General features: G+C 49.5%; 1 protein-coding gene across 1 annotated transcript; it reads left to right on the top strand.

The window, feature by feature from the left end:
* Window positions 1-24,095: 24,095 nt before the first annotated feature.
* LOC129843511 (kappa-type opioid receptor-like) lies at window positions 24,096-118,372 on the top strand. Its single transcript, XM_055912271.1, has 3 exons — window positions 24,096-24,366; window positions 24,594-24,863; window positions 118,067-118,372. Exons 2-3 carry the CDS (start codon window positions 24,598-24,600, stop codon window positions 118,209-118,211), a joined length of 411 nt encoding a protein of 136 aa, XP_055768246.1. The 5' UTR covers window positions 24,096-24,366; window positions 24,594-24,597; the 3' UTR covers window positions 118,212-118,372.
* The last annotated feature ends 25,807 nt before the right edge of the window (window positions 118,373-144,179 follow it).

The raw sequence follows: 144,179 nt of genomic DNA, 5'->3' as shown, positions 1-144,179 counted from the left end.
CATTAAAACCCACATGTCCTGGTGTAGTACATTCAGGAGAAGCTTAGTAATGTCATTAAAACCCACATGTCCTGGTGTAGTACATTCAGGAGCAGCTTAGTAATGTCATTAAAACCCACATGGACTACGATAATGTCCATGTCCTGGTGTAATACATTCAGGAGCAGCTTAGTAATGTCATTAAAACCCACATGGACTACGATAATGTCCATGTCCTGGTGTAGTACATTCAGGTAGCAGCTTAGTAATGTCATTAAAACCCACATGGACTACGATAATGTCCATGTCCTGGTGTAGTACATTCAGGTAGCAGCTTAGTAATGTCATTAAAACCCACATGGACTACGATAATGTCCATGTCCTGGTGTAATACATTCAGGTAGCAGCTTAGTAATGTCATTAAAACCCACATGGACTACGATAATGTCCATGTCCTGGTGTAATACATTCAGGAGCAGCTTAGTAATGTCATTAAAACCCACATGGACTACGATAATGTCCATGTCCTGGTGTAATACATTCAGGAGCAGCTTAGTAATGTCATTAAAACCCACATGGACTACGATAATGTCCATGTCCTGGTGTAATACATTCAGGAGCAGCTTAGTAATGTCATTAAAACCCACATGTCCTGGTGTAGTACATTCAGGTAGCAGCTTAGTAATGTCATTAAAACCCACATGTCCTGGTGTAGTACATTCAGGAGCAGCTTAGTAATGTCATTAAAACCCACATGTCCTGGTGTAGTACATTCAGGTAGCAGCTTAGTAATGTCATTAAAACCCACATGTCCTGGTGTAGTACATTCAGGAGCAGCTTAGTAATGTCATTAAAACCCACATGTCCTGGTGTAGTACATTCAGGTAGCAGCTTAGTAATGTCATTAAAACCCACATGTCCTGGTGTAGTACATTCAGGTAGCAGCTTAGTAATGTCATTAAAACCCACATGTCCTGGTGTAGTACATTCAGGAGCAGCTTAGTAATGTCATTAAAACCCACATGTCCTGGTGTAGTACATTCAGGTAGCAGCTTAGTAATGTCATTAAAACCCACATGTCCTGGTGTAGTACATTCAGGAGCAGCTTAGTAATGTCATTAAAACCCACATGTCCTGGTGTAGTACATTCAGGAGCAGCTTAGTAATGTCATTAAAACCCACATGTCCTGGTGTAGTACATTCAGGTAGCAGCTTAGTAATGTCATTTACTCGAGCTCCGGGATAATACATTGTTTTTGCTCCAGGAACGATCACATTTGTTACCATGGAGCTGCCCAGAATCACCCCTGGTGAGAATGACCAGGAAATCCACCCACTCTCACGCTTCACAGGATTCTGAGAACTCTTCAATGGACAGGAGAGAGGCAAGATAACTTCAGCCCGTTTCTCCCGGCGCCTCGTGCTTCCGACAGATGGAGAAGTCAATCCAGAGCAGGGACGGAAGGTTGTCGAATCTATAGTAGTAGGCAGTGCGGCCGCAGACACAGTCAGCCCCAGAGACGGAAGGTTGTCGAATCCATAGTAGTAGGCACTGCGGCCGCAGACACAGTCAGCCCCAGAGACGGAAGGTTGTCGAATCCATAGTAGTAGGCACTGCGGCCGCAGACACAGTCAGCCCCAGCGACGGAAGGTTGTCGAATCCATAGTAGTAGGCAGTGCGGCCGCAGACACAGTCAGCCCCAGAGACGGAAGGTTGTCGAATCCATAGTAGTAGGCACTGCGGCCGCAGACACAGTCCCAGTGACGGAGGTGCAGGGAGATCAGCCTCCAGGACGGTGAATCTATTCGCTGTTTGTATCCGCTCTGGGCCTCTCGTTGGGAGTGTAGACTGCTTTGTGAGAGGCCACTGTCTTCGGCTTCCACGGCTTGTGACTTGCGACCATCGTTGATTGCCTTACTCCTCTTGCTCCTTCAACTCTGCTATCAGATGGGGAAGCTCCGGGCAACACCAGCCAGTCGGATAACGACAAACGAGAAGGCAGAGATGGATTCATTAAGCGCGAACGCCATCTAGCCACCGACGTATAAAATGTAAACATTCCACTCTGCGTTTTCCTCAGTTTCTTACGTAGGCTGGCGACCTGCGTGATCAAGGAAGCCACCTCAAGCCTATAATCCTCGGCAAGTAAACAATTACGGCATTGGAACTCTGAGTGATCCGGTTTGTCCCGAAACAGTAGTAGATACAGTAGTAGTAGATCCTACAGCGCTGAAACCGTTAATTTAATCCACACAAAAACAAGTTCTGTATTCGTCTTTAATGAATAAGGGTTTTGTTTTATTCAAAAATAACAAACCAAGTGTTTTCCAGCATGTGGAATCGTGTCGAAGAACTTGAGAACAGAAGTAGGAGAAATACGATGAGATTAGTTCACCACCAGCCTCACTCCGCTCTTTCAGATGAACTAATCTCGTGTGCAGAAAAACATCGCATAAGGATTTGATGACAGGCACGAATTCGAAATTGAATGAACCCATCGCAGTTTAAACGTGTCTGACGAGAATAGGCCCCCGAGAATGGTTCTCGTCCGCTTCCTATGATCTACAGCCCGGGACAAAGTGCTTAAAGCGGCGAAAGAATAATGTGACGTTCAATGGGAAGACTGCCGGCTGTTTTTTTTTCACGGACCTGTCCAAGGAACTGGAAGAGGAAGAGGAAGAAGTTTGCAACGGCGAAGAAACAACGACACGAGAAGAACGTCAGGCACACACTAGTTTTCACTGCTCTTTTCTTGGAAAGGAAAGAAAATAATTTTCGAGGACAACGTGGAGGCAGAGAAATGATTGCTAGAGCAAGGTGTTTAGCATAGATAGACAAAACGAGACAAGGTCAAATATAACTTGAACTGTGTGCTGTTTACTATACAAATGAAGGTGAACACTGTGGTCCTGTTGTGCCTATGTGTTTGCGGGACTCTGGGGAGCCTTTCAAGGGCCTCACGGACCATAAGGAATTTTGAGTTGAGACGTTATCTTCTGTAGCATCAAAGACAATTCTGTGATGATTGACTCATCGAGAAGCAATGTTACGTTCCTAGTTGCTTTGTTTTATTTGGGGATTGGTTTTCTACGTTTATTTACACTGTTTTATTGTACAGCTGGAACATACAGTATATCACAAAAGTGAGTACACCCCTCACATTTTTGTAAATATTTGAGTATATCTTTTCATGTGACAACACTGAAGAAATGACACTTTGCTACAATGTAAAGTAGTGAGTGTACAGCTTGTATAACAGTGTAAATTTGCTGTCCCCTCAAAATAACTCAACACACAGCCATTAATGTCTAAGCCGCTGGCAACAAAAGTGAGTACACCCCTAAGTGAAAATGTCCAAATTGGGCCCAAAGTGTCAATATTTTGTGTGGCCACCATCATTTTCCAGCACTGCCTTAACCCTCTTGGGCATGGAGTTCACCAGAGCTTCACAGGTTGCCACTGGAGTCCTCTTCCACTCCTGCATGACGACATCACGGAGCTGGTTGATGTTAGAGACCTTGCACTCCTCCACCTTCCGTTTGAGGATGCCCCACAGATGCTCAATAGGGTTTAGGTCTGGAGACATGCTTGGCCAGTCCATCACCTTTACCCTCAGCATCTTTAGCAAGGCAGTGGTCGTCTTGGAGGTGTGTTTGGGGTCATTATCATGTTGGAATACTGCCCTGCGGCCCAGTCTTCGAAGGGAGGGGATCATGCTCTGCTTCAGTATGTCACAGTACATGTTGGCATTCATGGTTCCCTCAATGAACTGTAGCTCCCCAGTGCCGGCAGCACTCATGCAGCCCCAGACCATGACACTCCCACCACCATGCTTGACTGTAGGCAAGACACACTTGTCTTTGTACTCCTCACCTGGTTGCCGCCACACACGCTTGACACCATCTGAACCAAATAAGTTTATCTTGGTCTCATCAGACCACAAGACATGGTTCCAGTAATCCATGTCCTTAGTCTGCTTGTCTTCAGCAAACTGTTTGCGGGATTTCTTGTGCATCATCTTTAGAAGAGGCTTCCTTCTGGGACGACGGCCATGCAGACCAATTTGATGCAGTGTACGGCGTATGGTCTGAGCACTGACAGGCTGACCCCCCACCCCTTCAACCTCTGCAGCAATGCTGGCAGCACTCACACGTCTATTTCCCAAAGACAACCTCTGGATATGACGCTGAGCACGTGCACTCAACTTCTTTGGTCGACCATGGCGAGGCCTGTTCTGAGTGGAACCTGTCCAGTGAAACCGCTGTATGGTCTTGGCCACCGTGCTGCAGATCAGTTTCAGGGTCTTGGCAATCTTCTTATAGCCCAGGCCATCTTTATGTAGAGCAACAATTCTTTTCTTCAGATCCTCAGAGAGTTCTTTGCCATGAGGTGCCATGTTGAATTTCCAGTAACCAGTCAGTATGAGGGAGTGTGAGAGCGATGACACCAAATTTAACACACCTGCTCCCCATTCACACCTGAGACCTTGTAACACTAACGAGTCACATGACACCGGGGAGGGAAAATGGCTGATTGGGCCCAATTTGGACATTTTCACTTAGGGGTGTACTCACTTTTGTTGCCAGAGGTTTAGACATAAATGGCTGTGTGTTGAGTTATTTTGAGGGGACAGCAAACGTACACTGTTATACAAGCTGTACACTCACTACTTTACATTGTAGCAAAGTGTCATTTCTTCAGTGTTGTCACATGAAAAGATATACTCAAATATTTACAAAAATGTGAGGGGTGTACTCACTTTTGTGATATACTGTATATTGTGAAATGTTATATAATGATGTTCATGAGAGTTGTCACCTTAAAACTACTCAGAGCAAATATGGCTAATGGTTATGTATACATAATCTCTTGGAATATACAGTTGAAGTCGGAAGTTTACATACACTTCAGCCAAATACATTTAAACTCAGTTTTTCACAATTCCTGACATTTAATCCTAGTAAAAATACCCTGTTTTAGGTCAGTTAGAACCACCACTTTATTTTAAGAATGTTAAATGTCAGAATAATAGTAGAGAGAATGATTTATTTCAGCTTTTATTTCTTTCATCACATTCCCAGTGGCTCAGAAGTTTACATAGATGTACACTCAATTAGTATTTGGTAGCATTGTCTTTAAATTGTTTAACTTGAGTCAAAAGTTTCAAGTACCCTTCCACAAGCTTCCCAGAATAAGTTCGGTGAATTTTGTCCCATTCCTCCTGACAGAGCTGGTGTAACTGAGTCATGTTTGTAGGCCTCCTTGCTCGCACATGCTTTTTCAGTCCTGCCCACAAATGTTCTATGTGATTGAGGTCAGGGTTTTGTGATGGCTACTCCAATACCTTGACTTTGTTGTCCTTAAGCCATTTTGCCACAACTGTGGAAGTATGCTTGGGGTCATTGTCCATTTGGAAAACCCATTTGCGACCAAGCTTTAACTTCCTGACTGATGTCTTGAGATGTTGCTTCAATATATCCACATCATTTTCCAGCCTCATGATGTCATCTATTTTGTAAAAGTGCACCAGTCCCTCCTGCAGCAAAGCACCCCCACAACATGATGCTGCCACCCCCGTACTTCATGGTTGGGATGGTGTTCTTCGGCTGGCAAGCCTCCCCCTTTTTCCTCCAAACATAACAATGGTCATTATGGCCAAACAGTTCTATTTTTGTTTCATCAGGCCAGAAGACATTTCTCAAAAAGTACGATCTTTGTCCCCATGTGCTGTTGCAAACTGTAGTCTGGCCTTTTTATGGCGGTTTTGGAGCAGTGGCTTCTTCCTTGCTGAGCGGCCTTTCAGGTTATGTCAATATAGTACTCGTTTTACTGTGGATATAGATACTTTTGTACCTGCTTCCTCCAGCATCTTCACAAAGTCCTTTACTGGGATTGATTTGCATTTTTCGCACCAAAGTACGTTCATCTCTAGGAGACAGAACGCGACTCCTTCCTGAGTGGTATGACGGCTGCGTGGTCCCATGGTGTTTATACTTGCGTACTATTGTTTGTACATATGAACATGGTACCTTCAGGCGTTTGGAAATTGCTCCCAAGGATGACCCAGACTTGTGGAGGTCTACAATAAAAATTCTGAGGTCTTGGCTGATTTCTTTTGATTTAACCATGATGTCAAGCAAAGAGGCGTTGAGTTTGAAGGTAGTCCTTGAAATACATCCACAGGTACACCTCCAATAGGCTAATTGACATAATTTCAGTCAATCAGAAGCTTCTAAAGCCATGACATTATTTTCTGGAATTTTCCAAGCTGTTTAAAGGCACAGTCAACTTAGTGTATGTAAACTTCTGACCCACTGGAATTATGATATAGTAAAGTAATGTCTCTAAACAGTTGTTGAAAAATGACTTGTGTCATGCACAAAGTAGATGTCCTAACCGACTTGCTAAAACTATAGTTTGTTAACAAGACATTTGTGGAGTGGTTGAAAACGCGTTTTAATGACTCCAACCCGAGTGTTTGTAAACTTCCGACTTCAACTGTACATACTACCTCAACTAACCGGTGCCCCCGCACATTGACTCTGTACCCTAACACCCTGTATATAGCCTCCACATTGACTCTGTACCGTAACACCCTGTATATAGCCTCCACATTGACTCTGTACCGTAACACCCTGTATATAGCCTCCACATTGACTCTGTACCGTAACACCCTGTATATAACCTCCACATTGACTCTGTACCGGTACCCCCTGTATATAGCCTCCACATTGACTCTGTACCGGTACCTCCTGTATATAGCCTCCACATTGACTCTGTACCGGTACCCCCTGTATATAGCCTCCACATTGACTCTGTACCGTAACAGCCTGTATATAACCTCCACATTGACTCTGTACCGGTACCCCCTGTATATAGCCTCCACATTGACTCTGTACCGTAACACCCTGTATATAGTCTCCACATTGACTCTGTACCGTAACACCCTGTATATAGCCTCCACATTGACTCTGTACCCTAACACCCTGTATATAGCCTCCACATTGACTCTGTACCGTAACACCCTGTATATAGCCTCCACATTGACTCTGTACCGTAACACCCTGTATATAGCCTCCACATTGACTCTGTACCGTAACACCCTGTATATAGCCTCCACATTGACTCTGTACCGTAACACCCTGTATATAACCTCCACATTGACTCTGTACCGGTACCCCCTGTATATAGCCTCCACATTTACTCTGTACCGGTACCTCCTGTATATAGCCTCCACATTGACTCTGTACCGGTACCCCCTGTATATAGCCTCCACATTGACTCTGTACCGTAACAGCCTGTATATAACCTCCACATTGACTCTGTACCGGTACCCCCTGTATATAGCCTCCACATTGACTCTGTACCGTAACACCCTGTATATAGTCTCCACATTGACTCTGTACCGTAACACCCTGTATATAGCCTCCACATTGACTCTGTACCCTAACACCCTGTATATAGCCTCCACATTGACTCTGTACCGTAACACCCTGTATATAGCCTCCACATTGACTCTGTACCGTAACACCCTGTATATAGCCTCCACATTGACTCTGTACCGTAACACCCTGTATATAACCTCCACATTGACTCTGTACCGTAACACCCTGTATATAACCTCCACATTGACTCTGTACCGGTACCCCCTGTATATAGCCTCCACATTGACTCTGTACCGGTACCTCCTGTATATAGCCTCCACATTGATTCTGTACCGGTACCCCCTGTATATAGCCTCCACATTGACTCTGTACCGTAACAGCCTGTATATAACCTCCACATTGACTCTGTACCGGTACCCCCTGTATATAGCCTCCACATTGACTCTGTACCGTAACACCCTGTATATAGTCTCCACATTGACTCTGTACCGTAACACCCTGTATATAGCCTCCACATTGACTCTGTACCCTAACACCCTGTACATAGCCTCCACATTGACTCTGTACCGTAACACCCTGTATATAGCCTCCACATTGACTCTGTACCGTAACACCCTGTATATAGCCTCCACATTGACTCTGTACCGTAACACCCTGTATATAGCCTCCACATTGACTCTGTACCGTAACACCCTGTATATAACCTCCACATTGACTCTGTACCGGTACCCCCTGTATATAGCCTCCACATTGACTCTGTACCGGTACCTCCTGTATATAGCCTCCACATTGACTCTGTACCGGTACCCCCTGTATATAGCCTCCACATTGACTCTGTACCGTAACAGCCTGTATATAACCTCCACATTGACTCTGTACCGGTACCCCCTGTATATAGCCTCCACATTGACTCTGTACCGTAACACCCTGTATATAGCCTCCACATTGACTCTGTACCGTAACACCCTGTATATAGCCTCCACATTGACTCTGTACCGTAACACCCTGTATATAGCCTCCACATTGACTCTGTACCGGTACCCCCTGTATATAGCCTCCACATTGACTCTGTACTGGTACCCCCTGTATATAGCCTCCACATTGACTCTGTACCGGTACCCCCTGTATATAGTCTCCACATTGACTCTGTACCGTAACACCCTGTATATAGCCTCCACATTGACTCTGTACCGTAACACCCTGTATATAGTCTCCACATTGACTCTGTACCGTAACACCCTGTATATAGCCTCCACATTGACTCTGTACCGTAACACCCTGTATATAGCCTCCACATTGACTCTGTACCGTAACACCCTGTATATAGTCTCTACATTGACTCTGTACCGTAACACCCTGTATATAGCCTCCACATTGACTCTGTACCGGTACCCCCTGTATATAGCCTCCACATTGACTCTGTACCGGTACCCCCTGTATATAGCCTCCACATTAACTCTGTACCGGTACCCCCTGTATATAACCTCCACATTGACTCTGTACCGTAACACCCTGTATATAGTCTCCACATTGACTCTGTACCAGTACACCCTGTATATAGCCTCCACATGGACTTTGTACCGGTACCTCCTGTATATAGCCTCCACATTGACTCTGTACCGGTACCCCCTGTATATAGTCTCCACATTGACTCTGTACCGTAATACCCTGTATATAGCCTCCACATTGACTCTGTACCGGTACCCCCTGTATATAGTCTCCACATTGACTATCTACTGGTACCCCCTGTATATAGTCTCCACATTGACTCTGTACCGGTACACCCTGTATATAGCCTCCACATTGACTCTGTACCGGTACCCCCTGTATATAGCCTCCACATTGACTCTGTACCGGTACACCCTGTATATAGTCTCCACATTGACTCTGTACCGGTACACCCTGTATATAGCCTCCACATTGACTCTGTACCGGTACCACCTGTATATAACCTCCACATTGACTCTGTACCGTAACACCCTGTATATAGTCTCCACATTGACTCTGTACCGGTACCCCCTGTATATAGTCTCCACATTGACTCTCTACTGGTACCCCCTGTATATAGTCTCCACATTGACTCTGTACCGGTACACCCTGTATATAGCCTCCACATTGACTCTGTACCGGTACACCCTGTATATAGTCTCCACATTGACTCTGTACCGGTACACCCTGTATATAGCCTCCACATTGACTCTGTACCGGTACCACCTGTATATAACCTCCACATTGACTCTGTACCGTTACCCCCTGTATATAGCCTCCACATTGACTCTGTACCGTAACACCCTGTATATAGCCTCCACATTGACTCTGTACCGGTACCACCTGTATATAGTCTCCACATTGACTCTGTACCGGTACCCCCTGTATATAGCCTCCACATTGACTCTGTACCGGTACCCCCTGTATATAGCCTCCACATTGTACCGGTACCCCCTGTATATAGCCTCCACATTGACTCTGTACCGGTACCCCCTGTATATATCCTCCACATTGACTCTGTACCGTTACCCCCTGTATATAGCCTCCACATTGATTCTGTACCGTAATACCCTGTATATAGCCTCCACATTGACTCTGTACCGTAATACCCTGTATATAGCCTCCACATTGACTCTGTACCGTAATACCCTGTATATAGCCTCCACATTGACTCTGTACCGGTACCCCCTGTATATAGCCTCCACATTGACTCTGTACCGGTACCCCTTGTATATAGCCTCCACATTGACTCTGTACCGGTACCCCCTGTATATAGCCTCCACATTGACTCTGTACCGTAATACCCTGTATATAGCCTCTACATTGACTCTGTACCGGTACCCCCTGTATATAGCCTCCACATTGACTCTGTACCGGTACCCCCTGTATATAGCCTCCACATTGACTCTGTACCGGTACCCCCTGTATATAGCCTCCACATTGACTCTGTACCGTAATACCCCGTATATAGTCTCCACATTGACTCTGTACTGTAACACCCTGTATATAGCCTCCACATTGACTCTGTACCGGTACCCCCTGTATATAGCCTCCACATTGACTCTGTACCGTAACACCCTGTATATAGCCTCCACATTGACTCTGTACCGTAACACCCTGTATATAGCCTCCACATTGACTCTGTACCGTAACACCCCCTGTATATAGCCTCCACATTGACTCTGTACCGGTACCTCCTGTATATAACCTCCACATTGACTCTGTACCGGTACCCCCTGTATATAGCCTCCACATTGACTCTGTACCGTAATACCCTGTATATAGCCTTCACATTGACTCTGTACCGGTACCCCCTGTATATAGTCTCCACATTGACTCTGTACCGGTACCCCCTGTATATAGCCTCCACATTGACTCTCTACCGGTTAACCCCTGTATATAGTCTCCACATTGACTCTGTACCGTAATACCCTGTATATAGCCTCCACATTGACTCTGTACCAGTATCCCCTGTATATAGCCTCCACATTGACTCTGTACCGGTACCCCCTGTATATAGCCTCCACATTGACTCTGTACCGTAACACCCTGTATATAGCCTCCACATTGACTCTGTACCGGTACCCCCTGTATATAGCCTCCACATTGACTCTGTACCGGTACCCCCTGTATATAGCCTCCACATTGACTCTGTACCGGTACCCCCTGTATATTGTCTCCACATTGACTCTGTACCGTAATACCCTGTATATAGTCTCCACATTGACTCTGTACCGGTACCCCCTGTATATAGCCTCCACATTGACTCTGTACCGTAACACCCTGTATATAGCCTCCACATTGACTCTGTACCGTAACACCCTGTATATAGTCTCCACATTGACTCTGTACCGGTACCCCCTGTATATAGTCTCCACATTGACTCTGTACCGGTACCCCCTGTATATAGCCTCCACATTGACTCTGTACCGGTACACCCTGTATATAGCCTCCACATTGACTCTGTACCATAACACCCTGTATATAGCCTCCACATTGACTCTGTACCGTAACACCCTGTATATAGCCTCCACATTGACTCTGTACCGTAACACCCTGTATATAGTCTCCACATTGACTCTGTACCGGTACCCCCTGTGTATAGCCTCCACATTGACTCTGTACCGGTACCCCCTGTATATAGCCTCCACATTGACTCTGTACTGGTACCCCCTGTATATAGCCTCCACATTGACACTGTACCGTAACACCCTGTATATAGCCTCCACATTGACTCTGTACCGGTACCCCCTGTATATAGCCTCCACATTGACTCTGTACTGGTACCCCCTGTATATAGCCTCCACATTGACTCTGTACCGTAACACCCTGTATATAGCCTCCACATTGACTCTGTACCGTAACACCCTGTATATAGCCTCCACATTGACTCTGTACCGGTACCCCCTGTATATAGCCTCGCTATTGTTATTTTACTGCTGATTTTTAATTACTTGTTACTTTTATCTCTTATTCTTCTCCATATATTTTTTAACTGCATTGTTGGTTAGGGGCATGTAAGTAAGCATTTCACTGTAAGGTCTACACCTGTTGTATTCGGCGCATGTGACTAATACAATTTGATTTAATTTGTTTTTCCTTCCCCACAGAGAAAATGACTTCATAGCTGGTAGAATAAAACACTTTATAAATCCAATGCAATTAAGTGACTGATCAACCATAAACTGTTTCTCCACCTGGAGAATATTCTAGAACCCACCTCACATGCCTCCGAGGACGTTACCATGGAAACTGGAGAAACAAATTGTTGCTTAGATGTGTTGGTATCTCTCTCTTCAAGGCCAGTTCAAACCTCCTACTTTCTCTCTATTGTCTCATACTTTAATGTTCTCTCTTCACTTTCTGTGTTTCACTCCCTCTCTCTCTCTTTGTTTCACTCCCTCCCTCTCTCTTCTCTTTCTCTGTTTCACTCCCTCTCTCTCTCTTCTCTTTCTCTGTTTCACTCCCTCTCTCTCTCTCTCTTTCTCTGTTACACTCCCTCTCTCTCTCTTCTCTTTCTCTGTTTCACTCCCTCTCTCTCTCTTCTCTGTCTCTGTTTCACTCCCTCTCTCTCTTTCTCTGTTTCACTCCCTCTCTCTCTCTTCTCTTTCTGTTTCACTCCCTCTCTCTCTCTCTCTTCTCTGTCTCTGTTTCACTCCCTCTCTCTCTTTCTCTGTTTCAATCCCTCTCTCTCTCGCTCTTTCTGTTTCACTCCCTCTCACTCTTTCTCTTTCTGTTTCACTCTCTCTCTCTCTCTCTCTCTTTCTCTGTTTCAATCCCTCTCTCTCTTTCTCTGTTTCACTCCCTCTCTCTTCTCTTTCTCTGTTTCACTCCCTGTCTCTCTCTCTCTCTTTCTCTGTTTCACCCCCTCTCTCTCTCTCTCTCTTTCTCTGTTTCACTCCCTCTCTCTCTCTCTCTTTCTGTTTCACTCCCTCTCACTCTTTCTCTTTCTGTTTCACTCTCTCTCTCTCTCTTTCTCTGTTTCAATCCCTCTCTCTCTCTCTCTTTCAGTTTCACTCCCTCTCACTCTTTCTCTTTCTGTTTCACTCTCTCTCTCTCTTTCTCTGTTTCAATCCCTCTCTCTCTCTCTCTTTCAGTTTCACTCCCTCTCCCTCTTTCTCTTTCTGTTTCACTCTCTCTCTCTCTCTCTTTCTCTGTTTCAATCCCTCTCTCTCTCTCTCTTTCAGTTTCACTCTCTCTCTCTCTCTCTTTCTCTGTTTCAATCCCTCTCTCTCTCTCTCTTTCAGTTTCACTCTCTCTCTCTCTCTTTCTCTGTTTCAATCCCTCTCTCTCTTTCTCTGTTTCACTCCCTCTCTCTCTCTCTTTCTCTGTTTCACTCCCTCTCTCTCTCTCTCTCTCTCTTTCTCTGTTTCACTCCCTCTCTCTCTCCTTTCTCTGTTTCACTCCCTCTCTCTCTCTCTCTTTCTCTGTTTCACTCCCTCTCACTCTCTCTCTCTCTTTGTTTCAATCCCTCTCTCTCTCTCTTTATCTGTTTCACTCCCTCTCTTCTTTCTCTGTTTCACTCCCTCTCTCTCTCTCTCTCTCTCTCTGTTTCAATCCCTCTCTCTCTTCTTTCTCTGTTTCACTCTCTCTCTCTCTCTGTTTCAATCCCTCCCTCTCTTCTTTCTCTGTTTCACTCCCTCTCACACTCTCTCTTTCTCTGTTTCACTCACTCCTGTAGAGATAACTAACAGGGTATCTATCTATATAATGATGCTCAACCAACACCTGTAGAGATAACTAACAGGGTATCTATCTAATGATGCTCAACCGACACCTGTAGAGATAACTAACAGGGTATATATCTAATGATGCTCAACCGACACCTGTAGAGATAACTAACAGGGTATATATCTAATGATGCTCAACCGACACCTGTAGAGATAACGAACAGGGTATCTATCTAATGATGATGCTCAACCAACACCTGTAGAGATAACGAACAGGGTATCTATCTAATGATGATGCTCAACCAACACCTGTAGAGATAACGAACAGGGTATCTATATAATGATGCTCAACCAACACCTGAAGAGATAACGAACAGGGTATCTATATAAAGATGATTCTCAACCAACACCTGTAGAGATAACTAACAGGGTATCTATCTAATGATGCTCAACCAACACCTGTAGAGATCACTAACGGGGTATCTATCTAATGATGCTCAACCGACACCTGTAGACATAACTAACAGGGTATCTATCTAATGATGCTCAACCAACACCTGTAGAGATAACTAACAGGGTATATATCTAATGATGATGCTCAACCAACACCTGTAGAGATAACGAACAGGGTATCTATCTAATGATGATGCTCAACCAACACCTGTAGAGATAACGAACAGGGTATCTATATAATGATGCTCAACCAACACCTGTAGAGATAACTAACAGGGTATCTATCTAATGATGCTCAACCACCACCTGTAGAGATAACGAACAGGGTATCTATATAATGATGCTCAACCAACACCTGAAGAGATAACGAACAGGGTATCTATCTAATGATGCTCAAACAACACCTGTAGAGATAACGAACAGGGTATCTATCTAATGATGCTCAACCAACACCTGTAGAGATCACTAACGGGGTATCTATCTAATGATGCTCAACCGACACCTGTAGACATAACGAACAGGGTATCTATCTAATGATGATGCTCAACCAACACCTGTAGAGATAACGAACAGGGTATCTATATAATGATGCTCAACCAACACCTGTAGAGATAACTAACAGGGTATATATCTAATGATGCTCAACCACCACCTGTAGAGATAACGAACAGGGTATCTATATAATGATGATGCTCAACCAACACCTGTAGAGATAACGAACAGGGTATCTATATAATGATGCTCAACCAACACCTGAAGAGATAACGAACAGGGTATCTATCTAATGATGCTCAACCAACACCTGTAGAGATAACTAACAGGGTATATATCTAATGATGATGCTCAACCAACACCTGTAGAGATAACTAACAGGGTATATATCTATCTAATGATGCTCAACCAACACCTGTAGAGATAACTAACAGGGTATCTATCTAATGATGATGCTCAACCAACACCTGTAGAGATAACTAACAGGGTATATATCTATCTAATGATGCTCAACCAACTCCTGTAGAGATCACTAACGGGGTATCTATATAATGATGATGCTCAACCAACACCTGTAGAGATAACTAACAGGGTATCTATATAATGATGCTCAACCAACACCTGTAGAGATCACTAACAGGGTATATATCTAATGATGCTCAACCAACACCTGTAGAGATAACTAACAGGGTATCTATATAATGATGATGCTCAACCAACACCTGTAGAGATCACTAACAGGGTATATATCTAATGATGCTCAACCAACACCTGTAGAGATAACTAACAGGGTATATATCTAATGATGCTCAACCAACACCTGTAGAGATAACTAACAGGGTATCTATCTAATGATGCTCAACCAACACCTGTAGAGATAACTAACAGGGTATCTATCTAATGATGCTCAACCAACACCTGTAGAGATAACTAACAGGGTACATATCTAATGATGCTCAACCAACACCTGTAGAGATAACTAACAGGGTATATATCTAATGATGCTCAACCAACACCTGTAGAGATAACTAACAGGGTATATATCTAATGATGCTCAACCAACACCTGTAGAGATAACTAACAGGGTATCTATCTAATGATGCTCAACCAACACCTGTAGAGATCACTAACAGGGTATATATCTAATGATGCTCAACCAACACCTGTAGAGATAACTAACAGGGTATATATCTAATGATGCTCAACCAACACCTGTAGAGATAACTAACAGGGTATCTATATAATCCAAGTGTTCTGACCTAACAGCAGTCAAACACCCAAGCTAACTGGCTAACGTTGGCTAACTTGCTAGCTATTACCAGACACAAATGAGGGAACAGCTCACTCTGACCATTTTACTCGCCCTAGCAGGGCTGGTTACCCAGAGCGTTGGGGACTGTAACAGTGCTGCTGGCAACAATTTAATTGCGCTTTTTTTCGCCAGCGTTTACTGGCACTGGCCATATACAGCCCGTGTTGCACGTTTGTAAATTCGTAAATTATTCTGTGCTCTGGCACACTCAGATGAGTGCTCTGAAATTGGAGTAGCTAGCCAGAGCGAATTTACCAGCTACGCCTATCGACAGTTTTCGCAGTGGCATCATGAACATTCTATTGAAATGGTTACCTGCATAGTGGAGTCTTCAGTTTAGACATGTAGTTAGTTAATCCCAACTCATGCACCTCTCCTTACACATCTCCTTGCACATCTCCTTGCACATCTCCTTGCACATCTCCTTGCACATCTCCTTGCACATCTCCTTGCACATCTCCTTGCACCTCTCCTTGCACCTCTCCTTGCACCTCTCCTTGCACATCTCCTTGCACATCTCCTTACACATCTCCTTGCACATCTCCTTGCACATCTCCTTGCACATCTCCTTGCACATCTCCTTGCACATCTCCTTGCACATCTCCTTGCACATCTCCTTGCACATCTCCTTACACATCTCCTTGCACATCTCCTTGCACATCTCCTTACACATCTCCTTGCACATCTCCTTGCACATCTCCTTGCACATCTCCTTGCACATCTCCTTGCACATCTCCTTGCACATCTCCTTGCACATCTCCTTGCACATCTCCTTGCACATCTCCTTGCACATCTCCTTGCACATCTCCTTAGCTATCATACTCTAATTCCATTGATTTCAAAACTCGGCATGTCCAGCCAACCCATTATCTCAGAGAATTATGGCTTGCGGGAAGGTTCCTGACTTTTCCTGCGGCTAAACCAACTTGGCTTGTAATTTAAATGATTTATTCCTATTTACGGATGGCATACAAGTTTGTTATTAAGGCACATGAACGTTCACATGTTCCTGATGGCATTTCTGCCGCCCCTAAAAATAGTTCCAATGGCTCTCCTGTGAAGTAGTGACACGCTACACACGCCTAGTTTCTGAAATTAGTCACTAATGCCTGAATGAAAAGCTTTGATTATCATTTCTGATCATGCAGCAAGTTTCCCCTATCAGCATCCAGCCCAATATCAATGTGAATAGGCTTAGAAGTTATTTCAAATAGATATCCTGCTGAAATAAAATGGTGATTAAATGCATCAATTATAGAATGTGTTCTGTAATGAGGCTGAATTAATTTGTTGTGGTAGACAGGAGGAAGTAGAACCCTTCAGGCATTTTCCAGTTTTCCAGAATTTATCCGGGTTCCCATTACAATCCGAAAGAGCGGATACATAATTATCAAATTGAACCTTTCTGATTTGTCTTACATAATGATTCCTCAGTTGCTTAACAGCTTGCCAGTCCTGGCTTAAGCCTGTGTTTCTGGCCTTGACACAAGCATAATCTCTTATTTGAATGTCTTCTGATAATTTCAGAGTGTACCAGGTATTCCATCTACCTTTCGCCCTTCATTTATTTAAGGGAGCATGATTATCCACAATAGTATTGAAGACATCTTTAAAAAGACTCAAAGCTAAATCAGGTTCAGGGATCAGCTGAGACACAATTAAGGTCACTAAAATATAGATCATGTAAAAAAGCTTGTTCACTGAAGTTTTTAAAGTTCCTCTTAGTGACGACACGAGGCTTCGATTATTGTATTTCTCCCATCTCTAACACAAACAAATGAGCAATGGTCACAAATGACTTGGGTGAAGACCAGTGGAGGCTCCTCAGAGGAGGAAAGGGAAGACCTCCAGTAAAAATAGTGAAACATAAAAAAATTGTAGCGGGCTTAGTAACGCATTAGATCTAGCAGCTATGTTGCTTATGATGTTAGCTAATATGGTGACAACGATGTAGGCTGTGTAGAGCATTTATGATATGAATGTTTGGCTTGGAAAGTATTTTTTCACCTGGTCACAGACAGCTGATGTGTTGTGTAACGGGTGTGAAATGGCTAGCTAGTTAGCGGGGTGCGCGCTAGTAGCGTTTCAATCGGTGACGTCACTCACTCTGAAACTCTCATGTAATTATTTCCCTTACTCTGCAAGGGCCGCGGCTTTTGTGGAGCGATAGGTAACAATACTTTGTGGGAGGCAGCGTGCAGAGGGTCCCTGGTTGGAGACCAGGTTGGGGCGAGGAGAGGGACGGACCCTGGTTGGAGACCAGGTTGGGGCGAGGAGAGGGACGGACCCTGGTTGGAGACCAGGTTGGGGCGAGGAGAGGAACGGAAGCTAAACTGTTACACGTGGACGAAGACGGCATCACTAAGGTTGGTTGGAAGTACCATGTGCTACACCAAACAGTGCCTATCCTGTAACTCCCAGTAATGGATACCAAAAATATTTGGTAAATCACATTATCTGGTGTAACAATTTGTTGCTAAGAAAACTGGTGATCATCAGATGATGGAAGAGGTGGTCATGATGAAATTGCCACTCCAAAGAAACATACAGTCCATTTCAGAGAATACTTGTAAAGCTGTGGGAGAAGTGTTGTCATGATTTAACTGCCATTCAGCTCCTCATAAGTCATCTTCTTGAAATCCAGCATAATGTTGAATCCCTCGAGAAGGATACAGTTCAAAGGGAAACAGTTCTGCTACAATGACACACGCAGGCAAAGGAATTCTGTATCTGGAATCTACTCCAGGAAGAAGTCCAGTCACCACATGGTATTGTCTGTAAGACAACCGCACCCGCAAAATGATACTCTATTGTACAGTTTGAACAACAGCATAAAATCAACATGAGGTTAGACTTGTTGAAAATGCATACAGGCACAGAGATTACATTTCCGACAATATCTAGCCTAATACAATGAAATATGGCATAATCTTCAACCTTTGCACAGTAACCAGACTGTACAAATGAGCCTAGGTAGGTAGGCAGACAGTATCTACCTACAGCCATGTCTATCAGGCATGCTTAGGCAAATATTTTTATTGTATAACCAGCTTCAGTTGTAGAAATTTACAACAATTCTTTCTCCTCACTATTTGCTAGTAAAGTTAGCTAGCTAGCTGGATATGTGATACTTGTTATTTACATCCATTTGGAATCCTATCTTCCGTCATGCCTCTAATTTTGTGAGATTGAAATGCATCCGAAGTCACAATTATAACCAATGTCAACCCTTGTCAATTATGCTACACGGCTAGCTAGTATAATTATTTACAGTTGCTGATGTTACACGTTTGCTAACAAGTTACGATTGCTAGGTGATGCGTATAGCAAGTTAGCATTCGCTAGGCTAGCTACATAGCCAACTGCAGTCTTGTGCTAACTTTTGCTTGTATACCTAGCTTTAGGGGTCTGTTTGTAACGTTGTAGCTTGCTGTTTTGTAGCTAACCATATCTACGACTAAAAAGCGAAGAGGTTTTACAATTGAGATACAAAAGATCTCCGAATGTAAAACCTCTACTATTTTTTATCATAGATATGCCAACGTCTTAACGAAAATGTCTACACCTCCACTCCTCCATACTGTCTTCTAGAATCAACACCTCCACTCCTCCATACTGTCTTCTAGAATCAAAACCTCCACTTCTCCATACTGTCTACTAGAATCAACACCTCCACTCCTCCATACTGTCTACTAGAATCAACACCTCCACTCCTCCATACTGTCTTCTAGAATCAACACCTCCACTCCTCCATACTGTCTACTAGAATCAACACCTCCACTCCTCCATACTGTCTACTAGAATCAACACCTCCACTCCTCCATACTGTCTTCTAGAATCAACACCTCCACTCCTCCATACTGTCTTCTAGAATCAACACCTCCACTCCTCCATACTGTCTTCTAGAATCAACACCTCCACTCCTCCATACTGTCTTCTAGAATCAACACCTCCACTCCTCCATACTGTCTACTAGAATCAACACCTCCACTCCTCCATACTGTCTACTAGAATCAACACCTCCACTCCTCCATACTGTCTTCTAGTATCAACACCTCCACTCCTCCATACTGTCTTCTAGTATCAACACCTCCACTCCTCCATACTGTCTACTAGAATCAACACCTCCACTCCTCCATACTGTCTTCTAGAATCAACACCTCCACTCCTCCATACTGTCTACTAGAATCAACACCTCCACTCCTCCATACTGTCTACTAGAATCAACACCTCCACTCCTCCATACTGTCTTCTAGAATCAACACCTCCACTCCTCCATACTGTCTTCTAGAATCAACACCTCCACTCCTCCATACTGTCTTCTAGAATCAACACCTCCACTCCTCCATACTGTCTTCTAGAATCAACACCTCCACTCCTCCATACTGTCTTCTAGAATCAACACCTCCACTCCATACTGTCTACTAGAATCAACACCTCCACTCCATACTGTCTACTAGAATCAACACCTCCACTCCTCCATACTGTCTACTAGAATCAACACCTCCACTCCATACTGTCTTCTAGAATCAACACCTCCACTCCTCCATACTGTCTACTAGAATCAACACCTCCACTCCTCCATACTGTCTTCTAGAATCAACACCTCCACTCCATACTGTCTACTAGAATCAACACCTCCACTCCTCCATACTGTCTACTAGAATCAACACCTCCACTCCTCCATACTGTCTACTAGAATCAACACCTCCACTCCTCCATACTGTCTACTAGAATCAACACCTCCACTCCTCCATACTGTCTTCTAGAATCAACACCTCCACTCCTCCATACTGTCTTCTAGAATCAACACCTCCACTCCTCCATACTGTCTACTAGAATCAACACCTCCACTCCTCCATACTGTCTTCTAGAATCAACACCTCCACTCCTCCATACTGTCTTCTAGAATCAACACCTCCACTCCTCCATACTGTCTTCTAGAATCAACACCTCCACTCCTCCATACTGTCTACTAGAATCAACACCTCCACTCCTCCATACTGTCTACTAGAATCAACACCTCCACTCCTCCATACTGTCTACTAGAATCAACACCTCCACTCCTCCATACTGTCTACTAGAATCAACACCTCCACTCCTCCATACTGTCTTCTAGAATCAACACCTCCACTCCTCCATACTGTCTACTAGAATCAACACCTCCACTCCTCCATACTGTCTACTAGAATCAACACCTCCACTCCTCCATACTGTCTTCTAGAATCAAAACCTCCACTCCTCCATACTGTCTTCTAGAATCAACACCTCCACTCCTCCATACTGTCTTCTAGAATCAACACCTCCACTCCTCCATACTGTCTTCTAGAATCAACACCTCCACTCCTCCATACTGTCTACTAGAATCAACACCTCCACTCCTCCATACTGTCTTCTAGAATCAACACCTCCACTCCTCCATACTGTCTTCTAGAATCAACACCTCCACTCCTCCATACTGTCTTCTAGAATCAACACCTCCACTCCTCCATACTGTCTTCTAGAATCAACACCTCCACTCCTCCATACTGTCTTCTAGAATCAACACCTCCACTCCATACTGTCTTCTAGAATCAACACCTCCACTCCTCCATACTGTCTACTAGAATCAACACCTCCACTCCTCCATACTGTCTTCTAGAATCAACACCTCCACTCCTCCATACTGTCTTCTAGAATCAACACCTCCACTCCTCCATACTGTCTTCTAGAATCAACACCTCCACTCCTCCATACTGTCTTCTAGAATCAACACCTCCACTCCTCCATACTGTCTTCTAGAATCAACACCTCCACTCCTCCATACTGTCTACTAGAATCAACACCTCCACTCCTCCATACTGTCTACTAGAATCAACACCTCCACTCCATACTGTCTTCTAGAATCAACACCTCCACTCCATACTGTCTACTAGAATCATCACCTCCACTCCATACTGTCTTCTAGAATCAACACCTCCACTCCTCCATACTGTCTTCTAGAATCAACACCTCCACTCCTCCATACTGTCTTCTAGAATCAACACCTCCACTCCTCCATACTGTCTTCTAGAATCAACACCTCCACTCCTCCATACTGTCTTCTAGAATCAACACCTCCACTCCTCCATACTGTCTTCTAGAATCAACACCTCCACTCCTCCATACTGTCTTCTAGAATCAACACCTCCACTCCTCCATACTGTCTTCTAGAATCAACACCTCCACTCCTCCATACTGTCTACTAGAATCAACACCTCCACTCCTCCATACTGTCTTCTAGAATCAACACCTCCACTCCATACTGTCTACTAGAATCAACACCTCCACTCCTCCATACTGTCTACTAGAATCAACACCTCCACTCCTCCATACTGTCTTCTAGAATCAACACCTCCACTCCTCCATACTGTCTTCTAGAATCAACACCTCCACTCCTCCATACTGTCTACTAGAATCAACACCTCCACTCCTCCATACTGTCTACTAGAATCAACACCTCCACTCCTCCATACTGTCTACTAGAATCAACACCTCCACTCCTCCATACTGTCTACTAGAATCAACACCTCCACTCCTCCATACTGTCTTCTAGAATCAACACCTCCACTCCTCCATACTGTCTACTAGAATCAACACCTCCACTCCTCCATACTGTCTACTAGAATCAACACCTCCACTCCTCCATACTGTCTTCTAGAATCAACACCTCCACTCCTCCATACTGTCTACTAGAATCAACACCTCCACTCCTCCATACTGTCTTCTAGAATCAACACCTCCACTCCTCCATACTGTCTTCTAGAATCAACACCTCCACTCCTCCATACTGTCTTCTAGAATCAACACCTCCACTCCTCCATACTGTCTTCTAGAATCAACACCTCCACTCCTCCATACTGTCTTCTAGAATCAACACCTCCACTCCTCCATACTGTCTACTAGAATCAACACCTCCACTCCTCCATACTGTCTTCTAGAATCAACACCTCCACTCCATACTGTCTACTAGAATCAACACCTCCACTCCTCCATACTGTCTACTAGAATCAACACCTCCACTCCTCCATACTGTCTTCTAGAATCAACACCTCCACTCCTCCATACTGTCTTCTAGAATCAACACCTCCACTCCTCCATACTGTCTACTAGAATCAACACCTCCACTCCTCCATACTGTCTACTAGAATCAACACCTCCACTCCTCCATACTGTCTACTAGAATCAACACCTCCACTCCTCCATACTGTCTACTAGAATCAACACCTCCACTCCTCCATACTGTCTTCTAGAATCAACACCTCCACTCCTCCATACTGTCTACTAGAATCAACACCTCCACTCCTCCATACTGTCTACTAGAATCAACACCTCCACTCCTCCATACTGTCTTCTAGAATCAACACCTCCACTCCTCCATACTGTCTACTAGAATCAACACCTCCACTCCTCCATACTGTCTTCTAGAATCAACACCTCCACTCCTCCATACTGTCTACTAGAATCAACACCTCCACTCCTCCATACTGTCTACTAGAATCAACACCTCCACTCCTCCATACTGTCTACTAGAATCAACACCTCCACTCCTCCATACTGTCTTCTAGAATCAACACCTCCACTCCTCCATACTGTCTACTAGAATCAACACCTCCACTCCTCCATACTGTCTACTAGAATCAACACCTCCACTCCTCCATACTGTCTACTAGAATCAACACCTCCACTCCTCCATACTGTCTACTAGAATCAACACCTCCACTCCTCCATACTGTCTACTAGAATCAACACCTCCACTCCTCCATACTGTCTTCTAGAATCAACACCTCCACTCCTCCATACTGTCTTCTAGAATCAACACCTCCACTCCTCCATACTGTCTTCTAGAATCAACACCTCCACTCCTCCATACTGTCTTCTAGAATCTAGATGTCAGATAGAGTTTACTGAGTGAGGTCCACATGGTAAAGACACGGGTGAGGAGAGCCTGGCAACCTGAATATGTTCTCTGTCTCTGTCTTTACTCAGCCTGAGTTTGCAAGCACACAGTTGGTTGATGAGGAGATTACTAAATAATGAATTAGTCATTAAATATCACTGGAGAAGTATACAGACGTGTAGGCTATTATCAATGATAAAACAGTATAATTACATAGTTGAATTGGGTATAGAGATATGTCATTCTGCTTGCCGTCTACTTATGGCTGGGGGATTAATTTACATTTCATTGAGGAAGGATTAATTCTGCATTGGGGAAGAATGAATGCTGATTTCGACTACATATTGGGAACGACCATCTTTTCAGTTTGCCTTGCTGCATATAGCCGTGTGTTTCTCTGTCTAGGTGGGCTCAGTCTCCGCCTTCTCTCCGCTCTGATGTCACTCACGGCAAGAGCCTTAGGCTTGGAGCCACCGGGGGAGTCAGTGGCTAGTTCATGCGGGGAAATCTGATTGAGAGCGCGTGATACCGTGATAGCTAGCACTACCAGGGTAAACGGTTATTTTCTGGAAAAGGATGGATGATCAAGGTTTGTTCATGGTAAAATATCCTGTTTAACTGCGGACACTTTTCACTCCAGTCAACTTTAAAAGAAGCAGTTATCAAAGGTAAGATTGATGTTATTTGAATGATGGGTGTCCATGTCCTTGAACATTTTTCTGTTTAAAATATTATCTTCAGATAATTAGCCTACAGCCTATATTCAAACTTGTACGAATGCCTCAACAAGCAAATGTCATGTTAATTATTGCAAAAACGCACCGTTTGAGAATAGCACTATACTTGTCAGTGTAACATTCAGTTCGTGTCTCTCCACTGGCCCGGTTGGTTTCAGCAACATGGCCAGCGTTGGTTCCCATGACAGTAACGGCGTGGTGCAGATCTTCAAGGAGGACCGGTGCCCATCCCCTCGCCTCGAGGACTGCCTCCTCAACCTCACGTGGCAGACAGATTTCCCGGAGCTGTTCAACCACACAGCTAATGGCAGCTGGCTGGGGGACCCGGAGCCCATGTCGCCAATCATCCTTATCATAGCGGTGATGTACTCCGTAGTGTTTGTGGTCGGACTGGTTGGAAACTGCCTGGTCATGTTTGTTATCATCAGGTGAGTTAGTCATGTTCTGACTAGGTTAGTCTACTCCTGTCCCTTGCCTGTATGGTCCATGTGGAGAAAACTAGGGTTATAGGCTATGTGATGCATAGATGAAGGCATCACTACGTTAGCACAGATCCACAGATCCAAGCATGCAGCCTTGGGAGTTTTTATCCCAGCACTGGACCATGGTTTGATGTAATCTGGACTGTGGTTGGGTGTAATCTAGACTGTGGTTAGGTGTAATCTGGACTGTGGTTAGGTGTAATCTAGACTGTGGTTAGGTGTAATCTGGACTGTGGTTAGATGTAATCTAGACTGTGGTTAGGTGTAATCTGGACTGTGGTTAGGTGTAATCTAGACTGTGGTTAGATGTAATCTAGACTGTGGATGGGTGTAATCTAGACTGTGGTTAGGTGTAATCTGGACTGTGGTTAGGTGTAATCTAGACTGTGGTTAGGTGTAATCTAGACCTTGGTTGGATGTAATCTGGACTGTGGTTAGGTTTAATCTGGACTGTGGTTAGGTGTAATCTAGACTGTGGTTAGGTGTAATCTGGACTGTGGTTAGATGTAATCTAGACTGTGGATGGGTGTAATCTAGACTGTGGTTAGGTGTAATCTGGACTGTGGTTAGGTGTAATCTGGACTGTGGTTAGGTGTAATCTGGACTGTGGTTTGATGTAATCTGGACTGTGGTTGGGTGTAATCTAGACTGTGGTTAGGTGTAATCTAGACCTTGGTTGGATGTAATCTGGACTGTGGTTGGGTGTAATCTAGACTGTGGTTAGGTGTAATCTAGACCTTGGTTGGATGTAATCTGGACCGTGGTTAGGTGTAATCTAAACTGTGGTTAGGTGTAATCTAGACCTTGGTTGGGTGTCATCTAGACTGTGGTTAGGTGTAATCTAAACTGTGGTTAGGTGTAATCTAGACCTTGGTTAGGTGTAATCTAAACTGTGGTTAGGTGTAATCTAGACTGTGATTTACATATGTAAATCACTGGATACTTCCTCATAAGGGGCGGCAGGGTCGGCAGGGTAGCCTAGTGGTTAGAGCGTTGGACTAGTAACCATAAGGTTGCAAGTTCAAATCCCCGAGCTGACAAGGTACAAATCTGTCGTTCTGCCCCTGAACAGGCAGTTAACCCACTGTTCCCAGGCTGTCATTGAAAATAAGAATTTGTTCTTAACTGACTTGCCTAGTTAAATAAAGGTAAAATAATAAAAACAAATAAAATAAGCATTACACAAAGTGTTTGGAATATAGCAGTTTGATAACAGGAGTGAACTCAGTGAGAGGAAGCTAGAAATACATTGAATAAACCTGACAATTCTAGACTGTGGTTAGGTGTAATCTAGACCATGGTTAGATGTAATCTAGACTGTGGTTAGGTGTAATCTGGACTGTGGTTAGGTGTAATCTGGACCGTAGTTAGATGTAATCTGGACTGTGGTTAGGTGTAATCTGGACTGTGGTTAGATGTAATCTAGACTGTGGTTAGGTGTAATCTGGACTGTGGTTAGGTGTAATCTAGACTGTGGTTAGGTGTAATCTGGACTGTGGTTAGATGTAATCTATACTGTGGTTAGGTGTAATCTAGACTGTGGTTAGGTGTAATCTAGACTGTGGTTAGGTGTAATCTAGACTGTGGTTAGGTGTAATCTGGACTGTGGTTAGGTGTAATCTGGACTGTGGTTAGGAGTAATCTGGACTGTGGTTAGGTGTAATCTGGACTGTGGTTAGGTGTAATCTAGACTGTGGTTAGGTGTAATCTAGACTGTGGTTAGGTGTAATCTGGACTGTGGTTAGGTGTAATCTGGACTGTGGTTAGGTGTAATCTGGACTGTGGTTAGGTGTAATCTGGACTGTGGTTAGGTGTAATCTAGACTGTGGTTAGGTGTAATCTAGACTGTGGTTAGGTGTAATCTAGACTGTGGTTAGGTGTAATCTAGACTGTGGTTAGGTGTAATCTAGACTGTGGTTGGGTGTAATCTAGACTGTGGTTAGGTGTAATCTAGACCATGGTTAGGTGTAATCTGGACTGTGGTTTGGTGTAATCTACACTGTGGTTAGGTGTAATCTAGACTGTGGTTTGGTGTAATCTAAACTGTGGTTAGATGTAATCTAGACCGTGGTTTGGTGTAATCCAGACTGTGGTTTGGTGTAATCTATATGAATTGCTATTGAAACAATTAAATAAATAAACGACTAGGACCCTACTATGCTGAATTATTATGAGGACGTTGTGTGTAAGTGTTTGTTCTGGTTGAACTATCAACTGCTCCCACTCCACTGACTCGATGACATGGAGCTGTCTGAGTTTGGCGCCCAACACTGAGATGCTGTGTGTTTGAAGTTTGTGGACGTTCCTTTGTCTGAGTTTGGCGCCCAACACTGAGATGCTGTGTGTTTGAAGTTTGTGGACGTTCCTTTGTCTGAGTTTGGCGCCCAACACTGAGATGCTGTGTGTTTGAAGTTTGTGGACGTTCCTTTGCGCCCCCAAGTGGAACACATTCAGAGCCAAAACTGTCAAAATACAGATTTAGATTCCGATTAATTTCACAATTAAAAATTGTTCACTGCCAGTGTGTGTGTGTGTGTGTGGGGAGGATGCGAGCTTGTATGTGTGCACGTGCGTGTGTGTGTGTGTGGGGGATGCGAGCTTGTATGTGTGCACGTGCGTGTGTGTGTGGGGGGGGGGTGCGAGCTTGTATGTGTGCACGTGCGTGTGTGTGTGTGTGGGGGATGCGAGCTTGTATGTGTGCACGTGCGTGTGTGTGTGTGTGGGGGATGCGAGCTTGTATGTGTGCACGTGCGTGTGTGTGTGTGGGGGATGCGAGCTTGTATGTGTGCACGTGCGTGTGTGTGTGTGTGGGGGGTGCGAGTTTGTATGTGTGCGTGTGTGTGCGTGTGTGTGTGTGTGTGTGTGTGTGTGTGTGTGTGTGTGTGTGTGTGTGTGTGTGTGTGTGTGTGTGGGGGGGGGGGATGCGAGCTTGTATGTGTGCACGTGCGTGTGTGTGTGTGTGTGTGTGGGGGATGCGAGCTTGTATATGTGCACATGCGTGTGTGTGTGTGTGCGTGTGTGTGACATGGCTATGATAATGTGGTTCTCTGGATCCTTGATGCCTTTTTTTTTGCATCAGAATCAGTCAGGATTCTAAAAGGTGATGATTGGTAGATTAGTAGAATAGTAGATTAGTAGAATAGTAGATTGGTAGATTGGAACATTAGTAGAATAGTAGATTGGTAGATTGGTAGAATAGTAGATTAGTAGATTGGTAGAATGGAACATTAGTATATTAATAGAATGGTAGATTGGTATATTAGTAGAATGGTAGATTGGTATATTGGTAGAATAGTAGATTGGTAGAATGGTAGAATGGTAGATTGGTAGTATGGTAGATTAGTAGAATTGTAGATTAGAAGAATGATTTATCGGTGGAATGGTAGATTGGCAGTGTAGTAGATTAGTAGAATGGTAGCTCAGTAGATTGGTGGAATGGTTGAATGGTAGATTGGTGGAATGGTATATTGGTAGTATAGTAGATTAGTGGAATGGTAGATTAATAGATTAGTCAAATGGTAGATTGGTAGATTGGTGGAATGGTATATTGGTAGTATTAACAATTAGTAGAATGCTTGAATGGAAGAATGGTAGATTAGTAGAATGGTAGATTAGTAGAATGGTACACTGGTAGATTAGTAGAATGGTAGATTGGTAGAATGGTAGATTAGTAGAATGAGAGAATGGTAGATTGGGGGTAGAAGGCTTGGGTTGGGGGTAGAAGCTGTTCAGCAGTCTGATGGCTTGGGGGTAGAAGCTGTTCAGCAGTCTAATGGCTTGGGGGGTAGAAGCTGTTCAGCAGTCTAATGGCTTGGGGGTAGAAGCTGTTCAGCAGTCTGATGGCTTGGGGGTAGAAGCTGTTCAGCAGCTTGGGGGTAGAAGCTGTTCAGCAGTCTGATGGCTTGGGGGTAGAAGCTGTTCAGCAGTCTGATGGCTTGGGTGTAGAAGCTGTTCAGCAGTCTAATGGCTTGGGGGGTAGAAGCTGTTCAGCAGTCTAATGGCTTGGGGGTAGAAGCTGTTCAGCAGTCTGATGGCTTGGGTGTAGAAGCTGTTCAGCAGTCTAATGGCTTGGGGGGTAGAAGCTGTTCAGCAGTCTAATGGTTTGGGGGTAGAAGCTGTTCAGCAGTCTGATGGCTTGGGGGTAGAAGCTGTTCAGCAGTCTAATGGCTTGGAGGTAGAAGCTGTTCAGCAGTCTAATGGCTTGGGGGTAGAAGCTGTTCAGCAGTCTAATGGCTTGGAGGTAGAAGCTGTTCAGCAGTCTAATGACTTGGGGGTAGAAGCTGTTCATCAGTCTGATGGCTTGGGGGTAGAAGCTGTTCATCAGTCTGATGGCTTGGGGGTAGAAGCTGTTCAGCAGTCTGATGGCTTGGGGGTAGAAGCTGTTCAGCAGTCTGATGGCTTGGGGGTAGAAGCTGTTCAGCAGTCTAATGGCTTGGGGGTAGATGCTGTTCAGCAGTCTGATGGCTTGGGGGTAGAAGCTGTTCAGGAGCCTTTTGGTCCCAGATTTAGCGCTCCGGTTCTGTTAGCCGTGTGCTAGCAGAGAGGACAGTCTATGACTGGGGTGGCTTTTCATAGCTTAGCATTCAGAGGTCGAGACAGCAGGTGCGGTAGAGAAATAGAGAGACCAGAGAGAGAGGGAGATAGAGACCAGAGTGAGACCAGAGTGAGAGGAAAGAGAGGGAGATAGAGAGACTAGAGAGAGAGGGAGATAGAGACCACAGAGAGACTAGAGAGAGGGAGATAGAGACCCAGCCCTCATCACCAGGCCATGTCTCAATACCCTGCCCTCATCACCAGGCCATGTCTCAATACTCAGCCCTCATCACCAGGCCATGTCTCAATACCCAGCCCTCATCACCAGGCCATGTCTCAATACCCAGCCCTCATCACCAGGCCATGTCTCAATACCCAGCCCTCATCACCAGGCCATGTCTCAATACCCAGCCCTCATCACCAGGCCATGTCTCAATACCCAGCCCTCATCACCAGGCCATGTCTCAATGCCCTGCCCTCATCACCAGGCCATGTCTCAATGCCCAGCCCTCATCACCAGGCCATGTCTCAATACCCAGCCCTCATCACCAGGCCATGTCTCAATACCCAGCCCTCATCACCAGGCCATGTCTCAATACCCAGCCCTCATCACCTGGCCATGTCTCAATACCCAGCCCTCATCACCAGGCCATGTCTCAATACTCAGCCCTCATCACCTGGCCATGTCTCAATACCCAGCCCTCATCACCAGGCCATGTCTCAATACCCTGCCCTCATCACCAGGCCATGTCTCAATACTCAGCCCTCATCACCAGGCCATGTCTCAATACCCAGCCCTCATCACCAGGCCATGTCTCAATACCCAGCCCTCATCACCAGGCCATGTCTCAATACCCAGCCCTCATCACCAGGCCATGTCTCAATACCCAGCCCTCATCACCAGGCCATATCTCAATACCCAGCCCTCATCACCAGGCCATGTCTCAATACCCAGCCCTCATCACCAGGCCATGTCTCAATACCCAGCCCTCATCACCAGGCCATGTCTCAATACCCAGCCCTCATCACCTGGCCATGTCTCAATACCCAGCCCTCATCACCTGGCCATGTCTCAATACCCAGCCCTCATCACCAGGCCATGTCTCAATACCCAGCCCTCATCACCTGGCCATGTCTCAATACCCAGCCCTTATCATGTCTTAATGCTGTTTCAATGTCTTAATACTGTTTCAATGTCTTAATGCTGCATCTCAGTGCAAGAGGCGTTACTACAGTCCCTGGTTCGAATCCAGGCTGTACCACATCCAGCTGTGATTGGGAGTCCCATCGGGTGGTGCACAATTGGCCCAGCGTCGTTCGGGTTTGGCCGGGAAAGACCCTTATTGTAAATAGGAATTTGTTCTTAACTTACTTGCCTAGTTAAATAAAGGTTACATTTAAAATTTACATTTCAAATGCTGTTTCAATGTTCAATTCTGTTTCAGTTTCTTAATGCTGTTTCAATGCCTGTAATAATCCAGGGGTTTTCAACCCCTCCCAGGCAGACTGGTGACCCAGGGGCCCCCTCCCAGGCAGACTGGTGACCCAGGGACCCCCTCCCAGGCAAACTGGTGACCCAGGGACCCCCTCCCAGGCAAACTGGTGACCCAGGAACCCCTTCCCAGGCAAACTGGTGACCCAGGGAACCCCTCCCAGGCAGACTGGTGACCCAGGGTACCCTTCCCAGGCAGACTGGTGACCCAGGGTCCCCTTCCCAGGCAGACTGGTGACCCAGGGAACCCTTCCCAGGCAGACTGGTGACCCAGGGAACCCTTCCCAGGCAAACTGGTGACCCAGGGTCCCCCTCCCAGGCAAACTGGTGACCCAGGGAACCCTTCCCAGGCAGACTGGTGACCCAGGGAACCCCTCCCAGGCAGACTGGTGACCCAGGGAACCCTTCCCAGGCAGACTGGTGACCCAGGGAACCCTTCCCAGGCAGACTGGTGACCCAGGGAACCCCTCCCAGGCAAACTGGTGACCCAGGGAACCCTTCCCAGGCAGACTGGTGACCCAGGGAACCCTTCCCAGGCAGACTGGTGACCCAGGGAACCCCTCCCAGGCAGACTGGTGATCCAGGGTCCCCTTCCCAGGCAAACTAGTGACCCAGGGTCCCCTTCCCAGGCAGACTGGTGACCCAGGGTCCCCCTCCCAGGCAGACTGGTGACCCAGGGAACCCCTCCCAGGCAGACTGGTGACCCAGGGAACCCCTCCCAGGCAGACTGGTGACCCAGGGAACCCCTCCCAGGCAGACTGGTGACCCAGGGTCCCCTTCCCAGGCAGACTGGTGACCCAGGGTCCCCTTCCCAGGCAGACTGGTGACCCAGGGTCCCCTTCCCAGGCAGACTGGTGACCCAGGGTCCCCTTCCCAGGCAGACTGGTGACCCAGGGTCCCCCTCCCAGGCAGACTGGTGACCCAGGGAACCTCTCCCAGGCAGACTGGTGACCCAGGGCACCTCTCCCAGGCAGACTGGTGACCCAGGGAACCCCTCCCAGGCAGACTGGTGACCCAGGGTCCCCCTCCCAGGCAAACTGGTGACCCAGGGAACCCTTCCCAGGCAGACTGGTGACCCAGGGAACCCCTCCCAGGCAGACTGGTGACCCAGGGAACCCTTTCCAGGCAGACTGGTGACCCAGGGAACCCTTCCCAGGCAGACTGGTGACCCAGGGAACCCCTCCCAGGCAAACTGGTGACCCAGGGAACCCTTCCCAGGCAGACTGGTGACCCAGGGAACCCTTCCCAGGCAGACTGGTGACCCAGGGAACCCCTCCCAGGCAGACTGGTGATCCAGGGTCCCCTTCCCAGGCAAACTAGTGACCCAGGGTCCCCTTCCCAGGCAGACTGGTGACCCAGGGTCCCCCTCCCAGGCAGACTGGTGACCCAGGGAACCCCTCCCAGGCAGACTGGTGACCCAGGGAACCCCTCCCAGGCAGACTGGTGACCCAGGGAACCCCTCCCAGGCAGACTGGTGACCCAGGGTCCCCTTCCCAGGCAGACTGGTGACCCAGGGTCCCCTTCCCAGGCAGACTGGTGACCCAGGGTCCCCTTCCCAGGCAGACTGGTGACCCAGGGTCCCCTTCCCAGGCAGACTGGTGACCCAGGGTCCCCCTCCCAGGCAGACTGGTGACCCAGGGAACCTCTCCCAGGCAGACTGGTGACCCAGGGCACCTCTCCCAGGCAGACTGGTGACCCAGGGAACCCCTCCCAGGCAGACTGGTGACCCAGGGAACCTCTCCCAGGCAAACCGGCAACCCAGGGACCCACATCATATGGTTTTCAATATGGCTTGTCTTATCAGGTGAATGATAATGGCAAGGAGAAGTAATAAACATTTCTAAATGAATAGATTTGGTAGATAGTTTTTCATTATTTTGACCTCCCCACATCATAATTGGAAGGGGAAGTGTAAATTCGAATGCTGCTTTTTGATTGTAGCATCAGTGTTCTGCTAGTGTATGCACTCTGAAGTCATACTAGGGCTGACACGGAGGACTGGTGAAGAGCAGAATCAGGGCTGACACGGAGGACTGGTGAAGAACAGAATCAGGGCTGACACGGAGGACTGGTGAAGAGCAGAATCAGGGCTGGCACGGAGGACTGGTGAAGAACAGAATCAGGGCTGACAGATGACTGGTGAAGAACAGAATCAGGGCTGACAGATGACTGGTGAAGAACAGAATCAGGGCTGACACAGAGGACTGGTGAAGAGCAGAATCAGGGCTGATACAGAGGACTGGTGAAGAACAGAATCAGGGCTGACACAGAGGACTGGTGAAGAACAGAATCAGGGCTGACCTGGAGGACTGGTGAAGAACAGAATCAGGGCTGACAAGGAGGACTGGTGAAGAACAGAATCAGGGCTGACAAGGGGGACTGGTGAAGAACAGAATCAGGGCTGACACATAGGACTGGTGAAGAACAGAATCAGGGCTGACACAGAGGACTGGTGAAGAACAGAATCAGGGCTGACACGGAGGAGTGGTGAAGACCAGAATCAAGGCTGACACAGAGGACTGGTGAAGAACAGAATCAGGGCTGACACAGAGGACTGGTGAAGAACAGAATCAGGGCTGACACGGAGGACTGGTGAAGAACAGAATCAGGGCTGACACGGAGGACTGGTGAAGAACAGAATCAGGGCTGATACAGAGGACTGGTGAAGAACAGAATCAGGGCTGACAGATGACTGGTGAAGAGCAGAATCATGGCTGACACAGAGGACTGGTGAAGAAAAGAATCAGGGCTGACACGGAGGACTGGTGAAGAACAGAATCAGGGCTGACACGGAGGACTGGTGAAGAACAGAATCAGGGCTGACACGGAGGACTGGTGAAGAGCAGAATCAGGGCTGACACGGAGGACTGGTGACGAGCAGAATCAGGGCTGACAAGGAGGACTGGTGAAGAACAGAATCAGGGCTGACACAGAGGACTGGTGAAGAACAGAATCAGGGCTGACAGATGACTGGTGAAGAACAGAATCAGGGCTGATACAGAGGACTGGTGAAGAACAGAATCAGGGCTGACACAGAGGACTGGTGAAGAGCAGAATCAGGGCTGATACAGAGGACTGGTGAAGAACAGAATCAGGGCAGACACAGAGGACTGGTGAAGAACAGAATCAGGGCTGACCTGGAGGACTGGTGAAGAACAGAATCAGGGCTGACAAGGAGGACTGGTGAAGAACAGAATCAGGGCTGACAAGGGGGACTGGTGAAGAACAGAATCAGGGCTGACAAGGAGGACTGGTGAAGAACAGAATCAGGGCTGACACAGAGGACTGGTGAAGAATAGAATCAGGGCTGACACGGAGGACTGGTGAAGAGCAGAATCAGGGCTGACAAGGAGGGCTGGTGAAGAGCAGAATCAGGGCTGACAAGGAGGACTGGTGAAGAACAGAATCAGGGCTGACACATAGGACTGGTGAAGAACAATCAGGGCTGACACAGAGGACTGGTGAAGAACAGAATCAGGGCTGACACGGAGGATTGGTGAAGAGCAGAATCAGGGCTGACACGGGGGACTGGTGACGAGCAGAATCAGGGCTGACAAGGAGGACTGGTGAAGAGCAGAATCAGGGCTGACACGGAGGATTGGTGAAGAACAGAATCAAGGCTGACACAGAGGACTGGTGAAGAACAGAATCAGGGCTGACACAGAGGACTGGTGAAGAACAGAATCAGGGCTGACACGGAGGACTGGTGAAGAACAGAATCAGGGCTGACACGGAGGACTGGTGAAGAACAGAATCAGGGCTGATACAGAGGACTGGTGAGAATAGAATCAGGGCTGACAGACGACTGGTGAAGAACAGAATCAGGGCTGACAGAGAGGACTGGTGAGAATAGAATCAAGGCTGACACAGAGGACTGGTGAAGAACAGAATCAGGGCTGACACAGACACAGAGGACTGGTGAAGAACAGAATCAGGGCTGACACAGGCACAGAGGACTTGTGAGAATAGAATCAGGGCTGACAGACGACTGGTGAAGAACAGAATCAGGGCTGACAGAGAGGACTGGTGAGAATAGAATCAAGGCTGACACAGAGGACTGGTGAAGAGCAGAATCAGGGCTGACAAGGAGGACTGGTGAAGAACAGAATCAGGGCTGACAAGGAGGTCTGGTGAAGAGCAGAATCAGGGCTGACACGGAGGACTGGTGAAGAACAGAATCAGGGCTGACACAGAGGACTGGTGAAGAACAGAATCAGGGCTGACAAGGAGGACTGGTGAAGAACAGAATCCGTGCTGACAAGGGGGACTGGTGAAGAGCAGAATCAGGGCTGACAAGGAGGACTGTTGAAGGGCAGAATCAGGGCTGACACAGAGGACTGGTGAAGAGGAGAATCAGGGCTGACAGATGACTGGTGAAGAACAGAATCAGGGCTGATGCAGAGGACTGGTGAGAATAGAATCAGGGCTGACAAGGAGGTCTGGTGAAGAACAGAATCAGGGCTGAAAAGGAGGACTGGTGAAGAACAGAATCAGGGCTGATACAGAGGACTGGTGAAGAACAGAATCAGGGCTGACACAGAGGACTGGTGGAGAGGAGAATCAGGGCTGACAGATGACTGGTGAAGAACAGAATCAGGGCTGACACAGAGGACTGGTGAGAATAGAATCAGGGCTGACAAGGAGGTCTGGTGAAGAACAGAATCAGGGCTGATACAGAGGACTGGTGAAGAACAGAATCAGGGCTGATACAGAGGACTGGTGAAGAACAGAATCAGGGCTGACAAGGAGGTCTGGTGAAGAACAGAATCAGGGCTGACACAGAGGACTGGTGAAGAACAGAATCAGGGCTGACACAGACACAGAGGACTGGTGAGAATAGAATCAGGGCTGACAGACGACTGGTGAAGAACAGAATCAGGGCTGACAGAGAGGACTGGTGAGAATAGAATCAAGGCTGACACAGAGGACTGGTGAAGAGCAGAATCAGGGCTGACACAGAGGACTGGTGAAGAGCAGAATCAGGGCTGACACAGAGGACTGGTGAAGAACAGAATCAGGGCTGACACAGAGGACTGGTGAAGAACAGAATCAGGGCTGACAAGGAGGACTGGTGAAGAACAGAATCAGGGCTGACAAGGTGGACTGGTGAAGAACAGAATCAGGGCTGACACAGAGGACTGGTGAAGAATAGAATCAGGGCTGACACGGAGGACTGGTGAAGAGCAGAATCAGGGCTGACAAGGAGGACTGGTGAAGAACAGAATCAGGGCTGACACATAGGACTGGTGAAGAACAGAATCAGGGCTGACACAGAGGACTGGTGAAGAACAGAATCAGGGCTGACACGGAGGATTGGTGAAGAGCAGAATCAGGGCTGACACGGGGGACTGGTGACGAGCAGAATCAGGGCTGACAAGGAGGACTGGTGAAGAGCAGAATCAGGGCTGACACGGAGGATTGGTGAAGAACAGAATCAAGGCTGACACAGAGGACTGGTGAAGAACAGAATCAGGGCTGACACAGAGGACTGGTGAAGAACAGAATCAGGGCTGACACGGAGGACTGGTGAAGAACAGAATCAGGGCTGACACGGAGGACTGGTGAAGAACAGAATCAGGGCTGATACAGAGGACTGGTGAAGAACAGAATCAGGGCTGACAGATGACTGGTGAAGAGCAGAATCATGGCTGACACAGAGGACTGGTGAAGAAAAGAATCAGGGCTGACACGGAGGACTGGTGAAGAACAGAATCAGGGCTGACACGGAGGACTGGTGAAGAACAGAATCAGGGCTGACACGGAGGACTGGTGAAGAGCAGAATCAGGGCTGACACGGAGGACTGGTGACGAGCAGAATCAGGGCTGACAAGGAGGACTGGTGAAGAACAGAATCAGGGCTGACACAGAGGACTGGTGAAGAACAGAATCAGGGCTGACAGATGACTGGTGAAGAACAGAATCAGGGCTGACAGATGACTGGTGAAGAACAGAATCAGGGCTGACACAGAGGACTGGTGAAGAGCAGAATCAGGGCTGATACAGAGGACTGGTGAAGAGCAGAATCAGGGCTGACACAGAGGACTGGTGAAGAGCAGAATCAGGGCTGATACAGAGGACTGGTGAAGAACAGAATCAGGGCAGACACAGAGGACTGGTGAAGAACAGAATCAGGGCTGACCTGGAGGACTGGTGAAGAACAGAATCAGGGCTGACAAGGAGGACTGGTGAAGAACAGAATCAGGGCTGACAAGGGGGACTGGTGAAGAACAGAATCAGGGCTGACAAGGAGGACTGGTGAAGAACAGAATCAGGGCTGACACAGAGGACTGGTGAAGAATAGAATCAGGGCTGACACGGAGGACTGGTGAAGAGCAGAATCAGGGCTGACAAGGAGGGCTGGTGAAGAGCAGAATCAGGGCTGACAAGGAGGACTGGTGAAGAACAGAATCAGGGCTGACACATAGGACTGGTGAAGAACAATCAGGGCTGACACAGAGGACTGGTGAAGAACAGAATCAGGGCTGACACGGAGGATTGGTGAAGAGCAGAATCAGGGCTGACACGGGGGACTGGTGACGAGCAGAATCAGGGCTGACAAGGAGGACTGGTGAAGAGCAGAATCAGGGCTGACACGGAGGATTGGTGAAGAACAGAATCAAGGCTAACACAGAGGACTGGTGAAGAACAGAATCAGGGCTGACACAGAGGACTGGTGAAGAACAGAATCAGGGCTGACACGGAGGACTGGTGAAGAACAGAATCAGGGCTGACACGGAGGACTGGTGAAGAACAGAATCAGGGCTGATACAGAGGACTGGTGAAGAACAGAATCAGGGCTGTCAGATGACTGGTGAAGAGCAGAATCATGGCTGACACAGAGGACTGGTGAAGAACAGAATCAGGGCTGACACGGAGGACTGGTGAAGAACAGAATCAGGGCTGACACAGAGGACTGGTGGAGAACAGAATCAGGGCTGACACGGAGGACTGGTGAAGAACAGAATCAGGGCTGACACAGAGGACTGGTGGAGAACAGAATCAGGGCTGACAGGAGGACTGGTGAAGAGCCGAATCAGGGCTGATACAGAGGTCTGGTGAAGAGGAGAATCAGGGCTGACAGATGACTGGTGAAGAACAGAATCAGGGCTGACACAGAGGACTGGTGAGAATAGAATCAGGGCTGACAAGGAGGTCTGGTGAAGAACAGAATCAGGGCTGACACAGAGGACTGGTGAAGAACAGAATCAGGGCTGACACAGACACAGAGGACTGGTGAGAATAGAATCAGGGCTGACAGACGACTGGTGAAGAACAGAATCAGGGCTGACAGAGAGGACTGGTGAGAATAGAATCAAGGCTGACACAGAGGACTGGTGAAGAACAGAATCAGGGCTGACACAGACACAGAGGACTGGTGAAGAACAGAATCAGGGCTGACACAGGCACAGAGGACTTGTGAGAATAGAATCAGGGCTGACAGACGACTGGTGAAGAACAGAATCAGGGCTGACAGAGAGGACTGGTGAGAATAGAATCAAGGCTGACACAGAGGACTGGTGAAGAGCAGAATCAGGGCTGACAAGGAGGACTGGTGAAGAACAGAATCAGGGCTGACAAGGAGGTCTGGTGAAGAGCAGAATCAGGGCTGACACGGAGGACTGGTGAAGAACAGAATCAGGGCTGACACAGAGGACTGGTGAAGAACAGAATCAGGGCTGACAAGGAGGACTGGTGAAGAACAGAATCAGGGCTGACAAGGGGGACTGGTGAAGAGCAGAATCAGGGCTGACAAGGAGGACTGTTGAAGGGCAGAATCAGGGCTGACACAGAGGACTGGTGAAGAGGAGAATCAGGGCTGACAGAGGACTGGTGAAGAACAGAATCAGGGCTGAAAAGGAGGACTGGTGAAGAACAGAATCAGGGCTGATACAGAGGACTGGTGAAGAACAGAATCAGGGCTGACACAGAGGACTGGTGGAGAGGAGAATCAGGGCTGACAGATGACTGGTGAAGAACAGAATCAGGGCTGACACAGAGGACTGGTGAGAATAGAATCAGGGCTGACAAGGAGGTCTGGTGAAGAACAGAATCAGGGCTGACACAGAGGACTGGTGAAGAACAGAATCAGGGCTGACACAGACACAGAGGACTGGTGAGAATAGAATCAGGGCTGACAGACGACTGGTGAAGAACAGAATCAGGGCTGACAGAGAGGACTGGTGAGAATAGAATCAAGGCTGACACAGAGGACTGGTGAAGAACAGAATCAGGGCTGACACAGAGGACTGGTGAAGAACAGAATCAGGGCTGACACAGACACAGAGGACTGGTGAGAATAGAATCAGGGCTGACAGACAACTGGTGAAGAACAGAATCAGGGCTGATACAGAGGACTGGTGAAGAACAGAATCAGGGCTGATACAGAGGACTGGTGAAGAACAGAATCAGGGCTGACAAGGAGGTCTGGTGAAGAACAGAATCAGGGCTGACACAGAGGACTGGTGAAGAACAGAATCAGGGCTGACACAGACACAGAGGACTGGTGAGAATAGAATCAGGGCTGACAGACGACTGGTGAAGAACAGAATCAGGGCTGACAGAGAGGACTGGTGAGAATAGAATCAAGGCTGACACAGAGGACTGGTGAAGAGCAGAATCAGGGCTGACACAGAGGACTGGTGAAGAGCAGAATCAGGGCTGATACAGAGGACTGGTGAGAATAGAATCAGGGCTGACAAGGAGGTCTGGTGAAGAACAGAATCAGGGCTGACACAGAGGACTGGTGAAGAACAGAATCAGGGCTGACACAGAGGACTGGTGAAGAACAGAATCAGGGCTGACAAGGAGGACTGGTGAAGAACAGAATCAGGGCTGACAAGGAGGACTGGTGAAGAACAGAATCAGGGCTGACACAGAGGACTGGTGAAGAATAGAATCAGGGCTGACACGGAGGACTGGTGAAGAGCAGAATCAGGGCTGACAAGGAGGGCTGGTGAAGAGCAGAATCAGGGCTGACAAGGAGGACTGGTGAAGAACAGAATCAGGGCTGACACATAGGACTGGTGAAGAACAGAATCAGGGCTGACACAGAGGACTGGTGAAGAACAGAATCAGGGCTGACACGGAGGATTGGTGAAGAGCAGAATCAGGGCTGACACGGGGGACTGGTGACGAGCAGAATCAGGGCTGACAAGGAGGACTGGTGAAGAGCAGAATCAGGGCTGACACGGAGGATTGGTGAAGAACAGAATCAAGGCTGACACAGAGGACTGGTGAAGAACAGAATAAGGGCTGACACAGAGGACTGGTGAAGAACAGAATCAGGGCTGACACGGAGGACTGGTGAAGAACAGAATCAGGGCTGACACGGAGGACTGGTGAAGAACAGAATCAGGGCTGATACAGAGGACTGGTGAAGAACAGAATCAGGGCTGACAGATGACTGGTGAAGAGCAGAATCATGGCTGACACAGAGGACTGGTGAAGAACAGAATCAGGGCTGACACGGAGGACTGGTGAAGAACAGAATCAGGGCTGACACAGAGGACTGGTGGAGAACAGAATCAGGGCTGACAGGAGGACTGGTGAAGAGCAGAATCAGGGCTGATACAGAGGTCTGGTGAAGAGGAGAATCAGGGCTGACACAGAGGACTGGTGAGAATAGAATCAGGGCTGACAAGGAGGTCTGGTGAAGAACAGAATCAGGGCTGACAGATGACTGGTGAAGAACAGAATCAGGGCTGACACAGAGGACTGGTGAGAATAGAATCAGGGCTGACAAGGAGGTCTGGTGAAGAACAGAATCAGGGCTGACACAGAGGACTGGTGAAGAACAGAATCAGGGCTGACACAGACACAGAGGACTGGTGAGAATAGAATCAGGGCTGACAGACGACTGGTGAAGAACAGAATCAGGGCTGACAGAGAGGACTGGTGAGAATAGAATCAAGGCTGACACAGAGGACTGGTGAAGAACAGAATCAGGGCTGACACAGACACAGAGGACTGGTGAAGAACAGAATCAGGGCTGACACAGGCACAGAGGACTTGTGAGAATAGAATCAGGGCTGACAGACGACTGGTGAAGAACAGAATCAGGGCTGACAGAGAGGACTGGTGAGAATAGAATCAAGGCTGACACAGAGGACTGGTGAAGAGCAGAATCAGGGCTGACAAGGAGGACTGGTGAAGAACAGAATCAGGGCTGACACAGATGACTGGTGAGGAACAGAATCAGGGCTGACACAGAGGACTGGTGAAGAACAGAATCAGGGCTGACAAGGAGGTCTGGTGAAGAGCAGAATCAGGGCTGACACGGAGGACTGGTGAAGAACAGAATCAGGGCTGACACAGAGGACTGGTGAAGAACAGAATCAGGGCTGACAAGGAGGACTGGTGAAGAACAGAATCAGGGCTGACAAGGGGGACTGGTGAAGAGCAGAATCAGGGCTGACAAGGAGGACTGTTGAAGGGCAGAATCAGGGCTGACACAGAGGACTGGTGAAGAGGAGAATCAGGGCTGACAGATGACTGGTGAAGAACAGAATCAGGGCTGATGCAGAGGACTGGTGAAGAACAGAATCAGGGCTGAAAAGGAGGACTGGTGAAGAACAGAATCAGGGCTGATACAGAGGACTGGTGAAGAACAGAATCAGGGCTGACAAGGAGGACTGGTGAAGAGCAGAATCAGGGCTGACAAGGAGGACTGGTGAAGAGCAGAATCAGGGCTGACACAGAGGACTGGTGAAGAACAGAATCAGGGCTGACACGGAGGACTGGTGAAGAGCAGAATCAGGGCTGACACAGAGGACTGGTGGAGAGGAGAATCAGGGCTGACAGATGACTGGTGAAGAACAGAATCAGGGCTGACACAGAGGACTGGTGAGAATAGAATCAGGGCTGACAAGGAGGTCTGGTGAAGAACAGAATCAGGGCTGACACAGAGGACTGGTGAAGAACAGAATCAGGGCTGACACAGACACAGAGGACTGGTGAGAATAGAATCAGGGCTGACAGACGACTGGTGAAGAACAGAATCAGGGCTGACAGAGAGGACTGGTGAGAATAGAATCAAGGCTGACACAGAGGACTGGTGAAGAACAGAATCAGGGCTGACACAGAGGACTGGTGAAGAACAGAATCAGGGCTGACACAGACACAGAGGACTGGTGAGAATAGAATCAGGGCTGACAGACAACTGGTGAAGAACAGAATCAGGGCTGATACAGAGGACTGGTGAAGAACAGAATCAGGGCTGATACAGAGGACTGGTGAAGAACAGAATCAGGGCTGACAAGGAGGTCTGGTGAAGAACAGAATCAGGGCTGACACAGAGGACTGGTGAAGAACAGAATCAGGGCTGACACAGACACAGAGGACTGGTGAGAATAGAATCAGGGCTGACAGACGACTGGTGAAGAACAGAATCAGGGCTGACAGAGAGGACTGGTGAGAATAGAATCAAGGCTGACACAGAGGACTGGTGAAGAGCAGAATCAGGGCTGACACAGAGGACTGGTGAAGAGCAGAATCAGGGCTGATACAGAGGACTGGTGAAGAACAGAATCAGGGCTGATACAGAGGACTGGTGAGAATAGAATCAGGGCTGACAAGGAGGTCTGGTGAAGAACAGAATCAGGGCTGACACAGAGGACTGGTGAAGAACAGAATCAGGGCTGACAGAGGACTGGTGAAGAACAGAATCAGGGCTGACAAGGAGGACTGGTGAAGAACAGAATCAGGGCTGACACAGAGGACTGGTGAAGAACAGAATCAGGGCTGACAGAGAGGACTGGTGAAGAGCAGAATCAGGGCTGACACAGAGGACTGGTGAAGAACAGAATCAGGGCTGACACAGAGGACTGGTGAAGAACAGAATCAGGGCTGACACAGACACAGAGGACTGGTGAGAATAGAATCAGGGCTGACACAGAGGACTGGTGAAGAACAGAATCAGGGCTGATACAGAGGACTGGTGAAAAACAGAATCAGGGCTGACAGACAACTGGTGAAGAACAGAATCAGGCCTGACACAGAGGACTGGTGAAGAACAGAATCAGGGCTTACACAGAGGACTCGTGAGAATAGAATCAGGGCTGACAGACAACTGGTGAAGAACAGAATCAGGGCTGACACGGAGGACTGGTGGAGAACAGAATCAGGGCTGACAGGAGGACTGGTGAAGAACAGAATCAGGGCTGACACAGAGGTCTGGTGAAGAGCAGAATCAGGGCTGACACAGAGGTCTGGTGAAGAGGAGAATCAGGGCTGACAGATGACTGGTGAAGAACAGAATCAGTGCTGACACAGAGGACTGGTGAGAATAGAATCAGGGCTGACAAGGAGGTCTGGTGAAGAACAGAATCAGGGCTGACACAGAGGACTGGTGAAGAACAGAATCAGGGCTGACACAATCACAGAGGACTGGTGAGAATAGAATCAGGGCTGACAGACGACTGGTGAAGAACAGAATCAGGGCTGACAGAGAGGCCTGGTGAGAATAGAATCAAGGCTGACACAGAGGACTGGTGAAGAACAGAATCAGGGCTGACACAGAGGACTGGTGAAGAACAGAATCAGGGCTGACACAATCACAGAGGACTGGTGAGAATAGAATCAGGGCTGACAGACAACTGGTGAAGAACAGAATCAGGGCTGACACAGACACAGAGGACTGGTGAGAATAGAATCAGGGCTGACAGACAACTGGTGAAGAACAGAATCAGGGCTGATACAGAGGACTGGTGAAGAACAGAATCAGGGCTGACACAGAGGACTGGTGAAGAACAGAATCAGGGCTGACACAGAGGACTGGTGAAGAACAGAATCAGGGCTGACCTGGAGGACTGGTGAAGAGCAAAATCAGGGCTGACACGGAGGACTGGTGAAGAACAGAATCAGGGCTGAAACGAAGGTCTGGTGAAGAGCAGAATCAGGGCTGACAAGGAGGGCTGGTGAAGAGCAGAATCAGGGCTGACAAGGAGGACTGGTGAAGAACAGAATCAGGGCTGACACATAGGACTGGTGAAGAACAGAATCAGGGCTGACACAGAGGACTGGTGAAGAACAGAATCAGGGCTGACACGGAGGATTGGTGAAGAGCAGAATCAGGGCTGACACGGGGGACTGGTGACGAGCAGAATCAGGGCTGACAAGGAGGACTGGTGAAGAGCAGAATCAGGGCTGACACGGAGGATTGGTGAAGAACAGAATCAAGGCTGACACAGAGGACTGGTGAAGAACAGAATCAGGGCTGACACAGAGGACTGGTGAAGAACAGAATCAGGGCTGACACGGAGGACTGGTGAAGAACAGAATCAGGGCTGACACGGAGGACTGGTGAAGAACAGAATCAGGGCTGATACAGAGGACTGGTGAAGAACAGAATCAGGGCTGACAGATGACTGGTGAAGAGCAGAATCATGGCTGACACAGAGGACTGGTGAAGAACAGAATCAGGGCTGACACGGAGGACTGGTGAAGAACAGAATCAGGGCTGACACAGAGGACTGGTGGAGAACAGAATCAGGGCTGACAGGAGGACTGGTGAAGAGCAGAATCAGGGCTGATACAGAGGTCTGGTGAAGAGGAGAATCAGGGCTGACAGATGACTGGTGAAGAACAGAATCAGGGCTGACACAGAGGACTGGTGAGAATAGAATCAGGGCTGACAAGGAGGTCTGGTGAAGAACAGAATCAGGGCTGACACAGAGGTCTGGTGAAGAACAGAATCAGGGCTGACACAGACACAGAGGACTGGTGAGAATAGAATCAGGGCTGACAGACGACTGGTGAAGAACAGAATCAGGGCTGACAGAGAGGACTGGTGAGAATAGAATCAAGGCTGACACAGAGGACTGGTGAAGAACAGAATCAGGGCTGACACAGACACAGAGGACTGGTGAAGAACAGAATCAGGGCTGACACAGGCACAGAGGACTTGTGAGAATAGAATCAGGGCTGACAGACGACTGGTGAAGAACAGAATCAGGGCTGACAGAGAGGACTGGTGAGAATAGAATCAAGGCTGACACAGAGGACTGGTGAAGAGCAGAATCAGGGCTGACAAGGAGGACTGGTGAAGAACAGAATCAGGGCTGACACAGATGACTGGTGAGGAACAGAATCAGGGCTGACACAGAGGACTGGTGAAGAACAGAATCAGGGCTGACAAGGAGGTCTGGTGAAGAGCAGAATCAGGGCTGACACGGAGGACTGGTGAAGAACAGAATCAGGGCTGACACAGAGGACTGGTGAAGAACAGAATCAGGGCTGACAAGGAGGACTGGTGAAGAACAGAATCAGGGCTGACAAGGGGGACTGGTGAAGAGCAGAATCAGGGCTGACAAGGAGGACTGTTGAAGGGCAGAATCAGGGCTGACACAGAGGACTGGTGAAGAGGAGAATCAGGGCTGACAGATGACTGGTGAAGAACAGAATCAGGGCTGATGCAGAGGACTGGTGAAGAACAGAATCAGGGCTGAAAAGGAGGACTGGTGAAGAACAGAATCAGGGCTGATACAGAGGACTGGTGAAGAACAGAATCAGGGCTGACAAGGAGGACTGGTGAAGAGCAGAATCAGGGCTGACAAGGAGGACTGGTGAAGAGCAGAATCAGGGCTGACACAGAGGACTGGTGAAGAACAGAATCAGGGCTGACACGGAGGACTGGTGAAGAGCAGAATCAGGGCTGACACAGAGGACTGGTGGAGAGGAGAATCAGGGCTGACAGATGACTGGTGAAGAACAGAATCAGGGCTGACACAGAGGACTGGTGAGAATAGAATCAGGGCTGACAAGGAGGTCTGGTGAAGAACAGAATCAGGGCTGACACAGAGGACTGGTGAAGAACAGAATCAGGGCTGACACAGACACAGAGGACTGGTGAGAATAGAATCAGGGCTGACAGACGACTGGTGAAGAACAGAATCAGGGCTGACAGAGAGGACTGGTGAGAATAGAATCAAGGCTGACACAGAGGACTGGTGAAGAACAGAATCAGGGCTGACACAGAGGACTGGTGAAGAACAGAATCAGGGCTGACACAGACACAGAGGACTGGTGAGAATAGAATCAGGGCTGACAGACAACTGGTGAAGAACAGAATCAGGGCTGATACAGAGGACTGGTGAAGAACAGAATCAGGGCTGATACAGAGGACTGGTGAAGAACAGAATCAGGGCTGACAAGGAGGTCTGGTGGAGAACAGAATCAGGGCTGACAGGAGGACTGGTGAAGAGCAGAATCAGGGCTGATACAGAGGTCTGGTGAAGAGGAGAATCAGGGCTGACAGATGACTGGTGAAGAACAGAATCAGGGCTGACACAGAGGACTGGTGAGAATAGAATCAGGGCTGACAAGGAGGTCTGGTGAAGAACAGAATCAGGGCTGACACAGAGGTCTGGTGAAGAACAGAATCAGGGCTGACACAGACACAGAGGACTGGTGAGAATAGAATCAGGGCTGACAGACGACTGGTGAAGAACAGAATCAGGGCTGACAGAGAGGACTGGTGAGAATAGAATCAAGGCTGACACAGAGGACTGGTGAAGAACAGAATCAGGGCTGACACAGACACAGAGGACTGGTGAAGAACAGAATCAGGGCTGACACAGGCACAGAGGACTTGTGAGAATAGAATCAGGGCTGACAGACGACTGGTGAAGAACAGAATCAGGGCTGACAGAGAGGACTGGTGAGAATAGAATCAAGGCTGACACAGAGGACTGGTGAAGAGCAGAATCAGGGCTGACAAGGAGGACTGGTGAAGAACAGAATCAGGGCTGACACAGATGACTGGTGAGGAACAGAATCAGGGCTGACACAGAGGACTGGTGAAGAACAGAATCAGGGCTGACAAGGAGGTCTGGTGAAGAGCAGAATCAGGGCTGACACGGAGGACTGGTGAAGAACAGAATCAGGGCTGACACAGAGGACTGGTGAAGAACAGAATCAGGGCTGACAAGGAGGACTGGTGAAGAACAGAATCAGGGCTGACAAGGGGGACTGGTGAAGAGCAGAATCAGGGCTGACAAGGAGGACTGTTGAAGGGCAGAATCAGGGCTGACACAGAGGACTGGTGAAGAGGAGAATCAGGGCTGACAGATGACTGGTGAAGAACAGAATCAGGGCTGATGCAGAGGACTGGTGAAGAACAGAATCAGGGCTGAAAAGGAGGACTGGTGAAGAACAGAATCAGGGCTGATACAGAGGACTGGTGAAGAACAGAATCAGGGCTGACAAGGAGGACTGGTGAAGAGCAGAATCAGGGCTGACAAGGAGGACTGGTGAAGAGCAGAATCAGGGCTGACACAGAGGACTGGTGAAGAACAGAATCAGGGCTGACACGGAGGACTGGTGAAGAGCAGAATCAGGGCTGACACAGAGGACTGGTGGAGAGGAGAATCAGGGCTGACAGATGACTGGTGAAGAACAGAATCAGGGCTGACACAGAGGACTGGTGAGAATAGAATCAGGGCTGACAAGGAGGTCTGGTGAAGAACAGAATCAGGGCTGACACAGAGGACTGGTGAAGAACAGAATCAGGGCTGACACAGACACAGAGGACTGGTGAGAATAGAATCAGGGCTGACAGACGACTGGTGAAGAACAGAATCAGGGCTGACAGAGAGGACTGGTGAGAATAGAATCAAGGCTGACACAGAGGACTGGTGAAGAACAGAATCAGGGCTGACACAGAGGACTGGTGAAGAACAGAATCAGGGCTGACACAGACACAGAGGACTGGTGAGAATAGAATCAGGGCTGACAGACAACTGGTGAAGAACAGAATCAGGGCTGATACAGAGGACTGGTGAAGAACAGAATCAGGGCTGATACAGAGGACTGGTGAAGAACAGAATCAGGGCTGACAAGGAGGTCTGGTGAAGAACAGAATCAGGGCTGACACAGAGGACTGGTGAAGAACAGAATCAGGGCTGACACAGACACAGAGGACTGGTGAGAATAGAATCAGGGCTGACAGACGACTGGTGAAGAACAGAATCAGGGCTGACAGAGAGGACTGGTGAGAATAGAATCAAGGCTGACACAGAGGACTGGTGAAGAGCAGAATCAGGGCTGACACAGAGGACTGGTGAAGAGCAGAATCAGGGCTGATACAGAGGACTGGTGAAGAACAGAATCAGGGCTGATACAGAGGACTGGTGAGAATAGAATTAGGGCTGACAAGGAGGTCTGGTGAAGAACAGAATCAGGGCTGACACAGAGGACTGGTGAAGAACAGAATCAGGGCTGACAGAGGACTGGTGAAGAACAGAATCAGGGCTGACAAGGAGGACTGGTGAAGAACAGAATCAGGGCTGACACAGAGGACTGGTGAAGAACAGAATCAGGGCTGACACAGAGGACTGGTGAAGAACAGAATCAGGGCTGACACAGACACAGAGGACTGGTGAGAATAGAATCAGGGCTGACACAGAGGACTGGTGAAGAACAGAATCAGGGCTGATACAGAGGACTGGTGAAGAACAGAATCAGGGCTGACAGACAACTGGTGAAGAACAGAATCAGGCCTGACACAGAGGACTGGTGAAGAACAGAATCAGGGCTTACACAGAGGACTCGTGAGAATAGAATCAGGGCTGACAGACAACTGGTGAAGAACAGAATCAGGGCTGACACGGAGGACTGGTGGAGAACAGAATCAGGGCTGACAGACAACTGGTGAAGAACAGAATCAGGCCTGACACAGAGGACTGGTGAAGAACAGAATCAGGGCTTACACAGAGGACTCGTGAGAATAGAATCAGGGCTGACAGACAACTGGTGAAGAACAGAATCAGGGCTGACACGGAGGACTGGTGGAGAACAGAATCAGGGCTGACAGGAGGACTGGTGAAGAACAGAATCAGGGCTGACACAGAGGTCTGGTGAAGAGCAGAATCAGGGCTGACACAGAGGTCTGGTGAAGAGGAGAATCAGGGCTGACAGATGACTGGTGAAGAACAGAATCAGTGCTGACACAGAGGACTGGTGAGAATAGAATCAGGGCTGACAAGGAGGTCTGGTGAAGAACAGAATCAGGGCTGACACAGAGGACTGGTGAAGAACAGAATCAGGGCTGACACAATCACAGAGGACTGGTGAGAATAGAATCAGGGCTGACAGACGACTGGTGAAGAACAGAATCAGGGCTGACAGAGAGGACTGGTGAGAATAGAATCAAGGCTGACACAGAGGACTGGTGAAGAGCAGAATCAGGGCTGACACAGAGGACTGGTGAAGAACAGAATCAGGGCTGACACAATCACAGAGGACTGGTGAGAATAGAATCAGGGCTGACAGACAACTGGTGAAGAACAGAATCAGGGCTGACACAGACACAGAGGACTGGTGAGAATAGAATCAGGGCTGACAGACAACTGGTGAAGAACAGAATCAGGGCTGATACAGAGGACTGGTGAAGAACAGAATCAGGGCTGACACAGAGGACTGGTGAAGAACAGAATCAGGGCTGACACAGAGGACTGGTGAAGAACAGAATCAGGGCTGACCTGGAGGACTGGTGAAGAGCAAAATCAGGGCTGACACGGAGGACTGGTGAAGAACAGAATCAGGGCTGAAACGAAGGTCTGGTGAAGAGCAGAATCAGGGCTCACACAGACACAGAGGACTGGTGAAGAGCAGAATCAGGGCTGACACAGACACAGAGGACTGGTGAAGAGGAGAATCAGGGCTGACAGATGACTGGTGAAGAACAGAATCAGGGCTGACACAGAGGACTGGTGAAGAGCAGAATCAGGGTTGACACGGAGGACTGGTGGAGAACAGAATCAGGGCTGACACGGAGGACTGGTGAAGAACAGAATCAGGGCTGACAAGGAGGACTGGTGAAGAACAGAATCAGGGCTGACACAGATGACTGGTGAAGAACAGAATCAGGGCTGACACAGAGGACTGGTGAAGAACAGAATCAGGGCTGACAAGGAGGTCTGGTGAAGAGCAGAATCAGGGCTGACAAGGGGGACTGGTGAAGAACAGAATCAGGGCTGACACAGAGGACTGGTGAAGAACAGAATCAGGGCTGATACAGAGGACTGGTGAAGAACAGAATCAGGGCTGACAAGGAGGACTGGTGAAGAACAGAATCAGGGCTGACAAGGAGGACTGGTGAAGAACAGAATCAGGGCTGATACAGAGGACTGGTGAAGAACAGAATCAGGGCTGACAAGGAGGACTGGTGAAGAGCAGAATCAGGGCAGACAAGGAGGACTGGTGAAGAGCAGAATCAGGGCTGACACAGAGGACTGGTGAAGAACAGAATCAGGGCTGACACAGAGGACTGGTGAAGAACAGAATCAGGGCTGACACGGAGGACTGGTGGAGAGGAGAATCAGAGCTGACAGATGACTGGTGAAGAACAGAATCAGGGCTGACACAGAGGACTGGTGAGAATAGAATCAGGGCTGACAAGGAGGTCTGTTGAAGAACAGAATCAGGGCTGACACAGAGGACTGGTGAAGAACAGAATCAGGGCTGACACAGAAACAGAGGACTGGTGAGAATAGAATCAGGGCTGACAGACGACTGGTGAAGAACAGAATCAGGGCTGACACAGAGGACTGGTGAGAATAGAATCAAGGCTGACACAGAGGACTGGTGAAGAACAGAATCAGGGCTGACACAGAGGACTGGTGAAGAACAGAATCAGGGCTGACACAGACACAGAGGACTGGTGAGAATAGAATCAGGGCTGACAGACAACTGGTGAAGAACAGGATCAGGGCTGATACAGAGGACTGGTGAAGAACAGAATCAGGGCTGATACAGAGGACTGGTGAAGAACAGAATCAGGGCTGACAAGGAGGTCTGGTGAAGAACAGAATCAGGGCTGACACAGAGGACTGGTGAAGAACAGAATCAGGGCTGACACAGACACAGAGGACTGGTGAGAATAGAATCAGTGCTGACAGACGACTGGTGAAGAACAGAATCAGGGCTGACAGAGAGGACTGGTGAGAATAGAATCAAGGCTGACACAGAGGACTGGTGAAGAGCAGAATCAGGGCTGACACAGAGGACTGGTGAAGAGCAGAATCAGGGCTGATACAGAGGACTGGTGAAGAACAGAATCAGGGCTGACAAGGAGGACTGGTGAAGAACAGAATCAGGGCTGACAAGGAGGACTGGTGAAGAACAGAATCAGGGCTGACACAGACACAGAGGACTGTTGAGAATAGAATCAGGGCTGACAGACAACTGGTGAAGAACAGAATCAGGGCTGACACAGACACAGAGGACTGGTGAGAATAGAATCAGGGCTGACAAGGAGGACTGGTGGAGAACAGAATCAGGGCTGACAGGAGGACTGGTGAAGAACAGAATCAGGGCTGACACAGAGGTCTGGTGAAGAGCAGAATCAGGGCTGACACAGAGGACTGGTGAAGAGCAGAATCAGGGCTGACACAGACACAGAGGACTGGTGAAGAGCAGAATCAGGGCTGACACAGACACAGACACAGACACAGAGGACTGGTGAGAATAGAATCAGGGCTGACAGACGACTTGTGAAGAACAGAATCAGGGCTGACATAGAGGACTGGTGAGAATAGAATCAAGGCTGACACAGAGGACTGGTGAAGAACAGAATCAGGGCTGACACAGAGGACTGGTGAAGAACAGAATCAGGGCTGACACAGACACAGAGGACTGGTGAGAATAGAATCAGGGCTGACAGACAACTGGTGAAGAACAGAATCAGGGCTGATACAGAGGACTGGTGAAGAACAGAATCAGGGCTGATACAGAGGACTGGAGAAGAAAAGAATCAGGGCTGACAAGGAGGTCTGGTGAAGAACAGAATCAGGGCTGACACAGAGGACTGGTGAAGAACAGAATCAGGGCTGACACAGACACAGAGGACTGGTGAGAATAGAATCAGGGCTGACAGACGACTGGTGAAGAACAGAATCAGGGCTGACAGACAACTGGTGAAGAACAGAATCAGGGCTGACACAGACACAGAGGACTGGTGAGAATAGAATCAGGGCTGACAGACAACTGGTGAAGAACAGATTCAGGGCTGACACAGACACAGAGGACTGGTGAGAATAGAATCAGGGCTGACACAGAGGTCTGGTGAAGAGCAGAATCAGGGCTGACACGGAGGACTGGTGGAGAACAGAATCAGGGCTGACAGGAGGACTGGTGAAGAACAGAATCAGGGCTGACACAGAGGTCTGGTGAAGAGCAGAATCAGGGCTGACACAGAGGACTGGTGAAGAGCAGAATCAGGGCTGACACAGACACAGAGGACTGGTGAAGAGCAGAATCAGGGCTGACACAGACACAGACACAGACACAGAGGACTGGTGAGAATAGAATCAGGGCTGACAGACGACTGGTGAAGAACAGAATCAGGGCTGACAGAGAGGACTGGTGAGAATAGAATCAAGGCTGACACAGAGGACTGGTGAAGAACAGAATCAGGGCTGACACAGAGGACTGGTGAAGAACAGAATCAGGGCTGACACAGACACAGAGGACTGGTGAGAATAGAATCAGGGCTGACAGACAACTGGTGAAGAACAGAATCAGGGCTGATACAGAGGACTGGTGAAGAACAGAATCAGGGCTGACACAGAGGACTGGTGAAGAACAGAATCAGGGCTGACACAGACACAGAGGACTGGTGAGAATAGAACCAGGGCTGACAGACGACTGGTGAAGAACAGAATCAGGGCTGACAGAGAGGACTGGTGAGAATAGAATCAAGGCTGACACAGAGGACTGGTGAAGAGCAGAATCAGGGCTGACACAGAGGACTGGTGAAGAGCAGAATCAGGGCTGATACAGAGGACTGGTGAAGAACAGAATCAGGGCTGATACAGAGGACTGGTGAGAATAGAATCAGGGCTGACAAGGAGGTCTGGTGAAGAACAGAATCAGGGCTGACAAGGAGGACTGGTGAAGAACAGAATCAGGGCTGACACAGAGGACTGGTGAAGAACAGAATCAGGGCTGACACAGACACAGAGGACTGGTGAGAATAGAATCAGGGCTGACAGACAACTGGTGAAGAACAGAATCAGGGCTGATACAGAGGACTGGTGAAGAACAGAATCAGGGCTGATACAGAGGACTGGAGAAGAAAAGAATCAGGGCTGACAAGGAGGTCTGGTGAAGAACAGAATCAGGGCTGACACAGAGGACTGGTGAAGAACAGAATCAGGGCTGACACAGACACAGAGGACTGGTGAGAATAGAATCAGGGCTGACAGACGACTGGTGAAGAACAGAATCAGGGCTGACAGACAACTGGTGAAGAACAGAATCAGGGCTGACACAGACACAGAGGACTGGTGAGAATAGAATCAGGGCTGACAGACAACTGGTGAAGAACAGAATCAGGGCTGACACAGACACAGAGGACTGGTGAGAATAGAATCAGGGCTGACACAGAGGTCTGGTGAAGAGCAGAATCAGGGCTGACACGGAGGACTGGTGGAGAACAGAATCAGGGCTGACAGGAGGACTGGTGAAGAACAGAATCAGGGCTGACACAGAGGTCTGGTGAAGAGCAGAATCAGGGCTGACACAGAGGACTGGTGAAGAGCAGAATCAGGGCTGACACAGACACAGAGGACTGGTGAAGAGCAGAATCAGGGCTGACACAGACACAGACACAGACACAGAGGACTGGTGAGAATAGAATCAGGGCTGACAGACGACTGGTGAAGAACAGAATCAGGGCTGACAGAGAGGACTGGTGAGAATAGAATCAAGGCTGACACAGAGGACTGGTGAAGAACAGAATCAGGGCTGACACAGAGGACTGGTGAAGAACAGAATCAGGGCTGACACAGACACAGAGGACTGGTGAGAATAGAATCAGGGCTGACAGACAACTGGTGAAGAACAGAATCAGGGCTGATACAGAGGACTGGTGAAGAACAGAATCAGGGCTGATACAGAGGACTGGTGAAGAACAGAATCAGGGCTGACACAGAGGACTGGTGAAGAACAGAATCAGGGCTGACACAGACACAGAGGACTGGTGAGAATAGAATCAGGGCTGACAGACGACTGGTGAAGAACAGAATCAGGGCTGACAGAGAGGACTGGTGAGAATAGAATCAAGGCTGACACAGAGGACTGGTGAAGAGCAGAATCAGGGCTGACACAGAGGACTGGTGAAGAGCAGAATCAGGGCTGATACAGAGGACTGGTGAAGAACAGAATCAGGGCTGATACAGAGGACTGGTGAGAATAGAATCAGGGCTGACAAGGAGGTCTGGTGAAGAACAGAATCAGGGCTGACAAGGAGGACTGGTGAAGAACAGAATCAGGGCTGACACAGAGGACTGGTGAAGAACAGAATCAGGGCTGACAAGGAGGACTGGTGAAGAACAGAATCAGGGCTGACACAGAGGACTGGTGAAGAACAGAATCAGGGCTGACAGAGAGGACTGGTGAAGAGCAGAATCATGGCTGACACAGAGGACTGGTGAAGAACAGAATCAGGGCTGACACAGAGGACTGGTGAAGAACAGAATCAGGGCTGACACAGAGGACTGGTGAAGAACAGAATCAGGGCTGACACAGACACAGAGGACTGGTGAGAATAGAATCAGGGCTGACAGACAACTGGTGAAGAACACAATAAGGGCTGACACAGACACAGAGGACTGGTGAGAACAGAATCAGGGCTGACAGACAACTGGTGAAGAACAGAATCAGGGCTGACACAGACACAGAGGACTGGTGAGAATAGAATCAGGGCTGACAGGAGGACTGGTGAAGAACAGAATCAGGGCTGACACAGAGGTCTGGTGAAGAGCAGAATCAGGGCTGACACGGAGGACTGGTGGAGAACAGAATCAGGGCTGACAGGAGGACTGGTGAAGAACAGAATCAGGGCTGACACAGAGGTCTGGTGAAGAGCAGGATCAGGGCTGACACAGAGGACTGGTGAAGAACAGAATCAGGGCTGACCTGGAGGACTGGTGAAGAGCAGAATCAGGGCTGACACGGAGGACTGGTGAAGAACAGAATCAGGGCTGACACAGACACAGAGGACTGGTGAAGAGCAGAATCAGGGCTGACACAGACACAGACACAGAGGACTGGTGATAATAGAATCAGGGCTGACAGACGACTGGTGAAGAACAGAATCAGGGCTTACACAGAGGACTGGTGAAGAGGAGAATCAGGGATGATACAGAGGACTGGTGAAGAACAGAATCAGGGCTGACACGGAGGACTGGTGAAGAACAGAATCAGGGCTGACACGGAGGACTGGTGAAGAACAGAATCAGGGCTGACACGGAGGACTGGTGAAGAACAGAATCAGGGCTGACAAGGAGGACTGGTGAAGAACAGAATCAGGGCTGACACAGATGACTGGTGAAGAACAGAATCAGGGCTGACACAGAGGACTGGTGAAGAACAGAATCAGGGCTGACAAGGAGGTATGGTGAATAGCAGAATCAGGGTGACAAGGAGGACTGGTGAAGAGCAGAATCAGGGCTGACACAGAGGACTGGTGAAGAACAGAATCAGGGCTGACACAGAGGACTGGTGAAGAACAGAATCAGGGCTGACAAGGAGGACTGGTGAAGAACAGAATCAGGGCTGACAAGGGGGACTGGTGAAGAGCAGAATCAGGGCTGACAAGGAGGACTGTTGAAGGGCAGAATCAGGGCTGACACAGAGGACTGGTGAAGAGGAGAATCAGGGCTGACAGATGACTGGTGAAGAACAGAATCAGGGCTGACACAGAGGACTGGTGAAGAACAGAATCAGGGCTGACAAGGAGGACTGGTGAAGAACAGAATCAGGGCTGATACAGAGGACTGGTGAAGAACAGAATCAGGGCTGACAAGGAGGACTGGTGAAGAGCAGAATCAGGGCTGACACAGAGGACTGGTGAAGAACAGAATCAGGGCTGACACAGAGGACTGGTGAAGAACAGAATCAGGGCTGACACAGACACAGAGGACTGGTGAGAATAGAATCAGGGCTGACAGACAACTGGTGAAGAACAGAATCAGGGCTGATACAGAGGACTGGTGAAGAACAGAATCAGGGCTGACACAGAGGACTGGTGAAGAACAGAATCAGGGCTGACACAGACACAGAGGACTGGTGAGAATAGAACCAGGGCTGACAGACGACTGGTGAAGAACAGAATCAGGGCTGACAGAGAGGACTGGTGAGAATAGAATCAAGGCTGACACAGAGGACTGGTGAAGAGCAGAATCAGGGCTGACACAGAGGACTGGTGAAGAGCAGAATCAGGGCTGATACAGAGGACTGGTGAAGAACAGAATCAGGGCTGATACAGAGGACTGGTGAGAATAGAATCAGGGCTGACAAGGAGGTCTGGTGAAGAACAGAATCAGGGCTGACAAGGAGGACTGGTGAAGAACAGAATCAGGGCTGACACAGAGGACTGGTGAAGAACAGAATCAGGGCTGACACAGACACAGAGGACTGGTGAGAATAGAATCAGGGCTGACAGACAACTGGTGAAGAACAGAATCAGGGCTGATACAGAGGACTGGTGAAGAACAGAATCAGGGCTGATACAGAGGACTGGAGAAGAAAAGAATCAGGGCTGACAAGGAGGTCTGGTGAAGAACAGAATCAGGGCTGACACAGAGGACTGGTGAAGAACAGAATCAGGGCTGACACAGACACAGAGGACTGGTGAGAATAGAATCAGGGCTGACAGACGACTGGTGAAGAACAGAATCAGGGCTGACAGACAACTGGTGAAGAACAGAATCAGGGCTGACACAGACACAGAGGACTGGTGAGAATAGAATCAGGGCTGACAGACAACTGGTGAAGAACAGAATCAGGGCTGACACAGACACAGAGGACTGGTGAGAATAGAATCAGGGCTGACACAGAGGTCTGGTGAAGAGCAGAATCAGGGCTGACACGGAGGACTGGTGGAGAACAGAATCAGGGCTGACAGGAGGACTGGTGAAGAACAGAATCAGGGCTGACACAGAGGTCTGGTGAAGAGCAGAATCAGGGCTGACACAGAGGACTGGTGAAGAGCAGAATCAGGGCTGACACAGACACAGAGGACTGGTGAAGAGCAGAATCAGGGCTGACACAGACACAGACACAGACACAGAGGACTGGTGAGAATAGAATCAGGGCTGACAGACGACTGGTGAAGAACAGAATCAGGGCTGACAGAGAGGACTGGTGAGAATAGAATCAAGGCTGACACAGAGGACTGGTGAAGAACAGAATCAGGGCTGACACAGAGGACTGGTGAAGAACAGAATCAGGGCTGACACAGACACAGAGGACTGGTGAGAATAGAATCAGGGCTGACAGACAACTGGTGAAGAACAGAATCAGGGCTGATACAGAGGACTGGTGAAGAACAGAATCAGGGCTGATACAGAGGACTGGTGAAGAACAGAATCAGGGCTGACACAGAGGACTGGTGAAGAACAGAATCAGGGCTGACACAGACACAGAGGACTGGTGAGAATAGAATCAGGGCTGACAGACGACTGGTGAAGAACAGAATCAGGGCTGACAGAGAGGACTGGTGAGAATAGAATCAAGGCTGACACAGAGGACTGGTGAAGAGCAGAATCAGGGCTGACACAGAGGACTGGTGAAGAGCAGAATCAGGGCTGATACAGAGGACTGGTGAAGAACAGAATCAGGGCTGATACAGAGGACTGGTGAGAATAGAATCAGGGCTGACAAGGAGGTCTGGTGAAGAACAGAATCAGGGCTGACAAGGAGGACTGGTGAAGAACAGAATCAGGGCTGACACAGAGGACTGGTGAAGAACAGAATCAGGGCTGACAAGGAGGACTGGTGAAGAACAGAATCAGGGCTGACACAGAGGACTGGTGAAGAACAGAATCAGGGCTGACAGAGAGGACTGGTGAAGAGCAGAATCATGGCTGACACAGAGGACTGGTGAAGAACAGAATCAGGGCTGACACAGAGGACTGGTGAAGAACAGAATCAGGGCTGACACAGAGGACTGGTGAAGAACAGAATCAGGGCTGACACAGACACAGAGGACTGGTGAGAATAGAATCAGGGCTGACAGACAACTGGTGAAGAACACAATAAGGGCTGACACAGACACAGAGGACTGGTGAGAACAGAATCAGGGCTGACAGACAACTGGTGAAGAACAGAATCAGGGCTGACACAGACACAGAGGACTGGTGAGAATAGAATCAGGGCTGACAGGAGGACTGGTGAAGAACAGAATCAGGGCTGACACAGAGGTCTGGTGAAGAGCAGAATCAGGGCTGACACGGAGGACTGGTGGAGAACAGAATCAGGGCTGACAGGAGGACTGGTGAAGAACAGAATCAGGGCTGACACAGAGGTCTGGTGAAGAGCAGGATCAGGGCTGACACAGAGGACTGGTGAAGAACAGAATCAGGGCTGACCTGGAGGACTGGTGAAGAGCAGAATCAGGGCTGACACGGAGGACTGGTGAAGAACAGAATCAGGGCTGACACAGACACAGAGGACTGGTGAAGAGCAGAATCAGGGCTGACACAGACACAGACACAGAGGACTGGTGATAATAGAATCAGGGCTGACAGACGACTGGTGAAGAACAGAATCAGGGCTTACACAGAGGACTGGTGAAGAGGAGAATCAGGGATGATACAGAGGACTGGTGAAGAACAGAATCAGGGCTGACACGGAGGACTGGTGAAGAACAGAATCAGGGCTGACACGGAGGACTGGTGAAGAACAGAATCAGGGCTGACACGGAGGACTGGTGAAGAACAGAATCAGGGCTGACAAGGAGGACTGGTGAAGAACAGAATCAGGGCTGACACAGATGACTGGTGAAGAACAGAATCAGGGCTGACACAGAGGACTGGTGAAGAACAGAATCAGGGCTGACAAGGAGGTATGGTGAATAGCAGAATCAGGGTGACAAGGAGGACTGGTGAAGAGCAGAATCAGGGCTGACACAGAGGACTGGTGAAGAACAGAATCAGGGCTGACACAGAGGACTGGTGAAGAACAGAATCAGGGCTGACAAGGAGGACTGGTGAAGAACAGAATCAGGGCTGACAAGGGGGACTGGTGAAGAGCAGAATCAGGGCTGACAAGGAGGACTGTTGAAGGGCAGAATCAGGGCTGACACAGAGGACTGGTGAAGAGGAGAATCAGGGCTGACAGATGACTGGTGAAGAACAGAATCAGGGCTGACACAGAGGACTGGTGAAGAACAGAATCAGGGCTGACAAGGAGGACTGGTGAAGAACAGAATCAGGGCTGATACAGAGGACTGGTGAAGAACAGAATCAGGGCTGACAAGGAGGACTGGTGAAGAGCAGAATCAGGGCTGACAAGGAGGACTGGTGAAGAGCAGAATCAGGGCTGACACAGAGGACTGGTGAAGAACAGAATCAGGGCTGACACGGAGGACTGGTGAAGAGCAGAATCAGGGCTGACACAGAGGACTGGTGGAGAGGAGAATCAGGGCTGACAGATGACTGGTGAAGAACAGAATCAGGGCTGACACAGAGGACTGGTGAGAATAGAATCAGGGCTGACAAGGAGGTCTGGTGAAGAACAGAATCAGGGCTGACAAGGAGGACTGGTGAAGAACAGAATCAGGGCTGACACAGAGGACTGGTGAAGAACAGAATCAGGGCTGACAAGGAGGACTGGTGAAGAACAGAATCAGGGCTGACACAGAGGACTGGTGAAGAACAGAATCAGGGCTGACAGAGAGGACTGGTGAAGAGCAGAATCAGGGCTGACACAGAGGACTGGTGAAGAACAGAATCAGGGCTGACACAGAGGACTGGTGAAGAACAGAATCAGGGCTGACACAGACACAGAGGACTGGTGAGAATAGAATCAGGGCTGACAGACAACTGGTGAAGAACAGAATCAGGGCTGACACAGACACAGAGGACTGGTGAGAATAGAATCAGGGCTGACAGACAACTGGTGAAGAACAGAATCAGGGCTGACACAGACACAGAGGACTGGTGAGAATAGAATCAGGGCTGACAGGAGGACTGGTGAAGAACAGAATCAGGGCTGACACAGAGGTCTGGTGAAGAGCAGAATCAGGGCTGACACGGAGGACTGGTGGAGAACAGAATCAGGGCTGACAGGAGGACTGGTGAAGAACAGAATCAGGGCTGACACAGAGGACTGGTGAAGAACAGAATCAGGGCTGACACAGAGGTCTGGTGAAGAGCAGAATCAGGGCTGACACAGAGTACTGGTGAAGAACAGAATCAGGGCTGACCTGGAGGACTGGTGGAGAACAGAATCAGGGCTGACAGGAGGACTGGTGAAGAACAGAATCAGGGCTGACACAGAGGTCTGGTGAAGAGCAGAATCAGGGCTGACACAGAGGACTGGTGAAGAACAGAATCAGGGCTGACCTGGAGGACTGGTGAAGAGCAGAATCAGGGCTGACACGGAGGACTGGTGAAGAACAGAATCAGGGCTGACACGAAGGTCTGGTGAAGAGCAGAATCAGGGCTGACACAGACACAGAGGACTGGTGAAGAGCAGAATCAGGGCTGACACAGACACAGACACAGACACAGAGGACTGGTGAGAATAGAATCAGGGCTGACAGACGACTGGTGAAGAACAGAATCAGGGCTTACACAGAGGACTGGTGAAGAGGAGAATCAGGGATGATACAGAGGACTGGTGAAGAACAGAATTAGGGCTGACACGGAGGACTGGTGAAGAACAGAATCAGGGCTGACACGGAGGACTGGTGAAGAACAGAATCAGGGCTGACACAGAGGACTGGTGGAGAGGAGAATCAGGGCTGACAGATGACTGGTGAAGAACAGAATCAGGGCTGACACAGAGGACTGGTGAGAATAGAATCAGGGCTGACAAGGAGGTCTGGTGAAGAACAGAATCAGGGCTGACAAGGAGGACTGGTGAAGAACAGAATCAGGGCTGACACAGAGGACTGGTGAAGAACAGAATCAGGGCTGACAAGGAGGACTGGTGAAGAACAGAATCAGGGCTGACACAGAGGACTGGTGAAGAACAGAATCAGGGCTGACAGAGAGGACTGGTGAAGAGCAGAATCAGGGCTGACACAGAGGACTGGTGAAGAACAGAATCAGGGCTGACACAGAGGACTGGTGAAGAACAGAATCAGGGCTGACACAGACACAGAGGACTGGTGAGAATAGAATCAGGGCTGACAGACAACTGGTGAAGAACAGAATCAGGGCTGACACAGACACAGAGGACTGGTGAGAATAGAATCAGGGCTGACAGACAACTGGTGAAGAACAGAATCAGGGCTGACACAGACACAGAGGACTGGTGAGAATAGAATCAGGGCTGACAGGAGGACTGGTGAAGAACAGAATCAGGGCTGACACAGAGGTCTGGTGAAGAGCAGAATCAGGGCTGACACGGAGGACTGGTGGAGAACAGAATCAGGGCTGACAGGAGGACTGGTGAAGAACAGAATCAGGGCTGACACAGAGGACTGGTGAAGAACAGAATCAGGGCTGACACAGAGGTCTGGTGAAGAGCAGAATCAGGGCTGACACAGAGTACTGGTGAAGAACAGAATCAGGGCTGACCTGGAGGACTGGTGGAGAACAGAATCAGGGCTGACAGGAGGACTGGTGAAGAACAGAATCAGGGCTGACACAGAGGTCTGGTGAAGAGCAGAATCAGGGCTGACACAGAGGACTGGTGAAGAACAGAATCAGGGCTGACCTGGAGGACTGGTGAAGAGCAGAATCAGGGCTGACACGGAGGACTGGTGAAGAACAGAATCAGGGCTGACACGAAGGTCTGGTGAAGAGCAGAATCAGGGCTGACACAGACACAGAGGACTGGTGAAGAGCAGAATCAGGGCTGACACAGACACAGACACAGACACAGAGGACTGGTGAGAATAGAATCAGGGCTGACAGACGACTGGTGAAGAACAGAATCAGGGCTTACACAGAGGACTGGTGAAGAGGAGAATCAGGGATGATACAGAGGACTGGTGAAGAACAGAATTAGGGCTGACACGGAGGACTGGTGAAGAACAGAATCAGGGCTGACACGGAGGACTGGTGAAGAACAGAATCAGGGCTGACAAGGAGGACTGGTGAAAAACAGAATCAGGGCTGACACAGATGACTGGTGAAGAACAGAATCAGGGCTGACACAGAGGACTCGTGAAGAACAGAATCAGGGCTGACACAGACACAGAGGACTGGTGAAGAACAGAATCAGGGCTGACACAGAGGACTGGTGAAGAACAGAATCAGGGCTGACAAGGAGGACTGGTGAAGAACAGAATCAGGGCTGACAAGGGGGACTGGTGAAGAGCAGAATCAGGGCTGACAAGGAGGACTGTTGAAGGACAGAATCAGGGCTGACACAGAGGACTGGTGAAGAGGAGAATCAGGGCTGACAGATGACTGGTGAAGAACAGAATCAGGGCTGACACAGAGGACTGGTGAAGAACAGAATCAGGGCTGACAAGGAGGACTGGTGAAAAACAGAATCAGGGCTGATAGAGGACTGGTGAAGAACAGAATCAGGGCTGACAAGCAGGACTGGTGAAGAGCAGAATCAGGGCTGACAAGGAGGACTGGTGAAGAGCAGATTCAGGGCTGACACAGAGGACTGGTGAAGAACAGAATCAGGGCTGACACAGAGGACTGGTGAAGAGCAGAAACAGGGCTGACACAGAGGACTGGTGGAGAGGAGAATCAGGGCTGACAGATGACTGGTGAAGAACAGAATCAGGGCTGACACAGAGGACTGGTGAAGAACAGAATCAGGGCTGACAGAGAGGACTGGTGAAGAGCAGAATCAGGGCTGACACAGAGGTCTGGTGAAGAGCAGAATCAGGGCTTACACAGAGGTCTGGTGAAGAGGAGAATCAGGGCTGACAGATGACTGGTGAAGAACAGAATCAGGGCTGACACAGAGGACTGGTGAGAATAGAATCAGGGCTGACAAGGAGGTCTGGTGAAGAACAGAATCAGGGCTGACACAGACGACTGGTGAAGAACAGAATCAGGGCTGACACAGACACAGAGGACTGGTGAGAATAGAATCAGGGCTGACAGACAACTGGTGAAGAACAGAATCAGGGCTGACACAGACACAGAGGACTGGTGAGAATAGAATCAGGGCTGACAGACGACTGGTGAAGAACAGAATCAGGGCTGACAGAGAGGACTGGTGAGAATAGAATCAAGGCTGACACAGAGGACTGGTGAAGAACAGAATCAGGGCTGACACAGAGGACTGGTGAAGAACAGAATCAGGGCTGACAGAGAGGACTGGTGAAGAGCAGAATCAGGGCTGACACAGAGGACTGGTGAAGAACAGAATCAGGGGTGACACAGAGGACTGGTGAAGAACAGAATCAGGGCTGACACAGACACAGAGGACTGGTGAGAATAGAATCAGGGCTGACAGACAACTGGTGAAGAACAGAATCAGGGCTGACACAGACACAGAGGACTGGTGAGAATAGAATCAGGGCTGACAGACAACTGGTGAAGAACAGAATCAGGGCTGACACGGAGGACTGGTGGAGAACAGAATCAGGGCTGACAGGAGGTCTGGTGAAGAGCAGAATCAGGGCTGACACAGAGGACTGGTGAAGAACAGAATCAGGGCTGACCTGGAGGACTGGTGGAGAACAGAATCAGGGCTGACAGGAGGACTGGTGAAGAACAGAATCAGGGCTGACACAGAGGTCTGGTGAAGAGCAGAATCAGGGCTGACACAGAGGACTGGTGAAGAACAGAATCAGGGCTGACCTGGAGGACTGGTGAAGAGCAGAATCAGGGCTGACACGGAGGACTGGTGAAGAACAGAATCAGGGCTGACACAGACACAGAGGACTGGTGAAGAGCAGAATCAGGGCTGACACAGACACAGACACAGACACAGAGGACTGGTGAGAATAGAATCAGGGCTGACAGACGACTGGTGAAGAACAGAATCAGGGCTTACACAGAGGACTGGTGAAGAGGAGAATCAGGGATGATACAGAGGACTGGTGAAGAACAGAATTAGGGCTGACACGGAGGACTGGTGAAGAACAGAATCAGGGCTGACACGGAGGACTGGTGAAGAACAGAATCAGGGCTGACAAGGAGGACTGGTGAAAAACAGAATCAGGGCTTACACAGATGACTGGTGAAGAACAGAATCAGGGCTGACACAGAGGACTGGTGAAGAACAGAATCAGGGCTGACAAGGAGGTCTGGTGAAGAGCAGAATCAGGGCTGACAAGGAGGACTGGTGAAGAGCAGAATCAGGGCTGACACAGAGGACTGGTGAAGAACAGAATCAGGGCTGACACAGAGGACTGGTGAAGAACAGAATCAGGGCTGACAAGGAGGACTGGTGAAGAACAGAATCAGGGCTGACAAGGGGGACTGGTGAAGAGCAGAATCAGGGCTGACAAGGAGGACTGTTGAAGGGCAGAATCAGGGCTGACACAGAGGACTGGTGAAGAGGAGAATCAGGGCTGACAGATGACTGGTGAAGAACAGAATCAGGGCTGACACAGAGGACTGGTGAAGAACAGAATCAGGGCTGACAAGGAGGACTGGTGAAGAACAGAATCAGGGCTGACACAGAGGACTGGTGAAGAGCAGAAACAGGGCTGACACAGAGGACTGGTGGAGAGGAGAATCAGGGCTGACAGATGACTGGTGAAGAACAGAATCAGGGCTGACACAGAGGACTGGTGAAGAACAGAATCAGGGCTGACAGAGAGGACTGGTGAAGAGCAGAATCAGGGCTGACACAGAGGTCTGGTGAAGAGCAGAATCAGGGCTTACACAGAGGTCTGGTGAAGAGGAGAATCAGGGCTGACAGATGACTGGTGAAGAACAGAATCAGGGCTGACACAGAGGACTGGTGAGAATAGAATCAGGGCTGACAAGGAGGTCTGGTGAAGAACAGAATCAGGGCTGACACAGAGGACTGGTGAAGAACAGAATCAGGGCTGACACAGACACAGAGGACTGGTGAGAATAGAATCAGGGCTGACAGACAACTGGTGAAGAACAGAATCAGGGCTGACACAGACACAGAGGACTGGTGAGAATAGAATCAGGGCTGACAGACGACTGGTGAAGAACAGAATCAGGGCTGACAGAGAGGACTGGTGAGAATAGAATCAAGGCTGACACAGAGGACTGGTGAAGAACAGAATCAGGGCTGACACAGAGGACTGGTGAAGAACAGAATCAGGGCTGACAGAGAGGACTGGTGAAGAGCAGAATCAGGGCTGACACAGAGGACTGGTGAAGAACAGAATCAGGGGTGACACAGAGGACTGGTGAAGAACAGAATCAGGGCTGACACAGACACAGAGGACTGGTGAGAATAGAATCAGGGCTGACAGACAACTGTTGAAGAACAGAATCAGGGCTGACACAGACACAGAGGACTGGTGAGAATAGAATCAGGGCTGACAGACAACTGGTGAAGAACAGAATCAGGGCTGACACGGAGGACTGGTGGAGAACAGAATCAGGGCTGACAGGAGGACTGGTGAAGAACAGAATCAGGGCTGACACAGAGGTCTGGTGAAGAGCAGAATCAGGGCTTACACAGAGGTCTGGTGAAGAGGAGAATCAGGGCTGACAGATGACTGGTGAAGAACAGAATCAGGGCTGACACAGAGGACTGGTGAGAATAGAATCAGGGCTGACAAGGAGGTCTGGTGAAGAACAGAATCAGGGCTGACACAGAGGACTGGTGAAGAACAGAATCAGGGCTGACACAGACACAGAGGACTGGTGAGAATAGAATCAGGGCTGACAGACAACTGGTGAAGAACAGAATCAGGGCTGACACAGACACAGAGGACTGGTGAGAATAGAATCAGGGCTGACAGACGACTGGTGAAGAACAGAATCAGGGCTGACAGAGAGGACTGGTGAGAATAGAATCAAGGCTGACACAGAGGACTGGTGAAGAACAGAATCAGGGCTGACACAGAGGACTGGTGAAGAACAGAATCAGGGCTGACACAGACACAGAGGACTGGTGAGAATAGAATCAGGGCTGACAGACAACTGGTGAAGAACAGAATCAGGGCTGACAGACACAGAGGACTGGTGAGAATAGAATCAGGGCTGACAGACAACTGGTGAAGAACAGAATCAGGGCTGATACAGAGGACTGGTGAAGAACAGAATCAGGGCTGACACAGAGGACTGGTGAAGAACAGAATCAGGGCTGACACAGAGGACTGGTGAAGAACAGAATCAGGGCTGACCTGGAGGACTGGTGAAGAGCAGAATCAGGGCTGACACGGAGGACTGGTGAAGAACAGAATCAGGGCTGACACGAAGGTCTGGTGAAGAGCAGAATCAGGGCTGACACGGAGGACTGGTGAAGAACAGAATCAGGGCTGACACAGAGGACTGGTGAAGAACAGAATCAGGGCTGACACAGAGGACTGGTGAAGAACAGAATCAGGGCTGACACATAGGACTGGTGAAGGACCGAATCAGGGCTGACACGGAGGACTGGTGAAGAACAGAATCAGGGCTGACAAGGAGGACTGGTGAAGAACAAAATCAGGGCTGACACAGAGGACTGGTGAAGAACAGAATCAGGGCTGACAGACAACTGGTGAAGAACAGAATCAGGGCTGACACAGACACAGAGGACTGGTGAGAATAGAATCAGGGCTGACAGACAACTGGTGAAGAACAGAATCAGGGCTGACACAGACACAGAGGACTGGTGAGAATAGAATCAGGGATGACAGGAGGACTGGTGAAGAACAGAATCAGGGCTGACACAGAGGTCTGGTGAAGAGCAGAATCAGGGCTGACACGGAGGACTGGTGGAGAACAGAATCAGGGCTGACAGGAGGACTGGTGAAGAACAGAATCAGGGCTGACACAGAGGTCTGGTGAAGAGCAGAATCAGGGCTGACACAGGACTGGTGAAGAACAGAATCAGGGCTGACCTGGAGGACTGGTGAAGAGCAGAATCAGGGCTGACACAGACACAGACACAGAGGACTGGTGAGAATAGAATCAGGGCTGACAGATGACTGGTGAAGAACAGAATCAGGGCTTACACAGAGGACTGGTGAAGAGGAGAATCAGGGCTGATACAGAGGACTGGTGAAGAACAGAATCAGGGCTGACACGGAGGACTGGTGAAGAACAGAATCAGGGCTGACACGGAGGACTGGCGAAGAACAGAATCAGGGCTGACAAGGAGGACTGGTGAAGAACAGAATCAGGGCTGACACAGATGACTGGTGAAGAACAGAATCAGGGCTGACACAGAGGACTGGTGAAGAACAGAATCAGGGCTGACAAGGAGTTCTGGTGAAGAGCAGAATCAGGGCTGACAAGGAGGACTGGTGAAGAGCAGAATCAGGGCTGACACAGAGGACTGGTGAAGAACAGAATCAGGGCTGACACAGAGGACTGGTGAAGAACAGAATCAGGGCTGACAAGGAGGACTGGTGAAGATTAGAATCAGGGCTGACAAGGGGGACTGGTGAAGAGCAGAATCAGGGCTGACAAGGAGGACTGTTGAAGGGCAGAATCAGGGCTGACACAGAGGACTGGTGAAGAGGAGAATCAGGGCTGACAGATGACTGGTGAAGAACAGAATCAGGGCTGACACAGAGGACTGGTGAAGAACAGAATCAGGGCTGACAAGGAGGACTGGTGAAAAACAGAATCAGGGCTGATACAGAGGACTGGTGAAGAACAGAATCAGGGCTGACAAGGAGGACTGGTGAAGAGCAGAATCAGGGCTGACAAGGAGGACTGGTGAAGAGCAGAATCAGGGCTGACACAGAGGACTGGTGAAGAACAGAATCAGGGCTGACACAGAGGACTGGTGAAGAGCAGAATCAGGGCTGACACAGAGGACTGGTGGAGAGGAGAATCAGGGCTGACAGATGACTGGTGAAGAACAGAATCAGGGCTGACACAGAGGACTGGTGAGAATAGAATCAGGGCTGACAATGAGGTCTGGTGAAGAACAGAATCAGGGCTGACACAGAGGACTGGTGAAGAACAGAATCAGGGCTGACACAGACACAGAGGACTGGTGAGAATAGAATCAGGGCTGACAGACAACTGGTGAAGAACAGAATCAGGGCTGATACAGAGGACTGGTGAAGAACAGAATCAGGGCTGACAAGGAGGTCTGGTGAAGAACAGAATCAGGGCTGATACAGAGGACTGGTGAAGAACCGGATCAGGGCTGACAAGGAGGTCTGGTGAAGAACAGAATCAGGGCTGATACAGAGGACTGGTGAAGAACAGAATCAGGGCTGATACAGAGGACTGGTGAAGAACCGGATCAGGGCTGACAAGGAGGTCTGGTGAAGAACAGAATCAGGGCTGACACAGAGGACTGGTGAAGAACAGAATCAGGGCTGACACAGACACAGAGGACTGGTGAGAATAGAATCAGGGCTGACAGACGACTGGTGAAGAACAGAATCAGGGCTGACAGAGAGGACTGGTGAGAATAGAATCAAGGCTGACACAGAGGACTGGTGAAGAGCAGAATCAGGGCTGACACAGAGAACTGGTGAAGAACAGAATCAGGGCTGACACAGAGGACTGGTGAAGAGCAGAATCAGGGCTGATACAGAGGACTGGTGAAGAACAGAATCAGGGCTGACAGAGAGGACTGGTGAGAATAGAATCAGGACTGACAAGGAGGTCTGGTGAAGAACAGAATCAGGGCTGACAGAGAGGACTGGTGAGAATAGAATCAGGGCTGACAAGGAGGTCTGGTGAAGAACAGAATCAGGGCTGACAAGGAGGACTGGTGAAGAACAGAATCAGGGATGACACAGAGGACTGGTGAAGAACAGAATCAGGGCTGACAGAGAGGACTGGTGAAGAGCAGAATCAGGGCTGACACAGAGGACTGGTGAAGAACAGAATCAGGGCTGACACAGAGGACTAGTGAAGAACAGAATCAGGGCTGACACAGACACAGAGGACTGGTGAGAATAGAATCAGGGCTGACAGACAACTGGTGAAGAACAGAATCAGGGCTGACACAGACACAGAGGACTGGTGAGAATAGAATCAGGGCTGACAGACAACTGGTGAAGAACAGAATCAGGGCTGACACGGAGGACTGGTGGAGAACAGAATCAGGGCTGACAGGAGGACTGGTGAAGAACAGAATCAGGGCTGACACAGAGGACTGGTGAGAATAGAATCAGGGCTGACAAGGAGGTCTGGTGAAGAACAGAATCAGGGCTGACACAGAGGACTGGTGAAGAACAGAATCAGGGCTGACACAGACACAGAGGACTGGTGAAGAGGAGAATCAGGGCTGACAGATGACTGGTGAAGAACAGAATCAGGGCTGACACAGAGGACTGGTGAGAATAGAATCAGGGCTGACAAGGAGGTCTGGTGAAGAACAGAATCAGGGCTGACACAGAGGACTGGTGAAGAACAGAATCAGGGCTGACACAGACACAGAGGACTGGTGAGAATAGAATCAGGGCTGACAGACAACTGGTGAAGAACAGAATCAGGGCTGACACAGACACAGAGGACTGGTGAGAATAGAATCAGGGCTGACAGACGACTGGTGAAGAACAGAATCAGGGCTGACAGAGAGGACTGGTGAGAATAGAATCAAGGCTGACACAGAGGACTGGTGAAGAACAGAATCAGGGCTGACACAGAGGACTGGTGAAGAACAGAATCAGGGCTGACACAGACACAGAGGACTGGTGAGAATAGAATCAGGGCTGACAGACAACTGGTGAAGAACAGAATCAGGGCTGACACAGACACAGAGGACTGGTGAGAATAGAATCAGGGCTGACAGACAACTGGTGAAGAACAGAATCAGGGCTGATACAGAGGACTGGTGAAGAACAGAATCAGGGCTGACAGAGAGGACTGGTGAAGAACAGAATCAGGGCTGACACAGAGGACTGGTGAAGAACAGAATCAGGGCTGACCTGGAGGACTGGTGAAGAGCAGAATCAGGGCTGACACGGAGGACTGGTGAAGAACAGAATCAGGGCTGACACGAAGGTCTGGTGAAGAGCAGAATCAGGGCTGACACAGACACAGAGGACTGGTGAAGAGCAGAATCAGGGCTGACACAGACACAGACACAGACACAGAGGACTGGTGAGAATAGAATCAGGGCTGACAGACGACTGGTGAAGAACAGAATCAGGGCTTACACAGAGGACTGGTGAAGAGGAGAATCAGGGCTGACAGATGACTGGTGAAGAACAGAATCAGGGCTGACACAGAGGACTGGTGAAGAGCAGAATCAGGGCTGACACGGAGGACTGGTGAAGAACAGAATCAGGGCTGACACAGAGGACTGGTGAAGAACCGAATCAGGGCTGACACAGAGGACTGGTGAGGAACAGAATCAGGGCTGACACGGAGGACTGGTGAAGAACCGAATCAGGGCTGACACAGAGGACTGGTGAGGAACAGAATCAGGGCTGACACGGAGGACTGGTGAAGAACAGAATCAGGGCTGACAAGGAGGACTGGTGAAGAACAAAATCAGGGCTGACAGATGACTGGTGAAGAACAGAATCAGGGCTGACACAGAGGACTGGTGAAGAACAGAATCAGTGCTGACAAGGAGGTCTGGTGAAGAGCAGAATCAGGGCTGACAAGGAGGACTGGTGAAGAGAAGAAACAGGGCTGACAAGGGGGACTGGTGAAGAACAGAATCAGGGCTGACACAGAGGACTGGTGAAGAACAGAATCAGGGCTGACACAGAGGACTGGTGAAGAACAGAATCAGGGCTGACACAGAGGACTGGTGAAGAACAGAATCAGGGCTGACAAGGAGGACTGGTGAAGAACAGAATCAGGGCTGACAAGGGGGACTGGTGAAGAGCAGAATCAGGGCTGACAAGGAGGACTGTTGAAGGGCAGAATCAGGGCTGACACAGAGGACTGGTGAAGAGGAGAATCAGGGCTGACAGATGACTGGTGAAGAACAGAATCAGGGCTGATACAGAGGACTGGTGAAGAACAGAATCAGGGCTGACAAGGAGGACTGGTGAAGAGCAGAATCAGGGCTGACAAGGAGGACTGGTGAAGAGCAGAATCAGGGCTGACACAGAGGACTGGTGAAGAACAGAATCAGGGCTGACACGGAGGACTGGTGAAGAGCAGAATCAGGGCTGACACAGAGGACTGGTGGAGAGGAGAATCAGGGCTGACAGATGACTGGTGAAGAACAGAATCAGGGCTGACACAGAGGACTGGTGAGAATAGAATCAGGGCTGACAAGGAGGTCTGGTGAAGAACAGAATCAGGGCTGACACAGAGGACTGGTGAAGAACAGAATCAGGGCTGACACAGACACAGAGGACTGGTGAGAATAGAATCAAGGCTGACAGACGACTGGTGAAGAACAGAATCAGGGCTGACAGAGAGGACTGGTGAGAATAGAATCAAGGCTGACACAGAGGACTGGTGAAGAACAGAATCAGGGCTGACACAGAGGACTGGTGAAGAACAGAATCAGGGCTGACACAGACACAGAGGACTGGTGAGAATAGAATCAGGGCTGACAGACAACTGGTGAAGAACAGAATCAGGGCTGATACAGAGGACTGGTGAATAACAGAATCAGGGCTGATACAGAGGACTGGTGAATAACAGAATCAGGGCTGACAAGGAGGTCTGGTGAAGAACAGAATCAGGGCTGACACAGAGGACTGGTGAAGAACAGAATCAGGGCTGACACAGAGGACTGGTGAAGAACAGAATCAGGGCTGACACAGAAACAGAGGAATGGTGAGAATAGAATCAGGGCTGACAGACGACTGTTGAAGAACAGAATCAGGGCTGACAGAGAGGACTGGTGAGAATAGAATCAAGGCTGACACAGAGGACTGGTGAAGAGCAGAATCAGGGCTGACACAGAGGACTGGTGAAGAGCAGAATCAGGGCTGATACAGAGGACTGGTGAAGAACAGAATCAGGGCTGATACAGAGGACTGGTGAGAATAGAATCAGGGCTGACAAGGAGGTCTGGTGAAGAACAGAATCAGGGCTGACACAGAGGACTGGTGAAGAACAGAATCAGGGCTGACACAGAGGACTGGTGAAGAACAGAATCAGGGCTGACAAGGAGGACTGGTGAAGAACAGAATCAGGGCTGACACAGAGGACTGGTGAAGAACAGAATCAGGGCTGACACAGAGGACTGGTGAAGAGCAGAATCAGGGCTGACACAGAGGACTGGTGAAGAACAGAATCAGGGCTGACACAGAGGACTGGTGAAGAACAGAATCAGGGCTGACACAGACACAGAGGACTGGTGAGAATAGAATCAGGGCTGACAGACAACTGGTGAAGAACAGAATCAGGGCTGATACAGAGGACTGGTGAAGAACAGAATCAGGGCTGATACAGAGGACTGGTGAATAACAGAATCAGGGCTGACAAGGAGGTCTGGTGAAGAACAGAATCAGGGCTGACACAGAGGACTGGTGAAGAACAGAATCAGGGCTGACACAGAGGACTGGTGAAGAACAGAATCAGGGCTGACACAGGAACAGAGGACTGGTGAGAATAGAATCAGGGCTGACAGACGACTGGTGAAGAACAGAATCAGGGCTGACAGAGAGGACTGGTGAGAATAGAATCAAGGCTGACACAGAGGACTGGTGAAGAGCAGAATCAGGGCTGACAAGGAGGACTGGTAAAGAGCAGAATCAGGGCTGATACAAAGGACTGGTGAAGAACAGAATCAGGGCTGATACAGAGGACTGGTGAAGAACAGAATCAGGGCTGATACAGAGGACTGGTGAGAATAGAATCAGGGCTGACAAGGAGGTCTGGTGAAGAACAGAATCAGGGCTGACACAGAGGACTGGTGAAGAACAGAATCAGGGCTGACACAGAGGACTGGTGAAGAACAGAATCAGGGCTGACAAGGAGGACTGGTGAAGAACAGAATCAGGGCTGACACAGAGGACTGGTGAAGAACAGAATCAGGGCTGACACAGAGGACTGGTGAAGAGCAGAATCAGGGCTGACACAGAGGACTGGTGAAGAACAGAATCAGGGCTGACACAGAGGACTGGTTAAGAACAGAATCAGGGCTGACACAGACACAGAGGACTGGTGAGAATAGAATCAGGGCTGACAGACAACTGGTGAAGAACAGAATCAGGGCTGACACAGACACAGAGGACTGGTGAGAATAGAATCAGGGCTGACAGACAACTGGTGAAGAACAGAATCAGGGCTGACAAGGAGGACTGGTGAAGAACAGAATCAGGGCTGACACAGAGGACTGGTGAAGAACAGAATCAGGGCTGACAGAGAGGACTGGTGAAGAGCAGAATCAGGGCTGACACAGAGGACTGGTGAAGAACAGAATCAGGGCTGACACGAAGGTCTGGTGAAGAACAGAATCAGGGCTGACACGAAGGTCTGGTGAAGAGCAGAATCAGGGCTGACAGATGACTGGTGAAGAACAGAATCAGGGCTGACACAGAGGACTGGTGAAGAACAGAATCAGGGCTGACACAGACACAGAGGACTGGTGAGAATAGAATCAGGGCTGACAGACAACTGGTGAAGAACAGAATCAGGGCTGACACAGACACAGAGGACTGGTGAGAATAGAATCAGGGCTGACAGACGACTGGTGAAGAACAGAATCAGGTCTGACAGAGAGGACTGGTGAGAATAGAATCAAGGCTGACACAGAGGACTGGTGAAGAACAGAATCAGGGCTGACACAGAGGACTGGTGAAGAACAGAATCAGGGCTGACACAGACACAGAGGACTGGTGAGAACAGAATCAGGGCTGACAGACAACTGGTGAAGAACAGAATCAGGGCTGATACAGAGGACTGGTGAAGAACAGAATCAGGGCTGATACAGAGGACTGGTGAAGAACAGAATCAGGGCTGACAAGGAGGTCTGGTGAAGAACAGAATCAGGGCTGACACAGAGGACTGGTGAAGAACAGAATCAGGGCTGACACAGACACAGAGGACTGGTGAGAATAGAATCAGGGCTGACAGACGACTGGTGAAGAACAGAATCAGGGCTGACAGAGAGGACTGGTGAGAATAGAATCAAGGCTGACACAGAGGACTGGTGAAGAGCAGAATCAGGGCTGACACAGAGGACTGGTGAAGAGCAGAATCAGGGCTGACACAGACACAGAGGACTGGTGAGAATAGAATCAGAGCTGACACAGAGGACTGGTGAGAATAGAATCAGGGCTGACAAGGAGATCTGGTGAAGAACAGAATCAGGGCTGACACAGAGGACTGGTGAAGAACAGAATCAGGGCTGACACAGAGGACTGGTGAAGAACAGAATCAGGGCTGACACAGACACAGAGGACTGGTGAGAATAGAATCAGGGCTGACAGACGACTGGTGAAGAACAGAATCAGGGCTGACAGAGAGGACTGGTGAGAATAGAATCAAGGCTGACACAGAGGACTGGTGAAGAGCAGAATCAGGGCTGACACAGAGGACTGGTGAAGAGCAGATTCAGGGCTGACACAGAGGACTGGTGAAGAACAGAATCAGGGCTGACCTGGAGGACTGGTGAAGAACAGAATCAGGGCTGACACGAAGGTCTGGTGAAGAGCAGAATCAGGGCTGACACAGAGGTCTGGTGAAGAGGAGAATCAGGGCTGACAGATGACTGGTGAAGAACAGAATCAGGGCTGACACAGAGGACTGGTGAGAATAGAATCAGGGCTGACAAGGAGGTCTGGTGAAGAACAGAATCAGGGCTGACACAGAGGACTGGTGAAGAACAGAATCAGGGCTGACACAGACACAGAGGACTGGTGAAGAACAGAATCAGGGCTGACAGAGAGGACTGGTGAAGAACAGAATCAGGGCTGACACAGACACAGAGGACTGGTGAGAATAGAATCAGGGCTGACAGACGACTGGTGAAGAACAGAATCAGGGCTGACAGAGAGGACTGGTGAGAATAGAATCAAGGCTGACACAGAGGACTGGTGAAGAACAGAATCAGGGCTGACAGAGGACTGGTGAAGAACAGAATCAGGGCTGACACAGACACAGAGGACTGGTGAGAATAGAATCAGGGCTGACAGACGACTGGTGAAGAACAGAATCAGGGCTGACAGAGAGGACTGGTGAGAATAGAATCAAGAATGACACAGAGGACTGGTGAAGAACAGAATCAGGGCTGACACAGAGGACTGATGAAGAACAGAATCAGGGCTGACACAGACACAGAGGACTGGTGAGAATAGAATCAGGGCTGACAGACAACTGGTTAAGAACAGAATCAGGGCTGACACAGACACAGAGGACTGGTGAGAATAGAATCAGGGCTGACACAGAGGACTGGTGAAGACCAGAATCAGGGCTGATACAGAGGACTGGTGAAGAACAGAATCAGGGCTGATACAGAGGACTGGTGAATAACAGAATCAGGGCTGACAAGGAGGTCTGGTGAAGAACAGAATCAGGGCTGACACAGAGGACTGGTGAAGAACAGAATCAGGGCTGACACAGAAACAGAGGACTGGTGAGAATAGAATCAGGGCTGACAGACGACTGGTGAAGAACAGAATCAGGGCTGACAAGGAGGACTGGTGAAGAACAGAATCAGGGCTGACACAGAGGACTGGTGAAGAACAGAATCAGGGCTGACACAGAGGACTGGTGAAGAGCAGAATCAGGGCTGACACAGAGGACTGGTGAAGAACAGAATCAGGGCTGACACAGAGGACTGGTGAAGAACAGAATCAGGGCTGACACAGACACAGAGGACTGGTGAGAATAGAATCAGGGCTGACAGACAACTGGTGAAGAACAGAATCAGGGCTGATACAGAGGACTGGTGAAGAACAGAATCAGGGCTGATACAGAGGACTGGTGAATAACAGAATCAGGGCTGACAAGGAGGTCTGGTGAAGAACAGAATCAGGGCTGACACAGAGGACTGGTGAAGAACAGAATCAGGGCTGACACAGACACAGAGGACTGGTGAGAATAGAATCAGGGCTGACAGACGACTGGTGAAGAACAGAATCAGGGCTGACAGAGAGGACTGGTGAGAATAGAATCAAGGCTGACACAGAGGACTGGTGAAGAGCAGAATCAGGGCTGACACAGAGGACTGGTGAAGAGCAGAATCAGGGCTGATACAGAGGACTGGTGAAGAACAGAATCAGGGCTGATACAGAGGACTGGTGAGAATAGAATCAGGGCTGACAAGGAGGTCTGGTGAAGAACAGAATCAGGGCTGACACAGAGGACTGGTGAAGAACAGAATCAGGGCTGACACAGAGGACTGGTGAAGAACAGAATCAGGGCTGACAAGGAGGACTGGTGAAGAACAGAATCAGGGCTGACACAGAGGACTGGTGAAGAACAGAATCAGGGCTGACACAGAGGACTGGTGAAGAGCAGAATCAGGGCTGACACAGAGGACTGGTGAAGAACAGAATCAGGGCTGACACAGAGGACTGGTGAAGAACAGAATCAGGGCTGACACAGAGGACTGGTGAAGAACAGAATCAGGGCTGACAAGGAGGTCTGGTGAAGAGCAGAATCAGGGCTGACAAGGAGGACTGGTGAAGAGCAGAATCAGGGCTGACACAGAGGACTGGTGAAGAACAGAATCAGGGCTGACACAGAGGACTGGTGAAGAACAGAATCAGGGCTGACACAGAGGACTGGTGAAGAACAGAATCAGGGCTGACACAGAGGACTGGTGAAGAACAGAATCAGGGCTGACAAGGAGGACTGGTGAAGAACAGAATCAGGGCTGACACAGAGGACTGGTGAAGAACAGAATCAGGGCTGACACAGAGGACTGGTGAAGAGCAGAATCAGGGCTGACACAGAGGACTGGTGAAGAACAGAATCAGGGCTGACACAGAGGACTGGTTAAGAACAGAATCAGGGCTGACACAGACACAGAGGACTGGTGAGAATAGAATCAGGGCTGACAGACAACTGGTGAAGAACAGAATCAGGGCTGACACAGACACAGAGGACTGGTGAGAATAGAATCAGGGCTGACAGACAACTGGTGAAGAACAGAATCAGGGCTGACAAGGAGGACTGGTGAAGAACAGAATCAGGGCTGACACAGAGGACTGGTGAAGAACAGAATCAGGGCTGACAGAGAGGACTGGTGAAGAGCAGAATCAGGGCTGACACAGAGGACTGGTGAAGAACAGAATCAGGGCTGACACGAAGGTCTGGTGAAGAACAGAATCAGGGCTGACACGAAGGTCTGGTGAAGAGCAGAATCAGGGCTGACAGATGACTGGTGAAGAACAGAATCAGGGCTGACACAGAGGACTGGTGAAGAACAGAATCAGGGCTGACACAGACACAGAGGACTGGTGAGAATAGAATCAGGGCTGACAGACAACTGGTGAAGAACAGAATCAGGGCTGACACAGACACAGAGGACTGGTGAGAATAGAATCAGGGCTGACAGACGACTGGTGAAGAACAGAATCAGGTCTGACAGAGAGGACTGGTGAGAATAGAATCAAGGCTGACACAGAGGACTGGTGAAGAACAGAATCAGGGCTGACACAGAGGACTGGTGAAGAACAGAATCAGGGCTGACACAGACACAGAGGACTGGTGAGAACAGAATCAGGGCTGACAGACAACTGGTGAAGAACAGAATCAGGGCTGATACAGTTGACTGGTGAAGAACAGAATCAGGGCTGATACAGAGGACTGGTGAAGAACAGAATCAGGGCTGACAAGGAGGTCTGGTGAAGAACAGAATCAGGGCTGACACAGAGGACTGGTGAAGAACAGAATCAGGGCTGACACAGACACAGAGGACTGGTGAGAATAGAATCAGGGCTGACAGACGACTGGTGAAGAACAGAATCAGGGCTGACAGAGAGGACTGGTGAGAATAGAATCAAGGCTGACACAGAGGACTGGTGAAGAGCAGAATCAGGGCTGACACAGAGGACTGGTGAAGAACAGAATCAGGGCTGACACAGAGGACTGGTGAGAATAGAATCAGGGCTGACAAGGAGATCTGGTGAAGAACAGAATCAGGGCTGACACAGAGGACTGGTGAAGAACAGAATCAGGGCTGACACAGAGGACTGGTGAAGAACAGAATCAGGGCTGACACAGACACAGAGGACTGGTGAGAATAGAATCAGGGCTGACAGACGACTGGTGAAGAACAGAATCAGGGCTGACAGAGAGGACTGGTGAGAATAGAATCAAGGCTGACACAGAGGACTGGTGAAGAGCAGAATCAGGGCTGACACAGAGGACTGGTGAAGAGCAGATTCAGGGCTGACACAGAGGACTGGTGAAGAACAGAATCAGGGCTGACCTGGAGGACTGGTGAAGAGCAGAATCAGGGCTGACACGGAGGACTGGTGAAGAACAGAATCAGGGCTGACACGAAGGTCTGGTGAAGAGCAGAATCAGGGCTGACACAGAGGTCTGGTGAAGAGGAGAATCAGGGCTGACAGATGACTGGTGAAGAACAGAATCAGGGCTGACACAGAGGACTGGTGAGAATAGAATCAGGGCTGACAAGGAGGTCTGGTGAAGAACAGAATCAGGGCTGACACAGAGGACTGGTGAAGAACAGAATCAGGGCTGACACAGACACAGAGGACTGGTGAAGAACAGAATCAGGGCTGACAGAGAGGACTGGTGAAGAACAGAATCAGGGCTGACACAGACACAGAGGACTGGTGAGAATAGAATCAGGGCTGACAGACGACTGGTGAAGAACAGAATCAGGGCTGACAGAGAGGACTGGTGAGAATAGAATCAAGGCTGACACAGAGGACTGGTGAAGAACAGAATCAGGGCTGACAGAGGACTGGTGAAGAACAGAATCAGGGCTGACACAGACACAGAGGACTGGTGAGAATAGAATCAGGGCTGACAGACGACTGGTGAAGAACAGAATCAGGGCTGACAGAGAGGACTGGTGAGAATAGAATCAAGAATGACACAGAGGACTGGTGAAGAACAGAATCAGGGCTGACACAGAGGACTGATGAAGAACAGAATCAGGGCTGACACAGACACAGAGGACTGGTGAGAATAGAATCAGGGCTGACAGACAACTGGTTAAGAACAGAATCAGGGCTGACACAGACACAGAGGACTGGTGAGAATAGAATCAGGGCTGACACAGAGGACTGGTGAAGACCAGAATCAGGGCTGATACAGAGGACTGGTGAAGAACAGAATCAGGGCTGATACAGAGGACTGGTGAATAACAGAATCAGGGCTGACAAGGAGGTCTGGTGAAGAACAGAATCAGGGCTGACACAGAGGACTGGTGAAGAACAGAATCAGGGCTGACACAGAGGACTGGTGAAGAACAGAATCAGGGCTGACACAGAGGACTGGTGAAGAGCAGAATCAGGGCTGACACAGAGGACTGGTGAAGAACAGAATCAGGGCTGACACAGAGGACTGGTGAAGAACAGAATCAGGGCTGACACAGACACAGAGGACTGGTGAGAATAGAATCAGGGCTGACAGACAACTGGTGAAGAACAGAATCAGGGCTGATACAGAGGACTGGTGAAGAACAGAATCAGGGCTGATACAGAGGACTGGTGAATAACAGAATCAGGGCTGACAAGGAGGTCTGGTGAAGAACAGAATCAGGGCTGACACAGAGGACTGGTGAAGAACAGAATCAGGGCTGACACAGACACAGAGGACTGGTGAGAATAGAATCAGGGCTGACAGACGACTGGTGAAGAACAGAATCAGGGCTGACAGAGAGGACTGGTGAGAATAGAATCAAGGCTGACACAGAGGACTGGTGAAGAGCAGAATCAGGGCTGACACAGAGGACTGGTGAAGAGCAGAATCAGGGCTGATACAGAGGCCTGGTGAAGAACAGAATCAGGGCTGATACAGAGGACTGGTGAGAATAGAATCAGGGCTGACAAGGAGGTCTGGTGAAGAACAGAATCAGGGCTGACACAGAGGACTGGTGAAGAACAGAATCAGGGCTGACACAGAGGACTGGTGAAGAGCAGAATCAGGGCTGACACAGAGGACTGGTGAAGAACAGAATCAGGGCTGACACAGAGGACTGGTGAAGAACAGAATCAGGGCTGACACAGACACAGAGGACTGGTCAGAATAGAATCAGGGCTGACAGACAACTGGTGAAGAACAGAATCAGGGCTGACACAGACACAGAGGACTGGTGAGAACAGAATCAGGGCTGACAGACAACTGGTGAAGAACAGAATCAGGGCTGACAAGGAGGACTGGTGAAGAACAGAATCAGGGCTGACACAGAGGACTGGTGAAGAACAGAATCAGGGCTGAGAGAGAGGACTGGTGAAGAGCAGAATCAGGGCTGACACAGAGGACTGGTGAAGAACAGAATCAGGGCTGACACGAAGGTCTGGTGAAGAACAGAATCAGGGCTGACACGAAGGTCTTGTGAAGAGCAGAATCAGGGCTGACAGATGACTGGTGAAGAACAGAATCAGGGCTGACACAGAGGACTGGTGAGAATAGAATCAGGGCTGACAAGGAGGTCTGGTGAAGAACAGAATCAGGGCTGACATAGAGGACTGGTGAAGAACAGAATCAGGGCTGACAGACAACTGGTGAAGAACAGAATCAGGGCTGACACAGACACAGAGGACTTGTGAGAATAGAATCAGGGCTGACAGACGACTGGTGAAGAACAGAATCAGGTCTGACAGAGAGGACTGGTGAGAATAGAATCAAGGCTGACACAGAGGACTGGTGAAGAACAGAATCAGGGCTGACACAGAGGACTGGTGAAGAACAGAATCAGGGCTGACACAGACACAGAGGACTGGTGAGAATAGAATCAGGGCTGACAGACAACTGGTGAAGAACAGAATCAGGGCTGATACAGAGGACTGGTGAAGAACAGAATCAGGGCTGATACAGAGGACTGGTGAAGAACAGAATCAGGGCTGACAAGGAGGTCTGGTGAAGAACAGAATCAGGGCTGACACAGAGGACTGGTGAAGAACAGAATCAGGGCTGACACAGACACAGAGGACTGGTGAGAATAGAATCAGGGCTGACAGACGACTGGTGAAGAACAGAATCAGGGCTGACAGAGAGGACTGGTGAGAATAGAATCAAGGCTGACACAGAGGACTGGTGAAGAGCAGAATCAGGGCTGACACAGAGGACTGGTGAAGAGCAGAATCAGGGCTGACACAGAGGACTGGTGAAGAACAGAATCAGGGCTGACCTGGAGGACTGGTGAAGAGCAGAATCAGGGCTGACACGGAGGACTGGTGAAGAACAGAATCAGGGCTGACACGAAGGTCTGGTGAAGAGCAGAATCAGGGCTGACACAGAGGTCTGGTGAAGAGGAGAATCAGGGCTGACAGATGACTGGTGAAGAGCAGAATCAGGGCTGATACAGGGGACTGGTGAAGAACAGAATCAGGGCTGATACAGAGGACTGGTGAGAATAGAATCAGGGCTGACAAGGAGGTCTGGTGAAGAACAGAATCAGGGCTGACACAGAGGACTGGTGAAGAACAGAATCAGGGCTGACACAGAGGACTGGTGAAGAACAGAATCAGGGCTGACAAGGAGGACTGGTGAAGAACAGAATCAGGGCTGACACAGAGGACTGGTGAAGAACAGAATCAGGGCTGACACAGAGGACTGGTGAAGAGCAGAATCAGGGCTGACACAGAGGACTGGTGAAGAACAGAATCAGGGCTGACAAGGAGGACTGGTGAAGAGCAGAATCATGGCTGACAAGGAGGTCTGGTGTAGAACAGAATCAGGGCTGACACAGAGGACTGGTGAAGAACAGAATCAGGGCTGACACAGAGGACTGGTGAAGAACAGAATCAGGGCTGACACAGACACAGAGGACTGGTGAGAATAGAATCAGGGCTGACAGACGACTGGTGAAGAACAGAATCAGGGCTGACAGAGAGGACTGGTGAGAATAGAATCAAGGCTGACACAGAGGACTGGTGAAGAGCAGAATCAGGGCTGACACAGAGGACTGGTGAAGAGCAGAATCAGGGCTGATACAGAGGACTGGTGAAGAACAGAATCAGGGCTGATACAGAGGACTGGTGAGAATAGAATCAGGGCTGACAAGGAGGTCTGGTGAAGAACAGAATCAGGGCTGACACAGAGGACTGGTGAAGAACAGAATCAGGGCTGACACAGAGGACTGGTGAAGAACAGAATCAGGGCTGACAAGGAGGACTGGTGAAGAACAGAATCAGGGCTGACACAGAGGACTGGTGAAGAACAGAATCAGGGCTGATACAGAGGACTGGTGAGAACAGAATCAGGGCTGACAGAGAGGACTGGTGAAGAGCAGAATCAGGGCTGACACAGAGGACTGGTGAAGAACAGAATCAGGGCTGACACGAAGGTCTGGTGAAGAACAGAATCAGGGCTGACACGAAGGTCTGGTGAAGAGCAGAATCAGGGCTGACAGATGACTGGTGAAGAACAGAATCAGGGCTGACACAGAGGACTGGTGAGAATAGAATCAGGGCTGACAAGGAGGTCTGGTGAAGAACAGAATCAGGGCTGACATAGAGGACTGGTGAAGAACAGAATCAGGGCTGACACAGACACAGAGGACTGGTGAGAATAGAATCAGGGCTGACAGACAACTGGTGAAGAACAGAATCAGGGCTGACACAGAGGACTGGTGAGAATAGAATCAAGGCTGACACAGAGGACTGGTGAAGAACAGAATCAGGGCTGACACAGACACAGAGGACTGGTGAGAATAGAATCAGGGCTGACAGACGACTGGTGAAGAACAGAATCAGGTCTGACAGAGAGGACTGGTGAGAATAGAATCAAGGCTGACACAGAGGACTGGTGAAGAACAGAATCAGGGCTGACACAGAGGACTGGTGAAGAACAGAATCAGGGCTGATACAGAGGACTGGTGAAGAACAGAATCAGGGCTGACAAGGAGGTCTGGTGAAGAACAGAATCAGGGCTTACACAGAGGACTGGTGAAGAACAGAATCAGGGCTGACACAGACACAGAGGACTGGTGAGAATAGAATCGGGGCTGACACACGACTGGTGAAGAACAGAATCAGGGCTGACAGAGAGGACTGGTGAGAATAGAATCAAGGCTGACACAGAGGACTGGTGAAGAACAGAATCAGGGCTGACACAGAGGACTGGTGAAGAACAGAATCAGGGCTGACACAGACACAGAGGACTGGTGAGAATAGAATCAGGGCTGACAAGGAGGTCTGGTGAAGAACAGAATCAGGGCTGACAAGGAGGTCTGGTGAAGAACAGAATCAGGGCTTACACAGAGGACTGGTGAAGTACAGAATCAGGGCTTACACAGAGGACTGGTGAAGAACAGAATCAGGGCTGACAAGGAGATCTGGTGAAGAACAGAATCAGGGCTGACACAGAGGACTGGTGAAGAACAGAATCAGGGCTGACACAGAGGACTGGTGAAGAACAGAATCAGGGCTGACACAGACACAGAGGAGTGGTGAGAATAGAATCAGGGCTGACAGACGACTGGTGAAGAACAGAATCAGGGCTGACAGAGAGGACTGGTGAGAATAGAATCAAGGCTGACACAGAGGACTGGTGAAGAGCAGAATCAGGGCTGACACAGAGGACTGGTGAAGAGCAGAATCAGGGCTGACACAGAGGACTGGTGAAGAACAGAATCAGGGCTGACCTGGAGGACTGGTGAAGAGCAGAATCAGGGCTGACACGGAGGACTGGTGAAGAACAGAATCAGGGCTGACACGAAGGTCTGGTGAAGAGCAGAATCAGGGCTGACACAGAGGTCTGGTGAAGAGGAGAATCAGGGCTGACAGATGACTGGTGAAGAACAGAATCAGGGCTGACACAGAGGACTGGTGAGAATAGAATCAGGGCTGACAAGGAGGTCTGGTGAAGAACAGAATCAGGGCTGACACAGAGGACTGGTGAAGAACAGAATCAGGGCTGACACAGACACAGAGGACTGGTGAAGAACAGAATCAGGGCTGACAGAGAGGACTGGTGAAGAACAGAATCAGGGCTGACACAGACACAGAGGACTGGTGAGAATAGAATCAGGGCTGACAGACGACTGGTGAAGAACAGAATCAGGGCTGACACAGAGGACTGGTGAGAATAGAATCAAGGCTGACACAGAGGACTGGTGAAGAACAGAATCAGGGCTGACAGAGGACTGGTGAAGAACAGAATCAGGGCTGACACAGACACAGAGGACTGGTGAGAATAGAATCGGGGCTGACACACGACTGGTGAAGAACAGAATCAGGGCTGACAGAGAGGACTGGTGAGAATAGAATCAAGGCTGACACAGAGGACTGGTGAAGAACAGAATCAGGGCTGACACAGAGGACTGGTGAAGAACAGAATCAGGGCTGACACAGACACAGAGGACTGGTGAGAATAGAATCAGGGCTGACAGACAACTGGTTAAGAACAGAATCAGGGCTGACACAGACACAGAGGACTGGTGAGAATAGAATCAGGGCTGACACAGAGGACTGGTGAAGACCAGAATCAGGGCTGATACAGAGGACTGGTGAAGAACAGAATCAGGGCTGACAAGGAGGTCTGGTGAAATACAGAATCAGGGCTGACACAGAGGACTGGTGAAGAACAGAATCAGGGCTGACACAGACACAGAGGACTGGTGAGAATAGAATCAGGGCTGACAGACGACTGGTGAAGAACAGAATCAGGGCTGACAGAGAGGACTGGTGAGAATAGAATCAAGGCTGACACAGAGGACTGGTGAAGAGCAGAATCATGGCTGATACAAAGGACTGGTGAAGAACAGAATCAGGGCTGATACAGAGGACTGGTGAGAATAGAATCAGGGCTGACACAGAGGACTGGTGAAGAACAGAATCAGGGCTGACACAGAGGACTGGTGAAGAACAGAATCAGGGCTGACCTGGAGGACTGGTGAAGAACAGAATCAGGGCTGACACAGAGGACTGGTGGAGAACAGAATCAGGGCTGACACAGACACAGAGGACTGGTGAGAATAGAATCAGGGCTGACAGACGACTGGTGAAGAACAGAATCAGGGCTGACAGAGAGGACTGGTGAGAATAGAATCAAGGCTGACACAGAGGACTGGTGAAGAGCAGAATCATGGCTGATACAAAGGACTGGTGAAGAACAGAATCAGGGCTGATACAGAGGACTGGTGAGAATAGAATCAGGGCTGACACAGAGGACTGGTGAAGAACAGAATCAGGGCTGACACAGAGGACTGGTGAAGAACAGAATCAGGGCTGACAAGGAGGACTGGTGAAGAGCAGAATCAGGGCTGATACAAAGGACTGGTGAAGAACAGAATCATGGCTGACACAGAGGACTGGTGAAGAATAGAATCAGGACTGACACAGAGGACTGGTGAAGAACAGAATCAGGGCTGACCTGGAGGACTGGTGAAGAGCAGAATCAGGGCTGATACAAAGGACTGGTGAAGAACAGAATCAGGGCTGACACAGAGGACTGGTGAAGAACAGAATCAGGGCTGACACAGAGGACTGGTGAAGAACAGAATCAGGGCTGACCTGGAGGACTGGTGAAGAGCAGAATCAGGGCTGATACAGAGGACTGGTGAGAATAGAATCAAGGCTGACACAGAGGACTGGTGAAGAGCAGAATCAGGGCTGATACAAAGGACTGGTGAAGAACAGAATCAGGGCTGACACAGAGGACTGGTGAAGAACAGAATCAGGGCTGACACAGAGGACTGGTGAAGAACAGAATCAGGGCTGACCTGGAGGACTGGTGAAGAGCAGAATCAGGGCTGACACGGAGGACTGGTGAAGAACAGAATCAGGGCTGACACGAAGGTCTGGTGAAGAGCAGAATCAGGGCTGACACAGAGGTCTGGTGAAGAGGAGAATCAGGGCTGACAGATGACTGGTGAAGAACAGAATCAGGGCTGAGACAGAGGACTGGTGAGAATAGAATCAGGGCTGACAAGGAGGTCTGGTGAAGAACAGAATCAGGGCTGACACAGAGGACTGGTGAAGAACAGAATCAGGGCTGACACAGACACAGAGGACTGGTGAAGAACAGAATCAGGGCTGACAGAGAGGACTGGTGAGAATAGAATCAAGGCTGACACAAAGGACTGGTGAAGAACAGAATCAGGGCTGACACAGAGGACTGGTGAAGAACAGAATCAGGGCTGACACAGACACAGAGGACTGGTGAGAATAGAATCAGGGCTGACAGACAACTGGTGAAGAACAGAATCAGGGCTGATACAGAGGACTGGTGAAGAACAGAATCAGTGCTGACAAGGAGGTCTGGTGAAGAACAGAATCAGGGCTGACACAGAGGACTGGTGAAGAACAGAATCAGGGCTGACACAGACACAGAGGACTGGTGAGAATAGAATCAGGGCTGACAGACGACTGGTGAAGAACAGAATCAGGGCTGACAGAGAGGACTGGTGAGAATAGAATCAAGGCTGACACAGAGGACTGGTGAAGAGCAGAATCAGGGCTGACACAGAGGACTGGTGAAGAGCAGAATCAGGGCTGATACAGAGGACTGGTGAAGAACAGAATCAGGGCTGACAAGGAGGTCTGTTGAAGAACAGAATCAGGGCTGACACAGAGGACTGGTGAAGAACAGAATCAGGGCTGACAAGGAGGACTGGTGAAGAGCAGAATCAGGGCTGATACAGAGGACTGGTGAAGAACAGAATCAGGGCTGACAAGGAGGTCTGGTGAAGAACAGAATCAGGGCTGATACAGAGGACTGGTGAAAATAGAATCAGGGCTGACAAGGAGGTCTGGTGAAGAACAGAATCAGGGCTGACACAGAGGACTGGTGAAGAAGAGAATCAGGGCTGACACAGAGGACTGGTGAAGAACAGAATCAGGGCTGACAAGGAGGACTGGTGAAGAACAGAATCAGGGCTGACACAGAGGACTGGTGAAGAACAGAATCAGGGCTGACTGAGAGGACTGGTGAAGAGCAGAATCAGGGCTGACACAGAGGACTGGTGAAGAACAGAATCAGGGCTGACACAGAGGACTGGTGAAGAACAGAATCAGGGCTGACACAGACACAGAGGACTGGTGAGAATAGAATCAAGGCTGACAGACAACTGGTGAAGAACAGAATCAGGGCTGACACAGACACAGAGGACTGGTGAGAATAGAATCAGGGCTGACAGACAACTGGTGAAGAACAGAATTAGGGCTGACACGGAGGACTGGTGGAGAACAGAATCAGGGCTGACAGGAGGACTGGTGAAGAACAGAATCAGGGCTGACACAGAGGTCTGGTGAAGAGCAGAATCAGGGCTGACACAGAGGACTGGTGAAGAACAGAATCAGGGCTGATACAGAGGACTGGTGAAGAACAGAATCAGGGCTGACACAGAGGACTGGTGAAGAACAGAATCAGGGCTGACCTGGAGGACTGGTGAAGAGCAGAATCAGGGCTGACACGGAGGACTGGTGAAGAACAGAATCAGGGCTGACACGAAGGTCTGGTGAAGAGCAGAATCAGGGCTGACACAGACACAGAGGACTGGTGAAGAGCAGAATCAGGGCTGACACAGACACAGACACAGACACAGAGGACTGGTGAGAAGAGAATCAGGGCTGACAGACGACTGGTGAAGAACAGAATCAGGGCTTACACAGAGGACTGGTGAAGAGGAGAATCAGGGCTGACAGATGACTGGTGAAGAACAGAATCAGGGCTGACACAGAGGACTGGTGAAGAGCAGAATCAGGGCTGACACGGAGGACTGGTGAAGAACAGAATCAGGGCTGACAAGGAGGACTGGTGAAGAACAGAATCAGGGCTGACACAGAGGACTGGTGAAGAGCAGAATCAGGGCTGACACGGAGTACTGGTGAAGAACAGAATCAGGGCTGACACAGAGGACTGGTGAAGAACAGAATCAGGGCTGACCTGGAGGACTGGTGAAGAGCAGAATCAGGGCTGACACGGAGGACTGGTGAAGAACAGAATCAGGGCTGACACGAAGGTCTGGTGAAGAGCAGAATCAGGGCTGACACAGAGGTCTGGTGAAGAGGAGAATCAGGGCTGACAGATGACTGGTGAAGAACAGAATCAGGGCTGACACAGAGGACTGGTGAGAATAGAATCAGGGCTGACAAGGAGGTCTGGTGAAGAACAGAATCAGGGCTGACACAGAGGACTGGTGAAGAACAGAATCAGGGCTGACACAGACACAGATGACTGGTGAAGAACAGAATCAGGGCTGACAGAGAGGACTGGTGAGAATAGAATCAAGGCTGACACAGAGGACTGGTGAAGAACAGAATCAGGGCTGACACAGAGGACTGGTGAAGAACAGAATCAGGGCTGACACAGACACAGAGGACTGGTGAGAATAGAATCAGGGCTGACAGACAACTGGTGAAGAACAGAATCAGGGCTGATACAGAGGACTGGTGAAGAACAGAATCAGGGCTGACAAGGAGGTCTGGTGAAGAACAGAATCAGGGCTGACACAGAGGACTGGTGAAGAACAGAATCAGGGCTGACACAGACACAGAGGACTGGTGAGAATAGAATCAGGGCTGACAGACGACTGGTGAAGAACAGAATCAGGGCTGACAGAGAGGACTGGTGAAGAGCAGAATCAGGGCTGACAGAGGACTGGTGAAGAGCAGAATCAGGGCTGATACAGAGGACTGGTGAAGAACAGAATCAGGGCTGACACGGAGGACTGGTGAAGAACAGAATCAGGGCTGACACAGAGGACTGGTGAAGAGCAGAATCAGGGCTGATACAGAGGACTGGTGAAGAACAGAATCAGGGCTGACAAGGAGGTCTGGTGAAGAACAGAATCAGGGCTGATACAGAGGACTGGTGAAGAGCAGAATCAGGGCTGATACAGAGGACTGGTGAAGAACAGAATCAGGGCTGACAAGGAGGTCTGGTGAAGAACAGAATCAGGGCTGATACAGAGGACTGGTGAAAATAGAATCAGGGCTGACAAGGAGGTCTGGTGAAGAACAGAATCAGGGCTGACACAGAGGACTGGTGAAGAACAGAATCAGGGCTGACACAGAGGACTGGTGAAGAACAGAATCAGGGCTGACAAGGAGGACTGGTGAAGAACAGAATCAGGGCTGACACAGAGGACTGGTGAAGACCAGAATCAGGGCTGACAGAGAGGACTGGTGAAGAGCAGAATCAGGGCTGACACAGATGACTGGTGAAGAACAGAATCAGGGCTGACACAGAGGACTGGTGAAGAACAGAATCAGGGCTGACACAGACACAGAGGACTGGTGAGAATAGAATCAGGGCTGACAGACAACTGGTGAAGAACAGAATCAGGGCTGACACAGACACAGAGGACTGGTGAGAACAGAATCAGGGCTGACACGAAGGTCTGGTGAAGAGCAGAATCAGGGCTGACACAGAGGTCTGGTGAAGAGGAGAATCAGGGCTGACAGATGACTGGTGAAGAACAGAATCAGGGCTGACACAGACACAGAGGACTGGTGAAGAACAGAATCAGGGCTGACAGAGAGGACTGGTGAGAATAGAATCAAGGCTGACACAGAGGACTGGTGAAGAACAGAATCAGGGCTGACACAGAGGACTGGTGAAGAACAGAATCAGGGCTGACACAGACACAGAGGACTGGTGAGAATAGAATCAGGGCTGACAGACGACTGGTGAAGAACAGAATCAGGGCTGGCAGAGAGGACTGGTGAGAATAGAATCAAGGCTGACACAGAGGACTGGTGAAGAGCAGAATCAGGGCTGACACAGAGGACTGGTGAAGAGCAGAATCAGGGCTGATACAGAGGACTGGTGAAGAACAGAATCAGGGCTGACACAGAGGACTGGTGAAGAGCAGAATCAGGGCTGATACAGAGGACTGGTGAAGAACAGAATCAGGGCTGACAAGGAGGTCTGGTGAAGAACAGAATCAGGGCTGATACAGAGGACTGGTGAAAATAGAATCAGGGCTGACAAGGAGGTCTGGTGAAGAACAGAATCAGGGCTGACACAGAGGACTGGTGAAGAACAGAATCAGGGCTGACACAGAGGACTGGTGAAGAACAGAATCAGGGCTGACAAGGAGGACTGGTGAAGAACAGAATTAGGGCTGACACAGAGGACTGGTGAAGAACAGAATCAGGGCTGACAGAGAGGACTGGTGAAGAGCAGAATCAGGGCTGACACAGAGGACTGGTGAAGAACAGAATCAGGGCTGATACAGAGGACTGTTGAAGAACAGAATCAGGGCTGACACAGAGGACTGGTGAAGAACAGAATCAGGGCTGACACAGACACAGAGGACTGGTGAGAATAGAATCAGGGATGACAGACAACTGGTGAAGAACAGAATCAGGGCTGACACAGACACAGAGGACTGGTGAGAATAGAATCAGGGCTGACACGAAGGTCTGGTGAAGAGCAGAATCAGGGCTGACACAGAGGTCTGGTGAAGAGGAGAATCAGGGCTGACAGATGACTGGTGAAGAACAGAATCAGGGCTGACACAGACACAGAGGACTGGTGAAGAACAGAATCAGGGCTGACAGAGAGGACTGGTGAGAATAGAATCAAGGCTGACACAGAGGACTGGTGAAGAGCAGAATCAGGGCTGACACAGAGGACTGGTGAAGAACAGAATCAGGGCTGACACAGAGGACTGGTGAAGAGCAGAATCAGGACTGATACAGAGGACTGGTGGAGAACAGAATCAGGGCTGACACAGAGGACTGGTGAAGAACAGAATCAGGGCTGACAAGGAGGACTGGTGAAGAACAGAATCAGGGCTGACACAGAGGACTGGTGAAGAACAGAATCAGGGCTGACAGAGAGGACTGGTGAAGAGCAGAATCAGGGCTGACACAGAGGACTGGTGAAGAGCAGAATCAGGGCTGACACAGAGGACTGGTGGAGAGGAGAATCAGGGCTGACACAGAGGACTGGTGAAGAGGAGAATCAGGGCTGACACAGAGGACTGGTGAAGAACAGAATCAGGGCTGACACAGACACAGAGGACTGGTGAGAATAGAATCAGGGCTGACAGACAACTGGTGAAGAACAGAATCAGGGCTGACACAGACACAGAGGACTGGTGAGAATAGAATCAGGGCTGACAGACAACTGGTGAAGAACAGAATTAGGGCTGACACGGAGGACTGGTGGAGAACAGAATCAGGGCTGACAGGAGGACTGGTGAAGAACAGAATCAGGGCTGACACAGAGGTCTGGTGAAGAGCAGAATCAGGGCTGACACAGAGGACTGGTGAAGAACAGAATCAGGGCTGACACAGAGGACTGGTGAAGAGCAGAATCAGGGCTGACACGGAGGACTGGTGAAGAACAGAATCAGGGCTGACACGAAGGTCTGGTGAAGAGCAGAATCAGGGCTGACACAGACACAGAGGACTGGTGAAGAGCAGAATCAGGGCTGACACAGACACAGACACAGACACAGAGGACTGGTGAGAATAGAATCAGGGCTGACAGACGACTGGTGAAGAACAGAATCAGGGCTTACACAGAGGACTGGTGAAGAGGAGAATCAGGGCTGACAGATGACTGGTGAAGAACAGAATCAGGGCTGACACAGAGGACTGGTGAAGAGCAGAATCAGGGCTGACACGGAGGACTGGTGAAGAACAGAATCAGGGCTGACACTGAGGACTGGTGAAGACCAGAATCAGGGCTGACAAGGAGGACTGGTGAAGAACAGAATCAGGGCTGACACAGAGGACTGGTGAAGAACAGAATCAGGGCTGACACAGAGGACTGGTGAAGAGCAGAATCAGGGCTGACACGGAGTACTGGTGAAGAACAGAATCAGGGCTGACACGATGGTCTGGTGAAGAGCAGAATCAGGGCTGACACAGAGGTCTGGTGAAGAGGAGAATCAGGGCTGACAGATGACTGGTGAAGAACAGAATCAGGGCTGACACAGAGGACTGGTGAGAATAGAATCAGGGCTGACAAGGAGGTCTGGTGAAGAACAGAATCAGGGCTGACACAGAGGACTGGTGAAGAACAGAATCAGGGCTGACACAGACACAGAGGACTGGTGAAGAACAGAATCAGGGCTGACAGAGAGGACTGGTGAGAATAGAATCAAGGCTGACACAGAGGACTGGTGAAGAACAGAATCAGGGCTGACACAGAGGACTGGTGAAGAACAGAATCAGGGCTGACACAGACACAGAGGACTGGTGAGAATAGAATCAGGGCTGACAGACAACTGGTTAAGAACAGAATCAGGGCTGACACAGAGGACTGGTGAAGAACAGAATCAGGGCTGACAAGGAGGTCTGGTGAAGAACAGAATCAGGGCTGACACAGAGGACTGGTGAAGAACAGAATCAGGGCTGACACAGACACAGAGGACTGGTGAGAATAGAATCAGGGCTGACAGACGACTGGTGAAGAACAGAATCAGGGCTGACAGAGAGGACTGGTGAGAATAGAATCAAGGCTGACACAGAGGACTGGTGAAGAACAGAATCAGGGCTGACACAGAGGACTGGTGAAGAACAGAATCAGGGCTGACACAGACACAGAGGACTGGTGAGAATAGAATCAGGGCTGACAGACAACTGGTGAAGAACAGAATCAGGGCTGATACAGAGGACTGGTGAAGAACAGAATCAGGGCTGACAAGGAGGTCTGGTGAAGAACAGAATCAGGGCTGACCTGGAGGACTGGTGAAGAGCAGAATCAGGGCTGACACAGACACAGAGGACTGGTGAGAATAGAATCAGGGCTGACAGACGACTGGTGAAGAACAGAATCAGGGCTGACAGAGAGGACTGGTGAGAATAGAATCAAGGCTGACACAGAGGACTGGTGAAGAGCAGAATCAGGGCTGACACAGAGGACTGGTGAAGAGCAGAATCAGGGCTGATACAGAGGACTGGTGAAGAACAGAATCAGGGCTGACAAGGAGGTCTGGTGAAGAACAGAATCAGGGCTGACACAGAGGACTGGTGAAGAATAGAATCAGGGCTGACACAGAGGACTGGTGAAGAGCAGAATCAGGGCTGATACAGAGGACTGGTGAAGAACAGAATCAGGGCTGACAATGAGGTCTGGTGAAGAACAGAATCAGGGCTGATACAGAGGACTGGTGAAAATAGAATCAGGGCTGACAAGGAGGTCTGGTGTAGAACAGAATCAGGGCTGACACAGAGGACTGGTGAAGAACAGAATCAGGGCTGAAACAGAGGACTGGTGAAGAACAGAATCAGGGCTGACAAGGAGGACTGGTAAAGAACAGAATCAGGGCTGACACAGAGGACTGGTGAAGAACAGAATCAGGGCTGACAGAGAGGACTGGTGAAGAGCAGAATCAGGGCTGACACAGAGGACTGGTGAAGAACAGAATCAGGGCTGACACAGAGGACTGGTGAAGAACAGAATCAGGGCTGACACAGACACAGAGGACTGGTGAGAATAGAATCAGGGCTGACAGACAACTGGTGAAGAACAGAATCAGGGCTGACACAGACACAGAGGACTGGTAAGAATAGAATCAGGGCTGACACGAAGGTCTGGTGAAGAGCAGAATCAGGGCTGACACAGAGGTCTGGTGAAGAGGAGAATCAGGGCTGACAGATGACTGGTGAAGAACAGAATCAGGGCTGACACAGAGGACTGGTGAAGAACAGAATCAGGGCTGACACAGAGGACTGGTGAAGAACAGAATCAGGGCTGACACAGACACAGAGGACTGGTGAGAATAGAATCAGGGCTGACAGACAACTGGTTAAGAACAGAATCAGGGCTGACACAGAGGACTGGTGAAGAACAGAATCAGGGCTGACAAGGAGGTCTGGTGAAGAGCAGAATCAGGGCTGACACAGAGGACTGGTGAAGAACAGAATCAGGGCTGACACAGACACAGAGGACTGGTGAGAATAGAATCAGGGCTGACAGACGACTGGTGAAGAACAGAATCAGGGCTGACAGAGAGGACTGGTGAGAATAGAATCAAGGCTGACACAGAGGACTGGTGAAGAACAGAATCAGGGCTGACACAGAGGACTGGTGAAGAACAGAATCAGGGCTGACACAGACACAGAGGACTGGTGAGAATAGAATCAGGGCTGACAGACAACTGGTGAAGAACAGAATCAGGGCTGATACAGAGGACTGGTGAAGAACAGAATCAGGGCTGACAAGGAGGTCTGGTGAAGAACAGAATCAGGGCTGACCTGGAGGACTGGTGAAGAGCAGAATCAGGGCTGACACAGACACAGAGGACTGGTGAGAATAGAATCAGGGCTGACAGACGACTGGTGAAGAACAGAATCAGGGCTGACAGAGAGGACTGGTGAGAATAGAATCAAGGCTGACACAGAGGACTGGTGAAGAGCAGAATCAGGGCTGACACAGAGGACTGGTGAAGAGCAGAATCAGGGCTGATACAGAGGACTGGTGAAGAACAGAATCAGGGCTGACAAGGAGGTCTGGTGAAGAACAGAATCAGGGCTGACACAGAGGACTGGTGAAGAATAGAATCAGGGCTGACACAGAGGACTGGTGAAGAGCAGAATCAGGGCTGATACAGAGGACTGGTGAAGAACAGAATCAGGGCTGACAATGAGGTCTGGTGAAGAACAGAATCAGGGCTGATACAGAGGACTGGTGAAAATAGAATCAGGGCTGACAAGGAGGTCTGGTGTAGAACAGAATCAGGGCTGACACAGAGGACTGGTGAAGAACAGAATCAGGGCTGAAACAGAGGACTGGTGAAGAACAGAATCAGGGCTGACAAGGAGGACTGGTAAAGAACAGAATCAGGGCTGACACAGAGGACTGGTGAAGAACAGAATCAGGGCTGACAGAGAGGACTGGTGAAGAGCAGAATCAGGGCTGACACAGAGGACTGGTGAAGAACAGAATCAGGGCTGACACAGAGGACTGGTGAAGAACAGAATCAGGGCTGACACAGACACAGAGGACTGGTGAGAATAGAATCAGGGCTGACAGACAACTGGTGAAGAACAGAATCAGGGCTGACACAGACACAGAGGACTGGTAAGAATAGAATCAGGGCTGACACGAAGGTCTGGTGAAGAGCAGAATCAGGGCTGACACAGAGGACTGGTGAAGAACAGAATCAGGGCTGACAGATGACTGGTGAAGAACAGAATCAGGGCTGACACAGAGGACTGGTGAAGAACAGAATCAGGGCTGACACAGAGGACTGGTGAAGAGCAGAATCAGGGCTGACACGGAGTACTGGTGAAGAACAGAATCAGGGCTGACACAGAGGACTGGTGAAGAACAGAATCAGGGCTGACCTGGAGGACTGGTGAAGAGCAGAATCAGGGCTGACACGGAGGACTGGTGAAGAACAGAATCAGGGCTGACACGAAGGTCTGGTGAAGAGCAGAATCAGGGCTGACACAGAGGTCTGGTGAAGAGGAGAATCAGGGCTGACAGATGACTGGTGAAGAACAGAATCAGGGCTGACACAGACACAGAGGACTGGTGAGAATAGAATCAGGGCTGACAGACAACTGGTTAAGAACAGAATCAGGGCTGACACAGAGGACTGGTGAAGAACAGAATCAGGGCTGACAAGGAGGTCTGGTGAAGAGCAGAATCAGGGCTGACACAGAGGACTGGTGAAGAACAGAATCAGGGCTGACACAGACACAGAGGACTGGTGAGAATAGAATCAGGGCTGACAGACGACTGGTGAAGAACAGAATCAGGGCTGACAGAGAGGACTGGTGAGAATAGAATCAAGGCTGACACAGAGGACTGGTGAAGAACAGAATCAGGGCTGACACAGAGGACTGGTGAAGAACAGAATCAGGGCTGACACAGACACAGAGGACTGGTGAGAATAGAATCAGGGCTGACAGACAACTGGTGAAGAACAGAATCAGGGCTGATACAGAGGACTGGTGAAGAACAGAATCAGGGCTGACAAGGAGGTCTGGTGAAGAACAGAATCAGGGCTGACCTGGAGGACTGGTGAAGAGCAGAATCAGGGCTGACACAGACACAGAGGACTGGTGAGAATAGAATCAGGGCTGACAGACGACTGGTGAAGAACAGAATCAGGGCTGACAGAGAGGACTGGTGAGAATAGAATCAAGGCTGACACAGAGGACTGGTGAAGAGCAGAATCAGGGCTGACACAGAGGACTGGTGAAGAGCAGAATCAGGGCTGATACAGAGGACTGGTGAAGAACAGAATCAGGGCTGACAAGGAGGTCTGGTGAAGAACAGAATCAGGGCTGACACAGAGGACTGGTGAAGAATAGAATCAGGGCTGACACAGAGGACTGGTGAAGAGCAGAATCAGGGCTGATACAGAGGACTGGTGAAGAACAGAATCAGGGCTGACAATGAGGTCTGGTGAAGAACAGAATCAGGGCTGATACAGAGGACTGGTGAAAATAGAATCAGGGCTGACAAGGAGGTCTGGTGTAGAACAGAATCAGGGCTGACACAGAGGACTGGTGAAGAACAGAATCAGGGCTGAAACAGAGGACTGGTGAAGAACAGAATCAGGGCTGACAAGGAGGACTGGTAAAGAACAGAATCAGGGCTGACACAGAGGACTGGTGAAGAACAGAATCAGGGCTGACAGAGAGGACTGGTGAAGAGCAGAATCAGGGCTGACACAGAGGACTGGTGAAGAACAGAATCAGGGCTGACACAGAGGACTGGTGAAGAACAGAATCAGGGCTGACACAGACACAGAGGACTGGTGAGAATAGAATCAGGGCTGACAGACAACTGGTGAAGAACAGAATCAGGGCTGACACAGACACAGAGGACTGGTAAGAATAGAATCAGGGCTGACACGAAGGTCTGGTGAAGAGCAGAATCAGGGCTGACACAGAGGACTGGTGAAGAACAGAATCAGGGCTGACAGATGACTGGTGAAGAACAGAATCAGGGCTGACACAGAGGACTGGTGAAGAACAGAATCAGGGCTGACACAGAGGACTGGTGAAGAGCAGAATCAGGGCTGACACGGAGTACTGGTGAAGAACAGAATCAGGGCTGACACAGAGGACTGGTGAAGAACAGAATCAGGGCTGACCTGGAGGACTGGTGAAGAGCAGAATCAGGGCTGACACGGAGGACTGGTGAAGAACAGAATCAGGGCTGACACGAAGGTCTGGTGAAGAGCAGAATCAGGGCTGACACAGAGGTCTGGTGAAGAGGAGAATCAGGGCTGACAGATGACTGGTGAAGAACAGAATCAGGGCTGACACAGAGGACTGGTGAGAATAGAATCAGGGCTGACAAGGAGGTCTGGTGAAGAACAGAATCAGGGCTGACACAGAGGACTGGTGAAGAACAGAATCAGGGCTGACACAGACACAGAGGACTGGTGAAGAACAGAATCAGGGCTGACAGAGAGGACTGGTGAGAATAGAATCAAGGCTGACACAGAGGACTGGTGAAGAACAGAATCAGGGCTGACACAGAGGACTGGTGAAGAACAGAATCAGGGCTGACACAGACACAGAGGACTGGTGAGAATAGAATCAGGGCTGACAGACAACTGGTTAAGAACAGAATCAGGGCTGACACAGAGGACTGGTGAAGAACAGAATCAGGGCTGACAAGGAGGTCTGGTGAAGAACAGAATCAGGGCTGACACAGAGGACTGGTGAAGAACAGAATCAGGGCTGACACAGACACAGAGGACTGGTGAGAATAGAATCAGGGCTGACAGACGACTGGTGAAGAACAGAATCAGGGCTGACAGAGAGGACTGGTGAGAATAGAATCAAGGCTGACACAGAGGACTGGTGAAGAACAGAATCAGGGCTGACACAGAGGACTGGTGAAGAACAGAATCAGGGCTGACACAGACACAGAGGACTGGTGAGAATAGAATCAGGGCTGACAGACAACTGGTGAAGAACAGAATCAGGGCTGATACAGAGGACTGGTGAAGAACAGAATCAGGGCTGACAAGGAGGTCTGGTGAAGAACAGAATCAGGGCTGACCTGGAGGACTGGTGAAGAGCAGAATCAGGGCTGACACAGACACAGAGGACTGGTGAGAATAGAATCAGGGCTGACAGACGACTGGTGAAGAACAGAATCAGGGCTGACAGAGAGGACTGGTGAGAATAGAATCAAGGCTGACACAGAGGACTGGTGAAGAGCAGAATCAGGGCTGACACAGAGGACTGGTGAAGAGCAGAATCAGGGCTGATACAGAGGACTGGTGAAGAACAGAATCAGGGCTGACACAGAGGACTGGTGAAGAATAGAATCAGGGCTGACACAGAGGACTGGTGAAGAGCAGAATCAGGGCTGATACAGAGGACTGGTGAAGAACAGAATCAGGGCTGACAATGAGGTCTGGTGAAGAACAGAATCAGGGCTGATACAGAGGACTGGTGAAAATAGAATCAGGGCTGACAAGGAGGTCTGGTGTAGAACAGAATCAGGGCTGACACAGAGGACTGGTGAAGAACAGAATCAGGGCTGAAACAGAGGACTGGTGAAGAACAGAATCAGGGCTGACAAGGAGGACTGGTAAAGAACAGAATCAGGGCTGACACAGAGGACTGGTGAAGAACAGAATCAGGGCTGACAGAGAGGACTGGTGAAGAGCAGAATCAGGGCTGACACAGAGGACTGGTGAAGAACAGAATCAGGGCTGACACAGAGGACTGGTGAAGAACAGAATCAGGGCTGACACAGACACAGAGGACTGGTGAGAATAGAATCAGGGCTGACAGACAACTGGTGAAGAACAGAATCAGGGCTGACACAGACACAGAGGACTGGTAAGAATAGAATCAGGGCTGACACGAAGGTCTGGTGAAGAGCAGAATCAGGGCTGACACAGAGGTCTGGTGAAGAGGAGAATCAGGGCTGACAGATGACTGGTGAAGAACAGAATCAGGGCTGACACAGAGGACTGGTGAAGAACAGAATCAGGGCTGACACAGAGGACTGGTGAAGAGCAGAATCAGGGCTGACACGGAGTACTGGTGAAGAACAGAATCAGGGCTGACACAGAGGACTGGTGAAGAACAGAATCAGGGCTGACCTGGAGGACTGGTGAAGAGCAGAATCAGGGCTGACACGGAGGACTGGTGAAGAACAGAATCAGGGCTGACACGAAGGTCTGGTGAAGAGCAGAATCAGGGCTGACACAGAGGTCTGGTGAAGAGGAGAATCAGGGCTGACAGATGACTGGTGAAGAACAGAATCAGGGCTGACACAGAGGACTGGTGAGAATAGAATCAGGGCTGACAAGGAGGTCTGGTGAAGAACAGAATCAGGGCTGACACAGAGGACTGGTGAAGAACAGAATCAGGGCTGACACAGAGGACTGGTGAAGAGCAGAATCAGGGCTGACACGGAGTACTGGTGAAGAACAGAATCAGGGCTGACACAGAGGACTGGTGAAGAACAGAATCAGGGCTGACCTGGAGGACTGGTGAAGAGCAGAATCAGGGCTGACACGGAGGACTGGTGAAGAACAGAATCAGGGCTGACAGAGAGGTCTGGTGAAGAGCAGAATCAGGGCTGACACGAAGGTCTGGTGAAGAGCAGAATCAGGGCTGACACAGACACAGAGGACTGGTGAAGAACAGAATCAGGTCTGACAGAGAGGACTGGTGAGAATAGAATCAAGGCTGACACAGAGGACTGGTGAAGAACAGAATCAGGTCTGACAGAGAGGACTGGTGAGAATAGAATCAAGGCTGACACAGAGGACTGGTGAAGAACAGAATCAGGGCTGACACAGAGGACTGGTGAAGAACAGAATCAGGGCTGACACAGACACAGAGGACTGGTGAGAATAGAATCAGGGCTGACAGACAACTGGTGAAGAACAGAATCAGGGCTGATACAGAGGACTGGTGAAGAACAGAATCAGGGCTGACAAGGAGGTCTGGTGAAGAACAGAATCAGGGCTGACACAGAGGACTGGTGAAGAACAGAATCAGGGCTGACACAGAGGACTGGTGAAGAGCAGAATCAGGGCTGATACAGAGGACTGGTGAAAATAGAATCAGGGCTGACAAGGAGGTCTGGTGAAGAACAGAATCAGGGCTGATACAGAGGACTGGTGAAGAACAGAATCAGGGCTGACACAGAGGACTGGTGAAGAACAGAATCAGGGCTGACAAGGAGGACTGGTGAAGAACAGAATCAGGGCTGACACAGAGGACTGGTGAAGAACAGAATCAGGGCTGACAGAGAGGACTGGTGAAGAGCAGAATCAGGGCTGATACAGAGGACTGGTGAAGAACAGAATCAGGGCTGACACAGACACAGAGGACTGGTGAGAATAGAATCAGGGCTGACAGACAACTGGTGAGGAACAGAATTAGGGCTGACACGGAGGACTGGTGGAGAACAGGATCAGGGCTGACAGGAGGACTGGTGAAGAACAGAATCAGGGCTGACACAGAGGTCTTGTGAAGAGCAGAATCAGGGCTGACACAGAGGACTGGTGAAGAACAGAATCAGGGCTGACCTGGAGGACTGGTGAATAGCAGAATCAGGGCTGACACGAAGGTCTGGTGAAGAACAGAATCAGGTCTGACAGAGAGGACTGGTGAGAATAGAATCAAGGCTGACACAGAGGACTGGTGAAGAACAGAATCAGGGCTGACACAGAGGACTGGTGAAGAACAGAATCAGGGCTGACACAGACACAGAGGACTGGTGAGAATAGAATCAGGGCTGACAGACAACTGGTGAAGAACAGAATCAGGGCTGATACAGAGGTCTGGTGAAGAACAGAATCAGGGCTGACAAGGAGGACTGGTGAAGAGGAGAATCAGGGCTGATACAGAGGACTGGTGAAAATAGAATCAGGGCTGACAAGGAGGTCTGGTGAAGAACAGAATCAGGGCTGATACAGAGGACTGGTGAAGAACAGAATCAGGGCTGACACAGAGGACTGGTGAAGAACAGAATCAGGGCTGACAAGGAGGACTGGTGAAGAACAGAATCAGGGCTGACACAGAGGACTGGTGAAGAACAGAATCAGGGCTGACAGAGAGGACTGGTGAAGAGCAGAATCAGGGCTGATACAGAGGACTGGTGAAGAACAGAATCAGGGCTGACACAGACACAGAGGACTGGTGAGAATAGAATCAGGGCTGACAGACAACTGGTGAAGAACAGAATTAGGGCTGACACGGAGGACTGGTGGAGAACAGGATCAGGGCTGACAGGAGGACTGGTGAAGAACAGAATCAGGGCTGACACAGAGGTCTGGTGAAGAGCAGAATCAGGGCTGACACAGAGGACTAGTGAAGAACAGAATCAGGGCTGACCTGGAGGACTGGTGAATAGCAGAATCAGGGCTGACACGAAGGTCTGGTGAAGAGCAGAATCAGGGCTGACACAGACACAGAGGACTGGTGAAGAGCAGAATCAGGGCTGACACAGACACAGAGGACTGGTGAGAATAGAATCAGGGCTGACAGACGACTGGTGAAGAACAGAATCAGGGCTTACACAGAGGACTGGTGAAGAGGAGAATCAGGGCTGACAGATGACTGGTGAAGAACAGAATCAGGGCTGACACAGAGGACTGGTGAAGAGCAGAATCAGGGCTGACACGGAGGACTGGTGAAGAACAGAATCAGGGCTGACACTGAGGACTGGTGAAGAACAGAATCAGGGCTGACAAGGAGGACTGGTAAAGAACAGAATCAGGGCTGACACAGAGGACTGGTGAAGAACAGAATCAGGGCTGACACAGAGGACTGGTGAAGAGCAGAATCAGGGCTGACACGGAGTACTGGTGAAGAACAGAATCAGGGCTGACACAGAGGACTGGTGAGAATAGAATCATGGCTGACAAGTAGGTCCGGTGAAGAGGAGAATCAGGGCTGATAAGTAGGTATGGTGAAGAACAGAATCAGGGCTGACAAGGAGGTCTGGTGAAGAGCAGAATCAGGGCTGACAAGGAGGACTGGTGAAGAGCAGAATCAGGGCTGACACAGAGGACTGGTGAAGAACAGAATCAGGGCTGACACAGAGGACTGGTGAAGAACAGAATCAGGGCTGACAAGGAGGACTGGTGAAGAACAGAATCAGGGCTGACAAGGGGGACTGGTGAAGAGCAGAATCAGGGCTGACAAGGAGGACTGTTGAAGGGCAGAATCAGGGCTGACACAGAGGACTGGTGAAGAACAGAATCAGGGCTGACAAGGAGGACTGGTGAAGAGCAGAATCAGGGCTGACAAGGAGTACTGGTGAAGAGCAGAATCAGGGCTGACAAGGAGGACTGGTGAAGATCAGAATCAGGGCTGATACAGAGGACTGGTGAAGAACAGAATCAGGGCTGACAAGGAGGACTGGTGAAGAACAGAATCAGGGCTGATACAGAGGACTGGTGAAGAACAGAATCAGGGCTGACAAGGAGGACTGGTGAAGAGCAGAATCAGGGCTGACAAGGAGGACTGGTGAAGAGCAGAATCAGGGCTGACAAGGAGGACTGGTGAAGAACAGAATCAGGGCTGATACAGAGGACTGGTGAAGAACAGAATCAGGGCTGACAAGGAGGACTGATGAAGAACAGAATCAGGGCTGATACAGAGGACTGGTGAAGAACAGAATCAGGGCTGACAAGGAGGACTGGTGAAGAACAGAATCAGGGCTGACACAGAGGACTGGTGAAGTGCGGAATCATGGCTTACAATGAGGACTGGTGAAGAACAGAATCAGGGCTGACACGGAGGACTGGTGAAGAACCGAATCAGGGCTGACACGGAGGACTGGTGAAGAACAGAATCAGGGCTGACACGGAGGACTGGTGAAGAACAGAATCAGGGCTGACACGGAGGACTGGTGAAGAACAGAATCAGGGCTGACACGGAGGACTGGTGAAGAACAGAATCAGGGCTGACACGGAGGACTGGTGAAGAACAGAATCAGGGCTGACACGGGGGACTGGTGACGAGCAGAATCAGGGCTGACAAGGAGGACTGGTGAAGAACAGAATCAGGGCTGACACAGAGGACTGGTGAAGAACAGAATCAGGGCTGACAGAGGACTAGTGAAGAACAGAATCAGGGCTGACACAGAGGACTGGTGAAGAACAGAATCAGGGCTGACACGGAGGACTGGTGAAGAACAGAATCAGGGCTGACAAGGAGGACTGGTGAAGAACAGAATCAGGGCTGACACAGAGGACTGGTGAAGTGCGGAATCATGGCTGACAATGAGGACTGGTGAAGAACAGAATCAGGGCTGATACAGAGGACTGGTGAAGAACAGAATCAGGGCTGACACGGAGGACTGGTGAAGAACAGAATCAGGGCTGACACAGAGGACTGGTGAAGAACAGAATCAGGGCTGACCTGGAGGACCGGTGAAGAGCAGAATCAGGGCTGACACAGAGGACTGGTGAAGAACAGAATCAGGGCTGACAAGGAGGACTGGTGAAGAACAGAATCAGGGCTGATACAGAGGACTGGTGAAGAACAGAATCGGGGCTGACAAGGAGAACTGGTGAAGAGCAGAATCAGGGCTGACAAGGAGTACTGGTGAAGAGCAGAATCAGGGCTGACAAGGAGGACTGGTGAAGAACAGAATCAGGGCTGATACAGAGGACTGGTGAAGAACAGAATCAGGGCTGACACGGAGGACTGGTGAAGAACAGAATCAGGGCTGACACGGAGGACTGGTGAAGAACAGAATCAGGGCTGACACGGGGGACTGGTGACGAGCAGAATCAGGGCTGACAAGGAGGACTGGTGAAGAACAGAATCAGGGCTGACACAGAGGACTGGTGAAGAACAGAATCAGGGCTGACAGAGGACTAGTGAAGAACAGAATCAGGGCTGACACAGAGGACTGGTGAAGAACAGAATCAGGGCTGACACGGAGGACTGGTGAAGAACAGAATCAGGGCTGACAAGGAGGACTGGTGAAGAACAGAATCAGGGCTGACACAGAGGACTGGTGAAGTGCGGAATCATGGCTGACAATGAGGACTGGTGAAGAACAGAATCAGGGCTGACACAGAGGACTGGTGAAGAACCGAATCAGGGCTGACACGGAGGACTGGTGAAGAACAGAATCAGGGCTGACACGGAGGACTGGTGAAGAACAGAATCAGGGCTGACACAGAGGACTGGTGAAGAACAGAATCAGGGCTGACCTGGAGGACTGGTGAAGAGCAGAATCAGGGCTGACACAGAGGACTGGTGAAGAACAGAATCAGGGCTGACAGAGGACTAGTGAAGAACAGAATCAGGGCTGACACAGAGGACTGGTGAAGAACAGAATCAGGGCTGACACGGAGGACTGGTGAAGAACAGAATCAGGGCTGACAAGGAGGACTGGTGAAGAACAGAATCAGGGCTGACACAGAGGACTGGTGAAGTGCGGAATCATGGCTGACAATGAGGACTGGTGAAGAACAGAATCAGGGCTGATACAGAGGACTGGTGAAGAACAGAATCAGGGCTGACACGGAGGACTGGTGAAGAACAGAATCAGGGCTGACACAGAGGACTGGTGAAGAACAGAATCAGGGCTGACCTGGAGGACCGGTGAAGAGCAGAATCAGGGCTGACACAGAGGACTGGTGAAGAACAGAATCAGGGCTGACAAGGAGGACTGGTGAAGAACAGAATCAGGGCTGATACAGAGGACTGGTGAAGAACAGAATCGGGGCTGACAAGGAGAACTGGTGAAGAGCAGAATCAGGGCTGACAAGGAGTACTGGTGAAGAGCAGAATCAGGGCTGACAAGGAGGACTGGTGAAGAACAGAATCAGGGCTGATACAGAGGACTGGTGAAGAACAGAATCAGGGCTGACACGGAGGACTGGTGAAGAACAGAATCAGGGCTGACACGGAGGACTGGTGAAGAACAGAATCAGGGCTGACACGGGGGACTGGTGACGAGCAGAATCAGGGCTGACAAGGAGGACTGGTGAAGAACAGAATCAGGGCTGACACAGAGGACTGGTGAAGAACAGAATCAGGGCTGACAGAGGACTAGTGAAGAACAGAATCAGGGCTGACACAGAGGACTGGTGAAGAACAGAATCAGGGCTGACACGGAGGACTGGTGAAGAACAGAATCAGGGCTGACAAGGAGGACTGGTGAAGAACAGAATCAGGGCTGACACAGAGGACTGGTGAAGTGCGGAATCATGGCTGACAATGAGGACTGGTGAAGAACAGAATCAGGGCTGACACAGAGGACTGGTGAAGAACCGAATCAGGGCTGACACGGAGGACTGGTGAAGAACAGAATCAGGGCTGACACGGAGGACTGGTGAAGAACAGAATCAGGGCTGACACAGAGGACTGGTGAAGAACAGAATCAGGGCTGACCTGGAGGACTGGTGAAGAGCAGAATCAGGGCTGACACAGAGGACTGGTGAAGAACAGAATCAGGGCTGACAAGGAGGACTGGTGAAGAACAGAATCAGGGCTGATACAGAGGACTGGTGAAGAACAGAATCAGGGCTGACAAGGAGAACTGGTGAAGAGCAGAATCAGGGCTGACAAGGAGTACTGGTGAAGAGCAGAATCAGGGTTGACAAGGAGGACTGGTGAAGAACAGAATCAGGGCTGATACAGAGGACTGGTGAAGAACAGAATCAGGGCTGACACGGAGGACTGGTGAAGAACAGAATCAGGGCTGACACGGAGGACTGGTGAAGAACAGAATCAGGGCTGACACGGGGGACTGGTGACGAGCAGAATCAGGGCTGACAAGGAGGACTGGTGAAGAACAGAATCAGGGCTGACACAGAGGACTGGTGAAGAACAGAATCAGGGCTGACAGAGGACTAGTGAAGAACAGAATCAGGGCTGACACAGAGGACTGGTGAAGAACAGAATCAGGGCTGACACGGAGGACTGGTCAAGAACAGAATCAGGGCTGACAAGGAGGACTGGTGAAGAACAGAATCAGGGCTGACACAGAGGACTGGTGAAGTGCGGAATCATGGCTGACAATGAGGACTGGTGAAGAACAGAATCAGGGCTGACACGGAGGACTGGTGAAGAACCGAATCAGGGCTGACACGGAGGACTGGTGAAGAACAGAATCAGGGCTGACACGGAGGACTGGTGAAGAACAGAATCAGGGCTGACACAGAGGACTGGTGAAGAACAGAATCAGGGCTGACCTGGAGGACTGGTGAAGAGCAGAATCAGGGCTGACACAGAGGACTGGTGAAGAACAGAATCAGGGCTGACAAGGAGGACTGGTGAAGAACAGAATCAGGGCTGATACAGAGGACTGGTGAAGAACAGAATCAGGGCTGACAAGGAGAACTGGTGAAGAGCAGAATCAGGGCTGACAAGGAGTACTGGTGAAGAGCAGAATCAGGGCTGACAAGGAGGACTGGTGAAGAACAGAATCAGGGCTGATACAGAGGACTGGTGAAGAACAGAATCAGGGCTGACACGGAGAACTGGTGAAGAACAGAATCAGGGCTGACACGGAGGACTGGTGAAGAACAGAATCAGGGCTGACACGGGGGACTGGTGACGAGCAGAATCAGGGCTGACAAGGAGGACTGGTGAAGAACAGAATCAGGGCTGACACAGAGGACTGGTGAAGAACAGAATCAGGGCTGACAGAGGACTAGTGAAGAACAGAATCAGGGCTGACACAGAGGACTGGTGAAGAACAGAATCAGGGCTGACACGGAGGACTGGTGAAGAACAGAATCAGGGCTGACAAGGAGGACTGGTGAAGAACAGAATCAGGGCTGACACAGAGGACTGGTGAAGTGCGGAATCATGGCTGACAATGAGGACTGGTGAAGAACAGAATCAGGGCTGACACGGAGGACTGGTGAAGAACAGAATCAGGGCTGATACAGAGGACTGGTGAAGAACAGAATCAGGGCTGACAAGGAGGTCTGGTGAAGAACAGAATCAGGGCTGACACAGAGGACTGGTGAAGAACAGAATCAGGGCTGACACAGAGGACTGGTGAAGAGCAGAATCAGGGCTGATACAGAGGACTGGTGAAAATAGAATCAGGGCTGACAAGGAGGTCTGGTGAAGAACAGAATCAGGGCTGATACAGAGGACTGGTGAAGAACAGAATCAGGGCTGACACAGAGGACTGGTGAAGAACAGAATCAGGGCTGACAAGGAGGACTGGTGAAGAACAGAATCAGGGCTGACACAGAGGACTGGTGAAGAACAGAATCAGGGCTGACAGAGAGGACTGGTGAAGAGCAGAATCAGGGCTGATACAGAGGACTGGTGAAGAACAGAATCAGGGCTGACACAGACACAGAGGACTGGTGAGAATAGAATCAGGGCTGACAGACAACTGGTGAAGAACAGAATTAGGGCTGACACGGAGGACTGGTGGAGAACAGGATCAGGGCTGACAGGAGGACTGGTGAAGAACAGAATCAGGGCTGACACAGAGGTCTGGTGAAGAGCAGAATCAGGGCTGACACAGAGGACTAGTGAAGAACAGAATCAGGGCTGACCTGGAGGACTGGTGAATAGCAGAATCAGGGCTGACACGAAGGTCTGGTGAAGAGCAGAATCAGGGCTGACACAGACACAGAGGACTGGTGAAGAGCAGAATCAGGGCTGACACAGACACAGACACAGACACAGAGGACTGGTGAGAATAGAATCAGGGCTGACAGACGACTGGTGAAGAACAGAATCAGGGCTTACACATATCGGACTGGTGAAGAGGAGAATCAGGGCTGACAGATGACTGGTGAAGAACAGAATCAGGGCTGACACAGAGGACTGGTGAAGAGCAGAATCAGGGCTGACACGGAGGACTGGTGAAGAACAGAATCAGGGCTGACACTGAGGACTGGTGAAGAACAGAATCAGGGCTGACAAGGAGGACTGGTGAAGAACAGAATCAGGGCTGACACAGAGGACTGGTGAAGAACAGAATCAGGGCTGACACAGAGGACTGGTGAAGAGCAGAATCAGGGCTGACACGGAGTACTGGTGAAGAACAGAATCAGGGCTGACACAGAGGACTGGTGAGAATAGAATCATGGCTGACAAGTAGGTCCGGTGAAGAGGAGAATCAGGGCTGATAAGTAGGTATGGTGAAGAACAGAATCAGGGCTGACAAGGAGGTCTGGTGAAGAGCAGAATCAGGGCTGACAAGGAGGACTGGTGAAGAGCAGAATCAGGGCTGACACAGAGGACTGGTGAAGAACAGAATCAGGGCTGACACAGAGGACTGGTGAAGAACAGAATCAGGGCTGACAAGGAGGACTGGTGAAGAACAGAATCAGGGCTGACAAGGGGGACTGGTGAAGAGCAGAATCAGGGCTGACAAGGAGGACTGTTGAAGGGCAGAATCAGGGCTGACACAGAGGACTGGTGAAGAACAGAATCAGGGCTGACAAGGAGGACTGGTGAAGAGCAGAATCAGGGCTGACAAGGAGTACTGGTGAAGAGCAGAATCAGGGCTGACAAGGAGGACTGGTGAAGATCAGAATCAGGGCTGATACAGAGGACTGGTGAAGAACAGAATCAGGGCTGACAAGGAGGACTGGTGAAGAACAGAATCAGGGCTGATACAGAGGACTGGTGAAGAACAGAATCAGGGCTGACAAGGAGGACTGGTGAAGAGCAGAATCAGGGCTGACAAGGAGGACTGGTGAAGAGCAGAATCAGGGCTGACAAGGAGGACTGGTGAAGAACAGAATCAGGGCTGATACAGAGGACTGGTGAAGAACAGAATCAGGGCTGACAAGGAGGACTGATGAAGAACAGAATCAGGGCTGATACAGAGGACTGGTGAAGAACAGAATCAGGGCTGACAAGGAGGACTGGTGAAGAACAGAATCAGGGCTGACACAGAGGACTGGTGAAGTGCGGAATCATGGCTTACAATGAGGACTGGTGAAGAACAGAATCAGGGCTGACACGGAGGACTGGTGAAGAACCGAATCAGGGCTGACACGGAGGACTGGTGAAGAACAGAATCAGGGCTGACACGGAGGACTGGTGAAGAACAGAATCAGGGCTGACACGGAGGACTGGTGAAGAACAGAATCAGGGCTGACACGGAGGACTGGTGAAGAACAGAATCAGGGCTGACACGGAGGACTGGTGAAGAACAGAATCAGGGCTGACACGGGGGACTGGTGACGAGCAGAATCAGGGCTGACAAGGAGGACTGGTGAAGAACAGAATCAGGGCTGACACAGAGGACTGGTGAAGAACAGAATCAGGGCTGACAGAGGACTAGTGAAGAACAGAATCAGGGCTGACACAGAGGACTGGTGAAGAACAGAATCAGGGCTGACACGGAGGACTGGTGAAGAACAGAATCAGGGCTGACAAGGAGGACTGGTGAAGAACAGAATCAGGGCTGACACAGAGGACTGGTGAAGTGCGGAATCATGGCTGACAATGAGGACTGGTGAAGAACAGAATCAGGGCTGATACAGAGGACTGGTGAAGAACAGAATCAGGGCTGACACGGAGGACTGGTGAAGAACAGAATCAGGGCTGACACAGAGGACTGGTGAAGAACAGAATCAGGGCTGACCTGGAGGACCGGTGAAGAGCAGAATCAGGGCTGACACAGAGGACTGGTGAAGAACAGAATCAGGGCTGACAAGGAGGACTGGTGAAGAACAGAATCAGGGCTGATACAGAGGACTGGTGAAGAACAGAATCGGGGCTGACAAGGAGAACTGGTGAAGAGCAGAATCAGGGCTGACAAGGAGTACTGGTGAAGAGCAGAATCAGGGCTGACAAGGAGGACTGGTGAAGAACAGAATCAGGGCTGATACAGAGGACTGGTGAAGAACAGAATCAGGGCTGACACGGAGGACTGGTGAAGAACAGAATCAGGGCTGACACGGAGGACTGGTGAAGAACAGAATCAGGGCTGACACGGGGGACTGGTGACGAGCAGAATCAGGGCTGACAAGGAGGACTGGTGAAGAACAGAATCAGGGCTGACACAGAGGACTGGTGAAGAACAGAATCAGGGCTGACAGAGGACTAGTGAAGAACAGAATCAGGGCTGACACAGAGGACTGGTGAAGAACAGAATCAGGGCTGACACGGAGGACTGGTGAAGAACAGAATCAGGGCTGACAAGGAGGACTGGTGAAGAACAGAATCAGGGCTGACACAGAGGACTGGTGAAGTGCGGAATCATGGCTGACAATGAGGACTGGTGAAGAACAGAATCAGGGCTGACACAGAGGACTGGTGAAGAACCGAATCAGGGCTGACACGGAGGACTGGTGAAGAACAGAATCAGGGCTGACACGGAGGACTGGTGAAGAACAGAATCAGGGCTGACACAGAGGACTGGTGAAGAACAGAATCAGGGCTGACCTGGAGGACTGGTGAAGAGCAGAATCAGGGCTGACACAGAGGACTGGTGAAGAACAGAATCAGGGCTGACAAGGAGGACTGGTGAAGAACAGAATCAGGGCTGATACAGAGGACTGGTGAAGAACAGAATCAGGGCTGACAAGGAGAACTGGTGAAGAGCAGAATCAGGGCTGACAAGGAGTACTGGTGAAGAGCAGAATCAGGGTTGACAAGGAGGACTGGTGAAGAACAGAATCAGGGCTGATACAGAGGACTGGTGAAGAACAGAATCAGGGCTGACACGGAGGACTGGTGAAGAACAGAATCAGGGCTGACACGGAGGACTGGTGAAGAACAGAATCAGGGCTGACACGGGGGACTGGTGACGAGCAGAATCAGGGCTGACAAGGAGGACTGGTGAAGAACAGAATCAGGGCTGACACAGAGGACTGGTGAAGAACAGAATCAGGGCTGACAGAGGACTAGTGAAGAACAGAATCAGGGCTGACACAGAGGACTGGTGAAGAACAGAATCAGGGCTGACACGGAGGACTGGTGAAGAACAGAATCAGGGCTGACAAGGAGGACTGGTGAAGAACAGAATCAGGGCTGACACAGAGGACTGGTGAAGTGCGGAATCATGGCTGACAATGAGGACTGGTGAAGAACAGAATCAGGGCTGACACGGAGGACTGGTGAAGAACCGAATCAGGGCTGACACGGAGGACTGGTGAAGAACAGAATCAGGGCTGACACGGAGGACTGGTGAAGAACAGAATCAGGGCTGACACAGAGGACTGGTGAAGAACAGAATCAGGGCTGACCTGGAGGACTGGTGAAGAGCAGAATCAGGGCTGACACAGAGGACTGGTGAAGAACAGAATCAGGGCTGACAAGGAGGACTGGTGAAGAACAGAATCAGGGCTGATACAGAGGACTGGTGAAGAACAGAATCAGGGCTGACAAGGAGAACTGGTGAAGAGCAGAATCAGGGCTGACAAGGAGTACTGGTGAAGAGCAGAATCAGGGCTGACAAGGAGGACTGGTGAAGAACAGAATCAGGGCTGATACAGAGGACTGGTGAAGAACAGAATCAGGGCTGACACGGAGGACTGGTGAAGAACAGAATCAGGGCTGACACGGAGGACTGGTGAAGAACAGAATCAGGGCTGACACGGGGGACTGGTGACGAGCAGAATCAGGGCTGACAAGGAGGACTGGTGAAGAACAGAATCAGGGCTGACACAGAGGACTGGTGAAGAACAGAATCAGGGCTGGCAGAGGACTAGTGAATAACAGAATCAGGGCTGACACAGAGGACTGGTGAAGAACAGAATCAGGGCTGACACGGAGGACTGGTGAAGAACAGAATCAGGGCTGACAAGGAGGACTGGTGAAGAACAGAATCAGGGCTGACACAGAGGACTGGTGAAGTGCGGAATCATGGCTGATAATGAGGACTGGTGAAGAACAGAATCAGGGCTGACACGGAGGACTGGTGAAGAACCGAATCAGGGCTGACACGGAGGACTGGTGAAGAACAGAATCAGGGCTGACACGGAGGACTGGTGAAGAACAGAATCAGGGCTGACACGGAGGACTGGTGAAGAACAGAATCAGGGCTGACACGGAGGGCTGGTGAAGAACAGAATCAGGGCTGACACGGAGGACTGGTGAAGAACAGAATCAGGGCTGACACGGGGGACTGGTGACGAGCAGAATCAGGGCTGACAAGGAGGACTGGTGAAGAACAGAATCAGGGCTGACACAGAGGACTGGTGAAGAACAGAATCAGGGCTGACAGAGGACTAGTGAAGAACAGAATCAGGGCTGACACAGAGGACTGGTGAAGAACAGAATCAGGGCTGACACGGAGGACTGGTGAAGAACAGAATCAGGGCTGACACAGAGGACTGGTGAAGAACAGAATCAGGGCTGACCTGGAGGACTGGTGAAGAGCAGAATCAGGGCTGACACAGAGGACTGGTGAAGAACAGAATCAGGGCTGACAAGGAGGACTGGTGAAGAACAGAATCAGGGCTGATACAGAGGACTGGTGAAGAACAGAATCAGGGCTGACAAGGAGAACTGGTGAAGAACAGAATCAGGGCTGACAAGGAGTACTGGTGAAGAGCAGAATCAGGGCTGACAAGGAGGACTGGTGAAGAACAGAATCAGGGCTGATACAGAGGACTGGTGAAGAACAGAATCAGGGCTGACAAGGAGGACTGGTGAAAAACAGAATCAGGGCTGATACAGAGGACTGGTGAAGAACAGAATCAGGGCTGACAAGTAGGACTGGTGAAGAGCAGAATCAGGGCTGACAAGGAGGACTGGTGAAGAGCAGAATCAGGGCTGACAAGGAGGACTGGTGAAGAACAGAATCAGGGCTGATACAGAGGACTGGTGAAGAACAGAATCAGGGCTGACAAGGAGGACTGATGAAGAACAGAATCAGGGCTGATACAGAGGACTGGTGAAGAACAGAATCAGGGCTGACAAGGAGGACTGGTGAAGAACAGAATCAGGGCTGACACAGAGGACTGGTGAAGTGCGGAATCATGGCTGACAATGAGGACTGGTGAAGAACAGAATCAGGGCTGACACGGAGGACTGGTGAAGAACCGAATCAGGGCTGACACGGAGGACTGGTGAAGAACAGAATCAGGGCTGACACGGAGGACTGGTGAAGAACAGAATCAGGGCTGACACGGAGGACTGGTGAAGAACAGAATCAGGGCTGACTCAGAGGACTGGTGAAGAACAGAATCAGGGCTGACCTGGAGGACTGGTGAAGAACAGAATCAGGGCTGACACAGAGGACTGGTGAAGAATAGAATCAGGGCTGACACAGAGGACTGGTGAGAATAGAATCAGGGCTGACACAGAGGACTGGTGAAGATCAGAATCAGGGCTGACACAGAGGACTGGTGAAGAACAGAATCAGGGCTGATACAGAGGACTGGTGAAGAACAGAATCAGGGCTGACAAGGAGGACTGGTGAAGAGCAGAATCAGGGCTGACACAGAGGACTGGTGAAGTGCGGATTCAGGGCTGACCCAGAGGACTGGTGAAGTGCGGAATCATGGCTGACAATGAGGACTGTCAGACCTGAGCAGAATCAACAACCTCTGCATCATCAGAACAGTTGCTTTGTGAGAAGGTGTCAGTGTGAAGTGCACAGTTAGCCGTTGTTATGTAAATCTAAGCTGAAAAGTACCAGTGCCCTGGCTTTGGCCCCAAGCAGGTTCACCGGAGTCAACACCCCAGTGAGGCACGAGTGCTGGCTCCTGTACATGGAAAGGAAAAACTCTGATCCTTTTGGGTGAAACACTGGGGTAAAGCGTCACAACATAGCCTATTATCTAAAAACACATTCAAACACATTCTTGCTAATATAAGCTGTTTAGCTGGTTAAACAAAGGTTCAAGATGGCATCGATAGAGATTGCCGCCCTATTCATGGCTCCTAAGCAACTTTGCAGTATTTAGGTTTTTGTTTTTTCTCACCTTATAGCTCAGAATTATTATTACATACAGCTGGAAATAACTTCTGGATATTAGAGCGGCGGTAACTCACCAGCATTCTGACCACAACTTGAATTGGACCCTTTGTTCGTACCCCTAAAGGCAATTCCACTTATCCCAGAGCCCGCTCCAAGACGCCTTCGGCGGAAAAGAGGTATTTGGAATAGACTCTTAGTCTGACTGAGGAGGCGTGCACACCACCCACCGCATCCGAGTATACTACTCGCTAATGTTCAGTCCCTGGACAATAACGTAGATGAGCTCAGATTCAGGATGTCCTTCCAGAGAGACATCAGGGACTGTAACATACTCTGTTATACTGTCCCCGTCCATACAGACAGCTGGGTTCTTAGTACATCTCGCAGACAGGAATAAAGAACTCTCCGGGAATAAGAAAGGCAGAGGTGTATGTTTCATGATAAACTACTCCATGGTGTGATTTCGATAATGCACAGGAACACCTAGAATACCTCAAAATCAAATGCTGAATGCATTACCTCCCGAGAGAATTATCTTAAGTCATCGTCACAGCCCTGTATATTCCCCCTCAAGCCAATTGGAAACCACATATCCCGGGGCCGCATTTTATTGGAGCTGGGGGATTTTATCAAAGACAATCGGAGGAAAATGCTTTAATAGTTTTATCAACACATCGCCTGTACCACTCTCACTTCAAAAACTCTCAACCATTGTTACTCTCCCTTCTGGGACGGCTACAAGGTCCTCCTCCACCCTCCATTCAGGCGAATCAGATTACGCCTCCATCCTGCTCCTCCCTTCCTATAGGCAGAAACTCAAACAGGAAGTACCCGTGGTAAGGACTGTTCCATGTTGGTCTGACCAATCGGAATCCATGCTTCAAGATTGTTTTGATCACGCGGACTGGAATATGCTCCGGGTAGCCTCTGAGAATAACATTTAAGTTGACACTGACAGGGTGACTGAGTTCATCAGTGTACAGGGGATGTTGTTGCCACTGTGACTATTAAAGCCTACAAAACCAAAAACTGTGGATAGATGGCAGCATTCGTGTAAAACAGTGTAGTTATGCCCTCCATAAGGCAATCAAACAGGCAAAACGTCAGTACAGAGACGAAGTGGAGTTGCAATTCAACGGCTCAGACACGAAACGTATGTGGCAGGGACTCCAGAGAATGACAAATGATAAAGGGAAAACCAGCCACATCGCAGACACAGATGTCTTGCTCTCGGAACAAGCTAAACACCTTCTTGGCCCGGGAAACACAGTGACACCAACGCAAGCCACTGCTGCTCCCAAGGACTGTGGGCTCTCGTTCTCCGTGGCCGACGTGAGCAAGACATTTAAACATGTTATCCCTGGCAAGGCTGCCGGCCCAGACGGCATCCCTAGCCACGTCCTTGGAGCATGGCAGACCAGCTGGCTGGAGTGTTTACAACTTATTCAATCTCTCTGTATCCCAGTCTATTGTCCCCTCATGCTTCAAGATGTCAACCATTGTTCCTGTACCCAGGAAAGTGAAGGTAACTGAACTAAATGACTATCGCCCAGTAGCACTCACTTCTGTCATCATGAAGTGCTTTGTGAGACTAGTCAATGATCATGTCACCTCAACATTACCCGACACCCTAGACCTACTGCAATTTGCATACCTCAATAGATCTAAGGATGACACAATCACCATCGGACTGCACACTGCCCTATCCCATCTGGACAAGAGGAATACCTATGTCAGAATGCTGTTCATTGACTACAGCTCAGCATTCAACACATTAGTACCGTCCAAACTCATCATTAAGCTCGGGGCCCTCGGTCTGAACCCCAACCTGTGCAACTGGGTCCTGGACTTGCTGATAGGCCGTCCCCAGGTGGTAAAGGTAGGCAACAACACCTCCACTACGCTCCCCCCACAAGGGTGCATACTCAACCCCCTTCTCTACTTCCTGTTCACCCATGACTGCATTGCTACGCATGTCGACAACTCAATCATCCAGTTTGCAGATGACACAACAATGACCTGATTACCAACAACGATGAGCCAGACTACAGAGAGGTGGTGAGGGCCCTGTCGGACTGGTGCCAGGAAAATAATCTCTCCCTCAACATCAACAAAATGAAGGAGCTGATTATGGACTTCAGGAGACAGAGGGAGTACAACCCCATCCACATCGACGGGACCGCTGTGGAGAATGTGAAAAGCTTAAAGTTCCTCCATACACATCACTGACAATATGAAATGGTCCATCCACACAGATAATGTGGTGAAGAAGGTGCAACAGCACCTCTTTAACCTCAGGAGGTTGAAGAAATTTGGCTTGGACCACTTTTCCACTTTTTTATTTTATTAAAATTTTCGCAGACCCCTGCAGGTTGATTGCCCGCTAATAAAGTCCTATTATATCTCTCTGGCCAGGTATACCACTAATAAAGTCCTATTATCTCTGTCTGGCCAGGTATACCACTAATAAAGTCCTATTATATCTGTCTGGCCAGGTATACCACTAGACTTTATTAGTCTCTCCAGGTACACCACTAATAAAGTCCTAATATCTCTGTCTGGCCAGGTATACCACTAATAAAGTCCTATTATCTCTGTCTGGCCAGGTATACCACTAATAAAGTCCTATTATCTCTGTCTGGCCAGGTATACCACTAATAAAGTCCTATTATATCTGTCTCTCCAGGTATACCACTAATAAAGTCCTATTATATCTGTCTGGCCAGGTATACCACTAATAAAGTCTTATTATGTCTGTCTTTCCAGGTATACCACTAATAAAGTCCTATTATCTCTGTCTTTCCAGGTATACCACTAATAAAGTCCTATTATCTCTGTCTGGCCAGGTATACCACTAATAAAGTCCTATTATATCTGTCTGGCCAGGTATACCACTAATAAAGTCCTATTATCTCTGTCTGGCCAGGTATACCACTAATAAAGTCCGATTATATCTGTCTCTCCAGGTATACCACTAATAAAGTCCTAATATCTCTGTCTGGCCAGGTATACCACTAATAAAGTCCTATTATATCTGTCTGGCCAGGTATACCACTAATAAAGTCCTATTATATCTGTCTCTCCAGGTATACCACTAATAAAGTCCTAATATCTCTGTCTGGCCAGGTATACCACTAATAAAGTCCTATTATCTCTGTCTGGCCAGGTATACCACTAATAAAGTCCTATTATCTCTGTCTGGCCAGGTATACCACTAATAAAGTCCTATTATCTCTGTCTTTCCAGGTATACCACTAATAAAGTCATATTATCTCTGTCTGGCCAGGTATACCACTAATAAAGTCCTATTATCTCTGTCTGGCCAGGTATACCACTAATAAAGTCCTATTATCTCTGTCTTTCCAGGTATACCACTAATAAAGTCCTATTATCTCTGTCTGGCCAGGTATACCACTAATAAAGTCCTATTATCTCTGTCTGGCCAGGTATACCACTAATAAAGTCCTATTATATCTGTCTGGCCAGGTATACCACTAATAAAGTCCTATTATATCTGTCTCTCCAGGTATACCACTAATAAAGTCCTAATATCTCTGTCTGGCCAGGTATACCACTAATAAAGTCCTATTGTCTCTGTCTGGCCAGGTATACCACTAATAAAGTCCTATTATCTCTGTCTGGCCAGGTATACCACTAATAAAGTCCTATTATATCTGTCTCTCCAGGTATACCACTAATAAAGTCCTATTATATCTGTCTGGCCAGGTATACCACTAATAAAGTCTTATTATATCTGTCTTTCCAGGTATACCACTAATAAAGTCCTATTATCTCTGTCTTTCCAGGTATACCACTAATAAAGTCCTATTATCTCTGTCTTTCCAGGTATACCACTAATAAAGTCCTAATATCTCTGTCTTTCCAGGTATACCACTAATAAAGTCCTATTATCTCTGTCTTTCCAGGTATACCACTAATAAAGTCCTATTATATCTGTCTCTCCAGGTATACCACTAATAAAGTCCTATTATATCTGTCTGGCCAGGTATACCACTAATAAAGTCTTATTATATCTGTCTTTCCAGGTATACCACTAATAAAGTCCTATTATCTCTGTCTGGCCAGGTATACCACTAATAAAGTCCTATTATATCTGTCTGGCCAGGTATACCACTAATAAAGTCCTATTATCTCTGTCTGGCCAGGTATACCACTAATAAAGTCCTATTATATCTGTCTCTCCAGGTATACCACTAATAAAGTCCTAATATCTCTGTCTGGCCAGGTATACCACTAATAAAGTCCTATTATCTCTGTCTGGCCAGGTATACCACTAATAAAGTCCTATTATCTCTGTCTGGCCAGGTATACCACTAATAAAGTCCTATTATCTCTGTCTTTCCAGGTATACCACTAATAAAGTCATATTATCTCTGTCTGGCCAGGTACACTAAGATGAATACGGCCACCAACATCTACATCTTTAATCTGGCTGTAGGAGACGCCCTTGTGACCACCACAATGCCTTTCCAGAGTACTGACTACCTGATCAACTCATGGCCCTTCGGAGAGGTAACCCCTAACCCCTAACCCCTAACCTCTAACCTCTAACCCCTAACCCCTAACCCCTAACCTCTAACCTCTAACCTCTAACCCCTAACCTCTAATCTCTAACCTCTAACCCCTAACCCCTAACCTCTAACCCCTAACCCCTAACCCCTAACCTCTAACCCCTAACCTCTAACCTCTAACCCCTAACCTCTAACCTCTAATCTCTAACCTCTAACCTCTAACCCCTAACCCCTAACCCCTAACCTCTAACCCCTAACCCCTAACCACTAACCCCTAACCCCTAACTTCTAACCCCTAACCTCTAACCCCTAACCCCTAACCCCTAACCTCTAACCTCTAACCCCTAACCTCTAACCTCTAACCCCTAACCTCTAACCTCTAACCTCTAACCTCTAACCCCTAACCCCTAACCTCTAACCCCTAACCCCTAACCACTAACCCCTAACCCCTAACCCCTAACCTCTAACCCCTAACCCCTAACCTCTAACCTCTAACCCCTAACCCCTAACCCCTAACCCCTAACTTCTAACCCCTAACCTCTAACCTCTAACCCCTAACCTCTAACCCCTAACCCCTAACCCCTAACCTCTAACCTCTAACCTCTGACCCCTGACCCCTAACCCCTAACCCCTAACCTCTAACCTCTAACCCTTCCAGAGTACTGACTACCTGATCAACTCCTGGCCCTTCGGAGAGGTAACCCTAACCTCTAACCCCTAACCCCTAACCCCTAACTTCTAACCCCTAACCCCTAACCCCTAACCCCTAATTTCTAACCTCTAACCCCTAACCTCTAACCCCTAACCCCTAACCCCTAACCTCTAACCTCTAACCTCTAACCTCTAACCTCTAATCTCTAACCTCTAACCCCTAACCCCTAACCTCTAACCCCTAACCCCTAACCCCTAACCTCTAACCTCTAACCTCTAACCTCTAACCCTTAACCTCTAACCCCTAACCTATAACCTCTAATCTCTAAACCCTAACCCCTAACCTCTAACCCCTAACCACTAACCCCTAACCCCTAACTTCTAACCCCTAACCTCTAACCTCTAACCCCTAACCCCTAACCTCTAACCTCTAACCCCTAACCCCTAACCTCTAACCTCTAACCTCTAACCCCTGACCCCTAACCCCTAACCTCTAACCTCTAACCCTTCCAGAGTACTGACTACCTGATCAACTCCTGGCCCTTCGGAGAGGTAACCCTAACCTCTAACCCCTAACCCCTAACCTCTAACCCCTAACCCCTAACTTCTAACCCCTAACCCCTAACCCCTAACCCCTAACTTCTAACCCCTAACCCCTAACCCCTAACCTCTAACCCCTAACCCCTAACCTCTAACCCTTCCAGAGTAATGACTACTTGCTCCTGGCCCGTCGGAGAGGTGGCAGATTACTGTACCTCAACAGCATAATGTGTGGTAGATGACCTACTCTGTCTGTCCTGTGGTGAGCTGATTTGAAATGGCATTAAGCACATTTCTTATGAAAATAATGATCCTCTCCTCCAGGTGGTGTGTAAGGTGTTCATCGGTATAGACTGATCCTCTCCTCCAGGTGGTGTGTGAGGTGTTCATCGGTATAGACTGATCCTCTCCTCCAGGTGGTGTGTGAGGTGTTCATCGGTATAGACTGATCCTCTCCTCCAGGTGGTGTGTAAGGTGTTCATCGGTATAGACTGATCCTCTCCTCCAGGTGGTGTGTGAGGTGTTCATCGGTATAGACTGATCCTCTCCTCCAGGTGGTGTGTGAGGTGTTCATCGGTATAGACTGATCCTCTCCTCCAGGTGGTTTGTAAGGTGTTCATCGGTATAGACTGATCCTCTCCTCCAGGTGTTGTGTAAGGTGTTCATCGGTATAGACTGATCCTCTCCTCCAGGTGTTGTGTAAGGTGTTCATCGGTATAGACTGATCCTCTCCTCCAGGTGGTTTGTAAGGTGTTCATCGGTATAGACTGATCCTCTCCTCCAGGTGGTGTGTAAGGTGTTCATCGGTATAGACTGATCCTCTCCTCCAGGTGGTGTGTAAGGTGTTCATCGGTATAGACTGATCCTCTCCTCCAGGTGGTGTGTAAGGTGTTCATCGGTATAGACTGATCCTCTCCTCCAGGTGGTGTGTAAGGTGTTCATCGGTATAGACTGATCCTCTCCTCCAGGTGGTGTGTAAGGTGTTCATCGGTATAGACTGATCCTCTCCTCCAGGTGGTGTGTGAGGTGTTCATCGGTATAGACTGATCCTCTCCTCCAGGTGGTGTGTAAGGTGTTCATCGGTATAGACTGATCCTCTCCTCCAGGTGGTGTGTAAGGTGTTCATCGGTATAGACTGATCCTCTCCTCCAGGTGGTGTGTAAGGTGTTCATCGGTATAGACTGATCCTCTCCTCCAGGTGGTGTGTGAGGTGTTCATCGGTATAGACTGATCCTCTCCTCCAGGTGGTGTGTGAGGTGTTCATCGGTATAGACTGATCCTCTCCTCCAGGTGGTGTGTAAGGTGTTCATCGGTATAGACTGATCCTCTCCTCCAGGTGGTGTGTGAGGTGTTCATCGGTATAGACTGATCCTCTCCTCCAGGTGGTGTGTGAGGTGTTCATCGGTATAGACTGATCCTCTCCTCCAGGTGGTGTGTAAGGTGTTCATCGGTATAGACTGATCCTCTCCTCCAGGTGGTGTGTGAGGTGTTCATCGGTATAGACTGATCCTCTCCTCCAGGTGGTGTGTGAGGTGTTCATCGGTATAGACTGATCCTCTCCTCCAGGTGGTGTGTGAGGTGTTCATCGGTATAGACTGATCCTCTCCTCCAGGTGGTGTGTGAGGTGTTCATCGGTATAGACTGATCCTCTCCTCCAGGTGGTGTGTAAGGTGTTCATCGGTATAGACTGATCCTCTCCTCCAGGTGGTGTGTGAGGTGTTCATCGGTATAGACTGATCCTCTCCTCCAGGTGTTGTGTGAGGTGTTCATCGGTATAGACTGATCCTCTCCTCCAGGTGGTGTGTGAGGTGTTCATCGGTATAGACTGATCCTCTCCTCCAGGTGGTGTGTGAGGTGTTCATCGGTATAGACTGATCCTCTCCTCCAGGTGGTGTGTGAGGTGTTCATCGGTATAGACTGATCCTCTCCTCCAGGTGGTGTGTGAGGTGTTCATCGGTATAGACTGATCCTCTCCTCCAGGTGGTGTGTGAGGTGTTCATCGGTATAGACTGATCCTCTCCTCCAGGTGGTGTGTGAGGTGTTCATCGGTATAGACTGATCCTCTCCTCCAGGTGGTGTGTGAGGTGTTCATCGGTATAGACTGATCCTCTCCTCCAGGTGGTGTGTGAGGTGTTCATCGGTATAGACTGATCCTCTCCTCCAGGTGGTGTGTGAGGTGTTCATCGGTATAGACTGATCCTCTCCTCCAGGTGGTGTGTGAGGTGTTCATCGGTATAGACTGATCCTCTCCTCCAGGTGGTGTGTGAGGTGTTCATCGGTATAGACTGATCCTCTCCTCCAGGTGGTGTGTGAGGTGTTCATCGGTATAGACTGATCCTCTCCTCCAGGTGGTGTGTGAGGTGTTCATCGGTATAGACTGATCCTCTCCTCCAGGTGGTGTGTGAGGTGTTCATCGGTATAGACTGATCCTCTCCTCCAGGTGGTGTGTGAGGTGTTCATCGGTATAGACTGATCCTCTCCTCCAGGTGGTGTGTGAGGTGTTCATCGGTATAGACTGATCCTCTCCTCCAGGTATTGTGTAAGGTGTTCATCGGTATAGACTGATCCTCTCCTCCAGGTGGTGTGTGAGGTGTTCATCGGTATAGACTGATCCTCTCCTCCAGGTGGTGTGTGAGGTGTTCATCGGTATAGACTGATCCTCTCCTCCAGGTGGTGTGTGAGGTGTTCATCGGTATAGACTGATCCTCTCCTCCAGGTGGTGTGTGAGGTGTTCATCGGTATAGACTGATCCTCTCCTCCAGGTGGTGTGTGAGGTGTTCATCGGTATAGACTGATCCTCTCCTCCAGGTGGTGTGTGAGGTGTTCATCGGTATAGACTGATCCTCTCCTCCAGGTGGTGTGTAAGGTGTTCATCGGTATAGACTGATCCTCTCCTCCAGGTGGTGTGTGAGGTGTTCATCGGTATAGACTGATCCTCTCCTCCAGGTGGTGTGTAAGGTGTTCATCGGTATAGACTGATCCTCTCCTCCAGGTGGTGTGTGAGGTGTTCATCGGTATAGACTGATCCTCTCCTCCAGGTGGTGTGTAAGGTGTTCATCGGTATAGACTGATCCTCTCCTCCAGGTGGTGTGTAAGGTGTTCATCGGTATAGACTGATCCTCTCCTCCAGGTGGTGTGTAAGGTGTTCATCGGTATAGACTGATCCTCTCCTCCAGGTGGTGTGTAAGGTGTTCATCGGTATAGACTGATCCTCTCCTCCAGGTGGTGTGTGAGGTGTTCATCGGTATAGACTGATCCTCTCCTCCAGGTGGTGTGTAAGGTGTTCATCGGTATAGACTGATCCTCTCCTCCAGGTGGTGTGTGAGGTGTTCATCGGTATAGACTGATCCTCTCCTCCAGGTGGTGTGTAAGGTGTTCATCGGTATAGACTGATCCTCTCCTCCAGGTGGTGTGTGAGGTGTTCATCGGTATAGACTGATCCTCTCCTCCAGGTGGTGTGTAAGGTGTTCATCGGTATAGACTGATCCTCTCCTCCAGGTGGTGTATAAGGTGTTCATCGGTATAGACTGATCCTCTCCTCCAGGTGGTGTGTAAGGTGTTCATCGGTATAGACTGATCCTCTCCTCCAGGTGGTATGTGAGGTGTTCATCGGTATAGACTGATCCTCTCCTCCAGGTGGTGTGTGAGGTGTTCATCGGTATAGACTGATCCTCTCCTCCAGGTGGTGTGTGAGGTGTTCATCGGTATAGACTGATCCTCTCCTCCAGGTGGTGTGTGAGGTGTTCATCGGTATAGACTGATCCTCTCCTCCAGGTGGTGTGTGAGGTGTTCATCGGTATAGACTGATCCTCTCCTCCAGGTGGTGTGTGAGGTGTTCATCGGTATAGACTGATCCTCTCCTCCAGGTGGTGTGTAAGGTGTTCATCGGTATAGACTGATCCTCTCCTCCAGGTGGTGTGTGAGGTGTTCATCGGTATAGACTGATCCTCTCCTCCAGGTGGTGTGTAAGGTGTTCATCGGTATAGACTGATCCTCTCCTCCAGGTGGTGTGTAAGGTGTTCATCGGTATAGACTGATCCTCTCCTCCAGGTGGTGTGTGAGGTGTTCATCGGTATAGACTGATCCTCTCCTCCAGGTGGTGTGTGAGGTGTTCATCGGTATAGACTGATCCTCTCCTCCAGGTGGTGTGTGAGGTGTTCATCGGTATAGACTGATCCTCTCCTCCAGGTGGTGTGTGAGGTGTTCATCGGTATAGACTGATCCTCTCCTCCAGGTGGTGTGTAAGGTGTTCATCGGTATAGACTGATCCTCTCCTCCAGGTGGTGTGTGAGGTGTTCATCGGTATAGACTGATCCTCTCCTCCAGGTGGTGTGTGAGGTGTTCATCGGTATAGACTGATCCTCTCCTCCAGGTGGTGTGTAAGGTGTTCATCGGTATAGACTGATCCTCTCCTCCAGGTGGTGTGTGAGGTGTTCATCGGTATAGACTGATCCTCTCCTCCAGGTGGTGTGTAAGGTGTTCATCGGTATAGACTGATCCTCTCCTCCAGGTGGTGTGTAAGGTGTTCATCGGTATAGACTGATCCTCTCCTCCAGGTGGTGTGTGAGGTGTTCATCGGTATAGACTGATCCTCTCCTCCAGGTGGTGTGTGAGGTGTTCATCGGTATAGACTGATCCTCTCCTCCAGGTGGTGTGTAAGGTGTTCATCGGTATAGACTGATCCTCTCCTCCAGGTGGTGTGTGAGGTGTTCATCGGTATAGACTGATCCTCTCCTCCAGGTGGTGTGTAAGGTGTTCATCGGTATAGACTGATCCTCTCCTCCAGGTGGTGTGTGAGGTGTTCATCGGTATAGACTGATCCTCTCCTCCAGGTGGTGTGTAAGGTGTTCATCGGTATAGACTGATCCTCTCCTCCAGGTGGTGTGTAAGGTGTTCATCGGTATAGACTGATCCTCTCCTCCAGGTGGTGTGTAAGGTGTTCATCGGTATAGACTGATCCTCTCCTCCAGGTGGTATGTGAGGTGTTCATCGGTATAGACTGATCCTCTCCTCCAGGTGGTGTGTGAGGTGTTCATCGGTATAGACTGATCCTCTCCTCCAGGTGGTGTGTGAGGTGTTCATCGGTATAGACTGATCCTCTCCTCCAGGTGGTGTGTGAGGTGTTCATCGGTATAGACTGATCCTCTCCTCCAGGTGGTGTGTGAGGTGTTCATCGGTATAGACTGATCCTCTCCTCCAGGTGGTGTGTGAGGTGTTCATCGGTATAGACTGATCCTCTCCTCCAGGTGGTGTGTAAGGTGTTCATCGGTATAGACTGATCCTCTCCTCCAGGTGGTGTGTAAGGTGTTCATCGGTATAGACTGATCCTCTCCTCCAGGTGGTGTGTAAGGTGTTCATCGGTATAGACTGATCCTCTCCTCCAGGTGGTGTGTAAGGTGTTCATCGGTATAGACTGATCCTCTCCTCCAGGTGGTGTGTGAGGTGTTCATCGGTATAGACTGATCCTCTCCTCCAGGTGGTGTGTGAGGTGTTCATCGGTATAGACTGATCCTCTCCTCCAGGTGGTGTGTGAGGTGTTCATCGGTATAGACTGATCCTCTCCTCCAGGTGGTGTGTGAGGTGTTCATCGGTATAGACTGATCCTCTCCTCCAGGTGGTGTGTAAGGTGTTCATCGGTATAGACTGATCCTCTCCTCCAGGTGGTGTGTGAGGTGTTCATCGGTATAGACTGATCCTCTCCTCCAGGTGGTGTGTGAGGTGTTCATCGGTATAGACTGATCCTCTCCTCCAGGTGGTGTGTAAGGTGTTCATCGGTATAGACTGATCCTCTCCTCCAGGTGGTGTGTGAGGTGTTCATCGGTATAGACTGATCCTCTCCTCCAGGTGGTGTGTAAGGTGTTCATCGGTATAGACTGATCCTCTCCTCCAGGTGGTGTGTGAGGTGTTCATCGGTATAGACTGATCCTCTCCTCCAGGTGGTGTGTAAGGTGTTCATCGGTATAGACTGATCCTCTCCTCCAGGTGGTGTGTGAGGTGTTCATCGGTATAGACTGATCCTCTCCTCCAGGTGGTGTGTAAGGTGTTCATCGGTATAGACTGATCCTCTCCTCCAGGTGGTGTGTAAGGTGTTCATCGGTATAGACTGATCCTCTCCTCCAGGTGGTGTGTGAGGTGTTCATCGGTATAGACTGATCCTCTCCTCCAGGTGGTGTGTGAGGTGTTCATCGGTATAGACTGATCCTCTCCTCCAGGTGGTGTGTAAGGTGTTCATCGGTATAGACTGATCCTCTCCTCCAGGTGGTGTGTAAGGTGTTCATCGGTATAGACTGATCCTCTCCTCCAGGTGGTGTGTAAGGTGTTCATCGGTATAGACTGATCCTCTCCTCCAGGTGGTGTGTGAGGTGTTCATCGGTATAGACTGATCCTCTCCTCCAGGTGGTGTGTGAGGTGTTCATCGGTATAGACTGATCCTCTCCTCCAGACTGCTACAACATGTTCACCAGTATCTTCACTCTGACCATGATGTCAGTGGATCGATATGTGGCTGTGTGTCACCCGGTCAAGGCTCTGGACTTTCGAACTCCCGTGAAAGCGAAGATCATCAACGTTCTCATCTGGGTTTCATCCTCCGCTGCCGGCATCCCTGCTCTGGTGCTGGGCAGCACCCAGAGCAACAACGGTACACACACACACACACACACACACACACACACACACTCACACGCACACGCACACGCACGCACGCACGCACGCACGCACACACACACACACACGCACACGCACACGCACACGCACACGCACACACACACACACACAGTCAAATTGATTACCTATTGAATCCGGTCAGTGTGTATGGTTTAGGATTTAGGGCTCGATGTGGGATTAAGTCTGTCGAGGAGTAGAGGCTTTGTATGAGAAGGAAAAGTGCATTATGGGTGATTTGAGTTTCAGGGAGACAAATACATATAATGGATCTGTTCACCTCAGCCGCTGAAAGCTGCTGATTGGTCAGTAAGCTGTATGAAGCTTTCTAATTGGTTTATCTGCGCTCTGGAACACAGGCAGGACAGACAGAATCGGATAAATAATCATAAAAGTACATGGGACTTGTATAGCTCTTTTCAACTGGTACAGTTATAATATAACATGGTACTTACAGTTAAAGTCAGAAGTTTACATACACCTTAGCCAAATACATTTAAACTCAGTTTTTCACAATTCCTGACATTTAATCCTAGTAAAAATTTAATCCCACAAAAAATTGGGGGAATTTTGTCCCATTTCTCCTGACAGAGGTGGTGTAACTGAGTCAGGTTTGTAGGCCTCCTTGCTCACACACGCTTTTTAAGTTCTGCCCAAACATTTTCTATAGGCTTTGTGATGGCCACTCCAATACCTTGACTTTGTTGTCCTTAAGCCATTTTGTCACAACTTTGGAAGTATGCTTGGGGTCATTGTCCATTTGGAAGACCCATTTGCCACCAAGCTTTAACTTCCTGACTGATGTCTTGGGATGTTGCTTTAACATATCCACATAATTTTCCTTCCTCATGATCTATTCCTTGATCTATTCCTCTATTCCTGTGAACTAACAAACTATCATGGTCCAAACACACCAAGACAGTCGTGAAGAGGGCACGACAAAACCTATTCCCCCTCAGGAGACTGAAAAGATTTGGCATGTGTCCTCAGATCCTCAAAAAGTTATACGACTGCACCATCGAGGTCAGACAGTGGGAACAGGGAGGAGGTAATATGAGTTAGGTTGAGGTCAGACAGTGGGAACAGGGAGGAGGTAATATGAGTTAGGTTGAGGTCAGACAGTGGGAACAGGGAGGTAATATGAGTTAGGTTGAGGTCAGACAGTGGGAACAGGGAGGAGGTAATATGAGTTAGGTTGGGGTCAGACAGTGGGAACAGGGAGGAGGTAATATGAGTTAGGTTGAGGTCAGACAGTGGGAACAGGGAGGAGGTAATATGAGTTAGGTTGAGGTCAGACAGTGGGAACAGGGAGGAGGTAATATGAGTTAGGTTGAGGTCAGACAGTGGGAACAGGGAGGTAATGTGAGTTAGGTTGGGGTCAGACAGTGGGAACAGGGAGGAGGTAATATGAGTTAGGTTGAGGTCAGACAGTGGGAACAGGGAGGAGGTAATATGAGTTAGGTTGAGGTCAGACAGTGGGAACAGGGAGGAGGTCATATGAGTTAGGTTGAGGTCAGACAGTGGGAACAGGGAGGAGGTAATATGAGTTAGGTTGAGGTCAGACAGTGGGAACAGGGAGGTAATATGAGTTAGGTTGAGGTCAGACAGTGGGAACAGGGAGGTAATATGAGTTAGGTTGAGGTCAGACAGTGGGAACAGGGAGGAGGTCATATGAGTTAGGTTGAGGTCAGACAGTGGGAACAGGGAGGAGGTAATATGAGTTAGGTTGAGGTCAGACAGTGGGAACAGGGAGGTAATATGAGTTAGGTTGAGGTCAGACAGTGGGAACAGGGAGGAGGTAATATGAGTTAGGTTGAGGTCAGACAGTGGGAACAGGGAGGAGGTAATATGAGTTAGGTTGAGGTCAGACAGTGGGAACAGGGAGGAGGTAATATGAGTTAGGTTGAGGTCAGACAGTGGGAACAGGGAGGTAATATGAGTTAGGTTGGGGTCAGACAGTGGGAACAGGGAGGAGGTAATATGAGTTAGGTTGAGGTCAGACAGTGGGAACAGGGAGGAGGTAATATGAGTTAGGTTGAGGTCAGACAGTGGGAACAGGGAGGAGGTAATATGAGTTAGGTTGAGGTCAGACAGTGGGAACAGGGAGGAGGTAATATGAGTTAGGTTGGGGTCAGACAGTGGGAACAGGGAGGAGGTAATATGAGTTAGGTTGGGGTCAGACAGTGGGAACAGGGAGGTAATATGAGTTAGGTTGGGGTCAGACAGTGGGAACAGGGAGGAGGTAATATGAGTTAGGTTGAGGTCAGACAGTGGGAACAGGGAGGAGGTAATATGAGTTAGGTTGAGGTCAGACAGTGGGAACAGGGAGGTAATATGAGTTAGGTTGAGGTCAGACAGTGGGAACAGGGAGGAGGTAATATGAGTTAGGTTGAGGTTAGACAGTGGGAACAGGGAGGAGGTAATATGAGTTAGGTTGAGGTCAGACAGTGGGAACAGGGAGGTAATATGAGTTAGGTTGAGGTCAGACAGTGGGAACAGGGAGGAGGTAATATGAGTTAGGTTGAGGTCAGACAGTGGGAACAGGGAGGAGGTAATATGAGTTAGGTTGAGGTCAGACAGTGGGAACAGGGAGGTAATATGAGTTAGGTTGAGGTCAGACAGTGGGAACAGGGAGGAGGTAATATGAGTTAGGTTGAGGTTAGACAGTGGGAACAGGGAGGAGGTAATATGAGTTAGGTTGAGGTCAGACAGTGGGAACAGGGAGGTAATATGAGTTAGGTTGAGGTCAGACAGTGGGAACAGGGAGGAGGTAATATGAGTTAGGTTGAGGTCAGACAGTGGGAACAGGGAGGAGGTAATATGAGTTAGGTTGGGGTCAGACAGTGGGAACAGGGAGGAGGTAATATGAGTTAGGTTGAGGTCAGACAGTGGGAACAGGGAGGAGGTAATATGAGTTAGGTTGAGGTCAGACAGTGGGAACAGGGAGGTAATATGAGTTAGGTTGGGGTCAGACAGTGGGAACAGGGAGGAGGTAATATGAGTTAGGTTGAGGTCAGACAGTGGGAACAGGGAGGAGGTAATATGAGTTAGGTTGGGGTCAGACAGTGGGAACAGGGAGGAGGTAATATGAGTTAGGTTGAGGTCAGACAGTGGGAACAGGGAGGAGGTAATATGAGTTAGGTTGAGGTCAGACAGTGGGAACAGGGAGGAGGTAATATGAGTTAGGTTGAGGTCAGACAGTGGGAACAGGGAGGAGGTAATATGAGTTAGGTTGAGGTCAGACAGTGGGAACAGGGAGGAGGTAATATGAGTTAGGTTGGGGTCAGACAGTGGGAACAGGGAGGTAATATGAGTTAGGTTGAGGTCAGACAGTGGGAACAGGGAGGAGGTAATATGAGTTAGGTTGGGGTCAGACAGTGGGAACAGGGAGGAGGTAATATGAGTTAGGTTGAGGTCAGACAGTGGGAACAGGGAGGAGGTGATATGAGTTAGGTTGAGGTCAGAGAGTGGGAACAGGGAGGAGGTAATATGAGTTAGGTTGAGGTCAGACAGTGGGAACAGGGAGGAGGTAATATGAGTTAGGTTGAGGTCAGACAGTGGGAACAGGGAGGAGGTAATATGAGTTAGGTTGGGGTCAGACAGTGGGAACAGGGAGGAGGTAATATGAGTTAGGTTGAGGTCAGACAGTGGGAACAGGGAGGAGGTAATATGAGTTAGGTTGGGGTCAGACAGTGGGAACAGGGAGGAGGTAATATGAGTTAGGTTGAGGTCAGACAGTGGGAACAGGGAGGAGGTAATATGAGTTAGGTTGGGGTCAGACAGTGGGAACAGGGAGGAGGTAATATGAGTTAGGTTGAGGTCAGACAGTGGGAACAGGGAGGTAATATGAGTTAGGTTGGGGTCAGACAGTGGGAACAGGGAGGAGGTAATATGAGTTAGGTTGAGGTCAGACAGTGGGAACAGGGAGGAGGTCATATGAGTTAGGTTGAGGTCAGACAGTGGGAACAGGGAGGAGGTAATATGAGTAAGGTTGGGGTCAGACAGTGGGAACAGGGAGGAGGTAATATGAGTTAGGTTGAGGTCAGACAGTGGGAACAGGGAGGTAATATGAGTTAGGTTGGGGTCAGACAGTGGGAACAGGGAGGAGGTAATATGAGTTAGGTTGGGGTCAGACAGTGGGAACAGGGAGGTAATATGAGTTAGGTTGAGGTCAGACAGTGGGAACAGGGAGGAGGTAATATGAGTTAGGTTGAGGTCAGACAGTGGGAACAGGGAGGAGGTAATATGAGTTAGGTTGAGGTCTGACAGTGGGAACAGGGAGGAGGTAATATGAGTTAGGTTGGGGTCAGACAGTGGGAACAGGGAGGAGGCAATATGAGTTAGGTTGGGGTCAGACAGTGGGAACAGGGAGGAGGTAATATGAGTTAGGTTGAGGTCAGACAGTGGGAACAGGGAGGAGGTAATATGAGTTAGGTTGAGGTCAGACAGTGGGAACAGGGAGGAGGTAATATGAGTTAGGTTGAGGTCAGACAGTGGGAACAGGGAGGAGGTAATATGAGTTAGGTTGAGGTCAGACAGTGGGAACAGGGAGGAGGTAATATGAGTTAGGTTGAGGTCAGACAGTGGGAACAGGGAGGAGGTAATATGAGTTAGGTTGGGGTCAGACAGTGGGAACAGGGAGGTAATATGAGTTAGGTTGAGGTCAGACAGTGGGAACAGGGAGGAGGTAATATGAGTTAGGTTGGGGTCAGACAGTGGGAACAGGGAGGAGGTAATATGAGTTAGGTTGAGGTCAGACAGTGGGAACAGGGAGGAGGTGATATGAGTTAGGTTGAGGTCAGAGAGTGGGAACAGGGAGGAGGTAATATGAGTTAGGTTGAGGTCAGACAGTGGGAACAGGGAGGAGGTAATATGAGTTAGGTTGAGGTCAGACAGTGGGAACAGGGAGGAGGTAATATGAGTTAGGTTGAGGTCAGACAGTGGGAACAGGGAGGAGGTAATATGAGTTAGGTTGAGGTCAGACAGTGGGAACAGGGAGGAGGTAATATGAGTTAGGTTGGGGTCAGACAGTGGGAACAGGGAGGAGGTAATATGAGTTAGGTTGGGGTCAGACAGTGGGAACAGGGAGGAGGTAATATGAGTTAGGTTGAGGTCAGACAGTGGGAACAGGGAGGAGGTAATATGAGTTAGGTTGGGGTCAGACAGTGGGAACAGGGAGGAGGTAATATGAGTTAGGTTGGGGTCAGACAGTGGGAACAGGGAGGAGGTAATATGAGTTAGGTTGAGGTCAGACAGTGGGAACAGGGAGGAGGTAATATGAGTTAGGTTGGGGTCAGACAGTGGGAACAGGGAGGAGGTAATATGAGTTAGGTTGAGGTCAGACAGTGGGAACAGGGAGGAGGTAATATGAGTTAGGTTGGGGTCAGACAGTGGGAACAGGGAGGAGGTAATATGAGTTAGGTTGAGGTCAGACAGTGGGAACAGGGAGGAGGTAATATGAGTTAGGTTGGGGTCAGACAGTGGGAACAGGGAGGAGGTAATATGAGTTAGGTTGAGGTCAGACAGTGGGAACAGGGAGGTAATATGAGTTAGGTTGGGGTCAGACAGTGGGAACAGGGAGGAGGTAATATGAGTTAGGTTGAGGTCAGACAGTGGGAACAGGGAGGAGGTAATATGAGTTAGGTTGAGGTCAGACAGTGGGAACAGGGAGGAGGTAATATGAGTTAGGTTGGGGTCAGACAGTGGGAACAGGGAGGAGGTAATATGAGTTAGGTTGAGGTCAGACAGTGGGAACAGGGAGGTAATATGAGTTAGGTTGGGGTCAGACAGTGGGAACAGGGAGGAGGTAATATGAGTTAGGTTGGGGTCAGACAGTGGGAACAGGGAGGTAATATGAGTTAGGTTGAGGTCAGACAGTGGGAACAGGGAGGAGGTAATATGAGTTAGGTTGAGGTCAGACAGTGGGAACAGGGAGGAGGTAATATGAGTTAGGTTGAGGTCTGACAGTGGGAACAGGGAGGAGGTAATATGAGTTAGGTTGGGGTCAGACAGTGGGAACAGGGAGGAGGCAATATGAGTTAGGTTGAGGTCTGACAGTGGGAACAGGGAGGAGGTAATATGAGTTAGGTTGGGGTCAGACAGTGGGAACAGGGAGGAGGCAATATGAGTTAGGTTGGGGTCAGACAGTGGGAACAGGGAGGTAATATGAGTTAGGTTGAGGTCAGACAGTGGGAACAGGGAGGTAATATGAGTTAGGTTGGGGTCAGACAGTGGGAACAGGGAGGTAATATGAGTTAGGTTGAGGTCAGACAGTGGGAACAGGGAGGTAATATGAGTTAGGTTGAGGTCAGACAGTGGGAACAGGGAGGAGGTAATATGAGTTAGGTTGAGGTCAGACAGTGGGAACAGGGAGGAGGTAATATGAGTTAGGTTGAGGTCAGACAGTGGGAACAGGGAGGAGGTAATATGAGTTAGGTTGAGGTCAGACAGTGGGAACAGGGAGGTAATATGAGTTAGGTTGAGGTCAGACAGTGGGAACAGGGAGGAAGTAATATGAGTTAGGTTGGGGTCAGACAGTGGGAACAGGGAGGAGGTAATATGAGTTAGGTTGGGGTCAGACAGTGGGAACAGGGAGGAGGTCATATGAGTTAGGTTGAGGTCAGACAGTGGGAACAGGGAGGAGGTAATATGAGTTAGGTTGGGGTCAGACAGTGGGAACAGGGAGGTAATATGAGTTAGGTTGAGGTCAGACAGTGGGAACAGGGAGGAGGTAATATGAGTTAGGTTGGGGTCAGACAGTGGGAACAGGGAGGAGGTAATATGAGTTAGGTTGAGGTCAGACAGTAGGAACAGGGAGGAGGTAATATGAGTTAGGTTGAGGTCAGACAGTGGGAACAGGGAGGAGGTAATATGAGTTAGGTTGAGGTCAGACAGTGGGAACAGGGAGGAGGTAATATGAGTTAGGTTGGGGTCAGACAGTGGGAACAGGGAGGAGGTAATATGAGTTAGGTTGGGGTCAGACAGTGGGAACAGGGAGGTAATATGAGTTAGGTTGAGGTCAGACAGTGGGAACAGGGAGGTAATATGAGTTAGGTTGGGGTCAGACAGTGGGAACAGGGAGGAGGTAATATGAGTTAGGTTGGGGTCAGACAGTGGGAACAGGGAGGAGGTAATATGAGTTAGGTTGGGGTCAGACAGTGGGAACAGGGAGGAGGTAATATGAGTTAGGTTGGGGTCAGACAGTGGGAACAGGGAGGAGGTAATATGAGTTAGGTTGAGGTCAGACAGTGGGAACAGGGAGGAGGTAATATGAGTTAGGTTGGGGTCAGACAGTGGGAACAGGGAGGAGGTAATATGAGTTAGGTTGAGGTCAGACAGTGGGAACAGGGAGGAGGTAATATGAGTTAGGTTGAGGTCAGACAGTGGGAACAGGGAGGAGGTAATATGAGTTAGGTTGAGGTCAGACAGTGGGAACAGGGAGGAGGTAATATGAGTTAGGTTGAGGTCAGACAGTGGGAACAGGGAGGAGGTAATATGAGTTAGGTTGAGGTCAGACAGTGGGAACAGGGAGGAGGTAATATGAGTTAGGTTGAGGTCAGACAGTGGGAACAGGGAGGAGGTAATATGAGTTAGGTTGGGGTCAGACAGTGGGAACAGGGAGGAGGTAATATGAGTTAGGTTGAGGTCAGACAGTAGGAACAGGGAGGAGGTATTATGAGTTAGGTTGAGGTCAGACAGTGGGAACAGGGAGGAGGTAATATGAGTTAGGTTGAGGTCAGACAGTGGGAACAGGGAGGAGGTAATATGAGTTAGGTTGGGGTCAGACAGTGGGAACAGGGAGGAGGTAATATGAGTTAGGTTGGGGTCAGACAGTGGGAACAGGGAGGTAATATGAGTTAGGTTGAGGTCAGACAGTGGGAACAGGGAGGTAATATGAGTTAGGTTGGGGTCAGACAGTGGGAACAGGGAGGAGGTAATATGAGTTAGGTTGGGGTCAGACAGTGGGAACAGGGAGGAGGTAATATGAGTTAGGTTGGGGTCAGACAGTGGGAACAGGGAGGAGGTAATATGAGTTAGGTTGGGGTCAGACAGTGGGAACAGGGAGGAGGTAATATGAGTTAGGTTGAGGTCAGACAGTGGGAACAGGGAGGAGGTAATATGAGTTAGGTTGGGGTCAGACAGTGGGAACAGGGAGGAGGTAATATGAGTTAGGTTGAGGTCAGACAGTGGGAACAGGGAGGAGGTAATATGAGTTAGGTTGAGGTCAGACAGTGGGAACAGGGAGGAGGTAATATGAGTTAGGTTGAGGTCAGACAGTGGGAACAGGGAGGAGGTAATATGAGTTAGGTTGAGGTCAGACAGTGGGAACAGGGAGGAGGTAATATGAGTTAGGTTGAGGTCAGACAGTGGGAACAGGGAGGAGGTAATATGAGTTAGGTTGGGGTCAGACAGTGGGAACAGGGAGGTAATATGAGTTAGGTTGAGGTCTGACAGTGGGAACAGGGAGGTAATATGAGTTAGGTTGAGGTCAGACAGTGGGAACAGGGAGGTAATATGAGTTAGGTTGGGGTCAGACAGTGGGAACAGGGAGGAGGTAATATGAGTTAGGTTGAGGTCAGACAGTGGGAACAGGGAGGAGGTAATATGAGTTAGGTTGAGGTCAGACAGTGGGAACAGGGAGGAGGTAATATGAGTTAGGTTGAGGTCAGACAGTGGGAACAGGGAGGAGGTAATATGAGTTAGGTTGAGGTTAGACAGTGGGAACAGGGAGGAGGTAATATGAGTTAGGTTGAGGTCAGACAGTGGGAAAAGGGAGGTAATATGAGTTAGGTTGAGGTCAGACAGTGGGAACAGGGAGGAGGTAATATGAGTTAGGTTGGGGTCAGACAGTGGGAACAGGGAGGAGGTAATATGAGTTAGGTTGGGGTCAGACAGTGGGAACAGGGAGGTAATATGAGTTAGGTTGAGGTCAGACAGTGGGAACAGGGAGGGAATATGAGTTAGGTTGGGGTCAGACAGTGGGAACAGGGAGGTAATATGAGTTAGGTTGAGGTCAGACAGTGGGAACAGGGAGGTAATATGAGTTAGGTTGAGGTCAGACAGTGGGAACAGGGAGGAGGTAATATGAGTTAGGTTGAGGTCAGACAGTGGGAACAGGGAGGAGGTAATATGAGTTAGGTTGAGGTCAGACAGTGGGAACAGGGAGGAGGTAATATGAGTTAGGTTGAGGTCAGACAGTGGGAACAGGGAGGTAATATGAGTTAGGTTGAGGTCAGACAGTGGGAACAGGGAGGAGGTAATATGAGTTAGGTTGGGGTCAGACAGTGGGAACAGGGAGGAGGTAATATGAGTTAGGTTGGGGTCAGACAGTGGGAACAGGGAGGAGGTAATATGAGTTAGGTTGAGGTCAGACAGTGGGAACAGGGAGGAGGTAATATGAGTTAGGTTGGGGTCAGACAGTGGGAACAGGGAGGTAATATGAGTTAGGTTGAGGTCAGACAGTGGGAACAGGGAGGAGGTAATATGAGTTAGGTTGGGGTCAGACAGTGGGAACAGGGAGGAGGTAATATGAGTTAGGTTGAGGTCAGACAGTGGGAACAGGGAGGAGGTAATATGAGTTAGGTTGAGGTCAGACAGTGGGAACAGGGAGGAGGTAATATGAGTTAGGTTGAGGTCAGACAGTGGGAACAGGGAGGAGGTAATATGAGTTAGGTTGGGGTCAGACAGTGGGAACAGGGAGGAGGTAATATGAGTTAGGTTGGGGTCAGACAGTGGGAACAGGGAGGTAATATGAGTTAGGTTGAGGTCAGACAGTGGGAACAGGGAGGTAATATGAGTTAGGTTGGGGTCAGACAGTGGGAACAGGGAGGAGGTAATATGAGTTAGGTTGGGGTCAGACAGTGGGAACAGGGAGGAGGTAATATGAGTTAGGTTGGGGTCAGACAGTGGGAACAGGGAGGAGGTAATATGAGTTAGGTTGGGGTCAGACAGTGGGAACAGGGAGGAGGTAATATGAGTTAGGTTGAGGTCAGACAGTGGGAACAGGGAGGAGGTAATATGAGTTAGGTTGGGGTCAGACAGTGGGAACAGGGAGGAGGTAATATGAGTTAGGTTGAGGTCAGACAGTGGGAACAGGGAGGAGGTAATATGAGTTAGGTTGAGGTCAGACAGTGGGAACAGGGAGGAGGTAATATGAGTTAGGTTGAGGTCAGACAGTGGGAACAGGGAGGAGGTAATATGAGTTAGGTTGAGGTCAGACAGTGGGAACAGGGAGGAGGTAATATGAGTTAGGTTGAGGTCAGACAGTGGGAACAGGGAGGAGGTAATATGAGTTAGGTTGAGGTCAGACAGTGGGAACAGGGAGGAGGTAATATGAGTTAGGTTGGGGTCAGACAGTGGGAACAGGGAGGAGGTAATATGAGTTAGGTTGGGGTCAGACAGTGGGAACAGGGAGGAGGTAATATGAGTTAGGTTGAGGTCAGACAGTGGGAACAGGGAGGAGGTAATATGAGTTAGGTTGAGGTCAGACAGTGGGAACAGGGAGGAGGTAATATGAGTTAGGTTGGGGTCAGACAGTGGGAACAGGGAGGAGGTAATATGAGTTAGGTTGAGGTCAGACAGTGGGAACAGGGAGGAGGTAATATGAGTTAGGTTGGGGTCAGACAGTGGGAACAGGGAGGAGGTAATATGAGTTAGGTTGAGGTCAGACAGTGGGAACAGGGAGGAGGTAATATGAGTTAGGTTGAGGTCAGACAGTGGGAACAGGGAGGAGGTAATATGAGTTAGGTTGGGGTCAGACAGTGGGAACAGGGAGGAGGTAATATGAGTTAGGTTGAGGTCAGACAGTGGGAACAGGGAGGAGGTAATATGAGTTAGGTTGAGGTCAGACAGTGGGAACAGGGAGGTAATATGAGTTAGGTTGAGGTCAGACAGTGGGAACAGGGAGGAGGTAATATGAGTTAGGTTGAGGTCAGACAGTGGGAACAGGGAGGAGGTAATATGAGTTAGGTTGAGGTCAGACAGTGGGAACAGGGAGGTAATATGAGTTAGGTTGAGGTCAGACAGTGGGAACAGGGAGGAGGTAATATGAGTTAGGTTGAGGTCAGACAGTGGGAACAGGGAGGAGGTAATATGAGTTAGGTTGGGGTCAGACAGTGGGAACAGGGAGGTAATATGAGTTAGGTTGAGGTCAGACAGTGGGAACAGGGAGGTAATATGAGTTAGGTTGGGGTCAGACAGTGGGAACAGGGAGGAGGTAATATGAGTTAGGTTGAGGTCAGACAGTGGGAACAGGGAGGAGGTAATATGAGTTAGGTTGAGGTCAGACAGTGGGAACAGGGAGGAGGTAATATGAGTTAGGTTGGGGTCAGACAGTGGGAACAGGGAGGAGGTAATATGAGTTAGGTTGGGGTCAGACAGTGGGAACAGGGAGGTAATATGAGTTAGGTTGAGGTCAGACAGTGGGAACAGGGAGGTAATATGAGTTAGGTTGGGGTCAGACAGTGGGAACAGGGAGGAGGTAATATGAGTTAGGTTGGGGTCAGACAGTGGGAACAGGGAGGAGGTAATATGAGTTAGGTTGAGGTCAGACAGTGGGAACAGGGAGGAGGTAATATGAGTTAGGTTGGGGTCAGACAGTGGGAACAGGGAGGAGGTAATATGAGTTAGGTTGAGGTCAGACAGTGGGAACAGGGAGGAGGTAATATGAGTTAGGTTGAGGTCAGACAGTGGGAACAGGGAGGAGGTAATATGAGTTAGGTTGAGGTCAGACAGTGGGAACAGGGAGGAGGTAATATGAGTTAGGTTGAGGTCAGACAGTGGGAACAGGGAGGAGGTAATATGAGTTAGGTTGAGGTCAGACAGTGGGAACAGGGAGGAGGTAATATGAGTTAGGTTGAGGTCAGACAGTGGGAACAGGGAGGAGGTAATATGAGTTAGGTTGGGGTCAGACAGTGGGAACAGGGAGGAGGTAATATGAGTTAGGTTGGGGTCAGACAGTGGGAACAGGGAGGAGGTAATATGAGTTAGGTTGAGGTCAGACAGTGGGAACAGGGAGGAGGTAATATGAGTTAGGTTGAGGTCAGACAGTGGGAACAGGGAGGAGGTAATATGAGTTAGGTTGGGGTCAGACAGTGGGAACAGGGAGGAGGTAATATGAGTTAGGTTGAGGTCAGACAGTGGGAACAGGGAGGAGGTAATATGAGTTAGGTTGGGGTCAGACAGTGGGAACAGGGAGGAGGTAATATGAGTTAGGTTGAGGTCAGACAGTGGGAACAGGGAGGAGGTAATATGAGTTAGGTTGAGGTCAGACAGTGGGAACAGGGAGGAGGTAATATGAGTTAGGTTGGGGTCAGACAGTGGGAACAGGGAGGAGGTAATATGAGTTAGGTTGAGGTCAGACAGTGGGAACAGGGAGGAGGTAATATGAGTTAGGTTGAGGTCAGACAGTGGGAACAGGGAGGTAATATGAGTTAGGTTGAGGTCAGACAGTGGGAACAGGGAGGAGGTAATATGAGTTAGGTTGAGGTCAGACAGTGGGAACAGGGAGGAGGTAATATGAGTTAGGTTGAGGTCAGACAGTGGGAACAGGGAGGAGGTAATATGAGTTAGGTTGAGGTCAGACAGTGGGAACAGGGAGGAGGTAATATGAGTTAGGTTGAGGTCAGACAGTGGGAACAGGGAGGAGGTAATATGAGTTAGGTTGGGGTCAGACAGTGGGAACAGGGAGGTAATATGAGTTAGGTTGAGGTCAGACAGTGGGAACAGGGAGGTAATATGAGTTAGGTTGGGGTCAGACAGTGGGAACAGGGAGGAGGTAATATGAGTTAGGTTGAGGTCAGACAGTGGGAACAGGGAGGAGGTAATATGAGTTAGGTTGAGGTCAGACAGTGGGAACAGGGAGGAGGTAATATGAGTTAGGTTGGGGTCAGACAGTGGGAACAGGGAGGAGGTAATATGAGTTAGGTTGGGGTCAGACAGTGGGAACAGGGAGGTAATATGAGTTAGGTTGAGGTCAGACAGTGGGAACAGGGAGGTAATATGAGTTAGGTTGGGGTCAGACAGTGGGAACAGGGAGGAGGTAATATGAGTTAGGTTGGGGTCAGACAGTGGGAACAGGGAGGAGGTAATATGAGTTAGGTTGAGGTCAGACAGTGGGAACAGGGAGGAGGTAATATGAGTTAGGTTGGGGTCAGACAGTGGGAACAGGGAGGAGGTAATATGAGTTAGGTTGAGGTCAGACAGTGGGAACAGGGAGGAGGTAATATGAGTTAGGTTGGGGTCAGACAGTGGGAACAGGGAGGAGGTAATATGAGTTAGGTTGAGGTCAGACAGTGGGAACAGGGAGGAGGTAATATGAGTTAGGTTGAGGTCAGACAGTGGGAACAGGGAGGAGGTAATATGAGTTAGGTTGAGGTCAGACAGTGGGAACAGGGAGGAGGTAATATGAGTTAGGTTGAGGTCAGACAGTGGGAACAGGGAGGAGGTAATATGAGTTAGGTTGAGGTCAGACAGTGGGAACAGGGAGGAGGTAATATGAGTTAGGTTGAGGTCAGACAGTGGGAACAGGGAGGAGGTAATATGAGTTAGGTTGGGGTCAGACAGTGGGAACAGGGAGGAGGTAATATGAGTTAGGTTGGGGTCAGACAGTGGGAACAGGGAGGAGGTAATATGAGTTAGGTTGAGGTCAGACAGTGGGAACAGGGAGGAGGTAATATGAGTTAGGTTGAGGTCAGACAGTGGGAACAGGGAGGAGGTAATATGAGTTAGGTTGGGGTCAGACAGTGGGAACAGGGAGGAGGTAATATGAGTTAGGTTGAGGTCAGACAGTGGGAACAGGGAGGAGGTAATATGAGTTAGGTTGGGGTCAGACAGTGGGAACAGGGAGGAGGTAATATGAGTTAGGTTGAGGTCAGACAGTGGGAACAGGGAGGAGGTAATATGAGTTAGGTTGAGGTCAGACAGTGGGAACAGGGAGGAGGTAATATGAGTTAGGTTGGGGTCAGACAGTGGGAACAGGGAGGAGGTAATATGAGTTAGGTTGAGGTCAGACAGTGGGAACAGGGAGGAGGTAATATGAGTTAGGTTGAGGTCAGACAGTGGGAACAGGGGGAGGTAATATGAGTTAGGTTGAGGTCAGACAGTGGGAACAGGGAGGAGGTAATATGAGTTAGGTTGAGGTCAGACAGTGGGAACAGGGAGGAGGTAATATGAGTTAGGTTGAGGTCAGACAGTGGGAACAGGGAGGTAATATGAGTTAGGTTGAGGTCAGACAGTGGGAACAGGGAGGAGGTAATATGAGTTAGGTTGAGGTCAGACAGTGGGAACAGGGAGGAGGTAATATGAGTTAGGTTGGGGTCAGACAGTGGGAACAGGGAGGTAATATGAGTTAGGTTGAGGTCAGACAGTGGGAACAGGGAGGAGGTAATATGAGTTAGGTTGGGGTCAGACAGTGGGAACAGGGAGGAGGTAATATGAGTTAGGTTGAGGTCAGACAGTGGGAACAGGGAGGAGGTAATATGAGTTAGGTTGAGGTCAGACAGTGGGAACAGGGAGGAGGTAATATGAGTTAGGTTGGGGTCAGACAGTGGGAACAGGGAGGAGGTAATATGAGTTAGGTTGAGGTCAGACAGTGGGAACAGGGAGGAGGTAATATGAGTTAGGTTGAGGTCAGACAGTGGGAACAGGGAGGAGGTAATATGAGTTAGGTTGAGGTCAGACAGTGGGAACAGGGAGGAGGTAATATGAGTTAGGTTGAGGTCAGACAGTGGGAACAGGGAGGAGGTAATATGAGTTAGGTTGGGGTCAGACAGTGGGAACAGGGAGGTAATATGAGTTAGGTTGAGGTCAGACAGTGGGAACAGGGAGGAGGTAATATGAGTTAGGTTGAGGTCAGACAGTGGGAACAGGGAGGAGGTAATATGAGTTAGGTTGAGGTCAGACAGTGGGAACAGGGAGGAGGTAATATGAGTTAGGTTGAGGTCAGACAGTGGGAACAGGGAGGAGGTAATATGAGTTAGGTTGAGGTCAGACAGTGGGAACAGGGAGGAGGTAATATGAGTTAGGTTGAGGTCAGACAGTGGGAACAGGGAGGAGGTAATATGAGTTAGGTTGAGGTCAGACAGTGGGAACAGGGAGGAGGTAATATGAGTTAGGTTGAGGTCAGACAGTGGGAACAGGGAGGAGGTAATATGAGTTAGGTTGAGGTCAGACAGTGGGAACAGGGGAGGTAATATGAGTTAGGTTGAGGTCAGACAGTGGGAACAGGGAGGAGGTAATATGAGTTAGGTTGAGGTCAGACAGTGGGAACAGGGAGGAGGTAATATGAGTTAGGTTGAGGTCAGACAGTGGGAACAGGGAGGAGGTAATATGAGTTAGGTTGAGGTCAGACAGTGGGAACAGGGAGGAGGTAATATGAGTTAGGTTGAGGTCAGACAGTGGGAACAGGGAGGAGGTAATATGAGTTAGGTTGAGGTCAGACAGTGGGAACAGGGAGGAGGTAATATGAGTTAGGTTGAGGTCAGACAGTGGGAACAGGGAGGAGGTAATATGAGTTAGGTTGAGGTCAGACAGTGGGAACAGGGAGGAGGTAATATGAGTTAGGTTGAGGTCAGACAGTGGGAACAGGGGAGGTAATATGAGTTAGGTTGAGGTCAGACAGTGGGAACAGGGAGGAGGTAATATGAGTTAGGTTGAGGTCAGACAGTGGGAACAGGGAGGAGGTAATATGAGTTAGGTTGAGGTCAGACAGTGGGAACAGGGAGGAGGTAATATGAGTTAGGTTGGGGTCAGACAGTGGGAACAGGGAGGAGGTAATATGAGTTAGGTTGAGGTCAGACAGTGGGAACAGGGAGGAGGTAATATGAGTTAGGTTGAGGTCAGACAGTGGGAACAGGGAGGAGGTAATATGAGTTAGGTTGAGGTCAGACAGTGGGAACAGGGAGGAGGTAATATGAGTTAGGTTGGGGTCAGACAGTGGGAACAGGGAGGAGGTAATATGAGTTAGGTTGAGGTCAGACAGTGGGAACAGGGAGGAGGTAATATGAGTTAGGTTGAGGTCAGACAGTGGGAACAGGGAGGAGGTAATATGAGTTAGGTTGGGGTCAGACAGTGGGAACAGGGAGGAGGTAATATGAGTTAGGTTGAGGTCAGACAGTGGGAACAGGGGAGGTAATATGAGTTAGGTTGAGGTCAGACAGTGGGAACAGGGAGGAGGTAATATGAGTTAGGTTGAGGTCAGACAGTGGGAACAGGGAGGAGGTAATATGAGTTAGGTTGAGGTCAGACAGTGGGAACAGGGAGGAGGTAATATGAGTTAGGTTGAGGTCAGACAGTGGGAACAGGGAGGAGGTAATATGAGTTAGGTTGAGGTCAGACAGTGGGAACAGGGAGGAGGTAATATGAGTTAGGTTGAGGTCAGACAGTGGGAACAGGGAGGAGGTAATATGAGTTAGGTTGGGGTCAGACAGTGGGAACAGGGAGGTAATATGAGTTAGGTTGAGGTCAGACAGTGGGAACAGGGAGGAGGTAATATGAGTTAGGTTGAGGTCAGACAGTGGGAACAGGGAGGAGGTAATATGAGTTAGGTTGAGGTCAGACAGTGGGAACAGGGAGGAGGTAATATGAGTTAGGTTGAGGTCAGACAGTGGGAACAGGGAGGAGGTAATATGAGTTAGGTTGAGGTCAGACAGTGGGAACAGGGAGGAGGTAATATGAGTTAGGTTGAGGTCAGACAGTGGGAACAGGGAGGAGGTAATATGAGTTAGGTTGGGGTCAGACAGTGGGAACAGGGAGGAGGTAATATGAGTTAGGTTGGGGTCAGACAGTGGGAACAGGGAGGAGGTAATATGAGTTAGGTTGAGGTCAGACAGTGGGAACAGGGAGGAGGTAATATGAGTTAGGTTGAGGTCAGACAGTGGGAACAGGGAGGAGGTAATATGAGTTAGGTTGAGGTCAGACAGTGGGAACAGGGAGGAGGTAATATGAGTTAGGTTGAGGTCAGACAGTGGGAACAGGGAGGAGGTAATATGAGTTAGGTTGAGGTCAGACAGTGGGAACAGGGAGGAGGTAATATGAGTTAGGTTGAGGTCAGACAGTGGGAACAGGGAGGAGGTAATATGAGTTAGGTTGAGGTCAGACAGTGGGAACAGGGAGGAGGTAATATGAGTTAGGTTGAGGTCAGACAGTGGGAACAGGGAGGAGGTAATATGAGTTAGGTTGAGGTCAGACAGTGGGAACAGGGAGGAGGTAATATGAGTTAGGTTGAGGTCAGACAGTGGGAACAGGGAGGTAATATGAGTTAGGTTGAGGTCAGACAGTGGGAACAGGGGGAGGTAATATGAGTTAGGTTGGGGTCAGACAGTGGGAACAGGGAGGAGGTAATATGAGTTAGGTTGAGGTCAGACAGTGGGAACAGGGAGGAGGTAATATGAGTTAGGTTGGGGTCAGACAGTGGGAACAGGGAGGAGGTAATATGAGTTAGGTTGAGGTCAGACAGTGGGAACAGGGAGGAGGTAATATGAGTTAGGTTGAGGTCAGACAGTGGGAACAGGGAGGAGGTAATATGAGTTAGGTTGAGGTCAGACAGTGGGAACAGGGAGGAGGTAATATGAGTTAGGTTGGGGTCAGACAGTGGGAACAGGGAGGAGGTAATATGAGTTAGGTTGAGGTCAGACAGTGGGAACAGGGAGGAGGTAATATGAGTTAGGTTGAGGTCAGACAGTGGGAACAGGGAGGAGGTAATATGAGTTAGGTTGGGGTCAGACAGTGGGAACAGGGAGGAGGTAATATGAGTTAGGTTGAGGTCAGACAGTGGGAACAGGGAGGAGGTAATATGAGTTAGGTTGAGGTCAGACAGTGGGAACAGGGAGGAGGTAATATGAGTTAGGTTGAGGTCAGACAGTGGGAACAGGGAGGAGGTAATATGAGTTAGGTTGAGGTCAGACAGTGGGAACAGGGAGGAGGTAATATGAGTTAGGTTGAGGTCAGACAGTGGGAACAGGGAGGAGGTAATATGAGTTAGGTTGAGGTCAGACAGTGGGAACAGGGAGGAGGTAATATGAGTTAGGTTGGGGTCAGACAGTGGGAACAGGGAGGAGGTAATATGAGTTAGGTTGAGGTCAGACAGTGGGAACAGGGAGGAGGTAATATGAGTTAGGTTGAGGTCAGACAGTGG

The sequence above is a fragment of the Salvelinus fontinalis genome, unplaced genomic scaffold (assembly GCF_029448725.1).
Source record: "Salvelinus fontinalis isolate EN_2023a unplaced genomic scaffold, ASM2944872v1 scaffold_0151, whole genome shotgun sequence".
Lineage (NCBI taxonomy): Eukaryota > Metazoa > Chordata > Actinopteri > Salmoniformes > Salmonidae > Salvelinus > Salvelinus fontinalis.
The sequence above is the reverse complement of the archived record's forward strand: the minus strand, read 5'-3'. Positions and strand labels throughout refer to the sequence as shown.

Coding starts and splice junctions, on each gene's coding strand:
- LOC129843511 (XM_055912271.1), top strand. CDS start 24,598: ATGGCCAGCGTTGGTTCCCATGACAGTAACGGCGTGGTGCAGATCTTC. Junction 24,864..118,066: donor GTCATGTTTGTTATCATCAG/GTGAGTTAGTCA, acceptor CTGTCTGGCCAG/GTACACTAAGATGAATACGG.